At 41.1% G+C, this 144,179-nt stretch overlaps 3 protein-coding genes across 3 annotated transcripts; 1 reads left to right on the top strand and 2 right to left on the bottom strand.

Moving 5' to 3' along the window:
* Positions 1 to 4,251: 4,251 nt before the first annotated feature.
* Positions 4,252 to 60,086, bottom strand: LOC140725900 (uncharacterized). Its single transcript, XM_073041837.1, has 6 exons — positions 59,957 to 60,086; positions 45,547 to 45,873; positions 40,374 to 40,493; positions 25,392 to 25,458; positions 12,977 to 13,041; positions 4,252 to 7,718 (listed from the first exon to the last, which is right to left on the bottom strand). The coding sequence occupies exons 1-6, from the start codon at positions 60,039 to 60,041 to the stop codon at positions 7,591 to 7,593; spliced, it is 792 nt and encodes a 263-aa protein (XP_072897938.1). The 5' UTR covers positions 60,042 to 60,086; the 3' UTR covers positions 4,252 to 7,590.
* A 5,363-nt stretch (positions 60,087 to 65,449) lies between these two features.
* Positions 65,450 to 87,263, bottom strand: tmem129 (transmembrane protein 129, E3 ubiquitin protein ligase). The gene is made up of 4 exons (XM_073042263.1): positions 86,995 to 87,263; positions 81,344 to 81,815; positions 80,941 to 81,100; positions 65,450 to 75,910 (listed from the first exon to the last, which is right to left on the bottom strand). The coding sequence occupies exons 1-4, from the start codon at positions 87,197 to 87,199 to the stop codon at positions 75,662 to 75,664; spliced, it is 1,086 nt and encodes a 361-aa protein (XP_072898364.1). The 5' UTR covers positions 87,200 to 87,263; the 3' UTR covers positions 65,450 to 75,661.
* Positions 87,264 to 96,328: 9,065 nt separating this feature from the next.
* On the top strand, positions 96,329 to 121,402 carry LOC140726205 (transforming acidic coiled-coil-containing protein 3-like). The gene is made up of 17 exons (XM_073042264.1): positions 96,329 to 96,426; positions 98,406 to 98,580; positions 99,131 to 99,276; positions 100,897 to 100,940; positions 101,314 to 102,394; positions 104,261 to 104,315; positions 105,868 to 106,075; positions 113,667 to 113,725; positions 114,683 to 114,813; positions 115,149 to 115,200; positions 115,903 to 116,085; positions 116,561 to 116,637; positions 116,722 to 116,765; positions 116,927 to 117,087; positions 117,935 to 118,041; positions 118,542 to 118,662; positions 119,913 to 121,402. Exons 2-17 carry the CDS (start codon positions 98,416 to 98,418, stop codon positions 119,976 to 119,978), a joined length of 2,700 nt encoding a protein of 899 aa, XP_072898365.1. The 5' UTR covers positions 96,329 to 96,426; positions 98,406 to 98,415; the 3' UTR covers positions 119,979 to 121,402.
* Positions 121,403 to 144,179: the final 22,777 nt, after the last annotated feature.

Genomic DNA, 144,179 nt, shown 5'->3' on the forward strand with positions numbered 1-144,179 from the left:
TTGATAGAAAAGATCCTGAGAGGCAGGATTTAAGAACATTTGGAGAGGCATAATATGATTAAGAATAGTCAGCATGGCTTTGTCAAAGGCAGGTCGTGCCTACGAGCCTGATTGAACTTTTTGAGGATGTGACTAAACACATTAATGAAGGTAGAATAGTAGATGTAGTGTATATGGATTTCAGCAAGTCATTTGATAAGGTACCCCTTGCAAGGCTTATTCAGAAAGTAAGGAGGCATGGGATCCAAGCAGTTCTTGTTTTGCAGATCTAAATTGGATTGTTCACAGAAGGCAAAGAGACGGGTCATATTCTGTATGGAGGTCGGTGACCAGTGGTGTGATCTGTTCTGGGACACCTTTGTGATTTTTATAAATGACCTGGATGAGGAAGCTGAGGGATGGGTTAGTAAATTTGCTGATGACACAAAGGTTGGGGGTGTTGTGGATAGTGTGGAGGGCTGTCAGAGGTTACAGCGGGACATTGATAGGATCGAAAACTGGGCTGAGAAGTGGAAGAGGGAGTTCAACCCAAATAAGTGTGAGGTGGTTCATTCTGGTAGGTCAAATATAATGGCAGAATATAGTATTAATGGTAAGACTCTTGGCAGTGTGGAGAATCAGAGGGATCTTGGGGTCTGAGTCCAGAGGACACTCAAGGCTGCTGTGCAGGTTGACTCTGTGGTTAAGAAGGCGTACAGTGCATTGGCTTTCATTGAGATTGAGTTTAAGAGCCGAGAGGTAATGTTACAGCTATATAGGACCTTGGTCAGTCCCCACGGAGTACTGTGCTCAATTCTTGTAGCCTCACTACAGGAAGGACGTGGATACTATAGAGAGAGTGCAGAGCAGATTTACAAGGATGTAGCCTGGATTGGGGAGCATATCTTATAGGCTGAGTGAACTTGACCTTTTCTCCTTGGAGCGATCGAGGATGAGGGGTGACCTGATAGAGGTGTATAAGATGATGAGAGGCATTGATCTTGTGGATAATCACAGGCTTTTCCCCAGCGCTGAAATGGCTAACATGAGAGGGCACAGTTTTAAGGTGTTTGGAAGTAGGTACGGAGGAGATGTCAGGGGCAAGTTTTTTTCGCAGAGAGTAGTGATTGCGTGGAATTGGCTGCCGGTGACGGTGATGGAGGTGGAAATGATAGAGTCTTTTAAGGGACTCCTTGATAGGTAGATGGAGCTTAGTAAAATAGAGGGCTATGGGTAACCCTGGGTAATTTCTAAAGTAAGTATATGTTCAGCACAGCACAGAAGGGCCTGTATTGTGCTGTAGGTTTTCTGTGTAATGTAACTAAATGTGTAATGTGTAGACTGTTTGAGAACAATTAAAGGAAAACAGACAGGATTGGATTAGGCATTAGAAAAAATAAAGTTCAAAGTATTTTGAATTTTGAACTTTAACCGAAGTGTGTGAATGCAATTCTCAGGGAGACTCTCCCGTGTGACTTTCTTTGCATATGCCCTTATACTAACATTGATTAATTTAGGTATTGAGATACAGCATAGAATAGGCCATTCCGGCCCTTCGAACTACACCACCCAGCAACCCCAACTTAAGCCGAGCCCAATCACGGACAATTTACAATGCCGAATTAACCTACATATATTAGAGTATAAAAGTTGCATTGTTTGCTGTGTAACCAAAACTATGTAGTCAGCTTTGAACTTGCTATTTGCTATGCATGTATCCAATTTAGTAGGAGAATGAAATCTTAAGAATGTAGAAGACAATGGTGTGTTAATGAGAGGTAGCTAAGAGATGTAGATTATGTAGTCAGCTTTGAGTTTGGATTTGCTATGCATGTATCCAATTTAGTTTGCTGTGTAACCAAAACTATGTAGTCAGCTTTGAGCTTGCTATTTGCTATGCATGTATCCAATTTAGTAGGAGAATGAAATCTTAAGAATGTAGATTATAATGGTGTGTTAATGAGAGGTAGCTAAGAGATGTAGATTAGAACATGATTAAGTCAATGGGTAGAAACAATAGTGGCGGATGTACTTGTGATACGCAACTGTAGACCGATTGGATATGCTAATGCAACTAAACCAGGAGATTGCTATAAAAAATGCTATGTACAAGGATCGGTGGGCAATCAGCGACTAGCTCAATGACTGTCTCAGCTTTGATTTGCAAATTAAAGTTTAATACTTCTTGAAGAATCTTCTGCGTCTCCTGGTCGTTTGTGGGGCACCAGAAACCACAACACTAACCGCTATGTGTTTGGTCTAAGGGAGAAAACTGGAGCACCTGGAAAAAAACAACACATTCGATGGGGAGGACATACAGACTCCTTATAGGTGACATTGGAATTGAACCCCAAACTCTTATGCTCAAGCTTTAATAGCATCATACTACCCTGGCACCCATAATAATGACCTGTTGTAACTAGCTCCAGTCTCCAAGTGGCTCTTCATCCATCACACTGGGAAGCTGTAAGTTATGGCATTTCCATAGGCTTATTCCAGTTGCTAGTAGTAATGAGTTAGAGGGAGCCCGCAGCAGCTTCCATTGCAACACACACAAAATGCTGGAGGGACTCAGCAAATCAGGTAGCATCTATGGAAATGAATAAACGGTCAACATTTTGGGCCAAGACCCTTCTTCAGGACTGGAATAGAAGGCACCATAATAAAAAGGTGGGGAAGGGGAAGGAGGACAAGCTGGAAGGTGATAGGTGAAGCCAGGTGGGTGGGAAAGATAATGGGCTAGAGAGGAAGGAATTTGATAGGAGAAGAGAGTAGACTATGAGAGAAAGAGAAAAAGGAGTTGCACCAGGGGGAGATGATAAGTAGGTGAGGAGAAGAGGTAAGCAGCCAGAGTAGGAAATAAATGAGGGGAGGGGAGGGGAAAAAGAAAAAATACCAGAGGGAGAAATTGATGTTCATGCCATCAGGTTGGAGGTTACTTATATGGAATATGAGGTGTTGCTCCTCCAGTCTGAAAGTGGCCTCATTGTGCCACAAGAGGAGGCCATGGACAAGAATATGGGAATGGGGATAAGAATTAAAATGGATGGTCACTAGGAAATTCTACTTTTGGCAGATGGAATGGAGATACTCGACAAAGTAGTCCCCCAATTAATGCCGGGTCTCACTGATGTAGAGCAGGCCACATCGGGAGCACCAGACGCAATAGGCAACCCCAACAGGTTTGCAGGTGAAGTGTTGCCTCACATGGAAGGACTGTTTGGGGTCCTGAATGGAGGTGAGGGAGGAGGCGAATGGGAGATGTAGCATTTCTGTCCCTTGTAGAGATATGTGCCAAAAGGGAGATTATTGGGGAGGGAGCTCTGTTGTCAGTTACTGGCTTACCATTGAGCCATTGGTGAATAGGTAATGCTTAGGATTGTAGATCAAATGCCAGCCATGTGAGCTGCTTTGTTCTGGATGACAACAGCTTTCCGGGAATCAGAAGTACCGGTACTTGCATTTTTTTGAAGCAGTTCTTATTTAGACAAATATGAAAATTAAGGGAGAGAAGTTTAGGGGAGAAATCAGGGGTAAGTATTTTACACAGAGGGTTGTGAGTGCCTGGAATGACTTGCCAGGGATGGTGGTGGAGGCTAAAACATTAGGGGTATTTAAGAGCCTCTTGGACAGGCATATGGATGAGAGAAAAATGGAGGGTTATGGGGCAGTGTGGGTTTAGTACTTTTTTTAAAGGATTATATGGGTCGGCACAACATAGAGGGCTGAAGGGCCTGTACTGTGCTGTAGTGTTCTATGGTTCTATGGAAATATCTCTGATTTGTGTTTTCAGATGATTTGTGCTTTGGGATTCAAACTCACTCATCAAGACAGGTCTTGCAAGCATAGTATTTATGTAGCTGATCTATTTTAAATTTCTTGGTGACAGCAGCCCTGAGGATATTGAAGGACTTAGTGGAGTCGATGCTAATGGCATTATGGAGAACACTGTGGAGTCTTTAGAATGACCACAGGGACCCTGAAAATCCAATTCAAATCTGGAAAACATACGTTTGAAATTTGTGCTATAGTAACTTAGAGAATTGTCATTGCAATTGTCAGATACCCATTTCAGAATATTACTTATCAGTCATTGGTTTCAGGGGCCAATACCGAATGAAAGGAGGTCCTCCTTGATATATCCAAAGTTCCAACAGGATCATGGCATTTATCTATTTTAATATTTGAACAAATAAAAAGATTGGCATACATTGTTTACATCAGCAAAATTGCTTTGACATTTTAATAAACATTAAAAGGATATTACTGTTTTCTGAACCTGTACATAAAAGCAAACAAATATTTTAAATTCACATAGAAACCTGACATGGTGAAAAGGGCGTTAGTGAGATCAAGAATCTGTTTTACCGTACTCAGGAGCTGTTTCCAGGATAGCTGACATGAGAGTTGCTCAAAAGCCAGTTGATCAAAATTTAGGATTGGAGTGTTCCAGTGAGGAAGAAAAACCAGGATAGCAAGGCTCGGGAACTTTGGATGATGAGAGATGTAAATTCAGAGAAAAAGAAAAGCAGATGCGAGGTTTAATAATCTGAAATCAGACAGGGCCCTTGAGAAATATAAAGAAAGCAGAAAGGAACACAAACAAGGTATCAGGAGGGACAAGGAGGATCATGAAATGTTCTTGCCTGGTAGGATTAAGGATAATCCTGAGGAATTTTATCCATATACTAAAAAAAGACGGTGATGAATGAGTGTTTAGGATCACTCAAGAATGAAGGAGGGAATTTATCCCTGGAGCTAGAGGAAGCAGGCAAGGTAATCAATGAGTACTTTGCATTGGTTATAGTGCGATCAGTGTGGGGTATTCTAATATTCTTGGGGGCATACTAATATTAAGAATGAGGTGTTGGGTGTCTTAGATAACATTAAGGTGGATAAGTCCCCTGGGTCTGATCGGATCAATGCCAGGGTATTGAGAGAAGCAGGAGATGAAATTCCTGTGGCCCTGACAGAATCTTTGTTTCCTCTCGAGCACACAGGTGGGGTTCCAGCAGACGTTACCTTAGCCAATATTGTTCTTTTGTTCAAGAAAGGTTAGAAGAATAAGCTAGCAAATTATATATAGGCTGGTGAACTTTATAGCAGTGGCAGGGAAGCTCCAGGAGAGGATTCTTAAGGAAAGGATTTACTTGTGTTTGGAAAACTTTGGGCTCATTAGGAAAAGTCAGCATAAATTTATTTGGAGCAGTTGACATCTTACGAATTTGAGCTGATGAAGATAATTGATGAAGGATGTTGGCTTCATTAACTTTAGTAAGATGTTTGACAAGATCTCTCATGGTAGACTAATATAGAAAATTATGACTCATGGGACTCATGGTGACATCAGAGACTGGCTTCAAGATTGGTTGGCCTTTGTAGGAAGATGACAGTGGTGGAGGGCTGTTAATCTGACAGGAGGCCTGTGGCCAGTGCAATTCCCTAGGGTCAGTGCTGGGAACATCGTTGTATGTGATAGTTATAAAGGATTTTAATAAAAATGTAGGTGGATTGATTAGCAAATTTGCAGAAGATATAAAAAATTGGTGGAGTGGTGAAGAGTTAAAAAGGCTTTCAAAGAATGCAACAGCATATACATCAGTTGGAGATATGGGCAAAGAAATGGCAGGTGGAGTTTAATCTGAACAAGCGTGAGCTGTTGCAATTTGGAAGTTCAAATATAAGAGAAAAATATACAGTAAATGGTGGGATGCTTAGGAGCATTGATGTAGTGAGGGAACTTGGGATGCAAGTCCATCACTCCCTCAAAGTGACATCACAAGTAAACTGGGTAGTAAAGAAAATGTGTGGCATGCTTGCCTTCATTAATCAGGGCATTGAGTATGATTGTTAAGAAATCATATTACAGCTATATAAAATGTTGGGCTATATTTGGGGCATTGTGTGTAGCTTTGGTGGCAGTATTACAGGAAGGATGTGGAGGCTTTAGAGAGATTACAGAAGAGGTTCACCAGGATGTTGCCTGGATTAGAGAGGTTAAGCTATATGGAGAGCTTGGACAAACTAGGTCTGCTTTCTGTCAAACATCATAGGTTAAGGGTCAACCTGACAAAAGTATATTAAACAGTGAAAGGAAGTAGATAGGGTATATAGAGTGCTTTTCAAGAGTGGAAATGTCACATATCAGAAGGCATAAGTTTAAGGTGAGAAGGGGAAAGTTTAAAGATTTACAAGGCAAAGAGTGTTGTGAGTGTTGGGTGCCTGGAAGGTGCTTCCAAGGGAAGTCGTGGAAGCAAATGCAATAGCAGCATTTGAAAGGCATCTAGACAGGCTCATGAATAGGCAGGAGAAGGAGGATATTATACTGTTCACCATGTGCAGGCAAATGATTAGTTTAATTTACTTCCTGGTCAGCAAAGACATTGTGGGCCAAAGGGCCTGTTCCTTACTGTATTGTTCTATTTTTGCATGAAAGAAAATCAGATCTATCAACCATAAGGAGTGGAACTGAACTCAAGCCGCCATGCTTTCCGTTCTGTGCAGAGGATGTTAAAATGAAATATCACATCAGACAGGCTCATTGCTGGTCACCATTCCTGTTGGTCTCCCTCTTTATCATCAACGATGACTCAGTTTTCCTTCTTCTGTCAATTGTCCTGATGCTGAATGGTATTTAAAACAAGCTTCGAGGAACTTTGCAACCTGTGTCTGTCCAAGATAAAAGTGATGCTCCTTAACTGGGAAGCATATCTGTAGATATTGTTTCCTGTTGGTATATTAAAATTTTTTATAACAAAACTTTCTTCAGTGCCATCTTATGCCTGTTGCATCACTACAATGTAAAATGTTTCCACGTGCTCTGAATCTAATAAGACCTTCATTTCTGCGTGGCTAAGTACAGCTCAAACACCATTTGTAAATTCACAGATGAAACCACTGTTGTTGGTAAAATCTCAGATGGCAATTAGGAGGCATACAGGAGTGAACTAGATCAGCTGGTTGGTGTCATGACACCAACCTTGTACACAATGTCAACAAGGCCAAGGAATCGATCATGACCTTCAGGAAAGGGAATTCTGGAGAAGACACACCAGTCTTCATTGCAGGGTCAGCTGTGGAAAGGGTGAGTAGCTTTAAGTTCTTTGGTGTCAATAACGCCGAGGATCTATCCTGGACCCAAACATTGAACCAATTTCAGTACGCAGAAGGTATGCCGGTGGCTCTACTTCATTACGAGTTTGAAGAGATTTGGTATGTCACCAAAGACTCTAGCAAATCTCTACAGATGTACCATGGAAAGCATTCTGACAGGCTGCATCACCACTTGTATGGAGGTTTGCAAGAGGCTACAGAGCGTTGTAGATTCAGGCAGCTGAACCCGTGAACACTGCCAAATTTATAAAATCCAAAACAACACATTTAGCATCTATAAGATATGATAATAAATCTGATTCAGAATTCAGATTTTGACTCCATGTTTTCTTTTTCTTCTCTGTTCTAGCTTCTACCTACAAACCCCAGTATCCTACTTACTGGCTTGTTTCAGCTTGATGCTGCCTGGCTGGTACATCAACTGGCTTTACAAACTCTACAACTAACGCTTGAAAATATATAATCCACAATACATGTTTAGATCATGTCCTCAATTATTTAATATTCACGTTTTCCATGATTGATGTTATTCTGATATATTACTGATGGAAGAGCTTTTTTTGGCATTCCTTTCATTGTCTGATGTTTCCTCCACTGCGCAACTGAGATATTATTGTAGATGTTGTCTAGAAAGCAAGAAGGCAAGAGCAAAATCAATTCTTGACAATGATAGTATGCTTTATGAATAATTAGACCAATCTTCCATCCTTGGACTCACTTTACACCACACGCTATCGGAGCAGTGCTGCCAGGATAATCAAGGACAAGACCCACCCAGCCAACACACTTTTTGTCCTACCTCCCTCCGGGAGAAGGTTCAGGAGCATGAAGATTCGTACGGCCAGATTTGGGAATAGCTTTTTTCCAACTGTGATAAGACTGCTGAACAGATCCTGGCCCGGATCTGGGCCATACCTTCCAAATATCTGGATCTGATTTGCACTACCTTACTTTCCCTTTTCTATTTTCTAATTATGATTTATAATTTAAATTTTTATTATATTTACTTTGATTTGTATTTCAGGGAGCGCAAAGAGCAGAAACAAATATCACTGTGATGATTGTACGCTCTAGTATCAATTGTTTGGTGACAATAAAGTAAAGTATCTAAGATGAGCTTCATCCTTAAACTGCTGATATCTTAGTGTACCTTCTCCATTGATAAAATGTGTTAGTTTCTTATGGAAGGCGAGGAACACTGAATATAGACCAATACAGCACAATACAGGCAATGTGGCCCACAATACTGTGCCGACCTGTTTAAATCAACTCCATGATCAATCTAACCTTCCTTCCTACACAGCCTTTAACCCTCCATTTTTCTTCTCTTTTTTTAATTTATTAAATTTTAGAAAATTACAAAGAATAATGTGATGATAAAATAGTGAGAAAAATAATATTAACCCTCCCCCCTCCCCTTAACCCTCCCCCCCCCCTTAACCCCTATCTAAAGAAAGAAAAAAAAAGAGAGAAAGATTGCCTGGATATCGGAGGATCCCCACATGCTCCATGGAGTTCAAAATAATTTTAATATTTATTTTTACTTTCCCCAATTACTTTATAATTTTATCTTCAAAGGACCTATGTATTTAATCCTATCTTTTGTAAGTATGGGAACCCTCCATTTTTCTTACACCCATGCCATCTATTGAAGAAACTCTTAAATGTCCCCATTGTATCACCCTCTACCACCATCCCTGGCAGTGCATTTCAGGTACCCACCACTCTATGCATATAAAAAACCTGCTTCTGACATCTCCCCTAAATTTTGTTCCAGTTTCCTTAAACAGATGTCCTCTGGTATTGGCTATTACTGCCTTAGGAACAAAGCACTGGCTGTCCACCCTATCTATGCCTCTCATAATCTGTACACCTCTATCAAGTAGCCTCTCATCCTCCGTCACTCCAAAGAGAGAAGCCCTAGCATGCACAACCTTTCTTCATATGACATATTCTCTAATCTAGGCAGCATCCTTCTATATGTCTTCTGCACCATCTCTAAAGCTTCCACATTCTTCCTATAATGAGATTACCAGAACTGAACTCCGAGTGTAGACTAACCAGAATTTTATAGAGCTGCAAAATTACTTGATGGCTCTTGAACTCAATCCCCTGAATAACGAAGACCAACACACCATATGCCTTCTCAACCACACAGTCAACACATGGCAACGTTGAGAGATCTGTGGACTTAGATGCAAGATTGCTCTGTTTCTCCATGCTGCTAACAATGCTGCCATTAACCTAGTACTCTGCCTTAAGTTCACTTCATACTTTTCTGGATTGAACATCATCAATCACTGCTCTACCTCACTCTACATCCCGCTGTAACCTACCTACAGCAATCATTTACACAAGCCTTTTCCCAACTACAGATGTTAAGCGAATTGGCCTATAGTTACCTGCCTTTGGCCTACATCATTTTTTTAACAATGACGTTACATTTGCCATCTTGCACAAACTGCCAGGACCTGCCCAGAGTCCAGAGAATTTTGGTAAATTATCACCAAAGCCTCTACTATAACTTCTGCCATTTCTTTCAATACCCTGCGATGCATTCCATCAAGGCCAGGGGACTTGTCTATCTTCAGGCCCACAGGTTTGCACAGCACTATCTCTTTAGTAATAGCTATTGAATCGAGGTCCTCACCTCCCATCGCATCCATAACATCTCTCTTTGGCATGTTAGACATGTCCTCCACCATGAAGTCTGACACAAAACAATCATTCAAAACTTCTGTCATTTCCTCATCACCCAATATCAGTTCTCCCTTGTCTTCATGGGACCTACATTCACTTTAGCCACCCTTTTCCACTTTATATAATTATAAAATGTTTCACTATCCATTTGTATATTTTGTGCTAGTTTATTTTCATAATCTAGTTTCCCTTTCTTTATTGCTCGCTTAGTGGTTCTTTGCTGCTTTTTAAAGTTTTCCCGATCTTCCAGTTTCCCACTACTCTTGATGACTTTGTATGCACAAGCTTTTAGTTTGATGCCTCCTTTTATTTCCTTAGCTATCCAAAGCTGGCTCTTCTCACCCTTACTGTCCTTGGTTTTAAATGGAATATACTTTTGTTGAGAACTGTTGAAAATTTCTTTGCAAATCTTCTACTGTTCCATAAGACCATAAGACATAGGAGCAGAATTAGGCCATCTGGCCCATCGAGTCTGCTCTGCCATTCAATCATGGCTGATCCTTTTTTCTTCTCCTCCTCAACCCCAGTTCCTGGCCTTCTCCCTCGTAACCTTTGATGCCATGTCCAATCAAGAGCCTATCATTCTCTGCCTTAAATACACCCAACAACTGGCCTCTACAGCTGCATGTGGCAACAAATTCCACAAATTCACCACCCTTTGGCTAAAGAAATTTCTCTGCATCTGTTTTGAAAGGGTGCTCCTCTATCCTGAGGCTGTGCCCTCTTGTCCTAGACTCTCCCACCATGGGAAACATCTTTTCCACATCTCCTCTGTCTAGGCCTTTCAACATTTGAAAGGTTTCAATGAGATCTCCCCTCATCCTTCTAAATTCCAGTGAGTACAGACCCAGACCAATCAAATGTTCCTCATATGATAACTCTTTCATTCCTGGAATCATCCTTGTGAACCTCCTCTGGACCCTCTCCAATGCTAGCGCATCTTTTCTAAAATGAGGAGCCCAAAACTGTTCACAATACTCAAGCTGTGGCCTCACCAGTGCCTTATAAATCCTCAGCATCATATCCTTGCTTTTGTATTCTAGACCTCTTGAAATGAATACTAACATGGCATTTGCCTTCCTCACTGACTCAACCTGCAAGTTAACCTGTGGGGTGTTCTGCACAAGTACTCCCAAGTCCCTTTGCATCTCAGATTGTTGTATTTTCTCCCCATTTAGAAAACAGTCTGCACACTTATTTCTACAACCAAATGCATGACCATGCATTTTCCAACATCATATTTCATTTGCCACTTTCTTGTCCATTCTCCTAATCTGTCTTTGTCCTTCTGCATTCTTCCTGCTTCCTCAACACTACCTGTCCCTTCCTGAACTGTCCCACCATATGGCCTGTGTTCCTAGTCTACACTAGCCAAATCCTCCCTCATCCCATTGTAGTCTCCATTGTTTAGGCATAATACACTGGTTTTAGATCAAACTATTGCACCCTCCATTTGTATGAGAAACTCATACAGTGATCACTCTTTCCAAGGTTCAGTAACATGCTGTTCAAGAAAGCCATCACGGATGCATTCTATGAAGTCCTCCTCAAGACTTGATTCACCCAATCCAGGTGCAAGTTAAAATGATAACTGCTGTTCCATTCTTACCTGCCTTAGATATTTCTCTGTTTGTTACCTGTGCCACTGTAATGTTATTATTCAGCCAATAGACAACTCCCACTAGTGATTTTTTCCCTGTACTATTTTTAATCTCTACCCGGGTGGATTCAACATTCTGCTCATTAGATCTTATATCATCTCTCACTATCACCCTGATCTCATTTTTAACTTAAAGCGCTACCCCACCTCCCTTACATTCCTGCCTATCCTTCTGTATTACCTGATATCCTTGGATATGTAATTCCCAATCCTCTCCACCCTGCAACCACAACTCTGAAAAAGCCGCTAAATCATACCCCCTTGTGCTGATTTGTGCCACAAGTTCACTGACCTTGTTTCAAATACTACAGGTGTTCAAATAAAGTGCCCTTACACTCATTGTGCTTTTAAAATCTTGTAATTTTTTACTCTTCTGAACTTGACTTTTCTTCACTCCACTTTTACTTTTCTCTTTTTTATCTTTTGCTTTTTCCTTATCCACACTTATTTTTTTGTACTTCTTCAATTTGTTGAACCCACCTCCCTACTATTTGGTTTAAATCCCTATCCACAGCCCTAGTTACGCGATTTGCTAGGATCCAGATCCCATCATGGTTCAAGTCGAGCCTGTCCCATTGGTACAGCTCCCTCCTTCCCCAATACTGGTGCCAATTTCCCATGAGTTCAAACCCCCTTCTCCCACACAAATCCTTGAGCCATGCATTTAACTCTTCTTGACCCTATTCCAATTTGCACGTGGCTCAGGCAGCAATCCAGAGATTACCACCTTTTTGGTTCTGCTTTTTAATTTAGTCCCTAGCTACTCAAATTCCCTTAGCAGAACCCTTTTCCTCATTCTACCTTTGTTGTTGATACCTACATGGACCATGACAACTGCATCTTTCCCCTCCCACTGCAAATTCTTCTGCAGATTAGATAAGATGTCCGGAACCCAGGAACCAGGCAGGTAACACAGTCTTCAGGACACTCGATCCTCACGAAAGAGAATTCTCTCTATTCCCCTGACTATAGAATCCCCAATTACCAATACATTTCTCTTCTCTTCCCATCTTGAATGGTTCACAGTCAGGTTAGCACCAGCAGGAGGTGATGGGTGGGCAAGGAGATAAGGTGAGAGAGGGAAAAGGGGATGGGGAATGGTGAAAGAGGTGGGGGGGAATTCTCAACACATATTTCAACACAGTTATCAGAACACAGGGTTCAACCCCAAATTTTTTCATATATGTAATTTGCTGAAAAGATTACCATGTATTAATTGTATCTTCCCACATATTTATCCAATTAAGATTTACTTTTTATAATTCTGAACCCTTCAAACAATAGTCCAGACAAACTGCTTCAGAGGAATTGTTAAGTTCTAGTTGCAGAAGATCATCAGAAAAATATGCACTGAGATCAGTTTCTCTGCATGATTTGCCACTAGTCATCCTAGGTTCTGCTAACTGTGGACATGCATTTACTCAGACCACTGGCTTTCTTTATACCACATGTGTGAAGGTTTGCAATGAGATTGCTAAATTATAAAGTATAGCCAAATTCTAAGAAAGACATTTGCTTTTTTACCTGGTTTATCCTTGGTTTTCTGACAGTTGTGTCTCAACTCTGTGCTGTTTACATAGAATTGGGATCTGTAACAGATATTTAGGGCATAAATTAATCAACATATTTTGACTGGTTATAAAAATTGATGTAATAACTTCCAAACTGTTGGCACTAAATTTTCTGTTAAATTTTAGGGGATGTTATGTCAATAAAACAGAGATGAACTATTCTATGTGCTTGCTCACTTTTTGCCATCTGCATAATTTGTTCTTTTTTGTGTGTTGGGTGTTTGATGTTTTCTCTGAATGGTTTCCATCGCGTTTCTTTGTTCTGTGGCTGTCACCTCCTCATTCTTTACTCCTTCTACCTTCTTACTCTGGCATCTTCCCCCTTCCTTTCCAGTCCTGATGAAAGATCTCGGCCCAAAACATCAACTGTTTATTGATTTCCATAGATGCAGTTTAACGTGCTGAGTTCCTCCAGAATTTTGTGTATATAGCTTCTTCCCCTCTGCCATCCAATTCCTAAATGGACATTGAAGCTTTGGGCAATACACTTTTTTTAATATACAGTATTTCTGTTGTTGCACATTTAAAACAATCTATTTAATATACATAATTGATTTACTTGTTTATTTATTATTATGTTATATTTTATTTATTATTATTATTATTATTATTTTTCTCTCTACTAGATTATGTATTGTATTGAACTGCTGCTGCTAAGTTAACAAATTTCAGGTCACATGCTGGTAATAATAAACCTGATTCTGATTCTGAATTGTCCCAGGTAATTAACTTACAGTAACTGCAGCCATTTACCTAAAGTACTCTGAGGTTTTTTTTGTGCAAACATGAAGAAATCTGCAGATGCTGGAAATTCAAACAACAACACACACAAAATGCTGGTGGAACACAGCAGGCCAGGCAGCATCTATAGGGAGAAGCGCTGTCGACGTTTCGGGACGCGTCGACAGCGCTTCTCCCTATAGATGCTGCCTGGCCTGCTGTGTTCCACCAGCATTTTGTGTGTGTTGTTTTTTTTTGTAATACTTTATTTCTTTCCTTCACTAAAACAGATTAATACATTTTCTAATCCTCCCTTCTCCAGCAATTTCCCCAAACCCCTCATCTCTCCTGAACTCTTCGTACTCCAGCTTAGTAAAATAAGCTGTGAGGTTGATTCTGCCTAATTAAATTCTAACTTGCCTACTGACACCGAGTTTGCTGCAGAGATACTCATAGGGTGAGTTCAGGGGAATTGTAATAGGAACGGATTTAAGGATGATATTATACCGTAGTTGTTATCAGAATCTTACATTTTAATAAGAATAATCAAAGCGGATTCCACATTTTTTGGAAGGTTGATATAATAAAAATCTAATTTATACATACAACACAAGAGGTTCAGCAGACACTGGAAATCCAGAGCAACACACACAAAATGCTAGAGAAGTTCAGCTGGTCAGGCAGCATCTATAGGAGTGAATAAACAGTTGACGTTTTGGCTTTAGACCCTTCATCATGACTGGAAAGGAAGGATGAAGATACCAGAATTAGAAGTTGGGCAAGGGAAAGGAGGACATGCTGGAAGGTGATAGGTGAAGCCAGGTGGGTGGGGGAGGAGGGGATGAAGTAAGGAGCTAGGAGGTGATACGTGGAAAAGGCAAAGGGCTTGAGAAAGAACCTGATAGGAGAGGAGAGTGGACCATGGGCGAAAGGGATGGAAGAGGAGCACCGTGGGAGGTGATAGGTGAGAAGACGTAAGAGGCCAGAGTGGACAATTGAAGAAGAGGGAAGGTGGGGGGTGGGGGGGGGGGACACTACTGGAAGTTAGAGAAATTGTTGTTCATGCCACCAGGACTGACATGTCAGAATAGGAATGGGGAATCTTCACACTGTGAAACAATGTAGGGTAATCTTAAATCAATGTAATTTCTTTGATGACTGCCTTCTGCAGTATATTTTAAATAGCTGTAAACTACTACACTTATAATATTTCAATGAACTGTCATTGATCTGAAATTTTAACTATTTATTCCACAGTTACAGTATTTATTGTTCTTATCTCTTAAAATCCCCAACCCTATTAACTAGTGATTTTTGTTTTTGAGTGACAGCTTAATATGAGCACACGTGTGAATTTGGTGCAAAAGTGCATCACATGGCTGTTGGCCTGCTCCAATAGTTAATAACATCACAGCTGATTTGATTGTGACCTAAACTTGGCATTCCTGACTACCTGTGGAAATCTTTCATCCCCGAATCAGGAATCTATCTATGCCTGCTTTAGAGATTTTGAAGGGCTCTGCTTCCACTGCCTTTTAGGGCAATGAGTTCCAAAAGCTCAGACTCTGAGAAAAAAACAATATTGTCTCACAGGATTTATTAAATGTGTTGAGGAAAGTTTTCTTAAACAGTGCATACAAGTTCCGACAAGAGAGTGTGCGATACTTTATCTGCTATTAGGGAACGAGACAGGGCAGGTGACAGAAGTTTGTGTGGAGGAACACTTTGCATCTAGTGATCACATTGCCATTAGTTTCAAAGTAAATATGCAAAAAGACAGGCCTACTCCATGGGCTGGGATTCTAAATTGGAGAAAGGTCAATTTTGATGGTATCAGAAAGGATCTATCAAGTGTGGATTAGAATAGGCTATTTTCTGGCAAAGCTGTACTTGGAAAGTGGGAGGCCTTCAGAAATGACATTTTCAGAGTACAAAGCTTGTATGTCCCTGTCAGAGTAAAAGTTAGAGATAGCAGGTGTAGGAAATCTTGGTTTTCAAAACATATTGTGGCTCTGGTTAAGGAAAACAAGGAGGTGCATTGCAGGTATAGGCAGATAGGAACAAATGAGGTGCTTACAGAGTGCAAGAGACACAGGACAACACTTAAGAAAGAAATCAGGAGGGCTAAAAGAAGGCATGAGATTGTCTGAGCAGACAAGGTGAGGGAGAATCCTAAGGGATTCTATAGAAATGTTCAGAGCACAAGAGTTCCAAGGATTAAAATTGATAATCTGTCAGATCAGGATCTCTTTTTAACACTTGTACTCATTCAGTACATATTTATTCCTGTCTATAACAGTTAATAACTTAGTGCAGGTTGGTTATGGCTAGTTGTCTGCCTGAGCAAGGATCTGGACCCACTGCAATTTGCTTACCACTGCAACAGGTCCACAGTGGACACAATTTTACTGATTCTCCACTCTGCTTTGGAGCACTAGACAACAACAAAATATACATCAGGCTGTTGTTTAACAATTACAGCTTGGTATTCAATCATATTAATCATCTAGCTTCTGAACACAGGCCTTTGTAACTTCCTCTGCAAATGGATTCTTAACTTACTCATCAGGAGACAACAACCAGTGCAGATTTGTAATAACACCTCCTCCTTGCTGTCAATCAACACTGGCGCACCTCAAGGATGTGTGGTTAGCTCACTGGTCTACTTTCTCGAAACTCATCTCTGTGTGGCTAACGCACAGCTCAAATGTCATTCATAAATTTGCAGATTTCAGTGCTGTTGTTGGTATAATCTCAGATGGCAATCAGGAGGTATACAGGAGTGAGATAAGTTGAGTGGTGTCACAGCAACAACCTAGAGACACCAAGCGAACAAAGGTGAAAAGAAGGCTTCACTTCCAGATGAGCTCAATGCCATCTAAGGAACGTTCATGAACTCCCACAGCCCCTGGTGACCCTGTGATTTCAGTCTCTGAGGCTAACAAGAGACCATCCTTCAGGAGGGAGACTTGCTACGATTGGCCACCTCCAGCAAGGTTTCATCACTCTTTGCCTTCTCACCAATCAGCGATGTTGGCAATACACTCATTTGAGTACTCGTGCCACACAGTAAGCATCGTCTGAAAGGGTCTCCATAATGAACAGTAGATGACAATGGCAGGCAAAAGCCATGGTGTTCACAGACCTCTGATGTGCTGGCACAGTTAAAGTTGCAAGGCGGTTGTCACTTCCTTGTGTTCATACCAAAGCAAGCATGGTAAAAAACATAGCCTGCGTTAGTTAGTTTCGCGTGCTTATGTTGCTACTTATTGAGGCAGGGAAAAGAAGAGGAATTACATACCTCTGCCTGGCTGGGCACAGATTATCAGCCATTTTAGCAAGCTTCCTTTAGTCCTGCACGGTGCATTAGCGAAGGCTATGTAAACTTGATCAGGCGTTTGCTGAATGAAAATAAACCAAGGATGGTGATTTCCCAGGAGAGAGAGCATGTGGTCTATTAGCTCTGAAGGCTTAATATCACCAAGGCCGTGCATGGAGAGCAACGGTTTGGGCGCACTCAGATTCCGAAAGTCCAAACGATGAGTTTTCAGCGATCAGTATTTATCATCAGGCAGGTGTTCTCGTAGACACTCTTGCAGCCATGGATTTTCTGAGCAGTGCTACCACATGGTAGAACTTGGTGTTGTCGGCGGTGCTTTCTTGCAGTACAAATTGGGCCTCGGCTTGTACAAACCAAGCAACAGCATTTTGCTCCCAAAACTCCAGCAGTTTCTAAGTGACTGATTGGCCAACATGTTCAATAACTCTGGAATCGTCCTTGAGAATAAGGATCACCAATGTAGGTTTTCACTAATAAAATGACATGAGGTGTTTTATGTTTAAGAAACAATGGTACAACTCATTTATGGAGCTCCAAAAAACTGAACACAAAAAGGTCTTTACATAATTATGTCATCAGGTCAGACCAGCCTCTGAAAGGGAACCCCAACTCAATGTATGTTTCCACCAATTACATTACTCTACACAGGCAAGAGGTACAGGAGCCTAAAGACCCACACTCAGTAACTCAAGCAGAGTTTCTTCACATCTGTCAGATTTTTGAACCCATGAATACTACCTCATTATTCATTTTTTTCCGCACTATTCATTTATTTTGTAATTTGTGGTAACGTTATGTCTTTGCACTGTCCTGCTGCCTCATATTAAATTTTTTGACATATAAGACAGTGATAAATAACCTGGTTCTGATATATAAATTAACTAACAATCTAGGTTAAAATTATTGCACAGATCAAAAATCTAAATCAATTCTTTACGAAACATTGGCAAGATATCTTCCAGCTGCCAACAGCAGGACTATCAGACTATCAAATTTGGGAATTTTCAAAAAGGCCACAAGTAGAGCAGATATCTCAGAGGGTTTAGGTTTAAAGGAGATTACAATGAAAGGGAGGGAGGGAGGGACAAGGCAATGGAGAGACTTGTAAACAAGATGACAACCTAGAAATTCAGCAGTTTCCCAACATGGAGCCAATATACTGTAGGTCAGTGAACAATGTACTGATGGGTGTAAGTGGCTGAGTACAAGTTTGTACCCTGGCAGCTGAACTTGTGAGTTTTCTGGTTTATGGAGAGAGGCATGAGAGGGTTTTTTTAACAGTACATTGGCATATCTATGTTTGGAGGTAACAATGGCATGGATAAGTGTTTCAGCAGCAGATGAAATGAGACAATAAGGCTATAGAGGTGGGAATATGATTGAAAGAGCAAGTATTAGGACACTCTCAACAAAATCAATTTTTTTGCCTATCTGTTTAGTTTCTACAGTTGGCTTAGGTTGTAAAGATTTTGCCGAATGAGGGAAGGAGCAAATGATCCTAACCTTTCAGGTACAGAAGAAAATATTACAGTGCAGTACAGGCCCTTCATTTCATGATATTTTGGCAACAATAGAGTCAGGTACTAGAGAGTACCCCTGTGGCTGTACCCCTCGACAATAAGTACTCCTGTTTGAGTACTGTTGTGGGGGGGGGGGGGGGAACAGTCGAGCTGGGGGAAGCAACAGTGGCTGTGCCTCTGGCACAGAGTCTGGCCCTGTGGCTCAGATGGGTAGGGAAAGGAAGAGGAAGGCAGTAGTGATAGGGGATTCTATAGTTAGGGGTCAGACAGGCAATTCTGTGGATGCAGGAAAGAAACTCAGATGGTAGTTTGCCTCCCAGGTGCCAGGGTCCGGGAAGTTTCAGATTGCGTCCAAGATATCCTGCAGTGGGAGGGAGAACAGCCAGAGGTCGTGGTACATATTGGTACCAATGACATAGGTAGGAAAAGGGAAGAGGTCCAGAAAAAAGACTACAGGGAGTTAGAAAGGAAGTTGAGAAGCAGGACCGCAAAGGTAGTAATCTCGGGATTACTGCCTGTGCCACGCGACAGTGAGAATAGGAATAGAATGAGGTGGAGGATAAATGTGTGGCTGAGGGATTGGAGCAGGGTGCAGGGATTCAGATTTCTGGATCATTGGGACCTCTTTTGGGGCAGGTGTGATCTGTACAAAAAGGACGGGTTGCACTTGAATCCCAGGGGGACCAATATCATGGCGGAGAGGTTTGCTAAGGCTACTCGGGAGAGTTTAAACTAGAATTGTTGGGGGGTGGGAACCAAACTGAAGAGACTGGGGAAGAGGAGGTTAGCTGACATATAGAGAAAGCTTGCAGACATTGCAAGAGGGAGGATAGGCAGGTGATAGAGAAGGGACACACTCAGACTGAAGGCTTGAGATGTGTCTATTTTAATGCAAGGAGTGTTGTGAACAAAGCGGATGAGCTTGGAGCATGGTTCAGTACTTGGATATATGATGTGGTGGCCATTACAGAGACTTGGATGGCTCAGGGACAGGATTGGTTACTTTAAGTGCCAGATTTTAGATGTTTCAGGAAGGACAGGGAGGGAGGCAAAAGAGGTGGGGGCGTGGCACTGTTGATCAGAGATAGTGTCACGGCTGCAGAAAAGGTGGACATCATGGAGGGATTGTCTACGGAGTCTCTGTGGATGGAGGTTAGGAACAGGAAGGGGTCAATAACTTTACTGGGTGTTTTTTATAGGCCACCCAATAGTAACAGGTATATTGAGGAGCAGATAGGGAAACAGATCCTGGAAAGGTGTAATAATAAGCGTTGTTGTGATGGGAGATGTTAATTTCCCAAATATTGATTGGCATCTCCCTAGAACAAGGGGTTTAGATGGGGTGGAGTTTGTTAGGTGTGTTCAGGAAGGTTTCTTGGCAGGAACAGGGTACTGATTGTGTATGATCAGCCATGATCACAGTGAATGGTGGTGCTGGCTAGAAGGGCCGAATGGCCTACTCATGCACCTACTGTCTATTGTCTATTGACACAGTATGTAGGTAAGTCTACAAGAGGAGAGGCTGTACTTGATTTGGTATTGAGAAATAAACCTTGTCAGGTATCAGATCTCACAGTGGGAGAGCATTTTGGAGATAGTGATCATAATTCCATCTCTTTTACAATAGCACTGGAGAGAGACAGGAACAGACGAGTTAAAAAAGCATTTAATTGGAGTAAAGGAAATTATGAGGCTATCAGGCAGGAAATTGGAGGCTTAAATTGGAAAAGGATGTTCTCAAGGAAAAGTATGTTAGAAATGTGGCAAATATTCAGGGGATATTTGTGTAGAGTTCTGTATAGGTACGTTCCAATGAGACAGGGTAGTTATGGTAAGGTACAGGAACCGTGGTGTACAAAGGCTGTAACAAATCTAGTCAAGAAGAAAAGAAAAGCTTACAAAAGGTTCAGAGAGCTAGGTAATGTTAGAGATCTAGAAGATTATAAGGCTACTGGGAAGGAGCTTAAGAAGGAAATTAGGAGAGCCAGAATGGGCCATGAGAAGGCCTTGGCAGGCAGAATTAAGGAAAACCCCAAGGCATTCTACAAGTATGTGAAGAGCAAGAGGAAAAGACGTGAGAGAATAGGACCTATCAAGTGTGACAGTGGGAAAGTGTGTCTGGAACCGAAGGAAATAGTAGAGGTACTTCAGTAGTTTGCTTCAGTATTCACTATGGAAAAGGATCTTAGTGATTGTAGAGATAACTTGCAGCTGACTTAAAAGCTTGAGCATGTAGATATTAAGGAAGAGGATGTGCTGGAGCTTTTGGAAAACATCAAGTTGGATAAGTTGCCGGGACCGGATGAAATATACCCCAGGCTACTGTGGGAGACGAGGGAGGAGATTGCTGAGCCTCTGGTGATGATCTTTGCATCATCAATGGGGACAGGAGAGGTTCCGGAGGATTGGAGGGTTGTGGATGTTGTTCCTTTATTCAAGAAAGGGAGTAGAGATAGACCAGGAAATTATAGACCAGTGAGTCTTATCTCAATGGTTGGTAAGTTGATGGAGAAGACCCTGAGAGGCAGGATTTATGAACATTTGAAGAGGTATAATATGATTAGGAATAGTCAGCATGGCTTTATCAAGGGCAGGTCATGCCTTATGAGCCTGATTAAATTTTTTGAGGATGTGACTAAACACATTGATGAAGGAAGAGCAGTAGATGTAGTGTATATGGATTTCAGCAAGGCATTTGATAAGGTACCCCATGCAAGGCTTATTGAGAAAGTAAGGAGGCCTGGGATCCAAGGGGCCATTGCTTTGTGGATCCAGAACTGGCTTGCCCACAGAAGGCAAATAGTGGTTGTAGACGGGTCATATTCTGCATGGAGGTCGGTCACCAGTGGAGTGCCTCAGGGATCTGTTCTGGGACCCTTACTTTTCGTGATTTTTATAAATGACCTGGATGAGGAAGTGGAGGAATGGGTTAGTAAGTTTGCTGATGACACAAAGGTTGGAATTGTTGTGGATAGTATGGAAGGCTGTCAGAGGTTACAGCGGGACATTGATAGGATGCAGAACTGGGCTGAGAAGTGGCGATGGAGTTCAACCCAGATAAGTGTGAAGTGGTTCATTTTGGTAGGTCAAATATGATGGCAGAATACAATATTAATGGTAAGAGTCTTGGCAGTGTGAAGGATCAGAGGGATCTTGGGGTCCGAGTCCATAGGACACTCAAAGCAGCTGCGCAGGTTGACTCTGTGGTTAAGAAGGCATATGGTGTATTAGCCTTAATCAATTGTGGAATTGAATTTAGGAGCCGAGAGGTAATGTTGCAGCTATATAGGATCCTGGTCAGACCCCACTTGGAGTACTGTGCTCAGTTTTGTTCGCCTCACTACAGGAAGGATGTGGAAGCCATAGAAAGGGTGCAGAGGAGATTTACAAGGATGTGTCATCAGCAAACTTACTAACCCATCCCTTCACTTCCTCATTCTCATGCATTATGAGAATAGGTTGAGTGAACTCAGCTTTTTACTCCTTGGAGTGAAGGAGGATGAGAGGTGACCTGATAGAGGTGTACAAGATGATGAGAGGCATTGATCATGTGGATAGTCAGAGGCTTTTTCCCAGGGCTGAAATGGTTGCCACAAGAGGACACAGGCTTAAGGTGCTGGGGAGTAGGTACAGAGGAGTTGTCCATATAACCATATAACCATATAACAATCACAGCACGGAAACAGGCCATTCCGGCCCTCCTAGTCCGTGCCGAACTCTTAATCTCACCTAGTCCCACCTACCCGCACTCAGCCCATAACCCTCCACTCCTTTCCTATCCATATACCTATCCAATTTTACCTTAAATGACACAACTGAACTGGCCTCTACTACTTCTACAGGAAGCTCATTCCACACAGCTATCACTCTCTGAGTAAAGAAATACCCCCTCGTGTTTCCCTTAAACTTTTGCCCCCTAACTCTCAAATCATGTCCTCTCGTTTGAATCTCCCCTACTCTCAATGGAAACAGCCTATTCACGTCAACTCTATCTATCCCTCTCAACATTTTAAATACCTCGATCAAATCCCCCCTCAACCTTCTACGCTCCAATGAATAGAGACCTAACTTGTTCAACCTTTCTCTGTAACTTAAGTGCTGAAACCCTGGTAACATCCTAGTAAATCGTCTCTGCACTCTCTCTAATTTATTGATATCTTTCCTATAATTCGGTGACCAGAACTGTACACAATATTCCAAATTTGGCCTTACCAATGCCTTGTACAATTTTAACATTACATCCCAACTTCTGTACTCAATGCTCTGATTTATAAAGGCCAGCGTTCCAAAAGCCTTCTTCACCACCCTATCTACATGAGACTCCACCTTCAGGGAACTATGCACTGTTATTCCTAGATCTCTCTGTTCCACTGCATTCCTCAATGCCCTACCATTTACCCTGTATGTTCTATTTGGATTATTCCTGCCAAAATGTAGAACCTCACACTTCTCAGCATTAAACTCCATCTGCCAACGTTCAGCCCATTCTTCTAACCGGCATAAATCTCCCTGCAAGCTTTGAAAACCCACCTCATTATCCACAACACCTCCTACCTTAGTATCATCAGCATACTTACTAATCCAATTTACCACCCCATCATCCAGATCATTTATGTATATTACAAACAACATTGGGCCCAAAACAGATCCCTGAGGCACCCCGCTAGTCACCGGCCTCCATCCCGATAAACAATTATCCACCACTACTCTCTGGCATCTCCCATCTAGCCACTGTTGAATCCATTTTATTACTCCAGCATTAATACCTAACGACTGAACCTTCTTAACTAACCTTCCATGTGGAACTTTGTCAAAGGCCTTGCTGAAGTCCATATAGACTACATCCACTGCCTTACCCTCGTCAACATTCCTCGTAACTACTTCAAAAAATTCAATAAGGTTTGTCAAACATGACCTTCCACGCACAAATCCATGCTGGCTACTCCTAATCAGATCCTGTCTATCCAGATAATTATAAATACTATCTCTAAGAATACTTTCCATTAATTTACCCATCACTGATGTCAAACTGACAGGTCTATAATTGCCAGGCTTACTTCTAGAACCCTTTTTAAACAATGGAACCACATGAGCAATACGCCAATCCTCCGGCACAATCCCTGTTTCTAATGACATCTGAAAGATCTCCGTCAGAGCTCCTGCTATCTCTACACAAACTTCCCTCAAGGTCCTGGGGAATATCCGGTCAGGACCCGGAGATTTATCCACTTTTAAATTTCTTAAAAGCGCCAGTACTTCCACCTCTTTAATTGTCATAGGTTCCATAACTTCCTTACTTGTTTCCCACACCTTACACCATTCAATATCCTTCTCCTTAGTGAATACCGAAGAGAAGAAATCGTTCAAAATCTCTCCCATCTCCCTCGGCTCCACACATAGCTGACCACCCTGATTCTCTAAGGGACCAATTTTATCCCTCACTATCCTCTTGCTTTTAATATAACTGTAGAAGCCTTTCGGATTTACTTCCACCTTATTTGCCAAACCAAACTCGTAACTTCTTTTAGCTTTTCTAATCTCTTTCTTAAGTTTCCTTTTACATTCTTTATATTCCTCGAGCAATTCCTTTACTCCATGCTGCCTATATCTATTGTAGACATCCCTCTTTTTTCGAACCAAGTTTCTAATATCCCTTGAAAACCATGGCGCTTTCAAACCTTTAACCTTTCGGGGTAAGTTTTTTACTCAGAGAGTGGTGAGTGCGTGGAATGGGCTGCTGGCAATGGTGATGGAGGCGGATACGATAAGGTCTTTTAAGAGGCTTTTATATAGGTACATGGAGCTTAGTAAAATAGAGGGCTATGGGTAAGCCTAGTAATTTCAGAGGTAGGGACATGTTCAGCACAACTTTGTGGGCCGAAGGGCCTGTATTGTGCTGTAGGTTTTCTATGTTTCTATTAACCTACTCTAAGATCAATTTAACCATACCCTTCTACATAGCACTCCATTTTCCTATCATCTGTGTTCTCATTGAAGAGCTTCTTAAATGCCCCTAATGTATCTGCCTCTACCACTCCCCCCCCCCCCCCCACCCACACATCCACTACACTGTTTGTGAAAAAAACTTACCTCTTTCCTTGAATTATCTTAAAATACACCCCCTTGTATTAGCCATTTCCACCCTGGGAGAAAACAATCTCTAGTTATCCACTCTATCTATGCCTTTTATCAACTTGTACACCCCTATCAAGTCACTGCTCATCCTCTTTCACTCCATAGGAAAAAAAGCCTCGCTCAGTCAACCTATCCTCACAAGACATGCCCTCTAGTCCATGCAGCATCCTGGTAAACCCTCTCTAAAGTTGCCACATTCTTCCTCTAATGAGGTGACCAGAACTGAATGCAATATTCCAAGTGTGGTCTCACCAGGGTTTTATAGAGGTGCAACATTACCTTGTACTCTTGAACTCAATCCCCTGACTAAAGAAAGCCAACACACCCTCTTAACAACCCTATCAACTTGTGGGGTAACTTTGAGTAAGTGCACCCATCTCTATTACCGTCCTGGCACTTCTTCATAAGGGGTGCTTTGATGAGAATGGAAGTGATAGGCGAGCCTCTCCCAACACTGATGAGTTGCAAATGCTGAATTGTGTGTCAGGTGGATGTTACCCTCTGTGGAATTGTGTGTCATCCATAACGAGCTCAATCTTCACAGCAGAAAGAGACAAGATGATATTGAAACAAAAGAAATGACAGGTGACATTTATTGTGAGGGCATTCGTGAAGAATCATCTATGGCAGGCTTTCATCAGTGAATCATTCACCTTTTATCCTCCTTCTCTTTAACAGCTTCTCTCTTTTTTGCAGTAGAATTTTCATATACATATCTATCTGCACAGAAAATATGAAAAGGCATCAAAATTAATAATTGTCAGTGCTTTTGTTTGCAAGATATGGTGATATCCAAATTCTAAGGAAAATACCATATTGGATTACTTTGACAATGTTTTGCAAAATTGGCCTGGACTCCACATCATAGAACATAGAACAATACAGCACAGTACAGGCCCTTTGGCCCACAATGTTGTGCTGACACTTAAACCCTGCCTCCCATATAACCCTCCACCTTAAATTCCTCCAAATACCTGTCTAGCAGTCTCTTAAATTCCACTAACGTATCTGCCTCCACCACTGACTCAGGCAGTGCATTCCACGCACCAACCACTCTCTGAGTAAAAAACCTTCCTCTAATATCTCCCTTGAATTTTCCACCCCTTATCTTAAAGCCATGTCCTCTTGTATTGAGCAGTGGTGCCCTGGGGAAGAGGCGCTGACTGTCCACTCTATCTATTCCTCTTAATATCTTGTATACCTCTATCATGTCTCCTCTCATCCTCCTTCTCTCCAGAGAGAAAAGCCCTAGCTCCCTTAATCTCTGATCATAATGCTTACTCTCTAAACCAGGCAGCATCCTGGTAAATCTCCTCTGTACCTTTTCCAATGCTTCCACATCCTTCCTATATTGGACACAGTACTCCAAGTGTGGCCTAACCAGAGGTTTATAGAGCTGCATCATTACCCCGCAACTCTTAAATATCCCTCGGCTTATGAAAGCTAACACTCCATAAGCTTTCTTAACTATCCTATCTACCTGTGAGGCAACTTTCAGGGATCTGTGGACATGTACCCCCAGATCCCTCTGCTCCTCCACACTCCCAAGTATCCTGCCATTTACTTTGTACTCTGCCTTGGAGTTTGTCTTTCCATAGTGTACCACCTCACACTTCTCTGGGTTGAACTCCATCTGCCACTTCTCAGCCCACTTCCACATCCTATCAATGTCTCTCTGCAATCTTCGACAATCCTCAACACTATCCACAACACCACCAACCTTTGTGTCCTCTGCAAACTTGCCAACCCACCCTTCTACCCCCACATCCAGGTCGTTAATAAAAATCACAAAAAGTAGAGGTCCCAGAACCGATCCTTGTGGGACACCACTAGTCACAACCCTCCAATCCAAATGTACTCCCACCACCACGACTCTCTGCTTTCTGCAGGCAAGCCTATTCTGAATCCACCTGGCCAAACTTCCCTGGATCCCATGCCTTCTGACTTTCTGAATAAGCCTACCATGTGGTACCTTGTCAAATGCCTTACTAAAATCCATGTAGATCACATCCACTGCACTACCCTCATCTATATGCCTGGTCACCTCCTCAAAGAACTCTATCAGGCTTGTTAGACACGATCTGCCCTTCACAAAGCCATGCTGACTGCCCCTGATCAGACCATGATTCTCTAAATGCCCATAGATACTATCTATAAGAATCTTTTCCAACAGCTTTCTCACCAGAGACATAAGGCTCACTGGTCTATAATTACCCGGATTATCCCTACTACCTTTTTTGAACAAGGGGACAACATTTGCCTCCCTCCAATCCTCCGGTACCATTTCCGTGGACAATAAGGACATAAAGATCCTAGCCAGAGTCTCAGCAATCTCTTCCCTTGCCTCGTGGAGCAGCCTGGGGAATATTCCATCAGGACCCGGGGACTTATCCATCCTAATGTATTTTAACAACTCCAACACCTCCTCTCCCTTAATATCAACATGCTCCAGAACATCAACCTCACTCATATTCTCCTCACCGTCATCAAGTTCCTTCTCATTGGTGAATACCGAAGAGAAGTATTCATTGAGGACCTCGCTCACTTCCACAGCCTCCAGGCACATCTTCCCACTTTTATCTCTAATCGGTCCTATCTTTGTTCTTCACATAATTGAAGAATACCTTGGGGTTTTCCTTTACCCTACTCATCTAGGCCTTCTCATGCCCCCTTCTTGCTCTCCTCAGCTCCTTCTTAAGCTCCTTTCTTGCTACCCTATATTCCTCAGAAACGTTTTAAATTTCTGAAGATCTGCAAGGTCTGGCACAAGGAGTGCTGGAAAATGCAGTTAGTATAGATGTAAGATAGCTAGTGTGGAAACAATGGATAGAAACAGATCATTTGATCCACTATCCATAAATTTATTCTTAGAGCACAGAGGAACATATCAAGGTAGACGAGTGGCACTGTAGCACAGCGGTTCGTGTAATCGATTGACTGCGCCAGTGATCACTGATTAGAGTTTGATTCCTGCCGCTGTCTGTCAGGAGTTTGCATGTTCACCCTGTGATTGCACGGGTTTCCTCCAGGTGCTCTGGTTACCACCCACAGTCCAAAAAGACGTATGGATTAGGGCTAGTAAATTGTGGGCGTGTTATTTTAGCTGCTGCCAGCAAAGCTGTGGACTGTGTTGGTCGCTGATGCAAATGAATAAGTGCACTGTATGATTTGATGTTTCGATGTGCATGTGACAAACAAAACCTAGCTTTAATCATTAAATTGCAAACTAATGAGAAAAAAAAGACAATTCAAGCATCAGAAGAAGCAGGCTTTAATCTGGCCTGAATTTCAGTGTAGCCCAGTGGACAAAGGTCAGTTGGCAAGCACTTCACAGAGTATAGTTATGTTACTGGATGTAGCAATGTCTCAGTTCTGCAACTCTACTCTTATAATGCTGTTGCTTTCTCTTTGCACGTGATTTTAGAAAGATGTTTATGAGCTTTTACCTGGGTGTACTTGACTATGGTTAAGTGTTAAATATCTGAAAATTAGGTGTGTTCCATTATAAGCACCATTCCCGTTTTTGGAGGATTTGTGTGACCAAGTGTGACTCAACACAGACCAAGAACGTGTTACGTGTCCTCAGTTCTCTAATGTTATATTTGTTTTCTATCTGTTATGATCTGTGTATAGCTAATTTTCCCAACAGATGCATCAATTTATTACACCACTAACCAGTGACAAAAATATGTTTTCATTTATATTCTTATATGAGTTTAATTTGATACAGTATTTGAATCTGAAAAGCAAAAACAAAACTGCAAATGCTGGAACTCCTGAGAAAAGCTAGGAGTCAGTTTGTGCAGAGATAAACAGAATTAATGATGAAATGTCATCAAACTGAAATATCATAGTTCAGTATGACCTTTCATACCATAGTATTTCCAGTTTGTTATGTTTTTAATTTTTGTATTTAAAATGTCCAGTGATCTAGATTTGCTTTCCTATTCATGATTTTAAAAAATTAACAATCTCAAGTGTGAAAGTTCATCAGGAATTAGGTGTTCTGTAAAATATCAAAGGAAGAGAATAACATCCTGAACAGCCTGAGGCAAAACATATTGAAAGAACCCATCAAGATTAACAGAAGCCAAATGACAGAAGTGGAGAAATTAACTGCATTGAAGGGTAACAATTTCCTAATGATGGATGGCTTTCTTCCCAGGATTGTAAAGGAAGAAGGTAAAAATATTGCAATGTACAACCCATTATACACTGATGTAATGCTCAATTTATTGCTGAACCTTGATTAATTCATCTGGATTCCCTTGCTGTCTTTATATTAGACATGTATTTTAACTGCTTTCCTAGCCTGGCCTGCCTTTTTTAGTGAAATATGCATTCATGTCCCCAGGATTTACTGTTCTAAAGATCGCATGGATGAACTACAACAATTGTTCATCCCAGTTTGGCAAAAGAATAAACCAGGGAAGGTAGTGCACCCATGGCTGACAAGGGAAATTAGGGATAGTATCAATTCCAAGGAAGAAACATACAAATTAGCCAGAAAAAGTGGCACACCTGAGGACTGGGAGAAATTCAGAGTCCAGCAGAGGAGGACAAAGGGCTTAATTAGGAAAGGGAAAAAAGATTATGAGAGAAAGCTGGCAGGGAACATAAAAACTGACTGTAAAAGCTTTCATAGATATGTGAAAAGAAAAAGATTAGCTAAGACAAATGTAGGTCCCTTACAGTCAGAAACAAGTGAATTGATCATGGGAAACAAAGACATGGCAGACCAATTGAATAACTACCTTAGTTCTGTCTTCACTAAGGAGGACATAAATAATCTTCCGGAAATAGTAGAGGACCGAGGGTCTATTGAGATGGAGGAACTGAGGGAAATACATGTTAGTAGGGAAGTGGTGTTAGGTAAATTGAAGGGATTAAAGGCAGATAAATCCCCAGGGCCAGATGGTCTGCATCCCAGAGTGCTTAAGGAAATAGCCCAAGAAATAGTGGATGCATTAGTGATAATTTTTCAAAACTCCTGAGATTCTGGATTAATTCCTGAGGATTGGAGGGTGGCTAACGTAACCCCACTTTTTAAAAAAGGAGGGAGAGAGAAACCGGGGAATTATAGACTGGTTAGTCTGACATCGGTGGTGGGGAAAATGCTAGAGTTGGTTATCAAAGATGTGATAACAGCACATTTGGAAAGAGGTGAAATCATCGGACAAAGTCAGCATGGATTTGTGAAAGGAAAATCTCGTCTGATGAATCTTATAGAATTTTTTGAGGATGTAACTAGTAGAGTGGATAGGGGAGAACCAGTGGATGTGGTATATTTAGATTTTCAAAAGGCTTTTGACAAGGTCCCACACAGGAGATTAGTGTGCAAACTTAAAGCACACGGTATTGGGGGTATGGTATTGATGTGGATAGAGAATTGGTTGGCAAACAGGAAGCAAAGAGTGGGAGTAAACGTGACCTTTTCCGATTGGCAGCCAGTGACTAGTGGGGTACCGCAAGGCTCAGTGCTGGGACCCCAGTTGTTTACTATATATATTAATGATTTAGACGAGGGAATTAAATGCAGCATCTCCAAGTTTGCGGATGACACGAAGCTGGGCGGCGGTGTTAGCTGTGAGGAGGATGCTAAGAGGATACAGGGTGACTTGGATAGGTTAGGTGAGTGGGCAAATTCATGGCAATGCAATTTAATGTGTATAAATGTGAGGTTACCACTTTGGTTGCAAGAACAGGAAAACAGATTATTATCTGAACGGTGGCCGATTAGGAAAAGGGGAGATACAACGAGACCTGGGTGTCATTGTACACCAGTCATTGAAGGTGGGCATGCAGGTACAGCAGGCGGTGAAAAAGGCAAATGGTATGTTGGCATTCATAGCAAAAGGATTTGAGTACAGGAGCAGGGAGGTTCTACTGCAGTTGTACAAGGCCTTGGTGAGACGACAGCTGGAGTATTGTGTGCAGTTTTGGTCCCCTAATCTGAGGAAAGACATTCTTGCCATAGAGGGAGTACAGAGAAGGTTCACCAGATTGATTCCTGGGATGGCAGGACTTTCATATGAAGAAAGACTGGATCGACTAGGCTTATTCTCACTGGAATTTAGAAGACTGAGGGGGGATCTTACTGAAACATATAAAATTCTAAAGGGATTGGACAGGCTAGATTCAGGAAGATTGTTTCCGATGTTGGGGAAGTCCAGAATGAGGGGTCACAGTTTAAGGATAAAGGGGAGGCCTTTTAGGACCGAGATGAGGAAAAACTTCTTCACACAGAGAGTGGTGAATCTGTGGAATTCTCTGCCACAGGAAACAATTGAGACCGGTTCATTGGCTACATTTAAGAGGAAGTTAGATATGGCCCTTGTGGCTAAAGGGATCGGGGGTATGGAGAGAAAGCAGGTACAGGGTTCTGAGTTGGATGATCAGCCGTGATCATACTGAATGGCGGTGCAGGCTCAAAGGGCCGAATGGCCTACTCCTGCACCTATTTTCTATGTTTCTATGTTTCTTGCACCCGTTTTAGAACTGTGCCCTTATGCCTCTCCTCATTCAAACTACCAAAATGTAAAACTGAAAATGTCTCAGCTGCCACCTATGAATCCACTCCACTATCCTATTCCTCTGTTACTGCACTCCTGTAGATTTTCTGTCAAGTGTTATGTGGAAATTGTGCACTGTGTGGTCAAAGCCAAACCCAGATCATTAAAATATTCTTTGAGAATGGTAGTCATTTGCTAATCTCTGCCTTTCCTGTCTTGTCTTTTCAGATATCTTTCACAACTAATCTTTGCCTTCTTTTACTTGCACAACATTGTGACATCCTTTATTATACAGCCTTCAATTTGCATGGAGTCTTCACTGTGACACCTTATAAAAAAAATTAGTAAATCCGTTTATATCACATCAGACTAATTTCTGTCATTGACTCTTTCTGTTTTTGTTTAATCAAAGAACTTTAATGTTAGTTGGCATAGTTTACAACTATATGCGGGCTCTCTGTAATTAATCCACATCACTACCAATTCTATTCGCAGTCATTATTTCTAGAACTTTTCCTATCACATAGGATAAAATGACTTGTTATGTAGTTTGCCCTTAAGTATTCTGATTGTGAAATGGATGGGATAACATTCTCAGGAGATGGTCAGAAAGACTTCTTAAGCTGTTGATGAAGTGTCTGGTGGAGGTATGCACATCGTGAAAGGGGACAATGGATATCATCCTCTGTCAGGGTTAAAACCAACTGCTCCTGGCGAGAAGTGGCCTGGAAGGTCTTTGTAAAGACATGAGGGGGAGGGTCATTGAGCGCCAGTGCTTTGAGGAACCATGCAAAAGTCCCTCTCTGCTCCTATGAGCAGAAGAAAAAGAAATTACAAAAAAAAAAAGATTTTTAGCAAAGAGAAACAGAGTTTTCTTTCTGAAAAGATATGCTGGTTTTGGATAGGGAATGAAAGGGTTAATGTATGAGGAGTGTTTGATGACTCTGTGCATATACACACTGGAGTTCAGAAGAATGAATGGGAATCTCATCGAAACCCAACAAATATTGAAACCTAGATAGAAACGACATGGAGAGGATGTTTTCAATAGTGGCATAGGATCAGAGAGCACTGTCTCAGAATAAAGGGGCATCCCTCTGCAGACAGAGATGAGGAGGAATTTCTTTAGCCAGAGGGTGGTGAATCTGTGGAATTCATCACCTCAGATGGCTGTGGAAGTCAAGTCATTGGGTATACTTAAAATGGAGGTCCTTAATTAGGAATAGCATCAAAGGTTACGGGGAGAAGGCAGGAGAGTGGAGTTGAGAGGGAAAACAAATCAGCCCATGATAGAATGGTAAAGTAGACTCAATGGGCCTAATGATCTAATCCTGCTCCTGCTATTCGTCTTATAGTCTCATGGAGTTAATATTTCACGTTGAAGACCTGTTACCAGAACAGAGAAAAAGAGAAAACAAGCTAACCTCAGTAGCCACTTTATTAGTATGTCCTGTACATGTTTGTGTTCTTCTGCTGCTGTAGCCCATCCACTTCAAAGTGCGATGTGTTGCACATTCAGAGATGCCTTCTGCACACCACTGATGTAACACGTGGTTATTTGTGTTACTGTTGCCTTCCTGCCAAGTTGAACTAGTCTGGCCAGTCTCCTCTGACCTCTCCAATTAACAAGGCACTTTTGCCCACAGAACTATCGTTCACAGGATTTTTTTGTATTTTGCACCATTATGTTTAAACTCTCGACGGTCTGCACCTGGTCTGGACTGGAACCAATGTCCTAGGGGGAGCGTTTGCTACTGCTGTTCAGGAGGCTTTAAACTAATGTGGCAGGGGGATGAGAACAAGTGCAGAGAGACAGAGGGGTGTAAAATGAGGGCAGAAGCAAAAAGTAGTAATGTGAAAAGTAAAAGTGGCAGGCAGGCAAATCCAGGGCAAAAATCAAAAAATGCCACTTTTCAACATAATTGTATAAGGGCTAAGAATGTTGTAAAAACAAGCCTGAAGGCTTTGTGTGTCAATGCGAGGAGCATTCGTAACAAGGTGGATGAATTGAATGTGCAGATAGTTATTAATGAATATGATATAGTTGGGATCACAGAGACATGGCTCCAGGGTGACCAAGGATGGGAGCTCAACATCCAGGGATATTCAATATTCAGGAGGGATAGACAGGAAAGAAAAGGAGGTCGGGTAGCGTTGCTGGTTAGAGAGGAGATTAACACAATAGAAAGGAAGGACATTAGCCTGGAGGATGTGGAATTGATATGGGTAGAGCTGCATAACACTAAGGGGCAGAAAACGCTGGTGGGAGTTGTGTACAGGCCACCCAACAGTAGAAGTGATGTTGGGGATGGCATTAAACAGGAAATTAGAAATGCGTGCAATAAAGGAACAGTAGTTATAATGGGTGACTTCAATCTACATATAGACTGGGTGAACCAAATTGGTAAGGGTGCTGAGGAAGAGGATTTCTTGGAATGTATGCGGGATGGTTTTCTGAACCAACATGTCGAGGAACCAACTAGAGAGCAGGCCATTCTAGATTGGGTATTGAGCAATGAGGAAGGGTTAGTTAGCAATCTTGTCGTGCGAGGCCCCTTGGGTAAGAGTGACCATAATATGGTGGAATTCTTCATTAAGATGGAGAGTGACATAGTTAATTCAGAAACAAAGGTTCTGAACTTAAAGAAGGATAACTTTGAAGGTATGAGACATGAATTAACTAAGATAGACTGGCAAATGATACTTAAAGGGTTGACAGTGGATATGCAATGGCAAGCATTTCAAGTCAAGTCAACTTTTATTGTCATTCTGACTATAACTGCTGGTACAGTGCATAGTAAAAATGAGACAACGTTTTTCAGGACCATGGTTTACATGACACAGTACAAAAAACTAGATTGAACTACGTAATAAAAGAAGCACAGAGAAAGCTATACTAGACTACAGACCTACACTGGACTGCATAAAGTGCACAAAAACAGTGCAGGCATTACAATAAATAATAAACAGGACGGTAGGGCAAGGTGTCAGTCCAGGCTTCGGGTATTGAGGAGTCTGATAGCTTGGGGGAAGAAACTGTTATATAGTCTGGTCGTGAGAGCCCGAATGTTTCGGAGCCTTTTCCCAGACGGCAGGAGGGAGAAGAGATTGTATGAGGGGTGCATGGGGTCCTTCATAATGCTGTTTCCTTTGCGGATGCAGCGTGTAGTGTAAATGTCCATGATGGCAGGAAGAGAGATAGCATGGATGAACTACAACAAGTGTTCATCCCAGTTTGGTAAAAGAATAAACCAGGGAAGGTAGTGCACCCATGGCTGACAAGGGAAATTAGGGATAGTATCAATTCCAAGGAAGAAACATACAAATTAGCCAGAAAAAGCGGCACACCTGAGGACTGGGAGAAATTCAGAGTCCAGCAGAGGAGGACAAAGGGCTTAATTAGGAAAGGGAAAAAAGATTATGAGAGAAAGCTGGCAGGGAACATAAAAACTGACTGTAAAAGCTTTCATAGATATGTGAAAAGAAAAAGATTAGTTAAGACAAATGTAGGTCCCTTACAGTCAGAAACAGGTGAATTGATCATGGGAAACAAAGACATGGCAGACCAATTGAATAACTACTTTGGTTCTGTCTTCACTAAGGAGGACATAAATAATCTTCCGGAAATAGTAAGGGACCGAGGGTCTAGTGAGATGGAGGAACTGAGGGAAATACATGTTAGTAGGGAAGTGGTGTTAAGTAAATTGAAGGGATTAAAGGCAGATAAATCCCCAGGGCCAGATGGTCTGCATCCCAGAGTGCTTAAGGAAGTAGCCCAAGAAATAGTGGATGCATTAGTGATAATTTTTCAAAACTCCTGAGATTCTGGATTAGTTCCTGAGGATTGGAGGGTGGCTAATGTAACCACACTTTTTAAAAAAGGAGGGAGAGAGAAACCGGGGAATTATAGACTGGTTAGCCTGACATCGGTGGTGGGGAAAATGCTAAAGTCAGTTATTAAAGATGAGATAGCAGCACATTTGGAAAGAGGTGAAATCATCGGACAAAGTCAGCATGGATTTGTGAAAGGAAAATCTCGTCTGATGAATCTTATAGAATTTTTTGAGGATGTAACTAGTAGAGTGGATAGGGGAGAACCAGTGGATGTGGTATATTTAGATTTTCAAAAGGCTTTTGACAAGGTCCCACACAGGAGATTAGTGTGCAAACTTAAAGCACATGGTATTGGGGGTATGGTATTGATGTGGATAGAGAATTGGTTGGCAAACAGGAAGCAAAGAGTGGGAGTAAACGTGACCTTTTCCGATTGGCAGCCAGTGACTAGTGGGGTACTGCAAGGCTCAGTGCTGGGACCCCAGTTGTTTACTATATATATTAATGATTTAGACGAGGGAATTAAATGCAGCATCTCCAAGTTTGCGGATGACACAAAGCTGGGCGGCGGTGTTAGCTGTGAGGAGGATGCTAAGAGGATACAGGGTGACTTGGATAGGTTAGGTGAGTGGGCAAATTCATGGCAATGCAATTTAATGTGGATAAATGTGAGGTTACCACTTTGGTTGCAAGAACAGGAAAACAGATTATTATCTGAATGTTGGCCGATTAGGAAAAGGGGAGGTGCAACGAGACCTGGGTGTCATTGTACAACAGTCATTGAAAGTGGGCATGCAGGTACAGCAGGCGGTGAAAAAGGCAAATGGTACATTGGCATTCATAGCAAGAGGATTTGAGTACAGGAGCAGGGAGGTTCTACTGCAGTTGTACAAGGCCTTGGTGAGACCACAGCTGGAGTATTATGTGCAGTTTTGGTCCCCTAATCTGAGGAAAGACATTCTTGCCATAGAGGGAGTACAAAGAAGGTTCACCAGATTGATTCTTGGGATGGCAGGACTTTCATATGAAGAAAGACTGGATCAACTAGGCTTATACTCACTGGAATTTAGAAGATTGAGGGGGGATCTTATTGAAACGTATAAAATTCTAAAGGGATTGGACAGGCTAGATGCAGGAAGATTGTTTCCGATGTTGGGGAAGTCCAGAACGAGGGGTCACAGTTTAAGGATAAAGGGGAAGCCTTTTAGGACCGAGATGAGAAAAACCTTCTTCACACAGTGAGTGGTGAATCTGTGGAATTCTCTGCCACAGGAAACAGTTGAGGCCGGTTCATTGGCTATATTTAAGAGGGAGTTAGATATGGCCCTTGTGGCTAAAGTGATTAGGGGGTATGGAGAGAAAGCAGGTACAGGGTTCTGAGTTGGATGATCAGCCATGATCATACTGAATGGCAGTGCAGGCTCGAAGGGCTGAATGGCCTACTCCTGCACCTATTTTCTATGTTTCTATATTTCTAGACCCTGCTGGGTGTGAAAATCCCAGAGATAAACAGTTTCTGAGCTACTCAAACCATCCTATCTGGCATCAACAATGATTCCATGGTCAAAGTCAGTTGGATCACATTTCTTGTGCCTTCTGATGTTTGGTTTGAGCAACAAATGAACCTCTTGACCAATTCTGCATGCTTTTATGTCGTGAGTTGCTGCCACATGATTAGTCAATTAGATATTTGCATTAACAAACAGGAATATGGGTGTAGCTGATGAAGTGGCCACTGAGTGTATGTTTAAGTTATGGAGAGAGTGGAGAAGGGATCGAAAGGGAAAGGTGAATTGATAGTTAAAATGAGAAGAGTTGGAGAAAGATTGAAAACAAACAAAGGTGCGTATGTAAAATACTGCCCAGCATCTCCAAAAGTAACAGTGAGAGAAAAACTAAGCTAATATGCAGATGGATCATCTGCTGTAGAACTGGTAAATTCTGTTACAAATAGAGAAAATATTCAATATTGAGCCCAGAGTCTGCAATGTGACCTGGCAGAAGAGGAGGTGCTGTTCCTCCTTCTTAACCTGAGCCTTACAAGAACTGCAAAGGAAGCCACAGACACAGAGATCAGAGTGAGATAGAGCAACAGGCAAATGGGTCACCCATAGAGTCTGAACAAAAGTGTCCCACAAAGCAATTGCCCAATCAGTATTTGCTCTCTCTAGTGCAGAGAGACCACATCATGAACACTAAATGTCGTGTACTAGATTAGAGGAAGTGCGAATGAACCACTGCTTTATCGAAAACATTGGTCCTCAGATGGTAGGAAATGAAGCATTGCCCTGCTGTGACAAATTGGTGTGAGAAGGGGGAAGACCGGTGACAATGCCTGAGACGATTGATCCCTATAGAATCAGGAAAGAGGAGATATGTCTGATGGTGCAATCTCATTAAAGATAAATGATACTAGATAAAGTCTGTCTCCCTGAGCATGGAGTTTGGATAAGTTCCCTAATGCAGCAGTGAGCAAGAAACTCTGAGATGTTTTGGGTTAAAGCCCTACATCAGGATTGATTAGAATAGTCCCAATACAGGATTTAAACCCAACATATCACCAGCTCTTTCCTTTCCACCAGGGTTCCCAACCTTTTCTTTTGCCACGGACCCCTACCATTAACTGAGGGGTGCGTGGACACCCGGTTGGGAATGCCCGCATAGATGCTGATGACCTGCTGAGTTCTCCCAGAAGATTGTTTGTTGCTCCAGTTTCAAGCATCTGCAATTTTTGCATCTGTGAGATGTGGCAGCTATCAGCAGACATAGCCTGGACTTACCCTGAGGCTGGTAAGGTGAGAGTAATTTTGAATCCTGAGCTTTGTGGGATAAAGCATCTAAGGTATAAATAAGGTCTGGACAATGAGTACAATTTGAGGTAAATGGTTATTTCCTTGAGCAATTAGAAACTGTGGTTTCTCACACCAGTGCACTTGAATTCTGCATGATGTGCTGCTGTTGGTGTTATCTTTGGGGAGTTTTATACCCAAAATTAATTTATGGAGAATAAGAATTCCACTGATGAATGAGGAAACGTACTTTCTCATACCCAGAAATATGTACAAACCTGGATCAGGCTGATCTCAAACAACACAACACTTGATTTTTGTTCTGGAGTTGTGTGAATAAATTTCCAGCCCTATATCTCACTTAGTCTAATATTCTGCATCAGAAAATGACTGGTCTGTAATAAAGGACAGAGTGATTGAACGTCTTTAACAGAAGGACAGTGATTAGTCAGGGTATCAAAGGTTACGGGGAGAAGGCAGGAGGAGATTAAGAGAGATAATAAATCAGCCGTGATGGAGTGGTAGAGCAGACTTGATGGGCTCTACCATCAAGTACAAAATGTCCTAATTCTGTTCCTATGTCCTTGATTAGCCGGGGCAACAAAGGGTATGGGGAGGAGGCAGGGGAGTGGGGATGACTGGAAGAATTGGATCAGCCCATGATCGAATGGTGGAGCAGACTTGATGGGCCAAATGGCCTACTTCTCCTCCTATATCTTATGGTCTTATAGATTTGTAAGAGGTAGGTCAAGTCTAGTGACTCTGATGGAAATTTTGCACGTGGTTAAAGTGGGGAACCGGGTGGCGAATGCTTATGTTATGTTTGTGGACTTCTGGAAGGTGTGTGATAAAGGCCCATTTAAAAGTCCAGTTCTACAAGCTGAAAATCAAGGAATTGATGATAAGTTGTTTACCTGGCTTGGAAATTGACTAAGGGTAAGATACAGTGTTGGGAGAATGGATAGTTATTGTTGTTGGAAGGGTATGTCAAATGGATACCCATAGCAATTTGTTCTGGGGCCACAATTATTCAGCAATTTTATAAAAGATGGGATTGAAAAGCAAGTATGCTGATGCTGGCATTGCCAAGGGAAAAAATAACTTACAAGGAGGTATTGGTAGATCAAACAAATGAGCAAAACTGTGCCAAACGAACGCTAGAAGAACTCAGCCAGTTTGAGCTGCATCTGTAGAAAGAGATACCAGTTAATGGTTTAGGTCAAAGACCCTTCATCAAGTGGATTCTGAAGCAGTTTTGATGAGGAGTCCTTGACTTGAAACATTAACTGCTTTCTCTTTCCAAAGGTGCTATTCGACTCGCTGGGCTCTTCCAGCAGATCAGTTCTTGTTTCAAATTCCAACAAATGCATTCTTATTTGCTTTCCTCTACCAGATGGATTATAGTGCTGGCAAGTATGGGATCATACTTTGTAGACATGACAAAAATGTTAAGTTATGAACATGTTGACAGAAACAAATGTTGTTTTACAAGGGCTAGGGATATCGCTGAAGAGTGAACTTTGAACCATCTCAGTCAAACTGTGCCTGGAATTCTGATTAGACCTTCCTTCCATACGAGGGGTGATTGATAAGTTTGTGGCCTAAGGTAGAAGGAGTCGATTTTAGAAAACCTAGAACATTTATTTTTCAACATAGTCCCCTCCTACATTTACACACTTAGTCCAGCGGTCGTGGAGGATACAGATCTTGGGCCTCCAGAAAGTGTCCACAGCGGGGGTGATGGATAAGTTTGTGGCCTAAAGTAGAAGGAAATGAGTTATACAGCTCTCGTTACATGCACATGCAGTTCAACTCTTTGAGTGATTATGCAGAGTTTGAAGCACTTCTACCTTGGGCCATGAACTTATCAATCACCCCTGTTGAGTTATTAACTTCAAACTTTCTGCATTTTCACTCAAAGAGTTGAACTGCATGTGCATGTAACAAGACCCGTATAACTCATCTTCTTCTACCTTAGGCCACAAACTTATCAATCAGCCCCGCTGTGGACATTTTCTTGGAGGTCCAAGATCCGTATGCTCCACGACTGCCGGACTAAGTGTGTATATGGAGGAGGGGACTATGTTGAAAAATAAATGTGCTATGTTTTCTAAAATTGACTCCTTCTACCTTAGGCCACGAACTTATCAAACACCCCTTGTATATTAACTGTTCTTCAGTTAGTGTCATTTATGTCCTTAAAGAGATTGATAATAAGTATTAATGGAATCAAAAGGTATGAGGTTAGTGCAGGAAAACGAGGCTGAAGTAAAAAATCAGCATGAGCTTATTGAAAGGCACAATGGGCTAAAAGTCAAAAAGGCCAACCATTGTTTCTATTTCAGATTTCATATCTGCTTTTGCAACCAAACTATCTGAGTGCAATTCATTTGGATGTTCTACTTCCATAAATGAAGACATAATTCCTAACACAGGGAACAATAGAAACTTTTAAATCAGAATGCATTTGTATTTTTCTCCTGAGTTGTGTGATCCTCACCATTCCGCTGTGAGCATTTCATTCTCCAGAAGCAGTAGCACAAAGATATGAACACGATCAGTATTATGGGACTGATGGCTACCAGAATCCAGGTGACCAGATCCGACTTAGTGGGGATATCTATATTAAAAATAGACATTCTATTAAAGAAAATCTCCAGACAGTGGTAGATAGAGTTCAATCCATCACAGACACAACCCTCCCCACCATTTACAAGGAGCACTGCCCCAAGAAAGCAGGACCCCAGCACCCAGACCATGCTCTCTTCACACTGCTGCCATTGGGCAGGAGGTATAGGAACCTCAGGCCACACACCACCAGGTCCAGGAACAGTTAATGTCTGCATGGATATCTCCACTCAGCTCAACACTGAACTGATCCCATAATCTATGGACTCACTTTCAAAGATTCTTTACAACTCATGTTCTCAGCATTATTTATATATATATATATATTTGTACAATATGTCTTCTTTTGCACACCGGTTGTTTATCAGTCTATATGTATAATTTCTTATAAATTCTATTTTATTTATTTTCCTGTAAGTTCTTACAAGATAATGAATCTCAAGGTATAGTGACATAAATATACTTTGACAATATTAAATTCTTTGACTTTGATTTCTAACTGCCCTCAAGAAGGAGGAGGTGACCTTCTTGGATTACTGCAGGAGTAGCTGTACTGTGTGACCGTTGGGAAGGAAATTACTGATTTTTGTCAAGTATTTCCCTTTGTATTTATTATGGAAATGATGATGTTGATCCAAGAAGGAGCGGAGATATATGTGCAAGTTATGATAGCATGTGACTTGTTGTAGAGATCGGAAATGGTGGTGTTAGAACATTACAGCACAGAAACAGGCCCTTTGGCCCTTCTTGGCTGTGCCAAACCATTTTCCTGCCTAGTCCTACTGACCTGCAACTGGACCATATCCCTCCATACACCTCTCATCCATGTACCTGTCCAAGTTTTTCTTAAATGTTAAAAGTGAGCCCGCATTTACCACTTCATCTGGCAGCTCATTCCACACCCCCACCACTCTCTGTGTGAAGAAGCCCCCCCCCCATGTTCCCTTTAAACTTTTCCCCCTTCACCCTTAACCCACGTCCTCTGTTTTTTTCCCTCCCCTAGCCTCAGTGGAAAAACCTGCTTGCATTCACTGGTTCTGGTGCTTGTATTCTTCTACATGCTGGAGGGTGTGGGAATCATTTGCAAGATCAGCTTTAGTAACCACCCCTGTCTATGAGACAGCTACAGAGAATTTGAGGCCAAGGACTGGAGGTCCGGAAGTGGCCTGTCCTGGGGTTGGAGGCCTGTCTGTGTGTGTGAAGAGGTGGGTGGGAAAAGAGCTTGCTTTGCTGTTGTTCTCGTGTTGCAGCTTGTGCTGTTCTGCTGAGCTTTGTAGGCAGCTATGCTGGGGCTGCAATATGTGGAGACACTGTGGGCTGCCCCCCAGCACATCCTTGGATGTGTTGGCCATTAATACAAATGCCACATTCCACTTGTGCTTCGATGTGCATGTGATAAATAAATCTAAATCGGAACCAGGGAAGTATCTTTGAAGAAGTTTTGCCAAGTTGCTGCAGAAAATCCTGCAGATAGTGCGCAGTATTGGTGGTGGTGTATTGAGCGCATGCTTCAGCATTATCCTTTAATCACAGTGAGACCAACATCAAAGGGGGTTAGAGGAGCATTATCCCGACTGAAGGCAATAACTGAAATTCCCCAATCCCCAAATAACAGTTTTTTTATACATGCAGTGTCAAAGGGGTTGTAGCTGGGTTTGAACCGGGGATGTTACAATGAAGTTCCCTATGGTTAACTAGTAGGCTACCAAGAGGGACTTAGACCAGGTGGACTCAAGTGATGAGGAGACAAGAGACGAGGATGGTATTAACAAAGAATCTTCACTTGTGGATTGGTTAGTAGAGAACACAGGCTAGGACTCGAAAATCACTACACACAGGGTGGGGTAGGCTCAAGACTGAGCAAAATTGAACAAACCAGAGGAAACTTAAATAGGCAAACAAAACAAGGCACAGGTACACAGATGAATAAAACAAAGCAGAGGTGAAAATAATTATGGAAGGAGGAACTTTGGAGTCTGGAGGACTCTAGTACCCTTAGGTGGTCCGACCAAGGCATGATATGCAGTTTATTAGTTTAACTCGTCAGAGCTGTGGGTTTGGAAATCAGTAATGAAAACAGGAAGTGCTAGGAACATTCAGTGATCAGGCCACCTCTAGAACATAGAACATAGTACAGGAGCAGGCCCTTAACTAATTAAACTAGGAATTAAATGCCTCACTAAATCAGAACCAGGTCTATTATCACCAAAATGTGTTGTGAAATTTGTTGTTTTGCAGCAGCAGTACTGTGCAATATGCAGAAATTACTGTAAATATTTATAACTAATTATTATAAAATTACAGTAAGCATTTTTTTCATTACTATAAGTAAACCCTTCTGCCAATGCAATGTCCACATCCCTCTATTCTCTCTCTCTGTAGGAAGAAAAAAATCAGAGTTAATGTTCCAGACCAACGACCTTTTGTCAGAACCAGGATAGGTTACCAACCTAAAACTCTGCTTGTCTTTCTACAGGTGCTGTTTAACTTACTGACTATTTCCAGTGTTTTCTGTTTTTATCTAATTTGATTTTGGATGCATGTGCAGAAGACTTGATCATTCACTTTGCAGATGTCTTGAAATTAGGAGGTATTGCAGACAGGGAAAAAGATTATCTGACATCACAGGGGGATCTTGATGAGTTAGGAAGTTGGTTTGGGACACTTGTGGGTTGCCCCAGCACATCTTGTGTTGGTTGTTATCGTAAAACGACATGTCCCTCTATATGTTTCAAGGTACATGTGATAAATAAATGAATCTGAGCATTGGCAAATAGATTTCAATGCAGGTAAGTGTGAGGTGATGAATTTTGGGAAGTCAAACCAGAGTAGGATTTACACTGCAAATAGTAAGGCACAAGGGAGTGCATTGGAACAGAGGGTCTTAGGAGTACAAATGGATAGTTCATTGAAAGTGGTGTCACAGTTAGATACGGTGGTGAAATTGCGATTTAACATGCTGGTTTTCATTTGTCAGAACAATGAGTATTGGAACTAGGTTGTTGTATTGCAGGTGATTAAGTTGTTAGTGAGGCTGCACTTGGAGTACTCTGCACACTTTAAGTCACTCTGTTACAGAAAAGATGTGGTTAACCTGAAGATAGTGCAGAAAAGATTCACGACGATGTTGCCAGCACTGGAGGGCCTGAGTTATGGGGGAGGTTGGACAGATTAGGTCTTTATTCCTTGGAGCATAGGAGAATGAGGGGTGACTTTATAAAAATGTTTAAAGTTATGAGAGGCGTAGATAAGGTGGATGCAACAATCTTTTCTCCAGGGTAGGGGTCCATAGATTTAGGGTGAGAGGGGGAGAGATTTCAAAGGCACCTGAGGGGTAACTTTTCCACACAGTGGGTGTTGAGTATATGGAACTAACTGCCAGAGGAAGTGATTGAGGCAGGTACAACAGCATCTTTTAAAAAGAACTAGGATAGGTAGATAGAGGGGTATGGAGGGATCTGGGCCAAATGCAGGGTATTGGGACTAGCCAGGTGGGGTCTTGTAATCATCATGGTCTCATTAGGTGGCAGGGCCTGTAACCTTGCTGCATTTCTCTATGACTTTATAACCAAATAATAGAGTTACAGTTGCAGAATGTAAAGACATCTCCTTGTAGCTAGTTGTTACCAAGGACCTTGCTTAATGAGTTTTTGGAAGATATTTAACTGCTGATGTTTAACAGACTGTTTTGAACTGCACCCTATGTGCAATTATATAATATTCCAGCAGAGGTCAGTGGAATACCAAAGGCCTGGAATCTAATTCAACACAGAACCACGGTAGAACACAGACGCACGTGTCCAGACACTGTTCTGGTTACTTTGCTGGTTTTAAAACATCATTATAAACTTCCCGATGGTGCATTTGTAACAGAATACATTTCTTTGGCTTTCTCAAGAGTCTTTGCTTTACTTTAAATTAAAAAGCGAGACTGCATATGCTGCGCTGTTTTCTTTCTGGAGTGTAGGTGCCTGAAGGGTCAATTTCTAGTTTTATAATGTCATTGGGGGCATAAGGTGAATGTTCATAGTCTGCTTCCCATTGTAGGAGCGTGTTAAACTACGGGGCATAGGTTTAAGGGGAGAGGGGAAAGATTTAAACGGGACCTGAAGTGCAAGATTTTCAGAGAGATGGTGGAGGGTATATGGAACTCACTGCCAGAGGAAGTGGTAACGTGGATACAATTACAATGTTTAAAAGACATTTTATACAGGTACATGGACGGGAAACCTTTAGAGGCATATCAGCAAATGCAGACAAATGGGACTGGTTCAGCTAGGCACCTTGCTCAGCATGGGCAAGTGGAGGGCAAAGGGCCAGCTTCCATCCCATTGCTCCCTATCGCTTCATCCGCCATAACAGCCAGGATATTTCATACTTCCACTTCCCATTCCCATACTAATGTGTCTGTGCTCGGTCTCCGCTACCCTGTCTGAGGCAAGACACAGATTAGAGGAACACCTCATATTTTCTCTTGGAAGCCTCCAAACTGATGGTATCGATATTTATTTCTCTAACTTTCAGTAACCACACCCATCTGTTCCCCTCCCATTTGTTTTCCCTTGTCCCTCTGGTCCCTTCTCCTCCCCTTCCCTATCCTCAAGACCCACACCTTTCTCCCTCTGGTTATCCACCTCCTTTATTCCATTGTCCACTATACGCTCCTATCAGCTTCCATCTTCATTAGCCCTTTGCCTCCTCCACCTATCACCTCCCGGCTTCTCACATCATACCCATTCCCCTCCCCTCGATTCACCTATCACCTGCAGCTATTGCTCCCCCCCCTCCCCCACCTTCTTATTCTGAGTTTTGCCCTTTTTCCTTTATAGTCCTGGTAGAAAATCAAGATGTTAACTGTTCATTTCCCTCCAGTGACCTGCTGAGTTCCTTCAGCGATTTTTTTTTCCGTGTGTAACTCTATGACTCCATCCGAAGTGGCAATTGGAATCTGCCTGGATAGGAAAATTGCAAGTATGATAGATAAAACGTACATGTCTGTTGTGCATATTTAAATCATAAGGTAGAAGCACAATGAATCATCTTACCAATGACTCGTAATATCGTCCCTTCTCCGCTTGCTTTTCTGACTGATGGAATTTCCACGAATACCTCGCAGAGGTAGAACGCAGAGTCATTCTGTGAGACACTCTGAATGGTAAGGCTCGAGCTGTTCACTTCAACAGTGTACTTTGTTCTTCCATCCTGGTAATTTCCTGTTTTGTTCGAAAAAATATTGATGCCATCCTTTAGCCAATTCACTCTGACGCTCTCAATTTGGCTGCTGTTCCAGGAGCACATCATCACAACCTGGTTGCCCACAGAAACATTGGCCTCTGGAGGGTGCTGAATAATTTTTAAATCCACTGTTCCACCTGTGAATAAAAGCAGACCAATGCATTGCTAGGTTATGGATCTCCGCTTCCCTGAAGGATGTATACACTCAGTGGCCACTTTGTTAGCTACACCGACTCGTTAAGGCAAATCTCTAATCAGCCAATCATGAGACAGCATATCAATGCATAAGAGCATGCAGACATGGTCAAGAGGTTCAGACCAAACACTAGAATGGGGAAGAAATGTGATCTAAGTGACTTTGACCGTGGAATGATTGTTGGTGCCAGACAGGGTGGTTCGAGCATCTTGGAAACTGCTGATCCCTGGGATTTTCACACACAACAGTCTCCAGAGTTTACAGAGAGTGTAGCGAGAAACAAAAAACATCCAATGAGCAGCAGTTCTGCGGTTGAAAATGCCTTGTTAATGAGAGAGGTCAGAGGAGAATGGCCAAATTGGTTCGAGCTGACAGGAAGGTGACAGTAACTCAAATGACCACTTGCCTCAACAGTGGTGTGCAGAAAAGCACCTCTGAATACACAAAACATCAGAGCTTGAGGTGGATGGGCTACAGCAGCAGATGACCATGGACATTCACCCAGTGGTCACTTTAGTAGGTACAGGAGGTATCTCATAAAATGGCAACTAAGTGTGTACACTCCAGGACAAGAAACCTGCTGTGCCTTCTTCCATCTCACAGACCCAATGTGGCACTACATTGCTATGTCGCTCTGATCCTACCATCGCCCTGCTGTAAGTAAAACCACAGTCCCCTCTCCACTAGCAGTCTCAGCTCGGTTTCCGAATGGCGCGTCGACAGAGAACCATTGCTGCTGTCTTGCAGCTCCAAGGACCCAGATTCGATGGATGACGCGATGTCGCGTCAGCACGTTCTCCTTCTGACCACAAAGCTTTACTCTGGGAACTCCAGTTTCCGCTGAGATCTCAGAGATGTGCTGGTGTATAACTGTATTAATTAGTATCTGTAAATGACCGTCTGTGAGATCTAAATGGTAAAATAATTAACGGGGAATTGATGGGAACATGAGACGAAATACCATAAGAAAGATTTAGGAGCAGCATTATGCCATTTGGCCCATCGAGTCTGTTCTGCCATTTCATCCTGGCTGATCCATTTTCCCTTTTAGCCCCAATCTCCTGCCTTCTCCTCATATCCCATCACACCCTGACTAATCAAGAATCCATCAATTGCTGCCTTAAATAGACCCAACGACTTGGCCTCCACAGCCACCTGTGGCAACAAATTCCACAGATTCACCACTGTCTGGCTAAAGAAATTCCTCCTCATCTCTGTTCTAAAAGGACACCCCTCTATTCTGAGGCTGTGTCCTCTGGTTGTAGATTTTCCCACCATGGGAAGCATCCCCTCCACATCCACTCTATCAAGGCCTTTCACCATTCAATAGGTTTCAATTAAGTCACCCCTGATTCTTCTAAATTCCAGTGAATAAAGGCACAGAGCCATCAAACATTTCTTTTGTGCCTTTCAATCCTGGAATCATCCCGGAATGATACAAGACTACATGGAAATGGCGGGGGGGGGGGGGGGGGGGTGGCTAATGGGATTAATGGGAGCTGGCACAGACTTGATGGGCTGAATAGCTTTCTGTGGCAGAATATGTTAATTAGCCTTTGGCTCAGACCCTTGAGAGTTTCCATGCCCATAATTTCCAGACCAACACGTTAATTAATTCTGAGTAAAGAAAATAGCAGACTACTAAAACAGTGCACAGCGTTAAAACACACAGGAAGTCCTCAAGTGTGCTGATTTACTATCTATTGATCTGCATGACTTCAAGGCTTCAAACGTGGGTGAATGCAGCACGTTCCTCCTGAGACCAAACTTGTGGTGTCTAACAAATTGTAGCTAGAGACCAGTCAGGTTTAGGAACCTGGGCCAGAACCTTTCCTTAAGTTCCAAAGAAGGGTCTTAGCCCGAAACGTTTCCAAGGGTGCCGCTTGGCCTGCTGAGTTCCTCTAGCATTATGTATGTGTTTCTTCGGACTTCCAGCATCCGCAGAATTTCTCATGTTCCTATGTTTGACCTCCAAAACATAAAATTACCTCAACCTTGTGTGTTATTTCAACCTATGTGACTTTCCAAGTACTGTAACTGTCAGAGTTTTGTAGGTGAGTTTTAAGTTACAAATAGATCTGCGCTCAGAGATGGGCTTTGGAGCAGGCAAGTATGTGGCTGAAGCCAGGGTCAGGGACACTGGTGTCGGAAACATATTCATTTGTTATTCTTCTTTGCTATTCACAAGAAGTAAACATATTTTTAATCATTTCTGCACAAATCTAAATGCTGTATGGCTGGGCTTGCTGAAGGCAGGCATTCTGTTTGCAGCCTGTTTTCCTTTGCAAAAACTGTAACTGCTTTGATCTTTTTGCACTCCAATTGACATTTACTTGTATAATTTTTGTTCTTTCTTGTGAATGTTGAGGATGATAATATGTGCTTGTGCTAATGCTGTAAGTTTTTTTTTTACACCTGTGCATACATGTACACGTGCATACGACAATAAACTCAACTTGACTCTGACCCTTTCAGGGTGGGAACAGCAATATCATACAACTCTTTATGGAGCCAGTTTCCTCCTGGTCTCCTGCTGTGAGGTGGGCTACTAGAGACTGCACTTGCTAGATCTAGCTGAATTGAAGCTGCAGCTGGAGGAGTTTAAGTTTTGATCATTCATGTATCAGGGTGTAATCTTGGCACAGTTATCCTCCTGGCAATGGAACTGAAGGCAGAAAGTAACAGAAGAAAATATTGTGGTTAATGCCCCACATTTGAAAGCAGCTATTTTGTTGACAGGCTTAAAGAGCAGATGATCTCCAGCCTCACTTTTGGGTTACCAGTCAATGAAGGGAGAGGTTGATGGTGGGGGTTGAACTAGCCACTTTCAGCCTTTTTTTCACTTCTTATAATTATTAAAAGGCACTTCAAAGAACTGTGCTCTGTTTGACAACCTGCATGGGAATGCTTAAAGAAAACGTCAAGGGAGGAAAGTAACTTACAGAGTGATAGCAGATGGCTTTATTGATGACTCACATGGAAATGAAGGCCGATTGACCACATACCATGTCCAAAATCTCCCACAAACAACCAAGGTCACTTATTAATTTGGGTCATTGCAATGAGAACCAAACACATTCTTATCTGTGTTGGTTGTTAATGCAAATGTTGCATTTCACATGTGATAATTAAATCTGAATCTGATATTCTGATGAAAGGGGGTGGTGGAATCTTTGAATAGTTTACTCCAAAGTACAGTCTGTTAAAAAAAAAGGAACTATTTAGAAATTAGAATGTTTAAGCAACATTGCATCTAGACTAACATAGTGCTCCTAATCTGTATCACAATGAACTGACTTGAATGAAATGTAACCAGAAACAACAATGAGAATGTGAGGCAAAGGCTGAATAAGATCAAAACCAAGTGCAAAATTTGGTCAAATCCATCAGTAATTATAACCTGAAGGATCATTTAATGCATCCAGACACAGTGAGACCGCAGTCTCTTAAACACAAGAAGGAAGGAGAACAGTTGTGATAGAAAGGAATAGATACACATAATGGTTTTAAAAAAATATCTTACTTTTAACTGCACTTGTCTAAATAGCGATACCAGGCATCTGCATAGAGTAGATTGACACCAGTTTCACCTTAACAGTCTGATTCATGAAAGAAGTAGAAACAGAATTCTCAGAAGAGACAGCTGCTCACTATGCAATCAGTAGTCTGGCTATTAAATTGCAACTGTTCAATGTTGAACTAAGTAGCTTTAGGAAGTTCCAGCATAAAAAATATTTGCTGTTGATAAGACTTCAAGCTTACATCTGCATCACACACCACCTCCGCACCCCTCCCTCAACCATTAACTCCATTTGTATAGAGATTAGCTGGACTCATAAATCCAAGCTATACTTGTTAAATCCGTAGAAGGTAAAATGGAGAGATCACTTTGGGTAGAGTATGCTGTGAACTTTTTATACTGCAGGAAGATTTAGTTGAGCTATGCAAATTGGTACAATATATTGCCAATTGGAAAGAAAATTAAACTAAGTTAAGTTTATTGTCATTTAACTATATACATGTATATAACCGTATAATGTATATAGAAATGAGACAATGTTTCTTCAAATCAGGGTGTAAAGCACAGTCGTACACATAACACACGATAACATGAACGTAAGGATAAAATCTACAAATGAACCACACATAAATAACAAACTAAAGTGCATTAATATTAAGTATTGTAAGGTATGGAACAGATTAACTAGTGACACTTCAAATATGATGTGGCAGGGAGCTCAGAAGCCTAATAGCCTGAAACTGTTTCTATCCTGACCGTTCATTTTTTTTGCATCATAGTCTCCAGCCTGATAGTAGAAAGTCAAAGAGGATGCTGGACGGATGGGTGGGATCCTTAATAATACTAAGGGCCCTGTGTATGCTGCATTCCTGATAAATGTCCCTGATGGATGATAGGGAGACGCTTATGACCTTCTCAGCTGCTCTCACAGCCCTTTACGTATGTGTGTGATATGTGCGCCCCTCGCTCAAAGTAAACATGAAGTTAGACTCACTCACATTTCGGACTCCTGTATCTTCCCTTGAATTAGTTTAATGTTTTGAAGTTACAACACATAACATTGTTGGCTCCTTACTCCTTTCCATAGATGCTGCCTGACCTGCTGAGCTCCTCCATCTTGTGTTGCTTTGCATCTGCAGAATCTCGTGTGTACAGTATGTAGGGAATAGTATTTAGATTGTAAGCACCACAACTTTTATAATAAATACTTTCCAAGTCACTGACAATGGACATGCACTTTCAATACTGAGATAGCTTTGTAAGTAGCGGTGGATTCAGAGTGGGAGGTTCCAAGGAGGCTGTTGTCCATTAAGTTGACTCCATTGCTTTCTAAGATTTGTCCTATTGCTTTGTTCTGCCCATATTCCTCCAACTTTATTCTCCTTGAAGTCTTTATTCCACTCTGTTTCCAAAGTTATCAATGAATGTGTAATATTGACCAGTCTAGCAATGGGCTCTACCGGTAGACGAAAAGAAGCGGAATAAGAACAAATGAAATAAGAGAAAAAATAACTTTGTGAAACAGAAAAACCCATAGAGAAAACAAAAGATTTTCTCAGATGTTTAGCTGAAGGAGCTGAGTTCCTCTTAGCAGTTTCAACCAGTTGAAAACTGCAGAAATAAATTGTTTTACTGTTGTATAGTGCAAGGGCTACAAGGGAGTGAATGAGTACTAATGTGCTTTAAGTATTTAACTACCGTACAATGAAATAACATGCTTCACACCACGGAAACCAGCATAAGCACTGGCCTGATGAGCCTATAAGGCTCGGGACAGACTTAACTTTAGCTTTTAAATAACATGCTAACACTTCTGAAAAATGACTATTAAGCTTTCAGTTAACATTGATCATCCACATATTTTCAGTTTACTCTAGACAAGAAAGTATGGGTCAGGAACATTGTTTGATTTATGATATCTCCCTTATTGCCTGATAATTAATTGAAATGAATGATGAATAATTCATCAACACATCATGAAGTAATGGAATTTAACCTTGAAAAACTTTGTAGTGTTGGTTTCCATCACAAACTTTCCAAACAACCCACTTGAAAAACCACACTCTGTTCTGCACAGATCGATGATAAAATATAACTTCCACACAAGACAAACGTGCACAGACGACAAGTTTCTTGGTCAGTCCTATAAATAGAAACACGTACATACACACTGGAGGAACTCAGCAGGTCGGGCAGCACCCGTGGAAACGAACAGTTAACGTTTTGGGCCGAGACCCTTCATCAGGACTGAAGAGGGAGGGGGCAGGGGCCCCATAAAGAAGGTGGGGGGAGGGTGGGAAGGAGAAGTCTGGTATGTGCCAGGTGAAAAACCAGTAAGGGGAAAGGTCAAGGGTCTCGGCCCGAAATGTTGACTGCTCGTTTCCACGGATGCTGCCCAACCTGCTGAGTTCCTCCAGCATGTTATACGTTTTGCTTTGACCACAGCATCTGCAGTGTACTTAGTGTTTACTATAAATAAAAAGATTTATCTCTGCTTTTACAAGCGCATATCTTTACTTCTAATTATTGCATTTACTTCCCCACTGGAAGAAAACACTATTACAGATATATTTCTTATATAGATTCATAGAAAAGGGTCGAAGGGCATGTTTCTATGCTGTACTTCTCTAAGAAAATTGTCAAGCCTGCCTTGCATGGAAATTATATTTTACCACTGCTCTGCGTAGAACAGAGTGTTGTTTTTTAAGTGGGTTTAGTCTGTGCCAAACTGCCTACTCCGATCGATCTGCACTGGGAGCATAGCAACCCCCCCCCCCCCCCCCCCGAGTCCCCACACCTCTTGCATCCAGGTACCTATCCGAACTTCTCTTAAATGTTGAAATCAAGCTTGGTTGCATCACTTGTGCTGGCAGCTTGTTCCACACTCTCATGATCCTCTGAGTGAAAAATGTTTCCCCTCATGTTCCCCTTAATCTTTTCACCTTTCACCTTTAACCCATGATTAATTATTCATCATTCATTTCAATTAACTATTATTGGCAATAAGGGAGATATTACAAATTAGGCAATGTTCCTGACTCCTACTTTCTTGTCTAGGATAAACTGAAAATTTGTGGATAGAAACATAGAAAATAGGTGCAGGAGTAGGCCATTTGGCCCTTTGAGCCTGCACCGCCATTTAGTATGATCATGGTTGATCATCCAACTCAAAACCCTGTACCTGCTTTCTCTCCATACCCCCTAATCCCTTTAGCCACAAGGGCCATGTCTAACTTCCTCTTAAATATAGCCAATGAACCGGCCTCAACTGTTTCCTGTGGCAGAGAGTTCCACAGATTCATCACTCTCTGTGTGAAGAAGTTTTTCCTCATCTCGGTCCGAAAAGGCTTCCCCTTTATCCTTAAACTGTGACCCCTCGTTCTGGACTTCCCCAACATCGGAAACAATCTTCAATGATGATCAATGTTAACTGACAGCTTTGGTTGTAGTCCTACCCAACCTCAGTGGAAACACCCTGCTTACATTTACCCTATCTACACCCCTCATAATTTTGTAAACCTCTATCAAATCTCCTCTCAAGCTTCTACATTCCAAGGAATAAAGTCCTAGCCTATTCAATCTTTCCTTATAACTCAGGTAGTCCAGTCCCGGCAACATTCTTATAAATTTTCTTTGTACTCTTTCAAACCAATTTACATCTTTTCCATAGGCAGATGACCAAAACTGCACACAATACTCCAAATCAGGCCTCACTAATGTCTTAGACAACATCAACATGACATCCCATCTTCTGTACTCAGTTACTTCAGTACTCTGATAGTCCTGACGAAGGGTCTCGGCCCGAAACGTCGACAGCGCTTCTCCCTATAGATGCTGCCTGGCCTGCTGTGTTCCACCAGCATTTTGTGTGTTGTGTTCTGTACTCAGTACTTGGATTTATGAAGGCCAATGTGCCAAAAGCTTTCTTTATGACCCCACCTATCTGTGATGCCACTTTCAATGAACTATGGACCTGTATTCCCAGATCCCTTTGTTCTACAACACTCCTGTGTGTAAAACCTACCCTGGTTGGTCCCACTGAAGTGTAGCACCTTGCACTTGTCTGCATTAAATTCCATCTGTCATTTTTCAGCCCACATTTCTAACTGGTCCAGATCCTGCTGCAAACCACGATATTCTTTTTAGCTATCCACTACACCCCCAGTCTTGCTGTTATCAGCAAATTTGCTGATCCAGTTAACCACATTTTCATCCAGATCATTGATATAGAAGACAAACTAATCACTGTGGTACTCCACTAATCACAGGTCTTCAGAAAGGCAACCTTTTACCACCACTCTCTGGCTTCTCTCACAGAACAAATGTCTAATCCAATTTACCACCTCATATTGAATGACGAGCAACTGAACCTTCTTGACCAACCTCCTACGTAGGACCTTACTATCATCATGACTGATCCCCACTGAGGCGCAGGAAGATGTACACGTGAAAATTCTAAGAACAGAAGACAAACACCCACTGTGAGGTTTCGGTGAGTTAGGAGAATTGACTAACAGCTGATAATTAAGAACTCAAGGCAACATATCTTTAGACACATGAGCAGAACCATAGGAGCACTAAACAACTAAAGTAGCATGCAACAAAGAGGACTAAACAATCATACAATGGATCAGATCAGGCATCTGCACACACTGAGGTGGAGTATTTTGAGCTAAAGGAGGAGGTAGTGTTTAGTCTCTTAAAGAACATTAAGGTGGATAAGTCCCCAGAACCCAATGGGATATACCTCAAGTTATTGAGAGAGGCAGAGATAAGATTGCTGTGACCTTGATCAATATCTTTGTGTCTCTTGTCTAGTCACAGACCAGATCCAGAAGAACTGGCAAGTAGCCAATGTGAAATAGGTACAATCCTAGAAACTATTTACTAGTGAGTTTTACATCAGTTCAAGGAAAGTTAATGGAGATGATTCTGAGGGAATATGATCTCTAAGCATTTGGAAAACATGACTAGGACAGTCAGTATGGCACTGTGCGGGGCATGACTAAATGTCATGTCTGACTAAATTAACTGAGTTTTTGACACGGATAATTGATGAAGGTTGAACTGTGGATATTGCCTACATGGATTTTATTAAGGTATTGGTCAAGTTCCCTCATGGGTGGCTCAGCCAGAAGATTAAGATGCATGGGATCCGTGGTGGATAAGTCACTTGGCTTGCCAATAGAAGAAAGAGGGTACTGGTCAATAGACTTATTTGGTCTGGAGGTCTGTGACTCATGGTGTTCTGCAAGGATCTGTACTGGATCCTAAGCTGTTTGTTTTATTATCAGTCAATGAAGGTGATGTAAGTATTGTTGATGTTGTGGATAACATAGATGACTGGCAAAAACACAACAGGATAGAGATCAGTTACAGATATAGGTGGAGAAATGGTGGATGGAACTTAATCAGGCCAATTATGAGGTTATGCACTTTGGGAGATCAAATGTAAAGGAATAGTGTTCTGTTAATGACAAGACCCTTAACAGCGCTGACGTGCAGAAGGATCTTGGTGTTCAAGTCTATAGCTTCTTGAGAGAGGCTACATGTTGATAAGGTGTAAAGAAAGCATTTGGTATCCTTGTCTTTATTAGTCGAGGAACTGAATTCTAGAGTCGGGAAATTATGTTGCACCTTTATAAAACACGCGTTAGGCTACATCTGGGGTATTGTATTGAATTCTGGTTGTGTCATTATAGGAAGAATGTCAAGGCTTTGGAGAGGGTGCAGTAAATGTTTACCAGGATGCTACCTGGATTGGAGGGCATCTGCTATGAGGAGATGTTGGATAAACTTGGGTTGTTTTCTCTAGAGCAGTGGATGCTGAGGGGAGATCTGAGAGGCATGGACAGAATAGATAGCTGCTATCTTTTTTCTAGGGTTGAAAGGTCTTATTCCAGAGGGCATTCTTTTAATGTAAGAAGAATAAGCTGCCACAGGTGGTGGTGGAGTCAAATGCAATATAGGCATTCAAGAGGTTCTTGGAAAGGCACATGAATGTGTGGGAAATGGAAGGAGATGGACATTGTGCAGACAGATTACTTTTGTTGGACTTTTTATTACGAATTGAATTAGTTCAGCACAACATCATTGTGCCTGTTCTGTGTTCTATGTACCAAATCTCATTTTGAGGTGTGTTGGACAAATAGACAATAAACAGGAGAAGAATGTCCACATGCTGAATGATTATAACAATCGAGGGAAGGGCTGAAGCATTTGCTATCATTTCCAGCCAGATGTGCTGAATAGATGATCTGTTTTGACATCTACCTGATATTCCACCCTCACAGAAGCCCTGCTTTGACCAACTTGGTCCTCTCTACAAGATATCAAGGCACAGTTGAAAATATCCAGACCAGGCAACATGTACAGAAGATTTAGAATATAGAACAGTGCCAGCCGTGTTTATCATCTATTTCAGTACCACATTCCTGTTCTCTCCCAATACTCCATGATGTCTTTTGTATCTACAAACATATCTATTTTGTTCAAAAAAAAATTGAGGCTCGATCCCAGTAAGCTTGGTGGCAGTGAATTCCACAGCTCACCACCCTATGGGTGAAAAGTCTCCTCAGCAAGATGCTGGAGGAACTCAACAGGTCAGACAGCATCCATAGAAATTAATAAACAGTCAACAGTTTGTGCTGAGACCTTTCTTCAGGATAGGTCTCTTCCTCAGCTCAGTACTAAATCTTTTGCACTGTAACGTGACATTGTGACCTCTCGATCCAGGTGTCCCAGCCAGGGGAAAAATCCTTTAGCTGTCCAATTATTATTGCCTGAAAGTATTGTATGTTTATTTAGTTGTCCTCTCATGTTTTCTAAGTTGTGATGAATAAAATCTATCCTTGTATGACAGTTCCACCATTCTCAGAATCATTTTAGTTCTCCCTCAGTGGCATATACATTATTTATTGTATGTGGTTTAGGAGACTAAAATTGTTCACAATATTCCATTTGTGGTATCACCAAGGAATTTATGATTTACCAAGACATCTTTACTCCAATATTCAAATCCTTCCATTATGAAAGTCATAAAAGACTTGCCTTCTTAACTGCCTGCCATGAGATTTGTTTTGGTGGCTCATCGTCAAGGATATCTACATCAATGCTTCCCACTATAACATTTTAAATAATACGATGCACCTTCATTGTATTATTACCAATGTGGCTAACTTCATACTTATCATCTTTAAACCACATCTGCCATGTCCTTGCCCATAAACTCAGTCTATCTACTTTGCCATGAAACCCCTTGCATCCTCCTCACAATTTATAATCCCACTTACGTTTAAGGGCAGCAGCAAAAGTTGTAATATTACATTCTCTTCCTCATCTAAATCATTGATAAATATTATGAATGACTAATGCCCAAACACTGATCCCTGCAATATCCACCAATTACAATATCCACCAATGGCAATTACATTTGCCAATTTTTAATGTGCCAAAACTATTTCATGGACTATAGAACTTTGGAAATGATTACTACTGCATCCACTGTTTCTAATGGCTACCTTCAGTCTTCTAGGCTGCAAATGATCAAGTCCTGGGGATTTATTGGGTGCCATTAATTTCATCAGCATTGTTTTCTTCATTTTTGTTCTTAATCCTCCAATTTCATTAGATTCCTGGTTCCTTAACATTTCTGTGGGTTTACTTGTGTTCTCCTCTGTCACAGTGGAACTACTTAATTCATCCATCACTTCCTATGATGAATTCTCCCATTTTTACTGGAGATTTATGTTTGACACCATTTTGACTTTCTCTTTTTAGCTATCTGGAGGAACTGCTGGAGTCTAAGTTTATGTTCTCAGCAAGTGTACTCTCAGTCCCTACTTGTGCTCTTTTAATTTTTTTTCACTTAGCTGAAATCTAAACTACTCCTAATACTTAGGTTTGCAAAGCTACTCTTCACTGGATCTAATATAATCTTTAGCTAATATTAGCCAAAGTTGGGTTATTTATCCTTGTGCATTTTAAAGTTAGTCAAGGATAGAATTATAATAGTCATTGATCCTGTACTTCTGCTTTAAATGTCACCTATTACCTATCAAATATCATGCCTTTTAATGAAACTCCACAACCTAGCATTGCAACTCACGTCTCACTGCTATATAATTTCCCTTGTTTAGATTCATTTCCCTAGTTTTGTATTGTAAACTGACTATCTAAAACTTACAAAATTTAGTACTTACTCATTCTGACTTCCTTCACTCTCTTGCCGGTCAGATTGACATCAGCAAGTAGTGATGTCCCTATTTTGGCGCAAAAAGAAATGTATCTGTATTGAACTTTATATACCGTGTAAAAACTTTCGAGGCTATCTGTATTTCTTTGCTGTTATATCTGATTGGTTTTCAGAAGCTTTCTATCAATGTGCTCTCAACCTTCAACTCTAGGGGGCTGGTAACTTAGCTGAACCGGCCAAATAAAAACTCTGGCTCCTTGAGCAGTTCAGAATGGGTAGCATGCTGTGTGGAAATCTAAATTCTCTCCACAATCTGCAGACGCATTTCAGGAGTGGGGTAGAATATCCTCCAACTGCCTATATGAAGGAACTCAACATCAGGCAGGATACACAGACCACTAGGTGGGCATCCCACTCACAACAACTAACCATCTAGTCCTTCCACCAGAGAGCACATCAGTTGCCATTTTTTATTCCAGGTGCAAAATGCGCTTCAGTTACTTTCCTGTGATACTTGAACAGCAGCTCTCAAATCCACAACCCTCACCAGATTTGCAGCGGCTCAACAAGGCTGCTCGTAGAGTCATACAGCACTGAACCAGGCTGTTCAGTCCCAACCACTCATGTCAAACAAGATGCCCATCTAAGCTAGTTCCATTTGTCTGCAATTGGCCCATATCCCTCTAAACCAAGAGCTCCCAAATTGGGATCCACAGACATCTCGGTTAATGGTAGGGTCCATGGCTTAAAAAAGGTTGGGTACCCCTGCTCTGAATCTTCTCTGTTCATGCATTTGTCCATATGCCTTATAAATGTACCAGTCTGAATGACTTCCTCTCACAGTTCAATCCAAACGATGTTGACCTGAGAAAAAGACTACGCATTCACCCTTATATATGCCTCCTCATGGTTTTTTATACCTCTCTATGATCACCCATCCTTTTTCCTCTGCTCAATGAATAAAGTCTTAGATTGTTGAACATCTCAAAAACTCAGTCCTTTGAGTCCTGGCAAAGTCCTTGTAAATCTTTTATGCAATCCTTCCAGCAGCCTCTCCTCTATAGATTCAGTCTGTACTTCTGCCACAGTATGGAGCCAAGATAATCAAAGACACTGGGCATTCTCTCTTCTTCCTTCTCCCATCGGGCAGAAGATACGAAAGCCTGAAAGCATGTACCACCAGGCTCAAGGACAGCCTCTGTTCCACCATTATAAGACAAGTGAATGTTTCCCCAGTACAATAAAATGGGCTCTTAATCCCACAATGTATCTTGCACCTTACCATCTGTCCGCACTGTGCTTTCTCTGCACTCTAACACTTTATTCTGCATTTTGTTATTGTTTTACCTTGTACTACCTCAACATACCATTTTAAAGAATTGATCTGTACAGATAGTATGCAAGGCAAGTTTTTCACTGTACCTTGGCACAGGTGTCAATAATAAAAGACTCAAGAGGGGAAAAGTATTGAATTAGGTATAGCAATAAATGTTGGTCTTGACTGCATGGCTGACATCCTGAAATCTGAATAGTAACTAAAAATCCACCACCTCTTAATATAAAATTATTTCCATATCTGATGAACTGGAATGTTCGTGCATCAAAACCAGAACTCTATTTATGGGATGGTCATTTCTATACATGTCCACAGTTCATCATGTAGCCAAATATGATGCTTCCATTTGCTCATCAAACATAACTTGTAGCCTAATGAGCCGTTTTGAAATGTAGCACAAAATCAAATAAAACCACAGATGCTGAAAATTATAAATTAAAACAAAATCTGGTGATATTCAGCAGGTCTTTAAAAAACCTTTCTGCTCCCTTTCTCAGGGCATTTGCTTTGTTCTGCATTGTTCGACTTCTCTATGACATAGAATATGTTTATTTTCTCAATGTTCCAAGTTTGATAAAGGATCACTGACCTGAAATCTATAGAGACACAAGGGACTGGCTGGAATCTGGAGCAATAAACAATCTGCTAGGCTTGAGCAACATTTGTTGGGATGAAGGGGAAAGTCTTGATACAAAGTTTCAACCCAAAACATCAGCATTTATTTTTCCTCAACAGAAGCTGCTGAGTTCCTCCAGCAGATTGCTACTCTATCAACCGATACTGCGTTAACTGTGGATTATCTCCAACATTTAATTTTTATTTGGATGTAACATTGCAGATCTAAACCTTCTTCTTAAGCCTACTTGAGATGTTCCTCCTTAAATCAAAGGTACTAGCAACCCATGATCATTGGTATTATCAGCAATTTAAAAAAATCCAAAATCTAAAAATATTTAAATCAACTATATTCTTACCTGCAATAGCCATGCAAGATAGAAGAAGCATGTGTTGAATTAAGGGTAGAAGTTTACTGTAAAGACGGGAGGATCTCACCTCCATATCTTGACAGGTTAGAAGCTCCTCAGAAACAGTAAAACATTGTTCCTTTTGCCTTAAACCATGCATTCAAATTCTTCTGCTTCCTGTTTAACTACAGTCAGAGAGAAACAGTTGCGACTAGCCACATTTCCTGCTGACGGTCTCAATGAATACTTTTGATCTTTAGCTTGAATCGGATGGTAAACGGTAGCATTCATTTTGCTACATCAAATAAAGACATGCAAGAGTCTTAATCCAAAAGAATAATGCAACAATGAAAACAAAGTAATATTCTATACTCTAGAGCTCTGTCGACAGTGATATTTGGGGGTCAGATTACCATTTTTCTTAAAGAATTCTAGGATAATTCTGTTACTTTCATCAATTTCTGCTTAAATTATGGTGCCAATTAATATTTAGGTTCTGTCTGATCTGCTGTTGTCCAAACTGAGTCTTAGAATGATATGACATCGATACAGGCCCTTCAGCCGAATGAGTCCATGTTGACCACAGTGCACACCGAGCTAATCCCAATTTCCTGCGATCTGCCCTTCTCCCTATCAGCCCTGCCACTGTATACCACTATCCAAGTACTTCTTAAATGATACTACTGTACCTGCCTCAACCACTTCCTCTGGCAGCTCTTTCCATATACTCACCATGCTCGGTGTGAAAAAATTTGCCCCTCTGGTCCCTTTGAAATCTTTTCCTTGTACCCTAAATCCATGCCCCCTGATTTGAAGTCCCTTACCCTGGGAAAAAGACTGCTACCTTCCACCTTATCTATGCCTCTTAATATTTTAAACATTTCCACGAGGTCACCTACATTCTAAGGAATAAAGACCTAACCTGGTCAATCTGCCCCTATAACACAAGTCCTCCAGTCCTGGGAGCATCCTTTTAAAATCCAAAAACAAAAGAAATCAATGGATTGAAGCTCAGAGATTTGTAAGCAGAACTGAGATTTTTCACACTATATTCTGACCCTTCATTTCTCTGTTAGTTAACTCAGATGGCTGCAATCCCACTCCAATACATTTGAATAGTCCGCCCATCACCCAGCAGTATCATTCTTCCCTTGACACCCTTTCTTCCTTATTTATATGATAACTCTAAATGATATAACGAGTAGACCAAGGCAATCTTCCACGTTGATGGAAAGATTCCGGTGTTGCAACTGCACTATTGTAGCTTAGCTGGAGGAATAACTAGTTCTGCTGAGCAGGTCTTCAGTACTACAAATGGCATGCTGTCTAGTTCCTTAGTCCTTGCTGTATCCAGTGCTCGCAGCTGTTTCTTAATAGGATTTTCAGAGAATCAAACTGGTTGACTTCTGTGATGCAGGGATCTGAGAAAGCTGAGTTGGATTATCAGTGGGGTGGACTGATACTCTCTGAAATTCAGAGTATACCGTGGTCTCACTGAAACATGTATGTTTGAAAGAGGTAGATGATGAGAGCTTGTTACTCACTTGGTAGTGTACCAAGGAAAAGGTAATGCAGGTCCTACTCCTTAAGTTCTTACCCCTGCCAATCCACTCTCGCCAGCCTGATCTTCTCTATCTCTTATGATCTCCTCTAACCACACCACAATACACTCTAACCCCCACTTCTTTACAACCCAGCATCTCACCCACAACTTGGTGCCACACAATAGTGGAACATGCAGATGAAAAGACTTTGTGCTGGTCTGCAAAGCCTTTCAGCTATCCAGAAGTGTAATGCCCTGTGTAAGACCATAGACTTGCCTTTTCAAATATAGTTCAGTTTCCAACCTTGCATCTGCTAAAGTGTCTAATACTTTTATAAGTTAGACACTTCGGTTGTGGGTGACAAACCAAAATTAGGTTTCAGTCAGTCTGGCTGTACTGAAGGCTATAACATTTTCCACAAATGCACAGCAAAATGTCAGGTGAAACAAAATCTGAAACCCATAAAAGCTGTGGTAGATGCATGGAGAGGGGGAGCTTGTTGCATGGGCAACAGTTCGCTCTCCATATCGTACTTCCCAGGCTTGTGTATCTGGACAGCCAGAAAGCACCATTCATGATTGATCCTGACCAACGGAAGCCCTCATCTCACCATACTTCAAAGGAAAGACACAGACCAACACAGTTTGGTACAGAAGCATCACAGGAGGTGCCAGTCAGCATTGAACTCAATGTAGGACTGCTTTAGGGACTCCAACTCTGGATTTTTCCCTCAGGGTTTACTCCCTCAGACTTCCCCATGAGTGGGTGTAGTCACAAGACAGTGGAGGTTTGAGATCAGAGTTTTCCTTCTCCTAGATGAGCTGCCATCCATGGTTGATGAGCTCCATCTGCCCCAAGCGATTGGTCTTAAGTCGCCAGAAACCCACCTTTGCCCCTCCTCCTGTCAGTAAAAGCAGTTCTGCCGGGCTTAGTAGCTAAGCCACACGTAAAGGCCAGGAGCTGGTCTTGGTTGTCAGAGGCTACCTGAGGTGCATGCCATTGGGAGCATTTAATAGGTAGTGGGAGCTTGTCCCCATTACCACTCTGGCTATAACCACCATAAGGAACTTTGAAGTATACTTAATCAATAAAAAGATTGATCTTGCAATGCAATTGAGATTGTCACCTCAATTTCTATTTAAAATGAACGAAATTTACAGCAATAATGACTTCTACACTTGGATACCTGTTAGTTAATGTAAATATCTAATTACCCAATCGTGTGGCACCAATTCAATGCATAAAAGCTTGCAGAAATGGCTCAAGGTTCAGCTGTTGTTTAGACCAAATAACAGAATGAGGAAGAAATGCCATCTAAATGACTTTGACCAGGGAATAATTGTTGGTGCCAGACAGGGTGTTTGAGTATCTCAGAAACTGCTGATTTCTTGTGATTTTCACACATAATAGTCTCTAGAGTTTACAGAGATTTTTGTGCAAAATAAAAATAATCTAGTGAGCTGTGGGAAAATATCTTGTTAATGAGAGAGGTCAGAGGAGAATGACCACACTGGTTCAAGTTGACTGAAAGGCAACAATAACTCAAATAACCACACATTACAGCGGTAGTGTGTCCAAGGAGCAGTTCTGAACACACAGCACATTGGAAACTTGATGTGGGCGGGCCTCAGCAGCAGAAGACCAAAAACATACATTCGGTGGCCACTTCATTAAGTACAGGAGGTATTTAATGAAGTACCCACTGAGTGTTGTATTGTATGGTATAATGTTATGCTGCACAGGGATGTTATTGAAGTACGCTGGAAACATTCATAAGGTTAGGTACCATATGCGGAGAGAGAAACAGTTAACATTTCACATCCATGGCCCTTTTTCAAAACCTTGCCTGCTGACCCTGTGTAAATTCATGGACCAGTCCAGCAGAGTTAGGAATATGATGGTACCTAACGCTGGGTAGAGTGATGAATAGGGCACAAAGTTCACAAACCTGCAACTAATTAGAGACCTGCATAGAAACATAGAAATCTACAGCACATTATAGGCCCTTCAGCCCACAATGTTGTGCTGATGATGTAACCTGCCCTAGAAACTGCCTAGAATTTCGCCACTGCATAGACCTCTATTTTTCTATTACCCATCTAAGAGTCTCTAAAAAGATATTGTATACACCTCTACCACTGATGCTGGCAGTGCATTCCATGCACCCACCACTCTCTGTGGAAAAACTTACCCCTGACATCACCTTGTACCTACTTCCAAGCACCTTAAAACTGTGCACTCTCATGTTAGTCATTTCAGCCCTGGGAACAAGCCTCTGGCTAGCCACACAATCATTGCCTCTCATCATCCTACACATCTCTATCAGGTCACCTCTCATCCTCCATCACTCCAAGGAGAAAAGGCAAAGTTTGCTCAACCTATTCTCATAGGGCATGCTCTCCAATCCAGGCAACATCCTTGTAAATCTCCTTTACACTCTCTCTATAGTATCCGCATCCTTCCTGTAGTGAGGTGACCAGAAATGAACACCTCACTCCAAGTGGGGTCTAACTAATGTCATATGTCATCTATAACATTACCTCACGGCTCTTGAACTCAATCCCACAGTTGATGTCCATCTGCCACTTCTCAGCCCAGTTCTGCATCCTATTGATGTCATGCTGTAACTTCTGACAACCTTCCAGCCAATCCACAACACCCCCAACCTTTGTATCATCAGCAAACTTACTAACCCATCTTCTACTTCCTCATCCAGGTCATTTATAAAAACCACAAAGCAGAACAGATTCCTGTGAAACACCACAGGTCACCATCCTCCGTGCAGAATACAAATCATCTACACCACCCTTTGCCTTATGTGGGCAAGCCAATTCTCAATCCACAAAGCAAGTTCTCCTTGGATCCCATGTCTCCTTACTTTCTGAATCTTACATGAGGAACCTTTTCGAATGCCTTACCGAAATCCATACACACAACATCCACTGCTCTACCTTCATCAATGTGTTTTATTGCATCCTCAAAGAATTCAATCAGGTTCATAAGGCATTACCTGCCCCTGACAAAGCTACGCTGCTATCTCTACTCAGATTATGTCTCTACAAATGCTCATAACTTCTGCCTCTTAGGATCATCTCCAACAACTTGCCCATCACTGAAGTAAGACTCACTGGTCTATAATTTCCTGGGTTATCTCTACTCCTTTTCTTGAACAAGGGAACAATGTTTGCAACGTTCCAATCCTCTGGTATTCCTCCGGTCCCTAGATCATCACCAGAGGCTCAGCAATCTCCTCTCTTGCTTCCCACTGTAGCCTGGGGTACAGCTCATCCAGTTTTGGTGACCTTTCTAACTTAATACCTTTCCAAAGCTCCAGCACATCCTCTTTCTCAATATCTATACACTCAAGCGTTCCAGTCCACTGTAAGTCAACCCCACATTGCCAAGGTCATTTTCACTGGTGAATATTTAAGCAAAGGATTCTTAAGTACCTCCGCTACCTCCTCTGGCTCCATGCACACATTTCCACTCTCACTGCTGATTGGTCCTATTCTCACACGGTTCAGCCTTTTGCTCTTCACATACTTGTAGAATGCCTTGGGATTTTCCTTATTTCTGCTTGCCAAGGCCTTTTCATAGCCCCTTCTATTTCTAATAATTTAATTCTTGAGCGCCTTCCTGGCACACTTGTAATTTTCTAGAGCTCTAACAGTACCTAGTTTCTTGAACCTTTCATAAGCTTTCCTTTTCTTCTTAACTGGTTTTTCTACATCCTTTGTACACCATGCTTCTTTTACCCTACCTGAATGGAACATACCTATGTTGAACACCATGCAAATGTTCCCTGAGCATTTGCCACATTTCTGCTGTGTATTTTACTGAGAACATCTGCTCCCAATTTATGTTCTCAAGTTCCTGTCTAATAGCATTCCCCCATCCCAATTAAATGTTTTCCCAAATTGTTAAGTGCAGGACAAACAATAGTTGTATAGGGTAACACTAACTTTAAAGATTAGATTAGCTTTATTTGTCACATATACATCATACAACTAGATGTGTCATTTGCATCAATGACTAACACAGTCTAAGGATGTGCTGGAGGCAGCCTGTGAATGTTGCCATCCTTCCAGTGCTAATGTAGCATGCCCACATCAACACACACAAGTTGCTGGAGGAACTCAGCAGACCAGGCAGCATCAATGGAGAACAGTAAACAGTCGACGTTTCAGGATAAGACCCTTCATCAAGACTGGAAAGAAAGGGGAGAAGTCAGAATACAAAGGTGGGGGGAGGGGAGCAAGACATACAAGGTGACAGGTGAAACCAGGAGAGAGGGTAGGGAGGTAAAGAGCTGGGAAGTTGAATGGTGAAAGGATTGGAGAAGAGTGAATCTAATAGGAGAGGACTTTAGACCATGGAAGAAAGGGGAAAGGAGCACCAGAGGGAGGTGATGGGCAGGTAAGGAGATAACATGTGGGAGGGAAACAAGAATGGGGAATGGTGAAGGAGAAGGTGAGGGGACCAATTACCATAAATTTGAGAAATCGATGTTCATGCTATCAGATTGGAGGCTATCCAGATGGAATATAAGCTGGTGCTCCTCCAACCTGAGCGTGGCCTCATCGCAGTAGTAAGGAGACCATGGACAGGCCTGTTGGAATGGGAAGTATAATTGAAATGGGTGGCCACTGAGAGATCCTGCTTTTAGTGGCGGACGGAGTGGAGGTGCTTGTCAAAGTGGTCTCCCAAGCTACATTGGTTCTCACTGATATGCAAGAGGCCACACCAGGAGCACTGGATACAGTAGATGACCTCAACAGACTCACATATGAAGTGTCACCTCAACAGGAAGCACTGTGTTGGGTCCTGAATGGTAGTCAGGGAAAAGGTGTAGGGCCAGGTGTGGCACTTGTTCCCCTTGCAAGGATAAGTATCAGGAGGGAGATTAGTGGGGAGGGACAAGTGGACAAGGGAGTGGTCCCTGAGGAAAGCAGAAAGTAGGAGGGAAGCAAAGATGTGCTTGGTGGTGGGATCCCTTTAGAGATGCCAGAAGTTATGGAGAATTATGTGTGGAGGCTAGTGGGGTGGTAGGTAAAGACATGAGGAACCCTATTCCTGGTGTGGTGGCAGCAGGATAGGGTGAGTGCAGATGTGCGTGAAATGTTAAAGATGTGGGGGAGGGTAGCACTGATAGTAGAGGAAGGGAAGCCCCTTTCTTGAAGGAGGATGTCTTAGTTGTTCTAGAATGAAAGGCCTCATCCTGAGAACAGACGTAGTGGAGATGAACAAACTGAGAGAAGGGTATGGCATTTTTACAAGTGACAGAGTGGGAAGAGGCATAGTCCAGGTAGCTGTGAGAATCAATGGGTTTGGAAAAGATATAAGTAGATAGACTGTCTCCAGAGATGGAAACAGAGAGATCAAGAAAGGGAAGGGAGGTGTCAGAAATGGACTAAGTAAATTTGAGGGCAGGGAGGAAGTTGGAGGAAATCAATGTGCTCAGCAAGGGTGCAGGAAGCAGCAACAATGCAGCCGTCAATGTATCATTGGAAGAGTTGGGGAGCGATGTTGGTGTAGGCTTGGAACATGAATTGTTTCATGTAGCTGATGAAAAGAAAGGCATTGCTGGGACCCATGCCAGTGCCATGGCTACACCTTTGGTTTGAAGGAAGTAGAAGGAGCCAAAGGAGAAATTATTGAGGGTGAGGGCCAGTTCCGTCAAATGGAGGAGAGTGGTGGTGGAAGAGAACTGGTTGCGTATGTTGTTCAGAAATGAGCAAAGAGCTTTAAGGCCCTTCTGATGGGGTGGAGGTGTATACGGACTGGTCATCAGTGAAAATGCCCGCAACTTGCTAACCTTAACCCATTTGGCTTTAGGAATGTGGAAGGAAAACAGAGCACCTGGAGGAAACCTACATAGTCACTGGGAGAACAAACAAACTTCTTAAAGACAGAGATGGGCATCAAACATTAAGCGCTAGTAATGTTAATTGTTGCATTAAGACTAACAAATAAAGAATGAACAGAACTTCACAAGACATTCACTAGAATTGCATCAGTCATGGATAATCCTGATGAAGGGTCTCTGCCCAAAATGTTGACTGTTCACTCTTTTCCATAAATGCTGCCTGCCCTGCTGAGTTCCTTCAGTATTTTGTGAATGTTCTGTAGATTTTCTCATGTTTGTAATCCTATATCTAAAACTTGTGCTATCTGACTCTCACCATTCAAGCAGCTTCAATTTTTCCAATTGACCTAGCATGTCTGTCAGGAAAATATATCTGCCAACAAAATATTTTCTGATACAAATTGCAAAGAATAGCAGTGGCATGAATCATGTAGATAGGTAGAACCTGTTAACAGGCATCCTCTAGGATGGTAGCATAATCCCAGCAAAAGGTTGAACTACCTGGTGAGGGCAGTGAAGATATCAGTGCTCTCACCCTCCTTCCTATCAAATATAATGCACACTTCCATATTACATTGTGTTTCGACCTTCACACAATCTCACCCTTCCTGTAATATTTCTGCTGTGCAACTAGGAAATGAAAGTTGAAAGAAGTGCAGCTTCTTTATGAAGTTTTCATTCTTTTCACAGGAAAGTAATGTTACTCAGAGTCAGAGACCTGGGCCACTAAGTATGAATTCCCCTCATTTTAGGGAGAAGTCAGATCCCTTGGAAAGGCATTCTGCACTGGGGACAGAACATTTGTAAGGAGCCAGTGCTTGTAAAGAGTTTCTATGCTTTCCCATGAGTTTCTTCTGGGTGCTCCAGTTTCCTCCCACATTCCAAAGTTGTATGGGCTAGTAGGTTAATTGGTCACATGGGTGAAATTGAGCAGCACTCTTTTGTTGGGCTTGTTACCGTGCTAGAAGTCTCTAAATCTAAATATCTCTAAAAATTGCTCTCACAACTTCTCAATGTCTTATCTTCCCAGCTCTTTGAAATTAGGAACTGCACACTATTATCTACTTTGGTCAAGTTTTGGCAGACTTAAATTTAATCAAAGTAGTTCAATGTGTCATTCTATTTTGCAATGCCCAAGTCAAAAATTTATTATATTTCATAATGGAACTAGCAAATGGGATGAGCTTGGATGGGCATCATTGTTGACGTGGATGCGTTGAGCTAAAGGGCCTGTTTCCATGACTTATTACATAGCTCTGTAACGTTGTGCTAAAAAAGACCATAATCTAATTAAACTTGATTCGGTCTTGAATACAATGTTAGACAACTGGGATGATCAGAATTCACAAGTTAGTATGGGCTTTGGGTTCGAAGAACAACGAAGGAGTAAGGATCTCAATGAGGTATTAACGTGCAAATAATCCATGCCTTTATTTCCTTTGTGTGTTTTTATTACAGAAACTAGAATTAGAATCGATAGCTTATGCCAATAATATTGTGGTATTTGGTGAGATTGAAGAAATTGTTCTCCTCCATTGATGCTGTCTGACCTGCTGAGTTCCTCCAGCATTTTGTGTATGCCTTTCAGAATAGTGTCTGTTTAGGGATACTAGATTCAGGCAAGGCTACTGAGCACACAAATAAAGAAAAAAAATCTTTCCTATTCACACTCTCTAGGGCTCTCATAATTTTATAAACTTCAACCAAACCTCCATGCAGTTTAAATTCATTATTCCTGACAATCCTGGCTAATTTGTTCTGAGCCCTTTGTAATGCTATCACACCTTTCCTGTATGTACACTTGTGGCTAGTACATTAATGCACTAGTTGTGGGGTAATAAACTCAGTGGCCATTTTATTAGGTACACCTGCTCATTAATGCAAATATCTAATCAGCCAGTGATGTAGCAGCAACTCAAGGAATAAAAATATGTAGACATGGTCAGGTGGTTCAGTTGTTGTTCAGACCAAACATCAAAATGGGGAAGAAATCTGATCTAAGTGACTTTGACTGTGGAATGATTGCTGGTACCAGACAAGGTGGTCTGAGAATCACAGAATCTGCTAATCTCCTGGGATTTTCACACATAACAGTCTCATGAGCGGAGGTTCCCAACCTTTTTTATGCCATGGACCCCTACTGTTAACTGAGGGGTCCCTGGACCTCAGGTTAGGAACCCCTGCTCTACAGTTTACAGAGAATGATGCAAAAAGCAATAAAAAAGCATCCAGTAAGTGCCAGTTCTGTGGGCAAAAATACCTTGTTAATGAGAGTGGTCAGAGATTACCCAGACTGTTTCAAGCTGACAGGAAGACAACAGCAACTCAAGTAACCACACATTATAATAGCGGTATGCAGACAGCATCTCTGAATGCACATGCTGAACCTTGAAGTGGATGGACTTCAGCAGCAGAAGACCACACTGGGCTTCACTCCTGCACCTAATAGGGCTGCTGAGTGTATGTTACATAACTGTGATATGACATCTTTCTGCTTTATTACATGACTCAACTAACATTCCATTTCTTCTTAGCTACCTAACCTACACACTCTGCCATCTAAAGGGATCCATAGCTTTTGGTTCCTCCACATTTTCCATTCCTTTTCAGATTTTGATGTTATAACTCCTAAGAGCAACACTTTTGTTTCCACTATAGCTTTCCACCATCTCCCAGGCTACAAAATCCATTTATGTACTTTAACCAGACCCTATTTAGTACTTGATTGTAATAGAATTTGGCATTTGCAGGTTATGAACTGCAAGATAATAACTAGAATATACGTACACAACGCTGGAAGAACTCAGCAGGTCAGGCAGCATCCGTGAGAAAAGAGTAGCCAACGTTTCGGGCCAAGACCCTTCATCAGCAATGTGGGGGGGGGGGGAAGAGAGGCCGAAGCCCAGTAATAGAGATAGGGGAGGGGGTAGGGCTTAGAGGCGCCAGGTGGAAAACCAATCAGAAGAAAGCTAAAGGGGGGAGGGGGAGGGGATAAGCATGAAAGAACTGTAGAGATAAAGAAGCAGAAAGTTGAAAGGGGAGAGAGGCAGAGAGGGACCTGAGATAGGGGAAGGGGGAGGGGGAGGGAATTACCGGAAATTGGAGAATTCAATGTTCATACCACCAGGCTGGAGACTACCCAGATGGTAGATGAGGTGTTGCTTCTCCAACCTGAGTTTGGCCTCATCATGGCAGTAGAGGAGGCCATGTATGGACATATCTAGATGGGAATGAGAGGCAGAGTTGAAGTAGGTGGCAACCGGGAGGTCCTGTCTATTGTGACGGATGGAGCGTAGGTGCTCGATGAAGCAGTCCCCCAATCTGCGTCGGGTCTCACCGATGCAGAGGAGGCCGCACCGGGAGCACCGGATGCAATAGACAACTCCAGCAGACTCGCAGGTGAAGTGTTGCCTCACCTGGAAGGACTGTCTGGGGCCTGGAATGGTGGTAAGGGGGGAGGTGTGGGGACAGGTGTAGCATTTGCACTTGCAGGGATAAATGCCAGGTGGGAGTTCTGTGGGGGGGGGGGGTGTGTGGACCAGGTAGTCGTGGAGGGAATGATCCCTATGAAAAGCTGAGAGGGGTAGAGAGGGAAAGATGTGCTTGGTGGTGGGGGTCCTGTTGAAGGTGGCGGAAGTTGCTGAGGATAATAACTATTTTGTGGAAGCCGTCCAGTACATACCAAGTTCACAATGTGCTTTGTTGCTGCTAATGTGGGGGGGGGGGGGGGGCTTTGGGGTTCTAACATTTAACTGTCATTCATTCTTTGGGGCACTCCTCTGTTTTCGTGGATGTTTGTGAAGAAAAAGAATTTCAGGATGTATATTGAAGAATGGATTAAAGATCACAAAATAGTGAAAAGGGCAAAATTCAATATGCCCAAACAGACACACATAATCCAGAGATATCATAAGTGGTGGGAAAAGAAAGTGAATATAAAGTCGCACAATAATTAGTTACATTCCTCGTGGGGGAAAAGTAAGTAAATTCATCAGTGTGCTGAAAGCTAATTTACTCATCAAAAAAGTGACATATAAGATGAAAGACAGATTATTTTAAGTTTGTAAGCAATCCATTGCAAATGAATAATTAATTTGAACTGGCTATGTATATTTCAAAAACTATGGTAACAGACTTAATTATAATGTACCAGCATGTTCAAACAGATGGAGTATTTATATTGGGATACACTAATTAGAAGAAACCCATCTATATGGATGGATATAAATGATTGGTAATTTTGTCTGTATGAAAGATATTCTGAGATTTAAAATGCAGTATCTAGTTTCCATTATTGAAAGGTAACTGATCTGGCATAAAAAAAACCCATGACCTATCCTTCTCAATTCTAAATGTTTTGACAACAGAAATCAATCTAACTATAGTGTTGCTTACAATATCAATTTATGATATGCTCCTTATACTTTTGATCAATAGACATTCAAAACATTGCTTAATTAGCACTGTGCACTCCACTTCAAATATTCACTTCTTCCATCTTCAATACAATGAGGCTGCACATTACAGTATTTACCAAGCATATTCCAAAGCTGTGACTCAAATGATAGCAGGAGCACAGCAACAATGCCAATAGCAAGTATTGTGTCAAATCACACCCCATCCTGACTCACCAATTCTTTCTCATGGCTGGTTTAAAATTTTGGAACTCAACACAACAAATGGGATTACATTTCCATAATGTGACAGTTCTAGAATGTTACTCGCCTTCACTTTCAAGGAGAGAGAGCAGTGGTTAATAAATGATGGCCTCAAAGATGCCCAAATCGAAGTGTTTGAATAAGAGCATCATTAATTATGCATATCACAAGATCAGCATATGGGACACTTCATATTAGAGAACATTATTAGAGCAACAAAGATTAAAACACTCAAGAATCTCAAGGTGGCAGCTTTATAAATTACACTAGAATGTAAACATATTAATTGGATTTCATAAGTAGAATAGATGGAAACACAATATTCCATGACAAGTAATATGCTTGATGGGCAAGCCGTAGCCTATTTAAGGATCAGATTGGTCCCACAAGATACTATCTGCCAATTTGGGGAAAAAAGGACCCATTTCTGTTTCTTTTCAGACAGCCAGTTCTCTATTCGTCAACACTTTGCTCTCAATCCCAAGTGGTTTAATTTCATATACTAATCTCTTATATCTTTTACATGTGACCTTTATCAAAAAGTTTCTTAAAGTTATAACAAAGCTCATTAAAAAAATTCCAGTTGAATTGCTAGTATAATTTTCCTTTAACCAATGTTAACTTTGTCAGATCATATCTCTCTTCCACAAGTTCCAGGCTATTACATCATTTATAATGGACTCTTGCAATTTGCCTATTATTGATCTCTAAGATAACTCGTCTCTAGTTTCCCTCTTTTCTCTATTTACCTCTTTTTAAATAGTCAGATTATCTGTCCTCCAATCCACTGCAAAAGTTCCAGTTGATCAAAGCATCTCATATTTCTAGGTCTACTTCCTGAAATGCTTTGGGATGCAGACCCATCAGCACTGCGGATTTATCAGTCTTTAATCCCTCTAATTTCCCCCAAATTATTTCCCTTGTAATATTTATTTCATTTAGTTCCTCCCTCTTACTCAACGCTATTTTTCTGTAGGATTATTTGTTTCCTTTGTGAATGCAGAACCAAACTATGTACTTAATTGGCTTGCCATCTTTTTTCTCCAGTTCCTGACTGTAGTGGCCTACATTTGTCCTCATTTATCTATCGAGGCCTTTACAATTAGTTTGTGCTCTCTAGGTTGTGCACTCTGTTTTTCTTTTCTGTATCAACCCCTTTGTCCCCCTTAATTGGCTCCAAATCCTCAGGTTTCCACTTTAACTGGCTTTTTCTCTACTTTTCCCCCAGAAATTTGATATTAACCCTCACAGATGTTGAAATCCATAGATGAGTCACCTTTTCTGTTTTAGTTTTCCATCAGACAGGAATGAATGACTGTTATCATTAATTCACACCCGCATTAAAGATATGCTTTTGACAATCCACTGCCATACCTATATGTTTTCAACACTGGCTCAATAATATTATTGTTTATTTTGATTCAGGAACACATTTCAAAATCAACTCTAACTTTTCATCTTAATGAAGAATTAGTTATGATCAGAAGGATTATTCTTTTCCCTCACGATTGTTTAGTAATCCTTTCTGATTACACTGCACCCAGAATAGGACAGCCTGTCTCCTGAACATACTGGTATCAACCTTGTATATACTCCAGAAATTCCTCCTCGACAGTATTATTTGTAATTCAATTTGTTTGACCTAACTGTACATCAATTATCCTTTGATTAGAGTTGTGCCCTTATTTTATGGATCCGATTTCCTGTTTAATGCCATCCCTACTACTGATGGTCAATATGCAGCTGTTCCTTAGCTCCAACCATGAAAATTCCACATCAATGTTCTCAGACCTAAGAATCTTCAAAGCTAATGTATTGGTTTTCCCTCTCATTGAACAAAGAGCAAGGTCAGCAAGAGCCTAGACTTATTCCTAGAGAAAACCCAATCAGCATGACAATTTTCAAATGCTGTTTAGTTTAATCAAAATGTACATTTTTGTTATTACCAAATGGAAAGGATTATAATGGGCTTTACTGATGATTTCAGAGTGTAAAAATCGTGTTAAATCATCGTTCCATGTGAATGAGGACAATGTCTTTTCTGTATATCTACAAGGATTTAAAATGAAATTGCAACACACTATTCTTTGCATTTATTGTTAAACAAGCTAGAGAGAGTCACACCATTTTCCTCCCTCTACTGGAGGAACTGTGGAAGCATCATCATCAGACTACTGAACTTCAATAAGGTCTATTACCAAAATCTCTGTTAGGTAATAAATCCAAGCTTCCCAATGCCTCTGTTAATCAGGGAACTAACAAAGTGCAGTTGAAGAACACCCTGTCCCAGAAAATGCAATGGCTAATAACATTTTCCTGTAGGAAATCAGAAAATCCCATCACCACGATAGCAACAGGATTCAGCAATAGTTCATAAAGTAGAACTGTGTTTAAAAAAATACATCTCAATTCTCTCATAGGTATTTGCTACCCATTATTGTGTTTTTTCTGCAGTAATCGTGTAATTTGTAGTGATAATGTGGACCACTGCAGATATAAAAATAAGTAATCATTGCCTCTGAAGTATAAAGCTAAAAGACAGTTTAGAATTATATAAAACATACAAGTTTGAAGTTCAGAAACAGTTCAAGCAATTTAAAATAACTTCTAAAAGTTCAATTATTGTCACCCACTCACACAACACAGAAACGGACACTTCAGCCCATCAAGCCAAACCTTGTGACCATTGTCCATCCATTTACACCAATCCCTCTTTAATTGCAGTTTTATTCTCTGCATTTTCTAATCATCTCCTCCCAGATTTCTCATTCACCTGAACACGAGGCAATTTACAATGGCCAATTAACCAACCTGTACAAACCTTTGGGAACGTGGGAGGAAAGCCAGGTAGTCACAGGAAGAATGTGCAAACTCCACAGCATCTTAGGCCAGGATTGAACCCAGCACTGTGGGGCAGTGCTAGCTGTGACCCCCCCCCCCCCCCCACCTCCCCGTAGTGAATTCTTGATCTGACTTCTTCTGTGACAAAAGCCATTAGATTTTAACCTTCCCACCAGATGGAGACACAGGTTTCAGTTTAGGTGTAATAAATTTAACCTGCTAATTACATCAGGGAAGAAAGGCACTCGGCCCATTGAATCTATACCACCACCCACAACGATTCCATCAACCTTAATCCACTCCTCTTACTTCCAGTACCCCTGCAACAGATTCTCTTTCAGATCTACAAACTATTCCCTTAATCCTTTAAGATGGCAATTTACAGTAGCCAATTAGCTACCAGCACTTCTTTGGGATATATAGAAAACTGGTGAACCTGGAACAACTGCATGGAATGACAGGGAGAATGTGGAAGTTCATACAGATGGCAGCTGAAGTCAAAATTGATCATGCATCTCCAAGGCAATGAGGCATCGGCACTAACTGCTGCAGCACTGCGCCACTCTGCAATGGAGTAAAAAAGAGAATACCTCAGGAATTTTGTTACAGAAACTCCTCCAGTTTGTTGGCTTTTGAGGCAGCAACTCACAAATCCTTGGGTCAAAATTGTAAACAAGTGAATAATGTAAGTTTCAGAGGCATTCAAACCATCTAACAAAAATTGGTTGTTATTACAGTACCAGAATGCACAAGGCCAGAAATGAAATCTTGCGTGTAAACAGACAACCAGGCTCACGAGTAATTTTTAGCTAACAATAGAGATATCAAGAATGCAGAACTTTGATCGACAAGTAGGGCAAGGCACCCGGTTTGAAAGCCACGTTTCTGGATGCTGCTGGTCTTGGCGGCTGGCAAACCATTTCCCCATGCAGGTCAGACACCACATAGGACGACAGTAGCACTGTTGGCATTCACCCTCAGTTGGGTCCATACAGACTTTGACAAGTTTGATGTTAGCAGCTGTCTGCATGCAGCCAATGCATGGCTCCAGTTCCTGTTTTAAAGAAACAGTGTGCAATTAAAAGAAAATTAGATAATATCTCTATCATCTGCCTCTAAAAGATCCTTTGAGAACAACTGTGATTCAGTTAACTTACAAAGTTTTAGGTATTATACAATTCTTCAAACTATATTAGTTTTCCAATAACAAATCCAACTCTGCCCTACTTACCAGTATATGTCTTCAAGATCAATGTTATTTTTGATTTGATTAAATACTGACAGCACCATTGTAGAATTGAATTATTGTCACACGAGGTACAACTTGAATTTATATTCTACCTTTTGTTAACGAAATCTGAAAACCTATCCCTTTTTTTAAAGCAATAAAACGACTTTCCATTTACATAGCTTCTGTTATAACAGTTTTCACAAGTGACAAACAGGAACAGATGACCATTTTGAAGTGGCATATGATCTGTAATATAACACACAACTTGGTCACACCACATTCCCACGGACAGTAATTTGAAATCTACTGGAAGGTGTTGGCTACCTTTAATGTGTTTCTTTTAAACACTCCTCCTCTCTTTCAAACATTTCCATGGCTCTTTTATACCCAGCTTAAGAGTTTTGACAGCTCATTCACAAAACAAATGATCAATTCTTTGATTTTCCCCAATGTCATCCATTCTGGTTTCTTTTAGGACTAGTACATGGCTTACTCATTACAGCACAACAGTTTATTGATTCCTTTTACTCAGATGAAGTACTTAACATTTTTCTAGTTCAATTTCCCCAAAAGAAATCCAAACGTTCTAAAGACACACTGCCCTCTCCACCCACCTTCCCCCTCACCTGGATTCACATATTACCTGCCAGCTTATACTGTACTCCTTCCCATCCCCCCCACCTTCTTATTCTGGTTTCTTCCTCCTTTCTTTCCAGCTTTGATGAAGTGTCTCAGCTGAAAATGTTGACTCTTTACTCCCCTCCATGGACGCTGCCTGACTTGCTGATTTACTCAAGCATCTTGTGTGCATTGCTCAAGATTTCCAGCAGCTGCAGAATTTGTTGTGTCTATGATTTACTACCTTTTTTATTCCTTTTCTTGCACTATTACTTTTGCAATTTAGAGTAATTTTATGTCTCTGCACTGTACTGCTACTGCAAAACAACAAATTTCATGTCGTATGAGAGATAGTAAATCTGATTCTGAGCTGACAGATCTGTGCTGGATTTCACATGACTGAATACAGACTGAGAATGTATGGTTGTAATTCATGGTCAAACACAATTCAGTAGTCATTTTAATCCTAAAGCAATCAAAGTGATCAACCCCCACATCTCCTGTGACAAAGGAAGTAATTCACCTCCTCTTTCAGCACAAATTTTCATGTTACAAATTCCATGAAGCACAAGCCAATAAAGAGAGTAACAGTGCTACTGGGATCTTGGTGAATGTCAGTTTTTATGGACTGTGGGAAAATGAACCAGAGTCAAGTGTGTACTTGAGAAGCTAGGAACTGCTAGCCTTCGAACCTTGTGATTGGGTTAGGAAGGGTAGTTCTTTCTGGATTCCTTCCTATTGTAATATTTCTATGTCTCCAAGTTGAATACAGAAATAAAGAACGAATCAGGGATTGGAAAGAGGGAAAGAGAGGAACCGTTCCTGTTTTGAATGGTTATAAATTTCCATGAACAACTCATTACCTGCAAAAATGAGACTCCACTGGGCCAGAATATTGAATGGCAAAACGAGAAAATAAATATCCCCATTGAAAGAGTTTTTACTTTAACAGGCATTACATTACATCGAGTTTAATTGGCAATTAGTATAGAAATGATGAAGTTTCATAAAACGCAAATGCTGAACCAATTTTCTGCAAGACCAATCACAATAGTGCGTTATTATCACAAATTGCCGAATGATTTGTGCAATTACAATTCATATGGTTTCTCTTTTGTATCACAAGACTGTGATGTGATTTCTTTGTTTATAAACTTCAAATGCTGTTATTTTACTGCAAAGTTCTAGCTCGTTAACCTGGAACAAGTTTAATATCTTATAATTGTGTCTGCTAGATATCAGGACATAAACACAAACTAAATAAAAGAAAATTCAGTATTAATGACAGGATGTTCTTTTCCAAGTAAGATTAATTTCTAGAAGAGTTTTCAAAGTTAAGACAGCAACTTATCAATCATTGATAAGTGGCAGATGGAAGCAATGACTATGCTTGAGGCATGGGAAACAAACTGCAAATTTCTATGGAAACATGTTAGATTTAATAAATATCCTCTGTAGACTCCCTCATCTGTACATGCCTTTAATCTTCATTGTACTCAAATCTGAAGCAGAGTGAAAGGGTTTACAAACTTGAGAGCATAGTTTTAACATTTGCTTCGATGCCAAGCTGCAAACTACACACTTACTCTCTTATAATATCAATTATATTCTCTTCCAGATGATTGTGCAGAGTAGAACTGGAGTATACAACTCCAATCTGAGCACTTTAGGATTGCAAAAGAGAACCCCTTAGAGATGATGGATACATTAGGAATGCTCTTCCAAAATTCCCCTCTTTATGAAAAAAGTCATGATAAGAAAACACAGCCAAGAGAAAATAGGGATTTAGCAGCCAGTTATCTTGAGATACATATACTATTGATAAGAAGCTGTTCAATACAGAACATAATGTGATTGGGCATGAGGCCCCTGATGGAGTTTCAAGGATACAAGCAGCAAGGTTTATGATAGAAAACTAATAGATGTAGTAAATCTGACTTTTCGAAATAGCTTTTGATAAAGTAGACAAAAGGTTCTGACAGGATTTATCACATTCAAGGCTACAATTAATAGATTTTTGACAAATAGAGCCTCTAGGGATATGACAGATCAAACTGGAAAATGGATGACCTTAATAAATTGTATGACTATGTGGACTACTTTGGTTTTTATTTCTTTTGTTGACCCGATTCCAACTCTTATAATCATTGACAAGGATTACAGATTTCCAAGGGATTATAAATTTATGAAAAGAAGTGGGATAAGGGGTGTGAAGCAATTTTTAAACAATAATTTAGATAGTCTTGGTGTGACATACTCAAGCTTTCATATCAAGACACAATCCACTTTACATTTCCCTTTTCAGCTATGGCCTCAAGACTTTCTAAGACAAATATGACCTCCTTTGAGAAAACCATCCTCTAATCTGTTACTGTTTCAGAAGTCATTAAACAAAACTCTACTGTTTGCAAAGCTGGATAAAAAGCAACACATTTTTTTGAACAAGTATGCAAGATTAAATCATTTAAATCAGTCTGGTCAAAGTTTCAGTAAGATGAAACCCATCCAGTTTCCTATGTTTCTAGTGTGTTTATCACCTTTTTATGCACTTTCTGGTAGCTTTTACACTTTATTCTATATTATTGTTTTACCTTATTTTATCTCATTTTGATCTGTATGAACAGTATACATACAGATCAAGAGAGCAAATTGCAATAAACCATCAGAAATGTAAGAAACAGAGAATAATTGATGGTTTTCACTGTATCTTGGTATTTGTAACAATAATATGTTGTCCTGTCCATGACCGGAAGAAGCTGCAGAAGATCGTGAACATAGCCCAGCACATCACACAAACCAATCTTCCATCCTTGGACTCACTTTATACTGCACGCTGTCGGAGCAGTGCTGCCAGGATAATCAAGGACACAACCCACCCAGCCAGCACACTTTTTGTCCCTCTTCCCTCTGGGAGAAGGTTCAGGAGCTTGAAGATTCATACGGCCAGATTTGGAAACAGCTTCTTTCCAACTGTGATAAGACTGCTGAACGGATCCTGACCCGAATCTGACCCAAATATCTGGACCTGACTTGCACTACCTTAGCTTCCCTTTTCTGTTTTCTAATTATGATTTATAATTTAAATTTTTTATTATATTTACTTCGATTTGTACTTCACTGTGATGATTGTACGCTCTATCAATTGTTTGGTGACTATAAAAGTAATAAAACAATACCAAATTTCAACCCATAATATATTCCTAAGGTGTTTTAAAATATCTTGAGTAGATGTTAGGACAGCTAATTCCTCTCCAGCTTTCCTACCCACCTAGCTTCACCTGTCACCTTCTAGTTATCCTCCTTCCCCTCCTCACCACCTTTTTATTCAGGTGTCTACCCCTTTCTTTCCAGTCCTGAAGAAGGGTTTTGCCTGAAATGTTTATTTCCATAGATGCTGCCTGACCTGCTGAGTTCCTCCAGCATTTTGTGTGTGTGTGTTGCTTTGGATCTTCAGCATCTGAAGACTTTCTTGTGTTTAGGACAAGTGATTTGAAATTTAGCCAAGGAGGTACACTTGAAGCACTGTGATAAAGATTAGAAAGCAGGAGAGGTAGCAACAGATATGTTGAGGAAATTCTAAATCTTACAGCCTACACAGCTGAAGGGAAAGCCGTAAACAGTGGAACAAGGAAATTCATGGTCAGAGCTTTTGAAGCAGAGAGATTTTGGAGGGTTGCATGGTGTAAAATGGTTACAGAGATAGAAGTGAAGAAGGATGTAGAAGTAAGAATGAAAGTAATTTGAAGTGAATATACATCAGCAAGCACAAAGATGATGGAATTTGATGCAACGTAGGGAAAGTGCTAAAAAATTTTTAAGGCCAGCTCAAATCACAAGATGGGAGGCTTCCAATCCATTGTTAAATAAGGTAATGAACAGGGACTGATACAGAGTTTGTGGAGTAGCTTTATTTTATTTCTAAACAATTAAGCCCAACATACTTTGCATAGTAATGATTCTATTTCCAGTTTAATTGGAGAAGCTTTGTTTACTTTTCCTATTTGCACCCAACTTTGCTTTGCACAGTTATTATTTTTCATTTAACATCAGATGCTTTCCATAATCAGACCTATTCCCCAACTTTACCACTTCTGTGCATGGTTAAACCCTGTTACATTTCCTGACGAAGACCATCAACTCAGAATAAAGCATGCAATATTTATGCTTTTTATTGTTTCTCTGTGATTGTGTTGCCACAGATTCACTGTGATATTATTAATTGTGGCAATGCATACCTGATTCCCAGAAAGATGATAACGTTGATTCAATTCTACTTGGATCTTGAATGTGTCCAAAAACATGTCACTCAGAGACTGATGGATGACCACATTATGGGCATTCCGGACTGTAGTATGGAGCTTCTCACGCAGTTCACCATATTCTGTTGAATTCAACCTGCAAACAAAAAAAATGAAATTTCAATCTGTGACGAGAGCTAATGCTAACCATTTTCTTTTATTTACACCCCACTTGCTATGGCTTTGTTGTATTAAGGCAAAGAGGTTAGAAGACTTTAAAAGTGTTAAGGAAAGAATATTAAGAAATCGGCTCAAAAATGATCAGACAATTAGTCTCAACTTTTAAGCAGCAATAACTTGGAAAATTAAGTCTGACTCTACATTGGGCTGCGTCACCTACCTAATGTCAAATGGTGTGATATGTGGATTGATGATGCCCACTCGGATTGTGAGGAATTGCACTGGTGTATTTAAGTCAGGACACAGTTCGTGCTGCCTTGATTCAGTCAGGGTGAGGTGAATGTCCTGTTGCTGTGCTATATAAACACGATACGTAGTCACCTTTATCACCCAGGTATCAGTGACAACAACTCGGGCTCCTGGTGCACCAGAGGCAAATTTATCAATCCGTCGGAACTCTGTATTAACAGAAGATGCCACAGCTCTCCAACTGGACTGAGGAAGAGCATAGTGTGCAAGGCTTCGAGCTATCGGATGATTGCCCCAATTATTTAAGGACCAATACCAAACGATGAGACTAACAATGACAGGAATTAGCACAGCTATCGCCAAGTAAATAATCCATCCCTTGCTCACAAGGACGTAGTAGTACTTTTCATCAGAAGTTGCAAAACACATTCCAGCATAATAACCTGCAAGAAAAAAAACAAACAGTAAAGAAATACTGACAATAGGAACATACATATCAGTAAAGGAACATCATGTACCTACTTGCAAAGTTTGTGTCAAAACTTAATTGGAAAAAAGATTCTCTGTAGTTCAAAGTCAAAAATGAATTTACTATAAAAGTACATATACAGGGGCATGAAAAAGTTTGGGCATCCCTGGTCAAAATTTCTGTTACTGTGAATAGTTAAGTGAGTAGAAGATGAACTGATCTACAAAAGTCAAAGTTAAAGATGAAACATTCTTTTCAACATTTTAAGCAAGATTAGTGTATTATTTTTGTTTTATACAATTTTAGAGTCAAAAAAAGGAAAGGAGCACCATGTAAATGTTTGGGCACCCCTAGGGATTTGAGCTCTCAGGTAACTTTTACCAGGGTCTCAGACCTTAATTATCTTGTTAGGGCTATGGCTTGTTCACAGTTATCATTAGGGAAGGCCAGGTGATGCAAATTTCAAAGCTTTATAAATACCCTGACTCCTCAAACCTTGTCCCAACAATCAGCAGCCATGGATTCCTCTAAGCAGCTGCCTAGCAGTCTGAAAATTAAAATAAATGATACCCACAAAGCAGGAGAAGGCTATAAGAAGATAGTAAAGTGTTTTCAAGTAGCCGTTTCCTCAGTTCGTAATGTAATTAAGAAATGGCAGTTAACAGGAATGGTGGAGGTCAAGTTGAGGTCCGGAAGACCAAGGAAACTTTCCAAGAGAACTGCTAGAAAGGCAAATCAAAACCCTGTTTGACTGCAAAAGACCTTTAGGAAGATTTAGCAGACTCTGGAGTGGTGGTGCACTGTTCTACTGTGCAGCGACACTTGTGCAAATATGACCTTCATGGAAGAGTCATCAGAAGAAAACCTTTCCTGTATCCTCACCACAAAATTCCGTGTCAGAGGTTTGCAAAGGAACATCTAAACAAGACTGATGCATTTTGGAAACAAGTCCTGTGGACTGAGGAAGTTAAAATAGAACTTTCTGGCCGCAATGAGCAAAGGTATGTTTGGAGAAAAAAGGGTGCAGAATTTCATGAAAAAAACAACTCTCCAACTGTTAAGCACTGGGGTGACTCGATCATGCTTTGGGCTTGTGTTGCAGCCAGTGGCATGGGGAACATTTCACTGGTAGAGGGGAGAAGGAATTCAATTAAATACCAGCAAATTCTGGAAGCAAACATCACACCGTCTGTAAAAAAGCTGAAGATGAAAAGAGGATGGCTTCTACAACAGGATAATGATCCTAAACACACCTCAAAATCCACAATGGACTACCTCAAGAGGCACAAGCTGAAGGTTTTGCCATGGCTCTCACAGTCCCTCGACCTAAACATAATTGAAAATCTGTGGATAGACTGCAAAAGAGCAGTGCATGCAAGACGGCCCAAGAATCTCACAGAACTAGAAACCTTTTGCAAGGAAGAATGGGCGAAAGTACCCCAAACAAGAATTGAGAGACTCTTAGCTGGCTACAGAAAGCGTTTACAAGCCGTGATACTTGCCAAAGGGGGTGTTACTAAGTACTGACCGTGCAGGGTGCCCAAACTGTTTCTTCAGGCCCTTGTCCTTTTTTGTTATTTTGAAACTTAAAAGATGGAAATAAAGAAGTAATCTTGCTTAAAATATTAAAGAAATATGTCATCTTTAACTTTATGCCTTTTGGAAATCAGGTCATATTTTACTTGCTTAGCTATTCACAGTAACAGAAATTTTGACCAGGGGTGCCCAAACTTTTGCATGCCACTGTATATCTCCATATACTACATGGAGATTTATTTTCTTGCAGGCATTTACTGAAAAATGTAAAATTTATGAAAAACTGTACATATAGGCTAACAATTAATGTGCAAAAAAAGATAAACTCTGCAAATAATTAAAAAAAATGAGAACATGAGCTGTACAGCCCTTGAAATTTAGTCTGTAGGTTGTAGAATCAATTCAATGTCGAGGTAAGTGAAGTTATCCACTCTGGTTCAGGAGCCTGATGGTTGTAGGGTAATAACCATTCCTGAACTGGTGGTGTAGGACCCAAGGCTCCAGTACCTCCTGCCCAATGGTAGTCACATGGCCTGGATGGTATGGGTCCTTGATGATGGATTCTGCTTTCTAGTGGCAGCATTGAATGGTGGGAAAGGCTTTGCCTGTGATGGACTGGGCTCTATCCACTACTTTTTGTAGACTTTTCTGTTCCTAGATATTTGTGTTTCCATACCAAGCCATGATGCAACCGGTTAGGATGCTCTCCACTGTGCATCTATAGCAGTTTGTTAGTTTATGGTGAAATGCTGAATCTACACAAACGTCTAACAACGTAGAGGTGCTGTGGCACTTGCATGCTGCTCCCAGGACAGATCCTCTGACATGATAATGCCAAGGAACTTATAATTACTGACTCTTTCCATCTCCAGTTCCCAATGAAGACTGGCTCATAAAATTCCAGCGTCTTCCTCCTGTCTATAATCAGCTCTTTGGTTTTGCTGACATTGAGTAAGAGTTTATTGTTGTGGCACCATTCAACCAGATTTCCATTCTCACTTCTATAATGCCAATTGGTTCACCTCCAACCTTGCTTTCTCTGCAAAATAACACTTTCATTCAAGTGTTAACTTACACCTTTTGAAGTGCAAGGACAATTTTATATTGCATGTAAACTTTGTTTTAATTAGATTTCATCTTGGTCCTGTGTTCGGTGGGTTTCAATGCGATGTAAAAGTTATAAATACCCCAGTGGACTAAATTAAACTGGCAGAAGTTCAAATTTATTATCAAAGTATGTATACAATATGCAACCTTGAGATTTATCTTCTTGCTAGCAGCCACAAAACAAAGAAACAAGGGGGTCCCTAAAAGTCAGTCCACAGCTACTGAGTGAGTTCAGCGCTGAGGTGAGTGAAGCCAGTCCAGGAGCCCAGTGGCTGCAGGGCAAGAACTATTTCCAAACTTGTTAATGTGGGATCCAAGTCTCCCGAACCTTCCTCCCGATAGTAATGGTGAGATGAGAGGGAAGCGGGTTAAGCGCAGACAAAACAGTTCCTCCTTCAGGAGATTGCAAAATTTCTAGTTCGTTTAGATGGTTTAAAAGTACATTTCTTAAAAGAAAATTACAGGCTGCAGATTGCAGTGATCATAGTTCAGACGAAATATATCTAGTAGAGTATCTAGCAGTTTTGTGAGTTGCTGACAAAATGTTGCTGTATGTCCATAAGACCATAAGACTCAGGAGCAGAATTATCCCATTCAGCCCATCAAGTCTGCTCCGCCATTCCATCACGGCTGATTCCGGTTCTCACTCAACCCCATACACCCACCTTCTCACCATATCTTTCGATCAGGAAACTATCAACTTCCGTCTTAAATATACACACAAGCTTGGCCTCCACCAGTCTGTGGCAAAGCATTCCACAGATTTACTACTCTAGCTAAAAAAAAAAAATCCTCCTTACGTCTGTTCCAAAGGATTGCCAGTCAATTTTGAGGTTGTGCCCACTGGTTCTGGATACCCCCACCGTAAGAAACATCTTCTCCACATCCACCCTATCTAGTCCTTTCAACATTCAGTAGGTTTCAATGAGATCTCCTCGCATTCTTCTAAATTCCAGTGAGCACAGGCCCAAAGCTGCCAAATGCTTCTCATATGTTAACCCCTTTATTCCTGGAATCATCCTCATGAACCTCCTCTGGACTCTCTCCAATGATAACACATCCTTTCTGAGACATGGGGCCCAAACCTGTTGACAATACTCTCCGTGCAGCCTGCCTAGAGTCTTATAAAGGCTCGGCATTATCTCCTTGGTTTTATATTCTATTCCCCTTGAAATGAATGCCAACCTTGCATTTGCCTTCTTTATCACAGACTCAACTGTTAATTACCGTAACCTTCTGGGAGTCTTGCATGATTCCCAAGTCCCTCTACACCTCTGATGTTTGAACCTTCTCCCCATTTAGAAATGATCCACACTCTTGTTCCTTTTATCAAAATGCATTATCATACATTTCCCAACACTGTATTCCATCTGTGTCACATTTGCCCATTCTTTTAAGTCCTGCTGCAATCGCATTGCTTCCTCAGCGTTACTTACCCCTCCACCCATCTTCGTATCATGTGCAAACTTTGCTACAAAGCCACTGATTCTATTATTTAAATCACTGACAAAGTGAAAAGTAGCAGTCCTGATACTGACCTCTGAGGAACACCACTAGTCAGCAGCAGCCAACCAGAAAAGGCCCCTTTTATTCCCACTTGCTGGCTCCTGCCTGTCGGCCATTCTGCTATCCATGCCAGTATTTTTCCTGTAACACCATAGGATTTTATCTTGTTAAGAAGCCTCACGTGTGGCACCTTATCAAATGCCTTCTGAAAATCCAAGTAAATGACATCCACTGCCTCACCAGCGCCATCTTGCAAGGGAGCTACAAGGAAAACATTTAGAACTGGCATGGAATTAGATGGAAAGAAAGTTAATCTAGTACACTGGCTAAAGTTGAACTACTATAGAAACAAGAACAAGATTGGAAAAAGCAGTAAAAAACACAAAATGCTGGCAGAACTCAGCAGGCCAGACAACATCTATGGGAGGAGGTAGTGACGACATTTCGGCCCGAAACGTTGTCACTACCTTCTCCCATAGATGCTGTCTGGCCTGCTGAGTTCTGCCAGCATTTTGTGTTTTTTATTTATTTCCAGCATCTGCAGATTCACTCGGGTTGCCTTGGAAAAAGCAGTACGTGTGAAAAAGAGAATTAGATTTAATAGGCCAGTATATAGACTTTATGTCAGAACAGGGTTGCAATTCTGATTTAATATAAGGAATTCATTCAATTCTCAAAGAATTGATCAGTTTCTTTCTGCAGAAACCTAAGAGAGGAAGTAGAATGTAACTTTCTTTTCCTACACGTGTCAGCAAGTACAAATGACACGGACCCATATACACCTGCCTCAAGAGTTTCAGTAACTACAATGATCACTGGAACTGAAATTAGAGAGTTCAAACCTTTTAATACAGGCAATTGACAACGCCTTGATTAGACGCCAGCAGAGGGCCCGGGCCGGTCCGGTCCGGTCCCACAGTCCCAGCAGAGGGCCCGGTCCGGTCCCACAGTCCCAGCAGACCGCTCGGGCCATCCTCCCCTGCCACCGGCGCAGCGGCGCTTACCTAGCGGCAGTAGTGAGTGCACGGCGAGAGTGGCGGCCGTCCTGCGGATGTGGTAGTGGACGAAGGCCAGCTGCTCGCTGCCCAGCTGATCGGACAGCAGGTCCTGCACCGTCAATCCCGCCGAACGGAACTCAGTCGGGGTTAAAACGAAGCAGAAGCACAAAACGACGTAAAACAACGTGAACACCACCTCGGGGTTGTTCATTGTCAAAACCCCCAGCTGTGGTCTCCGTGGAAACACGAAAATCAGGTCCGGGGCCCGGCCCGCCCATGCACGCATGCGCATATAGAGCGACTGCAGGCGACCCGAGCAGTGTCTGTTCCCGGGGAGAGCAACTTTCAGGGGTTGATTTTATTTTCTGTTTATGTCAGTTACGCAAAAAAATGCAAATTGCTTTTGTGGTTTTATCGCGCAAGAGACTAAGGTGTGTTCGTCTGAATTAAAAACGAGAGATAGATTTCACTAAAACTCATGGGATGAGAAGAAATAACATTTTACCCCCTCCCCCGACATTTACATCGTGCCTTTAACACGGTAAGAGAGCCCAGGCCAGCTTACACAGGAACAGGCCCTTTGGCCTGTCTAGTCCGTGCTGCCCAGTGCCATCGGCCTGCACCTGAACCCATCCATGTCCTTATCCTTTCTAGTGGCTAGCTTTCCCTATTTTAGCAGCAATATTTATGCATGCTACGTCTATCAGACGTAGCTTTAATGTTTTTTGAAGAGTAAATTTCCATTGTAAAATTCTGCACATCTGCAAAAATAAACTACGGAGGGGCAGGTAGACTTAACATTTCAGATTGAACTTTTTGTGACATTAAACATACAGATGTGACATTTCATGCTTTATTTGTTTCTGCATTTTTGTAACTTTAAAACAAAAACTGTTATCCTGCAGCATTACCAATGAGCATAATAAAATAAACGAGGAATTGGGAAGAAGGGGGTAGAACTGCTATTTTAGTTAAAGAGATTGGTTGCAACAGTTTGTAAAGTAACCACAACATTCAAGTACAACATGGCTGAAAGATCAGATACCATTACTGAAACAAAGGAAAAGGAAAAACAGATGGAAAATCTGCAAGGGGCTGAGCTTTTGATGGAAGACTGGAGAAGACATACCACTGGGAAAAACAGGATGCAGGGATTTGTCAATTAAAATTTGGGAGATGGAGAGGCAGTAATATTAAGAAGAATGAACATGATGAGTATATGGGACATCATGCATGACAGGTTATTTACAAAAAATGTTTTAACTGAAGAAGGCTATTAAAACAAAATCTTAACACAAATTTAAAAAGTTTCTTCCTCCAAGCAGTTAATCTGATTAACCATTTTAGTCCCCCCCCCCCCCCACTCCCTTTATAAATTACCCCCATCACTGCATCACATAGACAGTGATGCTATCTGGAGTTTAGCCATTGGTGCTTAGCTCTTGGTAGGATCACCCATGATGTTAAGGTAAGGTCAAGGGAGAAGTCCAGGCAACTACATTGAAATATTTGGATCCCAGAATGGCCTCGACAGCCAGGTGAAGACTCATCAATAGGCAGCTCCTTGGGAGAACATAATCACACTCACACTTTTTATTATGCTGTTTGCATTACAAATATATGCTGGCATTTATGTATTTATGCACATTTTATTCCATATATGTCCCTTAACCTCTAACTTTATTTTTTAAATCATCCTTTGTTATTGCTGAATGTTGCTTTTTGTTGCATGTTGTGCCCTGACCAACACAACCACGGCAAATTCCTAATACATAGCAAATAAAATTGATCTTTGATACTTTGAATTCATGTCAAACCACTGGCAATTTCAGGATGTCCCAAGTGCTTTTTGAAGTGGTGTTGACGTTTCAGGCCTAGACCCTTCGTCAGGACTTCCTGACGAAGGGTCTCAGCCCGAAACGACAGTGCTTCTTCCTATAGATGCTGCCTGGCCTGCTGTGTTCCACCAGCATTTTGTGTGTGTTGTTGTTTGAATTTCCAGCATCTGCAGATTTCCTTGTGTTTGCTTTTTGAAGTGCTGTCATTGTCAGTGACAGAATGAAACTGCACAGTATCTGTCCCTTTGGCCTATCATGTCCATACCAAACATTTGAACCTATGTATTCTTCTCTCTCATTTAGCAGCACTTCCATCTGTAGCTTCATTCCTTAGTGATTCAGATGGTCTTGTTCAGATATGTTTTAAATTATGTGAGAGCACTACCTTCCAAGGCAGTGCACTCCAGATGGCAGCTAGGGAACATTTAGAAATCCCCACGAGGATACCAGCAATCTCCTCTCTTACTCAGTGAATATGGAGGAGAAGGATTATTTTAAATACCATTCATTTTTTTGGTTCCGAGCACTGATTGCTCCCTGCATGATCCCCAACAGGCCTTGTTCTTTCCCTGGTTACCTTCTTGCTCTTAATATAGTTTAAAATGCCTTTATATATTCGTTAATCTTGTAGGACAGTAATACTTCATGGCCCCTCTTTGCCCTCCTAATTTCTTTTTCTGTTACCCCTTACATTCTGTACTCCTGAAAATGCACCAGTTTTCGCAGCCAGTGCCTGCCGTATGCATCCTTTCTTTACTTCAAATCCTCAAAATTCTTCAGCATCCAGAAATACCTTGATCTCTCTTTACTGATCACCTCATGGAAACACCTTACCCCTGAGCTCTTATTACTTCAGTTTCAATATAGCAATGTTCTTATCTTTTTCACTTGCTTCCCTCTCTTGCCGGAAACCTGTACACACTGGAGCACTGATTTGCTACTCCTTCCTTTCTTTCAACCATGTCTCTGTGATTATAACATATTCCCAAGTACAGATCAACCCTCTGCCTCACCAGTCATTCTCCTTGCATTAACTTTCCAATCCTTCCATGTGCTGTTATATGCCCATATCTGTTCTGCCTACAGGACTGGCCGTTCGTTTTCTGTGTTTGACTGTACCTACACCCTGACGGGGTGGGGGGGGGGGTGACTTAATGATGGATGGTGTCTTTTTGAAGCATTAGCTTCTGAAGGTGTAATTGATGCCGGAGAGCCTCGTGCCCAAGGTTGGGTTGGCTGAGTTTACAACCTTCTGCAGCTTTTTCCCGATTCTGTGCAGTGGCCCCTTCAAACAATACATGGAGTTAATAAAATGATCTGTATAGATGGCATGCAAACAATGCTCTTTATTGTACTTTGGTACATGTGATCTCCACGGATGCTTCTCCACCTGCATTTTGGCTTTTGCTCTAGATCCCAGCATCGGTCTCTTGTGTCTCCTTATAATTATAACCTTTCTTCCCTGCTGTGCCATAAGCCTGGCCGTTGCTGCTTTCCTGGAAGGCAGTTCATCCCCCGCCCTGGCAACCCCTGCATAGTATCCAGTGTGGTAGGTATACAGTATTTATTTGCGCAGATACCCGACTTCATCCACTGCTCCACCTGGTGGTCACTCATCACTTTTCTATCTGCGCAGATAATAATTCTGGATGACCAGCTTACTAACCGTGCTATATCGTGACCACAGCATTTTAATCAAGAAACAAGTTTAAATAAGTAAAATTGATGGAGGGTAAGTCTACAAAAAGGACTTCAGAATAGCTGATGGTGATTTACTAAAGAATTAGTTATACTCTGTAATCATTATTATGCGGGGATTAGATCATTTTCCTTTGGGTGCAGAGATAAAGAGTTCTGTTTAAGTCTTAAGGGAAGAAATGTCTATAGTATGTGAACAAGAAGTTGGGAGAGACCGAAAAGTGGTTTTGGGGGTTCATTAATGTACACACAAGGCTGGTCTGCCTGCCTGTGACAAATATTTCTGAGAGGTTGAATTTTGGTAGTGTTAAGTTATTCAAGAGATTGGAGACCAGATTTGATAGAGAAATTACTGCATGGATGGGAATGAACTGATACTAGACTGGAATAAACAGGTCTATTGGAGAATCACATTGGCTGCTGTGGACGATTCAACTTCAACACTGGAATTGGGTATATTTAAAGCAGGGATTGATGGGGTTCTTGATTAGTAAGGGGTTCAAAGATTATGGGGAGAAGGCAGGAGAGTGGGGTTGAAAGGGATAATGGAGCAGACTCGATGGACCGCTTAACCTAATTCTGCACCTATGTCTTATCATCTAATTTGGAATTGTAGCTGGCACTATTTTAAACTGAAACAATCTAAACGATCTCAGATTGTTGAACAGCAACAAATTATTTGGCTGGTTACATTATGTTAAAGATGGGGTGGGTGTTGCAGAGTTTTCTGAATCAGGGTTTTACCACTGTTTTGTGGCAGCTATTTGGACTAAGTAAAAATGTTAGATATTAAAGATAAAATTACACATTGGTAGTGTATAAAATAGGAAGCAGTGCACAGATACAATCAATAAGACTCCATTGTTTTCACTTTAGGTTTGTAAGCATAAGATTGCAAGTTTGATTTCTTTTATGAAGTACAGGGTTATATGATGATTGACTTTTGTCAATATTCTAAGCAATGCATGTGGAGCAGTCACTTGAATAAAATTAAAAGTATGTTTGTATGTCTCGTTTTAGTTTTCATTGAAGCTTTTGAATATACAGTACGTACAAATAGGAGCAGCTAAGTCTGTCATCCTTGTCCAATTCTTCAAGATGATTCATGGCATAGGGTTGTAAATTATCAGACAAAATAATCAAAGAAACAAGATTTTTAAGAAAGGAGATTGTGATTGTTTCAACTGGTGTATAAGAAATTAACTTTATTTGCCATATAAACATTGAAACATATAGTGAAATGCATTGTCTGTTTATCTTTCAACAGAGTACTAGGAGCACTCCACAAGTGTCACCATGCTTCCAGCATCAACATAGCATGCCCACAATTTACTTGTACATAACTTGTATGTCGTTTTTGGAATGTGGGAGGAAACCGGATCACCCAGAGGAAACCCATGTAGACACGGGGGAAACTCCTTAAAGACACTGGTGGGAATTGAACATCAATCTTCCAATCACTGGTGCTGTAAAGCATTACCGTAACTGCTAAGCTACTGCATCCAATTTTAAAAATTCTGTCTAGGGATATGAGAACCTTTCCACTGATACACATCTATTCCCTTCATACAGATAATGGGGAAGAGATCACTCCCTACTGTTGTATCATTGTACACTTCTCAGTTACACACACTTCAGAAACCAGCATAAGGTCTATCACAGAAAGTGTTAAACCCTTGTATTCCTACCATCATTCAAGTCATCAAACACTTTTCTTTCAGATAGTCATCTATCAACATCCCATTCTCATTTGTCACTAAAACCCCACCTTGAACATAAAAATCCCTACACCATATAACCTTATTTTTCTCATTTCCAACCACTTTCCAATATATAAGATATTAAACTTTCACAGCTGTTATAAAAATGTATTATCTGTACTTCACTATTCTTTTCCCAAATTTCAACCACAATTGACTCAAACATCCCTGATTTCCATAGCTATTTACCAACCCACTTTTGACAAAGGTCATTTTTGACTCCTCCTCCATTAACCATTTTCCAAACGAATCAAAATTCTACCAGGTTTCTTATACACAGGTTCATTTGGTAAATCTTCAATAAATTTCTTAAATTTGTTACTATAAGCTAACAGACTTCTGGTATTCCATTATAAGATTAGAAAAACCATTAACAACCCTCCTTTGAAATCTGAACATCATTTACTACTCCTTGTAAGGCAGAGGTTCCCAAACTGGGATCTACAGACCCTTTGGTTAATGGTAGGGGTCTATATCATAAAAATGGTTGGGAACCCCTACTGTAAGGCATCCAAAGTCCAAAGTGAAATTGATTATCAAAGTACATACATATCACCACATGCAACCCTGAGATTCTTTTTCTGTAGGCATACTTAGCAAATCTATTGAACAGTAACTGTGAACAAGCTGTGAAAATGCAGATTTAAGTAAATAGCAATAAATAATGAGCATGAAATAACAATATAACATCTATCAAGATAACAGTCTTTAAATGAGTGTAGTTATCTCCTTTTGTTCGAGGTTGAAGGATAGCAACTGTTCTTGAACCTAGTGGTGTGAGTCCTGAGGCACCTGTACCTTCTACCTGATGACAGCACTGAGACAAGAACATAGCCTGGGTGGAGGACCTTTGATGATGGATTCTGCTTTTCTACAGCATGGAATTGTGCTCTATGGTTGGTAGTCCCATGATGTACTGGGCCAACTCCACCACCTTTTGTAGGATTTTCCACTCCGGTGGGCATTGGTGTTCCCATACCAGGCCATAATGCAGCCAATCAACACACTTTTCACCATATATTTATAGAAATTTGCCAAGTATTTTGATGACATGCCGAATCTCCTCAGACTCCTGAGGAAGTAACAGTGCTGTCATGCTTTCTTCTCAATAACATTTACATGATGGGTCTGGGACAGGTCCTCTGAGATAGCGACACCCACGAATTAAAAGTTACTGATCCTCTCCACCTCCAATCCTCCAGTGAGTACTGGCGCATGGACCTCTGATTTCCCTCTTCTAAAGTCTACAATCAGTTCCTTGGTCTTATTGACAATTTGCAAGAGGTTGTTGTTATTACACCACTCAGCCAAGTTTTTAATCTCCCTCCTGCATGCTGATGCATCACCACCTTTGACACAACCCACAACAGTGTGGTCATCAACAAACTTGTATATGGAGTTGGAGCTGTACCAGGCCACACCAGTCATAGGTGTAAAGCAAGTAGAGCAGGGGGCTAAGTATATAAATAAATTCTGAAGTCTTTTAGCTCTAGATGTTTTTTCTGCAGCTTTTAATTTTTTCTGTACTACTTTTCATTTGTGCTGTACAATTCACCACATCTGCCATGGAAGTGACAAACTTCAGTTTATTAACAAAGATTGAATCCTTTGTTATACAATCATGCACTTTACACACTGTCTTCAGACACCACGGCAAGATCTATAGCAGAAAGTATTAAGTAAATTCATCCTTGTACTCCCACCATCATTCAAGCATACCAAGCATTTTTCTTCCAGAAAGTATTCCTGTATTCTGGATATTAATGTTCCATTGACACAGTCTTCTGTACTGTCAGCAGAGACACTGCATATGATATGCCTATTTCCACCAGAACACACTGCACTTGTACATCTTTCTTATACACTGGAAACCCAGCACAAGCAGAGCTATGTTCTCCTCCATAAAATCAGAATCAGGTTTATTATCATCAGCATGTGATGTGAAATTTGTTAACTTAGCAGCAGCAGTTCCATACAACACATAATCTAGCAGAGAGAAAACAATTAAAATAAAAATAAGTAAACAAGTAAATCAATTATGTATATCGAGTAGATTTTAAAAAAGTGCAAAATCAGAAATACTGCATATTTTTTTAAAAAGTGAGTTCGTGTCCAAAGATTCAATGTTCATTTAGGAATCATGGGAGGAAGTTGTTCCTGAATCGTTGAGTGTGTGCCTTCACTTCTGTACCTCCTACCTGATGGTAACAGTGAGAAAAGGGCATGCCCTGGGTGTTGGAGGTCCTTAATAATGGATGCTGCCTTTCTGAAACACCGCTCTCTAAAGATGTCCTGGATACTTTGCAGACTAGTACCCAAGATGGAGTTGACTACATTTACATCTTTCTGCAGCTTCTTTCGGTCCTGTGCAGTAACCCCTCCATACCAGCCAGTGATGCAGCCTGCCAGAATGCTCTCCATGGTACAAATATAGAAGTTTTTGAGTGCATTTGCTGACATGCCAAAACTCTTCAAACTCTTAATAAAGTATAGCCACTGTCTTGCCTTCTTTATAACCACTTCGATATGTTGTGACGAGGTTAGGTCTTCAGAGATTTGACACCCAGGAACTCGAAGCTGCTCACTCTCTCCACTTTGATCCCTCTATGAAAATTGATATGTGTTCCTTTGTCTTACCATTCCTGAAGTCCACAATCAGCTCTTTCATCTTACTGACGTTGAGTGCCAGGTTTTTGCTGCAGCATCATTCCACTAGTTGGCATATTTCACTCCTGTCCACCCTCTCATCTCCACCTGAGATTCTACCAACAATGGTTCGGTCGTCAGCAAATTTATAGATGGTATTTGAGCTATGCCTAGCCACACAGTCATGGGTATATAGAGAGTAGAGCAGTGGGCTAAGCACACACTCCTGAGGTGCGCCAGTGTTGATCGTCAACGAGGAGCTGTTATCAACAATCCACACAGACTGTGGTCTTCCGGTTAGGAAGTCGAGGATCCAATTGCAGAAGGAGGTACAGAGATCAGGCTCTGCAACTTCTCAATCAGGATTGTGGGAATGAAGGTATTAGACGCTGAGCTACTACATATTAGTCTAACAACCTCTCCACAATTGCTATATTCATGTTATTCACATTTACCACACTGCTTTTTACTCTTACACACAACTCCTACGTGGCCAAGCTTCTGCTACTGAAAACAAATGAAGGGACAGCAAATTGACTCAAACCATGTAATAAGATAACCTAAATTAACCCTATCCAGCAACTATTTTTTCATCAAATTTAATCAGCAATGATTAGCTATCTGCTCTTATTCACCACAAAGTTCTTTTAAACATTTAGCATCTACAACTTTGCCCTATACTAAATTATTTTAAACTTGAACCATGAATAATTTAGAGGCACTCCAATGAATACTCCCCAAACCACTGTCATTCAGTATTATTCTTTGATGTTACTTTCCATCCTCCTACAGCTTTTCATACCCAAAGTTTTCTCATATTGCTTACTACCTTTACAAAATACTGCGTTTGTTCCATCTCTTTAAAGTTTTGCACCCACATCTCCTATTTTTTCCAAGTCATTAGTTTAATTGGATTGTTATCAGAAATAAACTCAACAAAACCTTAAACTCTTCCTTCCTCATTTGCCTTAAATCCAGTTTACTGCCTTCATCACTGGATAAGTCACTACAATCCTCAAACGCTCTCTTGCCCAGAAACCTACCATTTGCCTTCCTCCATATAACTCCTCTCACCCAATGCCTCCGTCTCCATCCCCTTCTTGTCTGAGAAAAACCCCCAGCAGCAGGCTCAGTCCATTGCTTCAACCCCAATCACCGGGACACAAATAGCCACTTTGATAATAAACGCAGGTAGCAACCTTCACGATGTGCATTCCGCAGATGATATTGGGTGTTGCTAATCTCCGTGTAAAGCGCAGTGTCGAACAAGCCGGGATACCCCGCACCCCCAGCTTCAGCAGCAAGAGCTGCGGCCCCATGGCGCGCATCTTCTCGCGAGAGGACCCACGCCTTTCTCCGGCTGCTAATTGGTCCGTTTGTAAACCAGCTGAACTATGACCTTGGAAAGCGGAGGCTTGGTATTGGACGTGGCGCCAAACGGTCAGGTTTTAAAATTTGGCGAGCGAGAGCCGGAGTCGGAGCGGTCGGTGGTCAAGGTAGGGCTAGGGCGCGTGGGAGAGGGCTGGCCGTGAGAGGAGGGTGGAGTGGGGTCGACGGTGGCGACTGGTGTGAGGGAGGAGGTAGGGTGGTGGAATTGGGATGGGTAGGTGAGGTGGAGGGGTCGGGAGAGGACAGGCGGCAGACGGGTTGGGTTGGGTGGGGAACGCAGACAATGTTGACAATCCAACTCAGCGAGATATATGACAGGCAATGGTGTGACTACCGTTATCTAGGCTACTAGAAGTCGTAGGAAGGGATGTAGCGAAGCTTGGTGCAGCTAACGCGGTCTTTGTGGGGAAGGACCAGGGTCGAGTGTTGCTTTGTTAATGAACACCAGTGGGAATCTTCTCGAAAATGGGGTGTATAACGTCACAAGAGTGGAATGTTACTAGGGTCTTTCAGAAAACACTTACCTCAACTGAATGTGCTGTACAAATGACACGAAGAACGTCAAAAACAAAGTATTGTGTTATGTTCTGCAGCCCTGGGACTACTGTACTTGATGGTCATCTGGATGGCGAAGGATTCCGTCTCCATCACCCTAGTGTTCTGCCCCTGCCCCTCTCTATTAACTGACTCCCAGAAAGAGAGCAGATGTGCTGAATCCAATTGCTGATGTTACTTGAGTTTACTGTACCTGTTGCATTAAAATATGTTTAGGAAAATGCAGGATTTGAGATTTGAGGGTGTATGTGGGCATAAGATGCTGTGATAAATCGAGAAAATCTATGTTTATATAGCATGTAAGTGGGATCTTTAAAGGCCTATCTTGTCATTGCCAACCAAGTTGTCTTCCTGAGTTATTTTCATTTTCCAGTGTTTGGCCTATATGCCCCTTCTAAAACTGTTTTCAATTATGTATTTGTGAATAGGAAGATTTGAAGGGTCAAATGCAGGTGAATAGGGCTAGCTGAGACAAACAAAGATAACAAATAGCTTGTCATTAGAGTTTTCAGAAGATGCAAAGATCCCTTTTTGGCTGTAGGCCTAATAGAACCAGTGCATAAAAAGTATTGATATGTTGGATGTGGAATTGGCTGATAGTTGACAGCAAGATTGTGGTGAGCGGTCATTATTGACACGGGGGGGGGGGTGTATGGTGATATTCCCAGGAGTCAGTGTTTCTAATCCATATTAACATCCTAATTTTGGGTGAAAATCACAATTTCTAAATATGAAGCTTGATTGCACTGTAAAATGGAAGTATAGTCTATGTAAAAAGGCTGGTAGAGGGATAGAAGCATGGCAGGTGAAGTTTAAGGCAGAGAAATGTGAGCTCATGCATTTTGGTAGGAAGTATGAAGAGACAACATTAGGGTAAAAGATAGTGTTGGTAAAGGAATACAGGACCCTGGAGATATGGGTTTACAGGTGACAGGGCACAATTAATAAAGCATATTAAATTGGGATTTTATCGATAGAAGCTTGTAGAACGGGAAAAGCTTGCTGAGCCTTTACAAATCTCTGGTCCTGCTCTTCCAGTCTTGTGTTCAATTCTGGTCACTTAATTTATAGGAAGGATGTGAGATAGAAGGGTACCAGAAAAGATTACAACAATAATCTCTGGTTTTAGGGATTAGAGGTTAAGGTCCAGAAGCACCTGTCTGGAGAGAAACATTCATCTTTCATGTTGACCCTGAAGAAATGGTTTTACAACTTATGTATTTCAATCACTGCTCTGTAGGAAAGGCATTGAGACATTAGAAGATGCTGTATAGGTGTAAATTAATGGAAGAGTATTGATGTTCGTTATTTAGCTGACAGTTTAGTATCTCAAGTACAACTTTTGGATGGCGTCTTGATGGTTCCATGTGTGAATATAAAAGAACACTATGCTGTGTAAAATCTGTTCAACACTGAAAAATCTGGAAGTGTATTCAGAAAACTAGTGACTTTGTATTAGTGTTTAATGTTGCTTCTATGAATTATTTATAGACAGTTATAAGTGGTTTATCTTGCCTTGCATCTTTCTCAGCTAATCTGGTATGAGTTTGCATTTGGATGAAAACACTTATTTGGACTTTCAAGGCTCCACTATAATGGATGAACTGTGTGACCCATCAACACCGATTGCAAACACGGGGAAACCAACTCTTCGAGTAGCAGAGAAGGAAAATTTCCCTCCCAAAAGTTCAACAAAACTTTCCAAGGTGCAATTTTTTGCATTATAGCATTAATAGTTTTAGTCTATTTTCTGTTTTTAATCAACTTGTTGAACTTTAATGTTCATCATTTGATTCTCTAAAGATCTGAAACTTAAAGCTGGTATATAAAATTTCTCCATTTCGAATAAATCGAAGGATGGGTATTTTCAGAATATTTAACAACTGAAGCTTTCTATCATACAAGATGTCACTCTGCACTAAAAATATCTGCGTAGCAAAACCTAATGGTGCAGTTGGCAATGGTTATTGGTGGAAGCAAGTTTTCTGGGGAACCATGCCTGTTGAGTCTAATTTCTGATGTGACTTCCAGTCCATTACTTTGTTCCCCACTTGGTGCAATTCAGTACATTAAATACGCTGCAGAGGTTAGGCTAAATTTGACCTTCGTTTGTCTCTTAAAACATTTGAGTTTTCTATTTAAGTTTAATTACAAAGTATCACCACAGATACAAGAGTTAGCTGCTTTGGGCACTGAATATTTACAGAGATATTATTGATATATTCCTCTGTTCTAAACTGACTTTTCACATTGTAGGTGTCCTTCCAAACGCCTGCAAGAGACCCTGTTACACGGAAAATATTGAGTCCACATATCACCAATGTTGCATTTCAGAAAACTGGAAAATATGAGGAAATTGCATTGAACATACAGGGTCCAGAAAATCTTAATGAGGATAAATGGTAAGAATAAATGAGTTCTTCCAGCATTTTGTGTTACAAGAATAAATGCTCTGTCACAGTGAGCCAAAATGTGTATACTTAGTTTTGAGCTAGTTTTATTTAATTGAGACATTAATAGTCCTGTGATATTGTATTCAATTATGAATATTCTCTATAAGGTTACTCAGTTAAATGCTTTCTCAGTTCTGATGAGATGACTGAAGCCCCTGGAGGAAACCCACAAAGTCACATGGAGAACATACAAACTCCTTACAGACAGCAGCAGGAATAATCCTGATCAGTAATGGTCGGTGCTGGTTGGTGCTTCCTGGTTGCCTGTTTTCCCTGTTAGGTATACTTTGAGATACTACTTTGCCTGCAAAGGTAACAGGATCCAAATAAGCATTCAACTCCATTCTACACAAAGATGACTTCTGTATTGTGTAACATCTGTGTAGTGTTTGTCTTGTGTGACTGTTTTCTGCATTCTTGAAGATCAAATTACATAGTATGACACTAGGTCCCAGTGGACCATCAGAAGCTTTGAGTATTGGAAGGAGGCAGTGAATAAAAAAATGCACACTTCTGGAGGTAAATTTATTTATAAAAAGTAGCAATATATGCAAAATATTTATATGAGTAAGAACAATTCAAAGTTCCAACATTCTTTTTAGATTCCAAATCTCAAATATCAAATTCCTTTTTAGTTGGAATCAGTGATGTTCATTAGAATAACATTTATTACTCTAATTTATGTAATTAATTAAGTCTAGTGTTATTCCCTATTTAAAGGTTTACAGACAAACTTTTTCCTTTCTATTTATCCCTAGTTGGTTAGAACTAATTGAATTCCTATTCTTGGGTATTATGGTTAACTTCAGTTTCAGTTCAAGTCACTATGTCTACAAATTTAAATTTAAAAAAAATTCAACTTAATTCTCCAACATCACAAATTTTAAAGTAAATCTTGTTTAGTAACTTATCAAAGTCTTTGCAAAAATCAGTCCTTGCAAAAAATCAAATTCAGATCCTTTGAATGAAAAATAAACTTGTACATCCAACTATATTAAATCCAACACTTCATGAGGCATTTCGTTCCAGTGCTGGTTTGTCGATCTTGGGTTGCTCGTCATCTTGTTTCTTGGTTCATTGGATGAAATAGTTGGTCATCCATGGAAAGTCACTTCACAAAACTTGCACAACAAAAAGACCTGACCTGTACAACAGGATTACAGTCAGTAAGTTCTTGTACTCATTCTGATTTCTATCTCAAAATCATTGTCATTTCCAAACATTTCTCAGTTACAACACCACTGAACATATTTCACATGCACATTTTACACTTGGGACAGTAAAAGTGTTTTAACTCACCAAATCAGTAGTATGATTTAACTAATTCCCAGTTATACAATAGAGACTTTGGACACTCGTCTCTGCTGATTATACCAATGCTTTTTCCTCCCCTTTCCCCTTGAACAAAGGGACATAAACTACTCACCAGTCCACAAGAACCTCTTCTGTGGCTGGGAAGACTATCTGGGTCATGGCACCCCTTAATATCATGGGGTAGATTGTGTCAGACTCTGGGGACTTGTCCATCTTAATGTTAAGAGATCACTTAAATTTCTTTTACAATTACAGGCACAAAGATTCTGGTGGTAGTTCTGAAGTATCTAATCTGCAAGGCAAGTATATTTGGTTGTTTTATTTGGTATATTTGAATTACAACTCTTGATCTTGTGTTATTGTATACAAAGTAAGTTTGTAAAGTAAGTTAAACTTTATCGTAGTTTCTAAAATACTGTTTATTTGGAAAAAAGGCAATGTAAAATCAAACTTTCATTTTTTTTGTCCAGTTCAGTTTTGAGTTAAGTCAAGATATTGTTAGCATTTATTCTGAATTGAAGCTAGTTCGCAAAGTGACTTATAAGGTTTCTGAATTTAAATTGGATTTTGAAACAAAAATAAAATCTTTGGCTGATTTATTTAGCGGGCTACTTTTCAAATATGCCTCTGGTTGTTATTTATTAAATTTGAGATGCTTTTTGTATCTGACAGAGACCAGCCAATCTGTTGCCAACGAAGAACAAGTTCCTTCTCATGGAGCATATACACTTGATCTTGACATGCTTGATTCAATAAATCCATTTCAAAGTAATTCAAAAGTCATGAATTCGCCAGCTCAGAAACCGAGTGACAACGAGCTTGACTCTCATGAGCAAAGTCTCAAAATTACCCCAGTGAATAGTCAAATGCTTCTTGAGGAGACTGCAAAAATGTCTTTAACCCCTCCTTATAACATTAATGCAGATCAGAGAATGAATACATCAGCAGACATGCCTTTACAAATGGAGTGTCAAAGAGGAGGCATAGAGGAGGATTCTGAGGTAATTGTATCTCAGAAGTTGAACAGCTTTGAAGGAGATTGTCTTGAGAAGATTGATCTTTGCACAAGTGAGGCAGATGTGGAAAGTTTAGAGCTTGCTGTAGAAAATTCATTGAATCTCAACTGTGACAGCACAAACTCTGACTCCCTCCAGATGGAAGTGCAAAAACCAAAGACTTCCCCAGTGCTTATTCAAGATGTTGCATCTGAAAATGTCCAGAAAGTTGACGCTGATTCTTTGCAACCAGTAAAGTTGGAGTTTGCATTTGATGATGAAGTGAAGAAGAAACCACCACTGAAGCTGGGGAAAAGACCTGGAGGGCAGTTATGCCCCAAGAAGTCCAGAGAAACTACAGAGAAATCAGCGCACAGCAAATCTGAAGAGCAGATTAAGGAGGTTGTCAAACAGAATGAAATTCATCCTGATGAACACTGCAAATTGGAAGAACAGAGTAAGGAGGCTATAAAATTGAGTGAAACTGATCCTGTAGTCCCAAAATTTAGCTACAGTGTTGACTGGGACAAACTAGATGACCTAAATTTCAATCCTTTTGGTGGAATTTCAAAAGTTAGTAATTCTCCCAGCTCTAAGTTGCCAGAAACCAACTCTGCAAAGCAATTATTGCAAGATAAACAAGAGGATGTTGAGCCTTCAGCAGACAAAGTGGATATATTGCAGAAGCCAGAAAACACTCCAGGGGCAAATGGATCTACTGAAGGAATTAAAGAAGTTCAGAAGCAACCTGTAAAGAAGTAAGTGGATCAAATTTCAATGGTTCTTTTATTTAAGTATAGTAAAGCACTTGAATGCCTGGTCTTCATAGATTTTTTTTTTAAGCATTGAAGGATTTTTTAAAAGAAAACAAGAAACATTCTATAGTACTCTGGCATGGGCTAGTCATGGTCATATGCTTACTAAGTGGGTTGAAACACTATCTTAGATAGTTGACCAAATTACTATAATCTGTTTTAACCTACTCTTCAACCTTTTACAAAACCCTACTTAAAATTTTGTGGGGTTTTTTGTATGAAGCCCTTCTGTGAATTCTAAATTACAACCTGGCATTCCCCATGTTAAAATTTAGGGCACAGGTACTGCTGCTAGGGTCAGGGTACATTCCTAATTGCTGTTAAGGTAGAGATGAGCCATCTTGACCTACTGCAGTTAAGCTGAAGATCCCCACAATGCTGATGGAGGTTTAAAGTTTTAAGATGCAGTGGAAATTAAAATACGTTAATATTGTTAGAGTAATTTTTGGGTTTAGTAGAATGACACTTTTCGTACCTTAGAGTGTATGCTGGTGGTAATAAGAAACTAGAGATAGTAATCTTGAATTTTGCTTATTAGGAATTGTGTTAAAGGAGCTCTCTGAGCAGGAGATGCATGAGAATCTTATCAATTAGTAGGCTTATCAATGTCCTTTAAAGTCACTGAATCAAATTCCTAGACAACAAAGCTTTGGGGTGGCTCGAAGTGAAGGATTGCCCCACATATTCTAGGATAGTTGGGGATACAATTTTTAGCTATGCTTGCATTCCCCTGAAGAAATAAGAAATTTTAAAAATCTTGTTAATTCTGTGGATATTAGGTGATCACCCTGCTAAAATCTATTATTCAACGATCATACAAATATTTTTAATCACTTGCTATTTTTCCCTTTGACCTGATTTGTGCCTCATTGAGATGATTGCTGAGGACTATTTCATTCTTCATTCTCCAATTGTTCCATAACTCTTTATGACACATGATTGGCAAATAATTGACATTGACAGTAAGAATATATCCTGCTTTAGAGAACCTCTACCTGTCGCAGAATTGAGCCGCTACCATGCCTGATGTTATATAAACCCCAAGAAATGTGGGTAAATATTTTGGCTTGTAGTTATGACCTTGTACACTCAATGGCATTTTATTAGGTACAGGAGTAGAACCAGGTGTGGTCTTCTGCTGCTGTAGCCCATCCACTTCAAGGTTTAACGTGTTGTGCATTCAGAGATGCTCTTATGCACATCACAGTTGTAATACAAGATCTGAGTTGCTGTCACTTCCCTGTCGGCCTGAACCAGTTTAGCCATTCCCCCTTGATCCCTCTCATTAACAAGGCATTTTTTACCCACAGAACTGGTGCTCAGTGGTTGTTATTTTGTTTTTTGCACCATTCTCTGTAAACTCCAGAGGTTTGTGCATGAAAATCCCAGGAGATTAGCAGTTTCTGAGATACCCAACAATCATTCCATTCAGTCACTGGTCACATTTCTTCCCTGTTCTAATGTTTGGTCTGAACAACTGAACCTCTTGACCATGTCGGCATGATTTTGTGCATTGAGTTGCTGCAACATGATTGGCTGATTAGATATTTGCATTAATGAGCAGTGTGCCTAATAAAGTGGCCACTGAGTGTACACTGAAGACTAAGGCTTAGAAGGTTTAAACTGTATTCACTAGTGTGAAAGCATCACCTTTAACAGAGCTTATCACAAGATGTACCTTGTTTTGTCTACAGCTCTTCTGTCCTACCTCATTTTTATCCTTTGTCTCTCAAATGTGTGTATTTTTTTTCTTTTAAATTGGATTTGCCTGCCCAACTTGCATTAATGATTTGAATTTATTATTCTTAGGAACACTTGTAAGGTTAAGCCCATGAGGGAGGTCTCAGCAATTCCTTTATTTCAGGTGGGTAAAATCTTGAAATCTAAAAGGACAATAATTCAAGTACACAATATCAACACTGTTTACTTAAAACAGCAATCCCTCAGATCATGACTGGTTTATATGATTCAGTACTGAGGTCAATTGATCTCAGATTTCAATTGATTAAACTGCATTGCAGACATGGCAGCATTTCAACCCAAAACATTAATTTGTTGCCTCCTACAGATTCTTCTCAATCCAGTTGTTTCAGCATATTGTTCTAGGTTACCAAGGTGCCAACAATTTTTCTCCTGAATGACTTGCCTCTTTATCTTCCTTAGGATTTCAGGTTAATGAAATGATTTTTAGATTTTTTTTCATCGTTTCTCCATGCTCTAGCCAAGGAATTAGTACCAGTTAACTTAACTATTATATTAAATTCAAGTTTATTGTCAAAGTGTACTGCCAAATGAACAATTTCTTCCAGACTGAAGTACACAATGCATGTAACTCTTTCAACAGAGTAATATCACTGAAAATAAATTAATAAAAATAAGTTTATTAAAAAACACAACTTTAAAAAGTAAATAGTGTAACACTACTGGTGCTTCATGCATGGTGAGACCTTGGAGATGGCAGGGAGTTGAGTAGTCACTCAGCCTGGGACAGAAGTGTTTCCCATCCTAACAGTCCTTGTCCTTGTGCTGTGGTAAATTCTGCCTGGTGGCAGGGGGTCATAGAGATTGTTGGATGAAGGGAGGGATTATTGACAATGCTAAGGGCCCCACATACACTGTGCTCCTGATAAATGTCGTAGATAGGTGGAAGGGAGACTCTGATCTTCTCAGCAGTCCTCTCAGTCCTTTGTAGGGTCTTGTAGCTGGTAAGGCACATCTGTGGTAAGTGCTCCTGTTTATATATTTTTTTTAAAAAGTTAGATTGGGAGGGATTGCCACATGCTCACTTCAGTTTCCTCAGGAAGTGGAAACTGTTGTGCTTTCTTGACCAAAGGGCTGGTGTTAAGGGACCAGGTCTGTTTCGTGCTCTCCCAGGTACTTGCTGCTCCTAACTGTCCATGGAGAACTATAGTTGTCATTTGCATCTCCCTTATTTCTGTGCTACCATCCCCCAGTACATGCTACCAACAAGCAAATCTAAATAGTGAAACCAATGCTAAGTTTGAAGTTTCATTGTTTCAATTTTTCTTCAACATGAACTTTAAGAGTCTGGTATCTCTTCTTCCTCAATTTTGGCAAGATAATGCTAACACTTAAGATGCACTTCATTTGAAAGATTTACAACAAGACCAATTGCTGGGTTAGTAATCCTGCTTTTTGATGTTGCTACATTTTAATTCCTGAGCAGCAAATATGGGACAGAAGGGAAAGTGCAAAATTTACTTCTGTATCCCAGTTAGAAACATTTACTAAATAACACAAACTTGAAATGAAACAGTTTCAGAAATAGTTTCACCAATCAGAAGGGGCAGTCTGGATTTACAAACCACTGAAAACAAATTTTCAGTTATAGTGTAAATGTGCAATGTTAGTCAGACAATGAACCATGCAAAAACAAATATTTTTTTCATTTTTAGGAGCCTCAAATTTTTGCTATTGGAGATATTATTGAGTCCATGCCAGTATCTAATTCTGAAAGGAAGATTTCAGACCAAGTACAACCAACGAGGAGTGAAGAAGTGACACAGGACAGGAAAGATCTTGAGTTCACCATGGCAGGAAGCTCTGAATTTCTCGATGGCATCATTGAAGGCGAAGCTGAAGAATTCAGACCGGCTGACCAAAGTAAGACTGGTTTTCTTGTCTTCCTTGTTAAGGTGCTTTTATTGTTAATAACATTTGCCTGTGATCTCATCTAACTTCAAGATAATTGTCTTGAAATTAATCCATCTATGTACTCTTAGCTTTGGTATCACTGGTAGAGAGCAAGTCATTAATTCTCATATTTTCAAATCAGTAACTAGTAAGCATACAAAGTGTTAATTCAAACATCTGGAGCTGAAGGTGATCAAATTATTGAGCATAAATTTCAAAACACAATACAATTAATTGGTCTTGCATTTACTTGAATGTTATAATCCCATCCACCTGGTAATCTTCCTTTTGTCAGTGATTGAATGCTGGGCATAGCGTGTTAGCGTGTCGGAGTTCAGAGTTCAATTCCAGTGTCATCTGTAAGGAGTCTTTGTCCGTCCTCCCCATGGAATGCAAGGGTTTTCCCCAGGTTCTCCAGTTTCCTCTCTCTGTTCAAAGATGTATCAGGTGGGTTCATTGGCCATTGTAAATTGCCCCATGATGACAATCGGCTTTCTCGGGATTGTCAAGGGTTGCAGAGGCAGTGTGGCTCAAAGTGTCAGAAGGCCCTACTGTGTTTTATTGCCAGATAGATAGATAAATAAATAAAACACATTTAAACTTTTGAATGTTGGGAAACAGGAATAATCCTGGAAACTACACTGTGGATCAAGCTGCCTGAGCAAGTGGTGGATGCCATTTCAATTTCAATGTCTAAGAGAAGTTTGGTTGGTACATGGATGGAAGGGATGAGTGGCTATGGTCCAGGTGCAGGTTGATGGGACAAGGCAATATAAATGGTTCAGCATGGACTGGATGGGCTGAAGGGCCGGTTTCTGTGCTTTTTTAAAAAAAAAGTTTACAGGATGTTCCTCTGTCATCCATCTACTGTCTGCAAGTGGAAATTTCTTTTTAGAAAGGTGTTATATTTCAGTCATTGTACTTTTGAAATTTTTTTAGTGGTGTTGAGCATATCTGGTCAAGCTGCAAGTGCAGTTGCCCCTCCCAACCCAAACAATTTTTGTTCATCAGAGATGCAGGTTTCATTCCAAGTGCTTTCCTTTCTGAGCATTGTAGGGAAATTCAAACAAGTTTCTATGGTACACCTATACCTCTCAGTCAACAGTGCTGAATTGAAGTCTCCTGCCCATCTTTGAGGGGAGGACCAGCCAGTGTGCTTTTAGTGCTCAATAATACAGTGGGTTCTGTTTAATTGGGACGCATCAGCACCAGTATATTTTGGCCCAATTAGCCTGTTTCATGGAAATAGTTTAAAAAGTGCATTTAAAAAAAGATAAACCAAACACAAATCGTATATTTTAAGTTCAAAGTATATTTGTTAATATGCACATGCCACCATATACAGCCCAGAGATTCATTTTCTTGTGGCATACTCAATAAGTCCATAATAGAATAATTACCATAACAGAATCAATGAAAAAATGCACTAACTTGGTGTTCAACCAGTGGGCAAAAGATGACAAACTGTAAATACAAAAATAAAGAAATAATAAATAAGTAATAAACATCAAACGTGAGTTGAGTCCTTGAAACTAAGTGCATTGGTTGTGGGAACATTTCAATTACTGGTAAGTGAAGCTGAATTCCCTCTGGTTCAAGAGATTGATGGTTGAGGGGTAATAACTGTTCCTGAGCCTGGCAATGAGTGTCCTGAGGCTCCTGGGTGCTGGGGTCCCTGATGGATGCTGCTTTCCTGCGACAGTGCTCAGTGTAGATGTGTGTAGTACGGTGGGAGAGCATTACCTGTGATGGACTGGGCCATATCCACAACATTTTGTAGGTTTTTCCATTCAAGGGCATTGTGTTTTCCATTCCAGGCTGTGATGCAACCACTCAATATATTCTCCACTGTGTAGGCCTCCGTTAGTCTCGATAGACCATGGATTTGCACCTTGGAAAGTTTCCAGGGCGTGAGCTTGGGCAAGGTTTTTTTACACATCTATAGAAGTTTGTCAAAGTTTCAGATGTCATGCAGAATCTTCGCAAACTTGTAATTGCACCTGTGTGCTGATCCCAGGACAGGTCCTCAAATAATAAACACTGAAGAATTTAAAGTTGCTGACCCTCTCTATCTTTGATCCTCTGAGGACTGGCTTATGGATTTCTGATTTCCTTCTGAAGTCAATAATCAGCTCCATGGTCTTGATGACATTGAATACAGAAATGTAGAACAAATTGGAACGCTACCAATACTACTGAATTTGAAACTGTTTTAGTTCTTAATACTTAATTATAGGGGAATTGTCTATGTTGCATTCTTTTGACGGTAAATAAGTAAAATCAGTGCAGACACCTGTTGCACATAATGGACAGCAATTCATACAATGCTTTCAGTGACTGCATCCTCTATGCTCATTTCATAACATCCAGGATGATGGCCAATGTCTTCAAATTCTTAAGTCCTGATTTGCTGAAATAGTAAAATCATTTCATTTTCACTCCCAGCTGTTACTGGCATTTCCAAGTCTGAGTACTTAAAACCACAGCGAGCAAAACAGTCCGTATTGTCTTACTGCTTATTTCTTGTCAATTGTCAGTGACAAAAACACTGCTTTTTGAATAACTAATGCTGTTTTAAAACATTTGTTCTGAGCACAATGTAGTGTTTAATGGCTACACAAGCGCACACGACTGATGTTAGTTAGAAACTGTTTGACAAGTTTCATGCCCCAGTTAAGCAGCCTATTGTAGTTTCCCAAATAAGGGGAATCCTGGTTATTTTGTTGATTAATTTGTTTGTTGAGAGTTGTCCCAAATGTATGGCTACCCCGATTAACCGATGGGCCAGTTAACTGGAATCCATTTATTTTAAACTGTTTATTTTCCTGATTGAGGCGTTGGTAATTGAACATTTTAAATCAGCGGAGCAATAACCAATTGTTATGTTCCCCATAACTGGGTGACTTACCAGCAAAGATAGAGGGGTCCGCTGAAGTCTGATGGTACTATTTTCAAACGTTTTTTATTTATAAAGGGGCACAAACGTATGGTTAATACAATATTCAGATCATATACGTCGTCAATACTCAATCTAAAGCACAGGTATAGTAATAATCAATCAGAAATAAGCTCTATCGTTGTCTAGGGGATAATACTGAGTCCAATGGAAATATAAAAGTCACTCATAAATCTGCAGGCTTTTCCGTTTGGGAACCGCTGGCATTTCACGTGTTGGAGAGAGGGATTGGTGAGAGAAAGGAACACTTGCCCGTTGTCTTTGCGAAGCAAATCCCTGTTGTTAGTTAAAAACGGTTTTTCCTTTGGTTTCAGCCACAGACTCCCGATCCGGAATCTAATGCACGTGGCTTCCTTCAAAATGGCTTCCCGCTCCGACGGGAAGCGCTATCGTGTCTTCTTAGTGTGTCTCCTTGGTGCGTCTGAGGGGCCGCCTCGGCAGCCCACCTTTTATCGGGACTTGCAGGGTTGTAGCTGTCAATCAGGGTGGGGTGAGGCAATCTTTCCCCATCACCCAGCCCACGTTGCCCTGAGGGTTTGCATGTAGTCCAGTCCCCATTCCACAAAGGTGTCTCCAAGAGACAATGGCCATGTCCGTGGCTTTTGTCTGGCTGAGGCCAGACCACATTCCAGACCTTAAGGCTTCTCTCTTATTTTCCTGAGTCCAATTTCAGCAGGTTGCTCTCTCTCTTGGGTCATTGACCCCCCCCCCCCCCTTCACTAGGGCTCTTGCGATTCTCACAAAGGAGGGGGCTGGGGTCATAACACAATATACACAATAGAAGCAACAGTGGGGCGGCTGTTCCTCTCATGGCAGTTACTGCACTGAATTTAATGAATCCCTTGTCACTTAGTTCTCTTAATATCCAGAGATGTCTTTGATACAGACTTCCAAAGATTTGCTGCTCTTGATTCTTGACATTTGATTTTGGTTTTGCATGGCTATGTTGATATTGAATTCTATTTCTAAACTTGCAAATGGATGAAATATTTGTGCTCGTGCTTGAATCTACTGTCAAGTCCTGTGAGTTTTGTACTGTACACTACTCTTCAATGGGAACAGGTGCTAATACAAAAAGTTCTCGTGTGCCATGATAATTCAGAACAGATTATCATTGATTAATAAAGTCCTATCAATAATGTCCTTCAGGAAAAGATGAGTCCTGTGCTTCTGTGTATTCATTGTTTTACTCTTAAATCTCTGCTTCTCCCATCATTTGAATGTTTTATTTCTTTACTATTGTATCTGACATTCTGAACAAGGGTAAACACAATTTAAAATATCTTGGCAACAAGCAAATAGTTTTACCTAAATGTTTATTGCAAAAACGTTAATATTTATAATGTTGCCATTGTTATCACTGAATCTTCTGTGTTCACTCACAAATGGCATGAAAAGTAATCAGAGCAAAACTAATGCCAACTGACCTATTTACTCTTCAAAACTCGTGTACACAGGATCTGCGAGGATCTCAAAATATATCATCCAACATTACTGTATGTCTTATCTAGCTGGTACGAAGCCAGTGCTGGATATTTCCTGTGAAAACGTCTCGCTGCTCTTTACTGCTTCATTTGGCAGTAAAGCTTTTTCATTATGGGCAAATTTAAAGAATTGAGAGGTGGCATTGCATACCCCATGCAAACAAGGTATTTGTATTGTCCTGGGTATGTGTTCTATAGGGCCACCACCTCAGTCTTCCAGGGTTGAAATGTCTAAGGTGATGGGTCCTAAGTTTTAAAGGTGCTAAGGCAAGGTTTTAGAGTGCTAGGTACCTGGAAAACACTGCCAAGGAGGATGGTGGAAGCAGATATGAAATTGGTATTTGAGGTACTTAAAGAGTGGGGAATGTGAATCAAGTGCAGACAGATGTGATCTGTTTGATTTGGCATTATGGCCTGCACAATACAGCATGACCACGGTGGGACAGGTTGTTCTATCCTTGCCAATTTTAGTCTGTTCTCATGATAAACCATGTAGGTGCAAGACTGTACTGTACAAGTGTGTCTGTGAAGGCCACAGCACAAATTCTTATTGAGCCCTGCTAGCTGCAAGCCCCCCAAAGTATAGCCCGTTTGTGCCCACTTGGTTAAATGGTAGGATTACAGTTGCTAGCTTCTGGTCTGTTCCAATATCTACATATGGTATTGTGGACAGTGACAGTGTTTGCTATCTCCATTGAGATATTTACAAACTTGGTATCTAGTTCTTGAAGATTTTAATTTTATAGCCTCTATGAATTTCTCACAATTTTTTTTTAACTAATGCTAATTTCTTTGATAAAAACACAAAATACTGGCAGAACTCAGCAGGCTAGACAGCATCTATGGGAGGAGGTAGTGACGATGTTTCGGGCCAAAACCCTTCATCAGGAGTTAGATGGTAATTAGAGATAAACAGATCCAGGGCGGGTAGAAGTCCTGGGCAGGGAGTCCATGAGGAGGAGGGTTGGAGACGGGAGAATGGGTCATCGGTGGGGGTGAGAGAGTCCCTACTGAAGAAGTGGGCTCGAAGACGTAGCCGGCTAAAGAAGAGCTCCACGTCCTGGCGCACGCGGAACTCACTGAGGTGAGGGCGAAGGGGGACAAAGGTGAGGCCCTTACTGAGGACAGAGTGCTCAGCCTCAGAGGAAGGTCGGAGGAGATGGTGAAGACCCAGCAGGGTTGAGAGCTGTGGTCCGAGGGGGGTGGGAGGCTGGTGGAGTCAGCGGGGAAGGGGTGGGGTGAGAGGAAGCTGAAGCCCCTGAGGGCCTGGGAACCGGTGATTGAACCTCAGGCTCGGAAAGATCAGATGTTAGACAGCAATTAGAGATAAACAGATGAAGGGTTTCGGTCCGAAACATCGTTAGTACCTCCTCCCATTGATGCTGTTTGGCCTGCTGAGTTCTGCCAGCATTTTGTGTTTTTATTTATTTCCAGCATCTGCAGATTCACTCACGTTGCCTAATTTCTTTGAACTGGGTTCTCACTCTAAGCTTGCAGTTCTGTAATATTTCTGGGACTTTTGTTATCTTCTAGCAATGCAGATGCTCAAAATATTTATTTTGGTACTCTACCACTTCCTTTATTCATCAATATTTCTTTTATACATAGAAGCTTTTGAAGCTTGTTTCCAGCTTGCCAATTCTTATAGTCTCTTTCCTTATTAGTCCTTTGGCCCCACTTTGCTGTCTTCTAAAGTATTTCCATTTTTAAAAATGTAATATTAGATTAATGCATTAGAAGAGGGCATGTTTTATCTCTGTACAGCCAGATCACAAAACTAATGGAATCCAGTTAAGCCTATCAGTTAATTGGGGAAGCCACTTATTTGCGACAACTCTTAAAGAACAAATACTAATCAAGAAAATAACATTACCACTTAATTTGGACGGGAGACTGCTGCTGAAGTTTTTAATTGGTGTCGGTGGCATGCACTTGTGTGGCCATTAGACACTACACAGTGCTAGAAGTGAGCAGTTTTTAAATAGTATCAGTTGCATGTGTTTGTGTTCAAATGCAGTGATTTTTGTCACTGATAGTTGGCAAGAAATAAACAGCAAGACGATTCTGAGCTGTTTTGGTTACTGTAGTTTCAGGCATTCTGGTGTGGAGAAGCCAGAAAGGGCAGTGAGTGAAAATTAAACAATTTCATAACTTTGTTAGGAACTGTGAAGAATTTGAAGGCATCAACAATGAAAATGAAAATCTGGAGAATGCAGTCGTCAAAAGCATGGTATAAACGCAGTCCGTTATCTGCACTAGATATCTGTGTTGATTTTGCTCATTTACAGCAAAATCAAAAGATTACAGTCCATAGTCCTTCAATAACTACCATATTAGAAACTGTACTGAGGTACAGTGTTTTAATTTGTTACGTATTTAAATGCATAATTCATTACTCGGTTAAATTTTAGTTTGTCTTTTTTATACTTTTAGGCTTTTTCCATGAAACTTCAGCTAATTAGGCCAAAATATACTGATCCTGATGTGTTACAATTAAATGGAATCCACTATTTGATGCAGATTTTAAAAGTTAGCAATTACTCCATTATTGCCATGCATTTCAATATGATTCCGTGTCTCATAGCCATAATGGGCCTTGACTTCATAATTTACTTTTAAAATTTAAGAACCTGTTTTTAAGTAGAACTAAGTTGCTCTGTGTTTAAAGAACATTTCTGCATGTTTTAATCATTTCTTTTAAAGGCCTCTTTAACTGCCATTAATCCTTATTGTGGAATTTTAGATCAAAACTGTTCCTTGGGCCCTTTAGAAAACCATCTTGTGTTTGCCATGAACGTCACCACAGTCATATTTTGTTTGGGTAGTGTAGATTAAGGATCCATGATTATTTTCCTGCCAGAAGCATCTAATTTCTGTATTATGTCCTACATTACTACTGCTTGTGGCTGTGTTAGTAATTCCTAATACGCTCTGCCCCTTTTGTAATCACATAATTTTCCATGGCTGGAATCCTTTGTCAACCTTTCCTTTTGCTGATTTGAGATTTGAACTATCCTCTGAAGTGACATTTAATTAACAATTCTTCGTGAAGGTGAATTTTACTTGTTGACAAAAAATTAGTACTTTTAAACATTGTAATATTGAAATTTTTCCCTTGTAGTTCCAACATTTAATGAGCCAATTGAAGTTGACTACCTGGAGCAGTTTGGTCACTCACTGGTAAGTTTTTAAAAAATAAAAAAAAACCATTTTTTATAATTAACTTTGATTCCTTGCCTGGGTGGGCCACTCAGATTGAGGCAGTAGGCAAATATAAGGTAGATACAATGTGTAGTTAAATCTAGTTATTCACTTTGACAACCAAAACGGGAAGATGGTTGTTTCTGAACAGAGCTTATGAATCAGTGAGGTGCAATGAAATGGAATGAAGCCATTGAAAGTAAACGTGTAGGTATAAATGCAAATATGTTAGCCACCATAATAAGCATAGGAGCAGGGAGGTGCATATGTTTGAGGACTTGATGAGATCCCCATTCTGAAGTTTTGTATGGTAGTTTTGGTCTCTGAAGGAAGATGCTCTTGCAATGAGTGAAGTGCAGCGGAAGTGTCCATGAGACAGCTTTTTTGATGTATGATGAGTGCCGGTAAGGTTTGTATTTGCTAGAATTTGGGTGAATGAGTTAGAGATCTTGGAAAGGCGGAGTGGGGGAAAAATCCAAAAGGTCTGAACAGATTGGACACTAAGGCTGTTGGAGACTATGGGAGAATCCAGGGCCAGTGCTCATAGACTAAGGTAAAGCTAAGTAGCACTGGGTGTGGAAATTTCTTCAGGCAAGAAGCTTCTCAAATTGAAATTAATTATAGCCAAACTAGCCTTATTCAATTCTATATCCAATATTCAATCGGATATAGATACACTTGCAGTGTTGATGTTTATTCTTAAAAATTAAGCAACAATTGAGATCCAACTAAATTAGTGGGTCTGGATTTGCCCATAGGCTAGACAAGGTAAGAATTAGAGCAGCATAGAATATAGACCAGTACAGCACAGGAACAGGCCCTTCAGCCCATATTGTTGTGCCCAACCAGTTAAATTAGTAATTAAATGCACACAATGTTTCTTGCAAAATCAAACTAGTTTAACTGAAGTTGCTTTTTCTATTGTAATTTGTTTAGTTTCATGCTTCTGCTTTGAGAAAGCAGTCTCTATACCTGAAGTTTGATCCTCTGTTGAGGGAAAGTCCTGTTAAGGTAACTGCTAAGCCCCTGGAAACGAAGCCCAATGTGGCAGATCCACCAACTGCAAGGTATAATGTTTGTTAATTTACTATTTTCTTTACCCTCTTTGGCTAAAGTGTTACCACAGCTGTTGCCAAAATGTAATTTGGTTTGGATAATATAAAATAAAAAGTGTAGAATTTCTTGCTGTGCCATTTTTTCTTAAATATTGATGTGCAGTAAGGTTTCAGGTGGAGAAAATACCACTGCTGGAAGTAGTGAGTTTTTAAAATGTTTCGATCTTTTTGCTAACTTCATAGGGCCATCATTATTCCTGTAACATCCAATGTTAAATCACAATACAAGCATTTTAAACAGTATAAAAATACTTGGCTAACTAAATTCTTTTGTCATGCAATTCCAGTATTATTGATCTTGAAACCAGATCTCTTGCTCTTCCTAGTGAAGAAACAGTCGTAAGTAACTTAGTTTTTTTAATGTAAGATGTTATTAGAATTGTGCAGTTTCATTATCAGAATTAATAAATGCCTAATAACCTCAATAGAATGAAGATTTTTGAACAACTTGATAAACAGCCCTAAGTAGTGAAAATAAATCAAATAATCTTTTGTTCTTTAATTAGGAACAAAAATTTAAACTTGTATGGACTATAATTTGAAATTATTAGTACCAGAAACATGCCATGTTTGCAAAAATCACCATCTGTCTTTCTGACAACAATTGAAATATATTGCTCAGGACAGTGGGGACTAGGGAAGCATTCTATCTTTTGTTTCAACAGTTTTTACCAACTTTGAAGTTTGAATTGAAAGCTGTAAAGGTTTGCTAGGTGTATTGAAAAGAAATTTGAACACATTTGAGGAAAATTCTGGTAGATCAGGAGTGGGGTACAGACTTGTAACCTTTCGTCAGAAATGGAATATGTGAGATTAAGCTTTGAGATTTATACGAAGTAAACAAGTGAAGCAAAGTTGATTTGGTTTAATGTTAGAGAAATTGAATGAGAAACTGATGGCACATGTTAACTAAAATAACCTACCTTGAGTTGTAAAAAATGTCTCCTTTAAGGGTATTAAACCCTAATCTAGTAACATTTCTATATCATTGAATTTTTCATAATTTGTAAATCAATTCACACCCATATTTTTTCTTTAAAGGATACGGCTCCCTTAATTCCTGATGTGCAATCTATTCTTAATGATCCAGTGACTGATTTTGCACCTATTTTTGCTGAAGATACAATTATTGATGTACTCAAATATAGCCAAAAAGACATGGATGCTGCAATTCAAGCTGTGAAGCAAGAGGCAGATGAAGCCACTTCAGTTATGAAGCAAGAGGCATGTACTAACTGTTGACTTAATGTTTTCAAGGTTCAATTTTGGTAACTTCCATCTAAAATTAAACACACCTTCCTAAATAGTAGTGCTTCTTGGGGAATTTTCTGATTAATGCTGTAAACCCTGATTTGTGTTTTTGTACCATTGCTTAGGAAGTATTACAGTTAAGAGATTAGTGCCATATTATGGTGTGACCTGTATGATTTGTTAACAAACTGTTCTAATCAACAGATCAGCAACTTGTTCTGTTTGACAGATCCTGAGAAATGAATCTTAAAAACTATGTAATATAGTTTTATGCATTGAGGTTTGTTTTGGACCTTGGTAGGATTTGAATTTTAGAATTTGTAGCTTTTGCATTGCTTGATACATTGCTGCCCTACCACCCTTTCCAGCCTGTTGGGTTGATGGAAAGTTTTTGCTTGTGCTTTAACCCGGGATTTAGAATTTACTGTGGAATACTTTATTTTGGTAGCTTGCTCGTCAGGAAGCTATAACTTTGGAATGGAAAAAGAAGCATGAGGAAAACCTTGTACAACGTGAAGAAATGAAGTAAGTATTTCCCACGTGAAAAGTTTTCTCATCCATTTTAATAATGGGAATGTGGTCTTTTATTGCTAAATTTGTTTTTTCTAGGCAAATTATTGATGGATATACTGAACTGGTTTTGCAAATGAATGGTAAGTTTTATTCCTGTTTTATGGTTTGGAGATCTTTCAAATTTAAGAGACTTGGTAATTCGGGCAATGCATTTTTTCCTTTAGCAATGGTTAATGTATCAAACAATTAATGTAGTTACTTAGAGATTGTACTTCTAAAGGTTATTTTTGAAATATTTCAGAGGCATCTAGCAAAAAGATTGAAATGGCCAAGGCAGAAGTAGACAAAGTAACTGAAGAAAAGCAGCAACTCTTGAAGGATCTAAATTCAGCTGAAATATCATTTTCTGAACTATTCAAACGATTTGAAAAACAGAAAGAAGCAATTAATGGTTACGTAAAGGCAAGTTTATTTTGCTAAAGATATGCTATGATCATCTGTATTCAGTTTTAATATTTACACCCATGAAGATTGTCTTGCAGACCAAACTTTAAAAATTATGACAATAGACAATAGGTGCAGAAGTAGACCATTTGGCCCTTCGAGCCTGCACTGCCATTTTGAGATCATGGCTGATCATCTACTATCAATACCCGGTTCCTGCCTTGTCCCCGTATCCCTTGATTCCCCTATCCATAAGATACCTATCTAGCTCCTACAATGAAGTAGGAGCTTCAGTAAATTGTTTTATCATCCTGCTCAATGATAAACAGTCCTTTAGTGTGGTGCACAGTTTAGTTTTTGGTGAGGATTCACACTGAGCTGATTCATTGTTGTCGTACAGTTCTGCCTTGGACTTGAAGATGTGAGTAATTTTTGGACTGGTACAGTGTAATGTAGAAATGGCAAAATGATTAGACTATGGGCACTATCAAATTACCTTTGATATAATATCTTCCTTTTAACCACCCATGAGCATCAGATGAAAAAAAAACACACTTTGCTTTGGGAATTTATGCCTTGATAGCAATGTACATTCAGAGTAAGACTCCTAATCTGTAGTGTCTCCTGTATATCAGACTTGTTTCTCTTTTGTAATCCTGCTCTGACCTGTGAATCTACTATTATTACTGAAATGGTTTGCTTTCAAATTTGTCTTGGAATAAGTGCAGAGCAAATGTTTCTGCAATTGATCTGTTCTGACTAGGAGCTCTAGAAAGACATTTTATACTGGCTCTTCTGTCTCAAATCATTGCTCAGGAAATGCAATGTTGACAATGGTTCACTGAGCTATTTTGTTTTTCTATAGAATGAAGAGATACTAAAGAAATGTTCTCAAGATTATCTTGCAAGGATTAAGAAGGAAGAACAGAGATACCAGGCTCTAAAAGCTCATGCTGAAGAAAAATTGAATCAGTGAGTAATCTTTAGCATTAGTTCCACTATTTAAATATCTTGGAAATGAGTAGGAAGAAGTTAATGATGATCCTAGTTAAATATTAATAAAATGCTAAATGAAACCAGTACTTATTCCTTGTTTCATCCATTCTGTATGTTCTAACCATCTAAAAATCATTTGAATTGACCTGAAATTTCAGAGGTCATAATTAAAGGAAAGTCATTTTGGATTGAAATTGCAGGTACATCAGTAATCTAGAGCAACAATGAATCTGGTGGAAGAACTTGATGGGTTTAATAGTATCTGTGGGATGAAATGTTTGAGTGGAAATCCTGCCACATTTGTAATCTAGTTTAGGGCCAATTGAAGACTGGGATTTCAAATGAGTATGGAGTCAAATATACAGTAAATCAGTCAGTGGGGTTGCAATTTTCATAAACAAATGCATGCTGTTTAGGACATTTAGAGTTTAACAGTACAGTTGCTGGTATTAACATTTTCTCCTGTTCCTGTACAGAGCAAATGAAGTGATTGCACAAGTTCGCAATAAATATACAGCAGAAATTGCTGCTGTCGAGGCTCAGCTGCGGAAGGAGCAAATGAAAATCAATTCCTTGGAAAGGAGTCTGGAAGATAAGGTTATGAGAAATAGACTACAATTCTTTTCATTCAGGCTTCCATTTTCTCATCATTCACAACAAATCCTAATGAGTACATTAGGCCACTTTAATCATCTCACTGAAATGAGGCAGGTGGTAATTGTAAACCTGCACTTAACCATTAACTTTTTAAATCATTCTGGTCACCTTCATTCCCCCTTCACACATACCCTGCCTGAAATAAGTTGTTTAACACCACACTGGTTCTGCCTGGAACTAAAATGTAGGTTATGATGTTTGATTTGTTTTAACTGGATCAACTATTCGGTGATGGGCTTTCCTCTGGTAGAGGATTGTTATCTGACTTGTTTTGAGCCTAAATGTGTACTGTGTATGCTTTCATGTGTGTTATTTGAAATGTGTACTGTGTATGCTTTCATGTGTGTTATTTGAAATGTGTACTGTGTATGCTTTCATGTGTGTTATTTGAAAGTGCCACTTTTTGGATTTGTATTTAATATCATTTAAATCCTCTCCCACACTGGAATGTAGAAGGGCTCTCTGAAAGTGGGAAATGAACAAGTAGTTTGCAAAGTACACTATTATGAACACCACTTGGCACTTCAATAACATTTCCGGATTTTCTTTTATTAATCAAGCGGATGGAGTTTTGTCTTAATATGTGAGAGTTAGAGTTGAGGACAGGAGACGACCACATCTAAATGCTTGATTTTTGCTCTTCTGGGAATCTCAAATATTACACCACCTTCTCAAAGGCATTCCTAATACAATCCAATATGGAAATCTAGCAAATGATATAGAGCAGTAAATCATAGGACAAGGCCCTTCTGTCCACCATGTATTTACCAACTGTAGTGCTAATCTAAATCCCTCCATCCCTTGCCTGTTCATGTCCAACTAAATGCCTTATATTTTTATGGTATCTGCTTCTACCCTCTTCCTTGGAAATGTATTCTGAGTACCTACTACTCTCTTCCTTCAAGAAACAATTTTCCTTGCAGATTTATAAACATTCCTTCTCCCCTTAATCTATGCTCCCTGGTATCTGACATTTTGCCCCTGGTGGGAGGGTGGTGTGGCTTATCAGATTTGCTTTGCCACCACCTTGCAAGCTAGCAAGCAGTTAAAGATGGCACATTGAACGAACAACAATGATCAATTTAAAAAATAGACTTCCTGATGAATTATTTCAAGATATGGGCAATGTGTAGAATTAAAGTGGGGTTTAAAAACCAGTTTTGTAATTGCAATTTTTTATTTCCCTACAGACTAAAGAAAACTTGGAACTGTCAAAGATATGCGATGAACTGATTTCCAATATGAAAAAGAACTGATTTTCCTGTCTTGTAAATAAAAATAGCTTAGTGACAAGATATGAACTTTCTTTTATAACTAAAATACTAGAGAAATAAAGTTTAATATTTAATTTGCAGTTGTGTGCAAGATTTGGAATAATAAGAAAACAGTAGGAATAAGCCTGATCTTGCATATCTCCATGTTCCTGCATGAATCTTTATTCCCTTGTATCATAAAATCCACCAGTCTGGAACATGATGGACTCTATACAGTGATCTTTGTTTAGGAGAATAAAATTCTTTTAGGAGTTGACAAGGGAGATGGTTCTCTGTAGTGGAAAGAACCAGAGGTCACTGTGTACTTTCAACAAGAGAGAAACATCTCCCCAATCAACTCCTATAAGAATTTTGTACTTCTAAACTAAACAGACAAGACCATACTTTCTAATCTCTGTGCAAAATTCACGTATTCTGGAATTGAATCTTTGCTACACAATTGTAAATATATCCTTTGTGACTAGACATTTACACAACATTACAGGTGCTGACTTTCTAGTGCTTTTGGTAATTAGGAACAAAGATGTCTCTAGTATTTGCAACAAGTTAGTAATTGTCCTTAACTGCTTGCTGAGCCATGTTAACTAAACATGCTAACTAAAAGATTTATACACAATTTGTGAGAAGATCAATAGAAAGCTGATCCTTGCCTCACTTGTGCTCCCACCTTTGCATTACTTTATCCAATAGATTTTTCAAATGTATTGTTTGGCATAACATTTCAAGTTGCTTTTAGGTTGCTGATTGTGCAAGCTGTTGCTTGTGGTGAGTAATTTTAAAAATTGAACAGGACCAGGTGGGATATTCAGAAATGCTTGAGCTTGTTGGGTAAATAGACACTTGGCATTGGGTTGAGTGGGAGGATGTTTTCATTGTGGGGGCCAGGGCAAGGATAGTGTGGGGAACTTGTAGATTTGGCTCAAGAGGCCAAGTGTGAGAAGAGATTGTGCAAGAAACTTGCCAGAAACAACTAGGACAATGGAATTCTTTTGTGGGATGTGGGAAGGTGTGGAGACCTCCAATATTCCTGACTACACCTGCAAGAAGTGCATCCAGCTGCATCTCCTTGGGAGAACTGGAGCTGTATGAATTCTGGATCATTCAGGAGGCTGAGAGTTTCTTGCCAGATGTGAGGAAGTAGTTATACCTAAGGTAACTGTTAGGAGGGTGGGGTTAGGGATAGGCAGACACCACTTATTCCTATGGCCATTTCCCCCTCAATAACTGGTGTACCACTTCAGATAGTTGTGGGGGGAGGGCTAGTGATTACCTAGCATTTGGGTCTTCAGCACTGACTCTGGCTTTGACTCCGAAGGAAAGGGGCGATTTTGTGCATTTTTGTTTTTGATCGGAGCGTTTGCATATAATGAATGACACAGTGCTGGATTAAACTGAAACTGAATATGCCTGGACTCTTTCCTTGATTTTTGTGGGTTGGTGTGTAACATTGTGTGTTGTGTGGTTTTTTTACATCTGGGTTCCATGGTTTTTGTTTCATGGCTCTCTGAAGACTAATCTCAGGGTTGTAAAACTGCAAACATACTTTAATGTCCTTTGAACTACCTGGAACACTAATTTTAATACTGACAGACTTGCTAACTATGCCTTGTACATTCACATCCAAAAGATTTGTATATATTACAAACAATATACGTAGGTTCCAGAGCTAACCCCTGTGGCACACTAAACACAGGCCTTCAGTCTTTGCAATCATCCTCCTCCTAAACTTGCTCACAATGCTCCAAGTGTGGAGAAGGAAAACTCTGATTTATTCTTTTTTTTTAAACCTCCGTGCCTTGCGGCCATACCCACCCACGGGAATAAACCCCGAGGAAGAAATGTGGAGCTGGGGTCCCTGAGGCAGTTTGATGTTTAAAACTTTACTCTAGCAACCTCTGCAACAACATTGGTGCCAAGCTGTAGTGGCACTTGCCCTTCCCTTGGTGATGCGGAGAGGGGGAACCTACTGCATGGACAACAGCTGATTCTTAAAATCTTCCTGCCCAGGCTTGTGCCCTGGAGAGGACACAGTTCACCAGAGGTGCAAACCCCCTGGGATTGACAGCTGCCTACTACTATAAGTGAGGCCTCACCAGTACTTTTCTAAAGCCTTAATGGTGCATTTTTTTTAATATGCTGGTCCTCTCAAAATCAATGCTAACATTGTATTTGCCTTCCTCAACACCAACAACCTACAAATTAACCTTTAGGGAATCTTGCAAGAGCCTCCAATTTAGGGTCCCTTTGCACCTCATTTTTAATTTTCTCTCCACTTAGAAAATAGTCTCATTGGCCTCCATCTGGACCATAATCCTCCCAACTCCTTCCATCCAAGTACCTGTCTAAATTTCTTAAATGGTGAAATTAACCCTGCATCCACCTATTCTGCTGCCTGCTCGTTCCATGCTTTCACCATCCCCTCATGTTCCCCTTAAACATTTCACTTTTTAACCCAGTGGAAAAAGCATGCTTGGATCTGCCCTGTTGATAGTGGTCATAATTTTATACATCTATCAAATCTCCCTTCATTCTAGTATGCTCCAGGGAATAAAGTCCTAACCCATTCAACCTTCCCCTATAACTCAGGTCTTCAGATCTGGCAACATTCTCTTAAATTTTTTTTCTGCACCCTTTCAATTGTATTGATATCTTCCTTGTAGGTAAGTGGCTGGAACTGCACACAATACTCCAAATTAGGCCTCACTTCAGGACTGGGTAAAATTTAATGAGATGAACAAAATCTGCAGCCATAATGGGGTATTTTACCACTTGTCTATACCAGCCTCCTTCCATGTTCTGCCTCTTGTCCCTAGGTGACCAGAATTAAATCCTGTCATGATGCAGGGTTTCACTGTGATGTGTCAGAGTTTAATGACCCTGAGTGGTCACTCTTCAACATCTCCATATTTAGTAAAAGTCTTGGTCACTGGCCTGGTTACAATGGTGTAACGATTGTGAAAGGAATAACTGGTCTTCACAGTGACCTTGGGGATGGTGGAGGAGAGATTGTTTATTTTTCCTGCTCCTTGACAGGGTTAAGGGAGATCCAAGGCTAAAATGGTGCTTGAAAACAAGAAAATGGTGGGGGCATTGCGCAATATATTTTGAATTATTCTTCTTAGTTCTATTTAACATTAAAGTATTAGGAAATAAAATGGAATGTTGAAGGGAATATTATGAACAGGACATTTGCAAAGTCACGTCGCCTGTGAATCTGTTGGGGCAATCTATTGTATCTGGTGCTGCTGATGTGACCTCCTCTACATTGGTGAGACCTCATGTAAATTGGGGGACCACTTTGATCTTGGCTGATCAAAGAGGAAGTAATGTAAGGATTAATAAATTCTAACACCAGCAGTATTTTGTGGGTTTGTATGTCCTGTGCTCTACTGCAGTCTCAAAATAACATTTCACATCATATGCCAGTGATAATAAATCTAATTCTGATTTCAAACACGAGAGAGTATCCAGATGCTTGAAATCTTGTACAACACACAAATTGCTGGAGGAACTTAGCAAGTCAACAAGCATCAATGGAGAGGAATTTTTAAAAAAAGTCAATGCTTTGGGCCGAGATGCAGCTAATGATAAACAATGACTGGTGAGAAAATCCTTCATTACCTGCTGCAGGCCTGCTACATGTGTTTTGTGAGAGTGACAACAATCAAACCCAGAGGTGTTCAAAGTTCTTATTGACAGTTATTTTATTTCTTTTAAACAATGAACAACAAACTAAACTTGGTAGTTTGTTATCCTTAGAATAATTTCCACTTAAAAATTCAGTGCACATGTGTTGTTATCACTGGGCAAAAAATTGCACAGCACACGATTTTTGTGCACACTGGTCATTACAAATTAGAGGGAACATTGCTTACATGCACAAAGCCATGTTGGCTCTCCCTAACAAGTCCCCGTCTATCCAACTCCTTATATGTCTGTGGTAAACTATGTGTATACCTGTCTGGACACGCCCCTCTGCTGACTGATCCTGTGGCTCCTCCCACAGACCCCTGTATAAAGGCGATTGGAGGCACTGCTCCTCCCTCAGTCTCCAAGATGTTGTGGTCACTTTTACAGCTAATAAAAGCCTGTTGTTTGCCTCCCGTCTCCGAGAGTTATTGATGGTACATCAATGTCTGATCCCTTAGAGTACCTTCCAATAACTTTCCCACTATTGATGTCAGATTCACCAGACTATAATTTCCTGACTTATTCTTAAACCTTTTTTTTTAAAACAATGGAACACCATTAGCTACCCTCCAATTCTCCGGTACCTTGGCTCTTGCCAAGGATGTTTCAACTATCTCTGGTAGGGCTCCTACAATTTCCGCACTAGTCTACTATGGGGTCCGATGGGACACATTGTCAGTCCCTGGGGATTTATCCATCCTCATGAGCCTCTGTCATACTTCTCGTTCTTGATCTCAGTAACTTTCAATTCCCTGGCCCCAGCTGCCTCATTTTCACCATGGATGGCCGGTCCCTATACACTACGATCCCAAATCAAGAAAGCCTTAAAGCTCTCCACTTCTTTCTCAATAAAAGAACCAAACAGTTCCCCTTCACCACTACCCGCTTCCATCTGGCAGAAATGGTCCTCGTACTCAGCAACTTTTCCTTTGGCTCCTCCCACTTGCTCCAGACTCAAGCACCTGAATGGGTCCCTGCTATTCCAGTCTTTTCATTGGCTATGTAGAACAGTCCATGTTCTGTGCCTTCCCCAATGATGCCCCCCAACTCTTCTGCTCTGGCCTTGATGACTGCATTAGTGCTGCTTCATGTGCCCATGCTGACCTCATCAATTTATCACTTTGCCTCTAACTTCCACCCTGCCCTTAAATTCACTTGGTCCATTTCTGACACTTCCTTTCCCTTTCTTGATCTTTCCATCTCCATCTCTGGAGACAAGCTGTCAACTGACAACTTTAATAATCTTACCAATTTCCACAGTTATCTTGACATTACCACTTCCCACCCTCTCTACTGTAAAAATTCTATTCCCTTTTCTCAGTTCCTTTATCTCCACACCATCTGTTCCCAAGATGTGGCTTTTCTTTCCAGGATGTTCTCCTTCAAAGAAGGGAGTTTCTCTTCCTCCACCATTGATGCTGCTGTCACCCGCATCTCTTCCATTTCCTAAACATCTGTGCTCACCCCATCTTCCCACCACCTTAATAGTGATAGGGTTCCTCTTGTCCTTACCTCCCTCCCCATAAGCCTCTACATTCAACACATCATTCTCCACAACTTCCACCATCTTGAAAGAGATCTTACCACCAAACACATCTTTACCTCCCCATCCTCCTTCCACAAGGATAACTGTGATTCTCTTGTCCATTCGTCTCTCCCCACTGATCTCCCTCCTGGCACTTATCCCTGCAAGCTGCCAAAGTTCTATGCCTGCCCATTTATCACTTCCCTCACCTCTATTCAGGGCCCCAACAATCCTTCAAGGTGAGGCAACATTTCACCTGCAAACCTGCTGGAGTATGGTATGGTCATGCACTTTGCTAGAAGGAGTAAACACGTGGTCTGTTTTATAAATGGGAAGGAAATTTAGAAATCAGAGGTGAAAAGGGACTTGTGAGTCCTTGTGCAGGATTCACTGAAGGTTAACTTGCAGCCCGAGTTGCAATAAGTAAAGCAAATGCATTGTTAGCATTTATTTCTAAGGTGACTTATTTTTTTATTCTTTCTTACTTTTCTTCTAATATTTGTATATCTGTGCACTTGTAATGTTACTGTGATACTGTAATTTCCTTTGGGATCAATAAATTATCTATCGATCTGTTTCAGGTGGACTGAAATATAAAAGCAAGGATATAAATCTGAGGCTGTATAAGGTAGTTGTCAGATCTCAGTTAGAGTATTGTGGATATTTTTGGACACTTTATCTAAGAAAGCATATACCGCATTGGAGAGAGGAGGTTCATGAGAATGATCCCAGGAATGAAAGGATTAATTTATGAGGAGTGTTTCATGGGTCTAGGCCTGTACTCACTGGAGTTTAGAAGAATGAGGAGTGATTTTATTGATTTTACAAAACTAAAGACCTTAGAGCAAGATTATTGTACTAGAGGGATGCCAGGGACTGCTGTGTACTCTGCTTTAAGGAAACGTGGCTCATGCCGGTGATTTCAGATGCAGCGCTGTAGCCTGAAGGCTTCACCATTCTTTGCAAAGATAGGACAACCCAGTCTTTTAAGGGCAGAGCAGATGGAGTATGCTTTATGATTAGCTCATTCTGGTGCACAAAAGAGGCGATTTTGTTTCAGTTCCACTCAACTGATCTGGAACATCCAGTGGTCAAGTGTCAACCACTTTATCTGCTAAAGGAGTTCTCTGCCACAGAAACCTACTGGCTGTTGATGGAGTAGCAGCATTTTTATACTTGCTCCTACTCTACTTAATTTACTGTTTCCAACTTGTTTTGAAAACTTACTTTTAAACACAATATTGTTTAACGATGAGGGGTTTCAAAGCTGCTAAAAAAGAAGAGGACCCTCCTATAACTTTGGAATCTATTATGGAGACACTTAAGCATAAAAATGAACTTTTGGAGGAGTTGCAGCAGAAATTCCGGCAACTCAGCGCTGAATTTAAACGAATGGATGTAAAATTGGATTCTGTTCAAAAACTTTAAGTGAACATGATAAACAGAAAGAAGAGAATGAAGACAGTTTGACGATGTTGGATGTGAAGATTGATGACCTGGAAAAGATCTGTGATAAACAGTCAAAGGTTAACGAAAAATTAAGACAGAAGATTATCGACTTAGAAAATAGAATCAGAAGAAATAATTTATGAATTCTGGGTCTTAAAAAGATAATGGAAGGCAATCAGCCTTCAGGATTTTTTGTAAACCTTTTAGCTAACTGATATCCGAATATTTTAAAATCTCCACATAAAATAGACTGAGCTCATAGATCGCCAGTACGAGACCTCTTCCAGGAGAATAACCCCATTCTGTCTTCATGACTTTCAAACAAAGGAACTTTTAATTTGTGAATCTCATCGGAAAGGTATGATTGATTATGAAGGCCAGAAGATCAGAATTGTGGAGGATTTTTCACCCGAAGTGTTGAATGAACGCTTCAAGTTTAAAAAGGTTATGTCGGAATTGTATAATAAAGGTTTTAAACCCTCTCTTCGTTACCCTGCTCGTCTTAGAATCATTTTGAAAAATGGCTCTCAGAAATGGTTCCATTCGACTCGAGGTGCAGGATTTTTTAATTTCAGAATCAGTATCAGAAGTTTAACTGTTCAATAATTCCCTACATAAATCTATGTTTTGTCTGCTTGATGGATCCTTTTTTTTTTAGAATCAGCAGTATAACTGTTCATTACTTTCTTTTATGAACAATTGTTTTTTTTTACTTTTGGTATACCTTCATATCTAATTTTTTTTGTACTTTTATTTCTTTGCTTAGAAAATTAAGGATTTAACATCAGTAAGTTTTCATTGAGATAATACTTTCCAAGTTATTATGTTCTGAATTCTCTTAGTTCTTTTTAATATTTTATACTATATATTTTCAGGAGATTTTTTAGTCAGTTTAATTTTGCTCTGTCTTTTGTTGTGTCTTGTTGGAATGCAGTTAGCCTTGAAAATTTTTGGAGCTCAGCCAGTAGATTGTTTTGGGTGGGTAATGTTGGCAGGTTTAGCTGTTGACTGCCCTTTGGTCGACTTTCTCTTTTTGGGTGGGGGGTGGGTTTCTTCTTTTCTATCAGCTGTTTGGTTCTCTTAGCTTCATTTGTTGCTTGGTTACTTTATTTTAAAGCTCATTGTTTGGATTTAATATATATTCCTGTGGTTTTTATTCTAACCTCTCTTTTAAGTAATATTGTTATGTACCCCGTAACTGGGTGTCTGACCAGCAGAGAAAGAAGAATTCGTTGGAGTCTGGTGGTACCAAACTAAAGGTGTTTATTAGTAAACTACACAATACAATATCAAAAATGCAAATATACATATAAAACAAGTTAGCAGTAATAAACCTAAAAGTGTAGGAATAATAATAATCAATAATAAACAAACTCTATCAATGTCTAGGGGTAAATGAATTGTCATAGGAAAGTATAGAGTTCAGTTCATAAATGCTGAGGTGGTTATGGTTGTTGTATTGAAAGCATTGGAGAGAGAGAGAGAGAGAGCAAGCGAGATGTAACAGCAACAGCTGCGGCAGGCAAACCTTTTGTAGCTTTCTTAATCTGTCGTGTCGTTGTGGCCATTCAGTTATGACCCCTCTGGTCTTCAGCTAGACCGTTCTTCTGTGGTGGACTCATCACTCTGGCACGAGTGGACACACACACAAGTCCCCACCTTTCCTGCTGTAACACTGTGAGCTTTGTGACCGATCTCCTGGTTCAGTCTCCGAAGCCCCCACCTTTCTGTGGGTTCACAACACTCAAGTCAGTGTCCACTGGTGTGTCTGAAGGGTGTCTCCCCAGACCTGTCTTTTATCCCCACTCAGCTATCCATCAACTCTGAATGACCGTGTCCAATAAATCAGGCCACTCCTGCTATCTCCTGAGGAATGTTAACGAGCAAAGTAAAGTCCTTGTAGTGGAAGGTAAATAATCCAGGAAGAGTCAAAATACAGTAAATCAACAGTCTCTCTCCCCCTCTTATCTGCAGCAGATGTTCTTGCCTGGGCTTTATCTCTCTCTCTCATGAGCAGCATAGCAACAGTAATAGTTCGTAGTTCTCGGGGGGGGGAGTGGTTAACTCTGCACCCCATTTCCATCAGGTCTGTCCATCACTCTTAACACCCCCATTCTTCCGGGAATTTTCACCAGGGTGAAAATTAACTAATAAAGCTTATTACAGAAGTTAACTAAATACAGAAGTGGTCTTAACTACAAGAATAATACAAGTACACTTTCAAATTAACATCTGGATAAACAGTCAGCAATTACATTCTTACTCCCCTTTACATGTTGTATTTTAATATCGAATTCCTGTAACAGACTCCAACTTAATAACCTCCTATTTTTATTTTTCATGTTAGCCAAAAATACGAAAGGGTTGTGATCTTAGCTTAGGTGTATATTACAAAGTGTGAACCAATACATGTGTGATCATACTGTGGTACATTACAGAAGTTTGTGCAAATACTCATCTCTATTTTACTTTTAAACTTAACATTCAAACAGTCAATCTTCCATGGTGTTTTTATCTTTTACATGCTTTGTTCAAAAAAAATCAAATTCCTGTAAAACCAGATCCTGTTATTCAAAGTGGCATTTGGTCAACCCTTGCCTCTTTTCCACTTAACTCTCACGTGGTTAGCTTGCTCACCAGCTTAGAACAGGCCTTCACAGACTCCTTTCACAGGAGCTATCTTATCACCAATGTTTTCCAAACTAAGCCCATTTGCTGAACTTCCAAACCACTCATTAATTTTAAGCAAGTCATTAATTTTATCTTCAGGATCTTTAATTCTGTTAGTTTCTCATTTAACATCTGCAGGTGATCCCTCTTGGTCAAAACAACACTTTAAGTTCTGCCTCTCCAAATCACATCCTTGAACAACATCACCAAGTTGTTTATCCTTAAATTCCAAAACAAACTGTAATTGATTCGCAAGCACCTTGTTAACAAACCACTGTTCAGCTAACGGCCCCTTCACTTTAATTAACAGTTCTGAAACCAAACCCGACTTTAAATTTTCTTTATTCAAAAGAATAGGAACAATACTTTTCCCTTTCCCTTCAATAATATTCACATCACCAGCTTTCATCTCCTCACTAACTTTTAACACAAGTGACCGAGAATTCTCACTTTCTACCGGTGCCACAGTTAACCCTTTCTTCACTGAACCAAGTCCATCTGACGCAAAAGGATTGCATTCCTTTTCAACTAAATCAGATACCTCAGACTTTTCCTGAGCTTCAACACTAGGTTCAGTACCCTCTGACTCCACATCCTGAACACAGGCCAACGGGACATCTGCCTCTTCTAGGCTTACAATACCAGTCCCCTTTTCAAATTCTAAGTTCCCCTGATCCTCCCAGGTACTCTCTGGGCAACTCCCCTTCGGAGTAAACTCAACCTTGCAGGTTAAAACAACCTCGTCTGCTAACCCAGCAGACTCCCTCAAGGTAGCGGCATCCTTTTCATCTAGGACTGCTCTCATATCATCGGGAACACACTTAACTTCTTCAACTGCAAACAGCTCTGTCAAGCCAGACAGATCATCCGTGTCCAACCCTGGACCCTCTAACTGGCTCATCTGTTTCTTATCTTTACTCTGTGCCTCCATAACCTCCTTCCTCACTCCTAAGTGTCCACCTAGGGGTATCTTGTGAGCCAAGTTCAAAATTTCATCCCGATAAACCTTCGGAACCACCACCTGGTGTACCACCGCCCAGTCCTCATTGACTGGCACCGTGGTCAGCCTCCACTTCCTCATTAACACTCCCTCCTTCAGATAGTATCCCCCGGTTCCTTATCAATCTCCACCTCAGAAAGAGCTAATTCTTTCAATGCTGCAAGCTCCTCATCACGACTCTGTTCCTTTATAAAATCCCTCCTTGCTAATGGTAGATCTACCTCCTCTCCTTTACTCTCCTTAACCCCACTATCCTTTTCCTTCTCCTCCGGTAACCCCTTTTCATACAAGGTCGGCAAAAATGTCTCCGCTAAATCAATCCTGGACTCATTTAAACTTTCTCCTTTCTCAGCCGCCGTTCTAGACATGCTGCGAGTGATTGCGCATGCGGGATAAATCTTGGCATCTATGGGCGGGTCCTCAGCACTTATAGGCTTGCTCGTCAGTTTCGGTGCTGAATACACGTCCCCAGTATCTCTCCAGATCCACACTGGAACTAGGGTTTCACCCTCCTTCACAGACACCGTCCCTTCCGAGATAAACTTCTCACGCCCCTCTTGGGCTCTATCTAACTTTGCCATCCCCATCGATCTGTTGACCGACTCAATACAACCAGTCGGGACTGCCGTTTTCCCTTTTCCTGTCTCCTTCTTCGGAGCAAAGCACTTAGATGCAATATGACCAGCTTTCCCACAATTATAACACGTAAAGTTGGGAACCTTCCTGTCAGCCTGTTTTACCTCCTCCTTACCTTTTCCACTAGCTCCCGGCTTATTCTCTGCCTTAGCCGGTGGGCTTTCTCTACCGTCCCTACTGCCTCTCTGGTAGCTCTTATTTAGGGAAAACTTTGTTTTGTGGGTTAAGGCATACTCGTCTGCTAATTTGGCGGTTGCAGACACAGTCACTGTCTCCTTCTCATCGAAGTACATCTTCATACTCTCAGGGATACAACCTTTCAACTGCTCCATCAGTATTAACTGTAATAGTTTATCATAATCTCCAACGCTTTTTTGAGCCCACCAACACTCACAATACATTTGCATCTCACGGGCAAACTCTAAATACGTGTGGTTCCACGGCTTTCTCAAGCTCCGGAACTTCTGCCGGTATGCCTCTGGCACCAACTCGTAACTCCTCAGTACAGCCCTTTTTACTTCCTCATAATCCTTAGACTCATCCATAGACAATGCCGAATACGCTTACTGAGCCTTCTGCCTAAGTACGCTCTGTACCAGAACAGCCCATTTCCCCTTAGGCCAGTTCTGATTCACAGCCACTTTCTTAAAATGGAGGAAGAACTTATCGACATCCATCTCCTCAAATGGAGGTACCAACTGGATCTCCTGACCAATCTTGAACCCCTCATTTGGGTTTGCAAATGTGAAAGGATTAAACCATCCTGTGAAACGTAGTAAGATATTTAATTATATTAATAAATTGAATGTCTCAATTTTTTTTTTACAAGAAACACATGTTCGTAAATGTGATCATTTACATCTTTTCAGCCGTTGGAAGAGCTTATTTTTTCATTCCTCCTTTCAGGCTATGGCCAGAGGAGTTTCGATTCTTATAGACAATTCAGTTTCTTTCTTTCTGATACCAATGGGCATTTTGTTATAGTGTCAAGGAAATTAGATAATAAATTAATGGTTTTTGCTCATTTGTATGCCCCGAATATAGATGGTCCAGGTTTTTTTGAATGCTTTTTTCTGCTTTTACCATATTTAAGTCTGTATTCTCTGGTTTTAGGAGGAGACTTCAATTGTTGTTTAGACCCTGTTTTAGATTGCTCATCTTTTAAACGATTGACTTTTAGTAGATCTGCCTCCTTTATCCAACGAAATGTAATATTGTTGATATTTGGTGCTTTTTGTATCCAACAGATAAAGTGTACTCATTTTTTTCTCATGTTCATCATACGTATTCCAGGATTGATTATTTTTTTGTTGATAGTCAATTGATTCTATTGGTTCAATTGTGTGAATATAAAAGAGTTCTCTGCCATCATCCTGAGAGCAGTGTACAATCCTCCTCAGGCCAACAGCAAGCAGGCATCAAGACCTGTGTAGATGACGCTGGACCTCTGAGAACAATTTGGACATACTCAAACCAAAAACAGTGAATGAACCAAGAGATTCATAGTCTGCTGAGGGCTAGATCTCTGGCATTCAAGACTGGTGTTCCAGAACTATACAAGAAGTCTAGGTACGAAAAACAGAAAGCTATTTTTAGGGCGAGAAACAATTCTGATTGAATTTAGAGAAGGAATAGGATGCATGTCAGCTCTGGCAGGGTTTGCAGGCCATTACTTTCTACAAAGTGAATCCTAACATCATGAATGGCTGTGATGAGCTCAGCACCTTTTATGCACACTTTGACACCTGTGCAAATCCCTGCAGCTGGCTCTGTAAACTCTGTCTCAAAGGCTGATGTCAGTACATCTTTCAAGATGGTGAACAGGCCCCGATGCTGTGAAAACTTGTGCCAATCAACTGTCAGGAATGTTCAAGGTCATCTTCAAACTCTCACTGCTGCAGTTGGAGGTTCCCATCTGCTTCAAAAGGGTGACAGTCATATTAGTGCCCAAGAAGAGCAGGGTGAGTTGCCTCAATGGCTTTCACCCAGTGGCACTCACATCTATGGTGATGAAGTGCTTTGAGAGGTCGGTCATGGTTAGAAGCAACTTCTGCCTAAGCAAGGACCTGAACCCGCTGCAATTTGCCTTTTGCCACAATAGGTCTACAGTGGATGCAATCTCGCTGGCTCTCCACTTGGCTTTGGATCTCCTGGACCATAGTAAGACTTATGTCAGCCAGCTGTTTATTGACTACAGGTGAGCGTTCAATACAATCTTATTCTCAGTTCTAATCAACACTGGCGCATAGCAAGGAATCATGCTTAGTCTACTGCTCTACTTCCTCTATGCCCATGATTATGTGACTAGGCATAGCTCAATCACCATCTATAATCTTGCTGACAACACATTTGTCAATACTATTGTTGGCGGAATTTCAGTTGTAGAGGAGGAGGCATACTGGAAGGAGATAGATCAGCTGGTTGACTGGTGTCACAGTAACAATCTTGCACTCAATGTCTGTAAGACCAAGGAATTAATTGTGAACTTCAAGGGGAAGTCGAGAAAACACACGCCAGTCCTCATCAAGGGATTCGAAATTGAAAGAGTGAGCAGTTTCAAGTTCTTATGTGTCTACATCTCTGAGGTTCTATCCTGGGACTGACATATTGATGACAAAGAAGCAATGGCAGTGGTTATATTTCATTAGGTGTTTGAAGAGAATTGGAATGTCACCAAAGACTCTTGCAAATTTCTACAAATGTAGCGTGGAGAGCATTCCGACATGTTGTATCTCCATCTGGTATGGCAGGGCCACTGCGCAGGATCGGAAAAACTCATAGAAAGTTGTTAACACAGCTAGTTCTGTCATGGCACTAGCCTCCCCAGCATTCAAGACAGCTTCAAAAAGTGAAGTCTTAAAAATGCAGCATCCTTCATTAAGAACCCCATCACTCAGGCCATGCACTCTTCTCTTTGCTATCATCAAGGAGGAGGCATAGAATCCTGAAGACATACACTCAACATTTCAGGAACAGCTTCTTCCCCTCCACCATCAGATTTCTGAATGGACAATGAACCCATGAGCACTACCTCAAAGTCTTTTTCCCCTTTTTGCACTACTTATTTATTTAAAATTTATATATACTATGTGTGTGTGTATGTGTGTGTATATATATAGTGGTATGCAAAGGTTTGGGCACCCCTGGTCAAAATTTCTGTTACTGTGAATAGTTAAGTGAGTTGCAGATGAACTGATCTCCAAAAGTCATAAAGTTAAAGATGAAACATTCTTTTCAACATTTTAAGCAAGATTAGTGTATTATTTTTGTTTTGTACAATTTTAAAGTGAAGAAAGGAAAGGAGCACCATGTAAAAGTTTGGGCACCCCAAGAGATTTGAGCTCTCAGGTAACTTTTACCAGACCTTAATTAGTTTGTTAGGGTTATGGCTTGTTCACAGTCATTGTTAGGAAAGGTCAGGTGATGAAAATTTCAAAGCTTTATAAATACCCTGACTCCTGAAACATTGTCCCAACAATCAGCAGCCATGGGCTCCTCTAAGCAGCTGCCTAACACTCTGAAAATTAAAATAAATGATGCCCACAAAGCAGGAGAAAGCTATAAGAAGATAGCAAAGCATTTTCAGGTAGCCGTTTCCTCAGTTCGTAATGTAATTAAGAAATGGCAGTTAACAGAAATGGTGGAGGTCAAGTTGTCTGGAAAACCAAGAAAACTTTCTGAGAGAACTGCTCGTAGGATTGCTAGAAAGGCAAATCAAAACCCCCTTTTTGACTGCAAAAGGATTGCTAGAAAGGTAAATCAAAACCCCTGTTTGACTGCAAAAGACCTTCAGGAAGATTTAGCAGACTCTGGAGTGGTGGTGCACTGTTCTACCTATGACCTTCATGGAAGAGTCATCAGAATAAAACCTTTCCTGTGTCCTCACCTCAAACTTCAGCATCAGAAATTTGCAAAGGAACATCTAAACAAGCCTGATGCATTTTGGAAACAAGTCCTGTGGACTGATGAAGTTAAAATAGAACTTTTTGGCCGCAATGAGCAAAGTATGTTTGGAGAAAAAAAGGGTGCAGAATTTCATGAAAAGAACACCTCTCCCACTGTTAAGCACGAAGGTAGATAGATAGATGCTGACACCATTCAACTCGCTAGTATCTCTCATTCCTCTACGCCCTTACGTCACCACCTGTAATCCTGTCAATAATGGTTGACACATGCTTTGGGCTTGTGTTGCAGCCAGTGGCATGGGGAACATTTCACTGGTAGAGGGAAGAATGAATTCAATTAAATACCAGCAAATTCTGGAAGCAAACATCACACTGTCTGCAAAAAAGCTGAAGATGAAAAGAGAATGGCTTCTACAACAGGATAATGATCCTAAACACACCTCAAAATCCACAATGGACTACCTCAAGAGGCGCAAGCTGAAGGTTTTGCCATGGCCCTCACAGTCCCCCAACCTAAGAAGAAGAAGAAAGCCCTTAATTCCGAGTGGAGTCATCAGGACGCCGTCGTGATGACATTTTTTTTAGCAGGCTTTCTTGTTTTTACAAGGCTGAGTTGCTAGCTTGACACTCAACCCAGCACGGACGGAAAGTGTGCAAGGGAGCCGGCTGGATTCGAACTCAGGAGCCTTTGCTCCGAAGTCCATCGCTGATGCCACTACACCACCAGCCAGTGGTGGTTGCTATGAGGAGTTGCAGTTTTTTTTGACTATATCGTATATATAACAGCGTAACATTTTACTTATCTGATCTTGACAATATATACTTTCTGGTTTTTCTATTGCTGTTTATATGTCTTTTATATTATCTGTTTGCCAAACTCCTCCTCTGATTTGTATATTCTTTATTTGAAAATCAATAAAAAGATTGAAAATGAAGAATTGCAAGACTCTTAGCTGGCCACAGAAAGTGTTTACAAGCTGTGATACTTGCCAAAGGGGGTGTTACTAAGTACTGACCATACAGGGTCCTTTTCCTTTTTTGTTATTTTGAAACTGTAAAAGATGGAAATAAAAAAGTAATCTTGCTTAAAATATTAAAGGAATATGTCATCTTTACCTGTATGCCTTTTGGAAATCAGGTTTTTATATATATATGTGTATATATATATATACACACACACTCATTAATATATATATTTCTTATTGTAGTTTACAGTCTTTATTATTATATAATGCAATGCACTGTTGTCACAAAACAACAATTTCATGGCTTATGCGAGGGATATTAAACCTGATTCTGATACTGTACTCCGAGGAAGGATCAGAAGGAGTTCAACCTTTGTCGTGAGCCCCTGCCATTCAGGATAGGTGCTACTGGGTCTCATATACCTCCCCGAATATGGTAGCCACAGGAACCCAAATGCCCTCGATAGAGCTTGTGGAGAGGTCACTAATGCGTCCACATTGGGAAGAGGGCGTCACGTAAAGGGCCAATTAAGACCTGTGACTATCCTCCACAAAGTTTAACCTACCGCAACATGGGTGCCCCTGAGTAGGGTGGAGTCCAAGAGAATAGTTCTCCTAAATGAAATGTCAGCAACAGGAGACCAGGGTCACGAGGCTAGGTCGGTGACACCAGTGAGTATGAAGTTTGCCCTTGGTGAAGGACACACTGACAAATATGTTGGTGCTTGGGGAACGTAGCCCGAACAAATCAGAATCACCAGGATACGTTGTTAACTTAGCAGCAGCAGTACAATGCAATACACGATAATATAGAAAAATAAATAAAGTAAGTATATATTTGTGTATAAAAGAGTTAAATAAAAAATAGTGCAAAAACAGAAGTAATACAAAAGTGAGGTAGTGTTCATGGGTTCAATGTTCATTTAGGAATCAATGACAGAGAGACAGAAGTTGTTCCTGAATCACTGAGTGTGTGTCTTAATGCTTCAAAACCTCCTTTTTGATAACGATGAGAAGAGGGTGACACCATTCAACTCGCTAGTATCTCTCATTCCTGTACGCCCTTACGTCACCACCTGTAATCCTGCCAATAATGGTTGTATCATCAGCAAACTTATAGATCGTATTTGAGCAAAACCTAGCCACACGGTCATGGGTACAGAAAGAGCAGAGCACTGGGCTGAGCACACAACCCTGAGGTGCGCCAGTGTTGATTGTCAGCAAATCTGCACGGACTGTGGTCTTCCGGTTAGGAAGTCGAGGATTCAATTACAGAGGTAGGTACAGAGGCCCAGGTTCTGTAGCTTATCGATCAGGACTGTAGGAATGATGGTATTAAACACTGAGCTACTGTCAACGAACAGCATCCTGTCATAGGTGTTTGTGTTGTCTAGGTGGTCTAAGGCTGTGTGAAGAGCCATTGAGATTGTGTCTGTCGTAGACTATTGTGGTAATAGGCAAACTGCAGGGGGTCCAAATCCTTGCTGTGGCAGAAGATGATTCTAGCTTGACCAACCTCTCAAAGCACTTCATCACCGTAGATGTGAGTGCTACTGGGCGACAGTCATTAAGGAAGCTCACACTTTTCTTAGCCACTGGATTAATTGTTACCTTTTTGAGGCAGATGGGAACTTCCAACCGTAGCAGTGAGAGGTTGAAAATGTCCTTGAATATGCCTGCCAGTTGGTTGGTACGAGTTTTCGGAGCCTTACAAGCTACTCGGTTGGGGCATCCCGCCTTGTGAGGGTTCACCCTCTTGAAAGGCAGCCTTTCATTGGCCTCTAGGACAGAGATCGCAGGGTCACCAGGTGCAGCAGGGGTCTTCACAGCTGTAGTTATATTCTCCCTTTCAAGGTGGCCATAGAAGGTATTGAGCTCATCTGGTTGTGAAGTATTGTTGCCGTTCATGCTATTGGATTTCGCTTTGTAGGAAGCAGTGTCCTGCAAACCCTGCCAGAGCTGATGTGCATTTGATGTCACTTCCAACCTTGCTTGAGATTATTTCTTCGCTCTTGAAATATCCCTCTGCAAGTCATACCTGTTTTTTGTGTACAAACCTGGGTCACCAGACTTAAATGCCACTGGCCCAGCCCTCAGCAGACAACGAACCTCCTGGTTCATCCATGGCTTTTGAATTGGGAATGTCAGCAAACTTTCATAGGCACACGTTCATCCACACAGGTTTTAATGAAGTCCGTAACAACTGTGGCGTACTCATCCAGATTTGAAGAGGATCTCTGTACTGGTGAGCAAAGACTCCAAAGAGCCAGCTGGTGTCAGCCAGGGACCCTTTCTCTATTCTGGGAGGTCTCGGTACCAGGGTGTACCAGGGTTTGGCCTGGGAGGGCTGTGACTAGTTTAAGAGTGGCCTAACCTGCTTCTCCCATTCTGCAGCTTTGGGTGGAACAACTGGGGGATCCCCTGATAGGCTGTTTGCCTCAGTGCCAAGGTGGAGCCACCAGCCGTCATTGGCCAAAACTGACTGCATGTACTAGGCCCTCTCTGGTGACAATGTGGAAACTCCGAGCAGAACTTTGAGCTGGAGCAGGGTTAGTCCCTGTTGCCGACGTGGGGACACGGAGTCCAGACTTGAAGGTCCATCTTGGGTGAGAAAGCATTGTCAAAATTCACAACTGGAACAAAAAATCTCAGGCAGAACTGGTAGGGATGTCAAACACCCATCAACACATGAAATGGCAACTTTTATAGTTAGAAATAAATGTATGCAAGAACAAATTTAGAAGTGGAGGGGTGAATTGTCCAACTCAGGGATGGAGAGGATGGAAATGGTACTGAGGCCAAATGTAAAAAAAATTATTGTGTAAAGCCAGACAAAATCACCAAAAAGAATCTTGAAATGGCATTTTGCACACAAGTTGCCATTGGAAAACACTTAGGAAAACACATTTGATAATCATCAGAACAAAGAGCAGAATAATAAAATGATGCAATAATGCAAATCCAAGGATTTACTCTAAATTAGAGTCTCCATTTCCAAACTTTACTCCAAAAGGATGGATCTTCAAAACATCATTAGATAAATCCACACGATCTTTAATAGACTTGGATAATTCATCCTATTATCTAAAAATAGCTCCATTATGGTTGATAATGCTATCAGACTCTGCAATAAAATGAGGGATAGGTGGAAGAGCAGTAGGTACATATCTATGTAAATCCTCTGTATTATCATTTATATATATTCAATATATGTTCAATTAATAAATTTTGGAAAAGCTCCTGGAAGCTTATTCCACACCAACCTGGAGTGATGTCAAGTTGATCGTGTCTATATCCTGATACTGGAATAATTCATTCTTGTATATTTTTCCAATACAAATCCTACTCCCTTTGTAACTGTCCGAACCTCGTCACAAAGCATGGGCACCGCAAAGATTGGGGTATCAATTGTTGTCAACTCCACCATGGGGTAAGGTGTCGATGAAAGATCTTGGGGGCTCCAGAGCAACTGGGATTGAGTTACTTGCAGCACAGCTAACCAGCCATCTTGTTTCTGATTTGTGTCCATGTCAGCAGTACCATTCACCGTGAAGTTGTACTTGAGTTATCAGCCCTTTCTAGTCCTGAAGCAGGACCCAAAATGCACGACTTTCCACCATTATCCTGGTACTCCCTCCTTTTCAGCATATCACCATTACTCGACCCCAATTATCAACAGACATTGGTTTTATATCTGATACAAAGTCTAGTCTCAGTTCTTCATAAATTCATACTACCACTTCACCTTCCTCATCAACACAGTCCATTATTACCATGGCATCTGATAGAATCCAAATAGACTTACCTGTTCTTACAGAACCATCTGCATGATGCTAATAGTCCATCAGCAGACAACCTATGTTGCATGGAGCGACTGAGGAGAACCCAAGTGCAGGACACAGGTGCAGAGATTGAGTTGGGGATGCTGGGGCAGATGTGAGCATTGAACAGCAAACAGGAGGAATCTCGACACGGAGCTCTGATATGGAGTCTTGACACGAAGACAGGGTTTTCATGAAATATCTTAAGACTGGAGCTGAACTTAGATCTAACAGTTCTAAGCAGATGGGAAACAAAGTTATCACACGGGAATAGACCAACGAACTGGCAACCAGTGGTTGTGACGCCAGGGTTCTTATACTGCAGTTCTTGATGGAGACCACGTGTGCTGTCATCAAGCGAATTAGCAGTAAATTGGAAATTAACGATTGGAATCATGGCACAATCAAAGGAGATTAGGGGCAAGATAGGAAATTAACAGTTGGGACTGTGACGGTACACCCCCCCCCCCCCCAACAGGAGCTTACAGGCGAACCACCAGGCTTGTCCGGATGGTCCCGACGGAAATCACGGATGAAGGAAGGGTCCAAGACGAAGGAGTGGGGAATCCAGGAATGTTCCTTTGGGCCATGTCCCTCCCAATCGACCCTGGAGGCCCCTGCCTCGGTGGCGCACATCCAGTAATCGCTGGACGGTGTACGCTGGGTAGTTGTCAATGATCCGAGCGGGTGGAGGGGGTTCAGCAGGAGGGCAAAAAGGGCTGACAGATACTGGCTTCAATTGGGAGATGTGGACCGTGGGATGAATGTGCATGGATCTGGGCAGTTTGAGTCTGACCACCGAGGGGTTGATAATACTCTCAATCTCGAAAGGTTCCAGGAAGCAAGGGGAGAGTTTCTTGGGCTCGTTCTTGAGGGGCATGTCTTTAGAAGAGAGCTAAACCTTCTGCCCAGGCCGATAATCAGGTGCAGGAATCTGATGGCGATCGGCAGTCCTTCGGTTGCAGTCGGCCGAGCGGAGCAGGGCCACATGTGTGTCTTTCCAGATCTTGCGGCATGAGCGGAGATGGGCCTGAACAGAAGGCACAGCAACGTTGTCTTCATGTGTGGGAAACAGACGGGGTTGGTAACCGAGGGAGCATTCGAAGGGAGACATTCCGGTGGTGGTGCTGACCAGGGAGTTGTGGGCGTACTCCACCCATGTGAGATGGGTGCTCCAGGATGACGGGTCATTGGCCATTATGCAGCGCAGTGCTGCTTCCAAATCCTGGTTAGCTCGCTCTGTTTGACCATTCGTCTGCACATGAAAGCCGGATGATAGACTTACTGAGGTACCAAGGGCTTGACAAAAAGATCTCCAGACTTGAGCGACGAATTGGGGACCCCGGTCAGAAATAATGTCTGAAGGAATCCCGTGAAGGTGGAAGACATGATGGACGAGAAGGTCGGCTGTCTCCCGAGCTGTAGGGAGTTCGGGAAGGGCTATGAAGTGCACGGCTTTGGAGAAGTAATCCACCATGGTGAATCCAGCTGTGTTCCTACGTGAAGGGGGTAGTCCAGTATCAAAATCCAGAGCAATGTGGGACCAAGGATGGCTAGGGACAGGCGGGGATGAAGCAACACAGCAGTTGGCTGATGGGAGGCTTTTCCACGGGCACAAACAGAACAGGCAGAGACGAAGGAACGCGTATCAACGTCCACAGAGGGCCAGCAGAAATGCCTCTTCAGAAGGCACAGCATCTGATCAATCCTGGGATGGCAGGCAAAAAGAGACGTCTGCCCCCACTGGAGAACCTCAGATCGAATGGAACCGGGCACAAAAAGGCGATTGGAGGGTCCATTGCCTGGGTCAGGTTCAGCCCGTTGGGCCTCTTTGACTATGGCCTTGATGTCCCAGGTGAGGGCAGCCACCACACAGGATGGTAAAAGGATGGTCTCGGGGTTGGGAAGGCCCTCCTCGGAAATGTACTGACGGGAGAGAGCATCGGGCTTCCCATTCTTGGAACCCAGATGATAGGTGAGTGTAAACCTGAACTGGCCAAAAAATAATGCCCAACGGGTTTGGCGGTTTGGATATATTCAAGGTTCTTGTGATCGGTCCAGACGATAAACGGATGTTCCGCTGCCTCCAGCCAGCGCCTGTACTCCTCCAAAGCAAGTTTGACCGCAAGTAACTCCTGGTTCCCTATGTTGTAGTTTCATTCGACGGGGGACAGCCGGCGAGAAAAGAAGGCACAGGGATGGAGGTTTTGGCCAGGGCCTGAACATTGGGAGAGGGCCGCTCCCACCCAGGAGTCGGAGGCGTCGACCTCCGCAATGAATTGACAAGAGGGGTCTGGTTGGACCAGGATGGGGGCGGAGGTGAAACGCCTCTTCAACTCTGAGAAGGCAGCGTCCGCTTCGGGGTCCCAGTGAAAAGGGGTCGTAGGTGAGGTGAGTTGGGTAAGGGGCGCCACCACCCGACTATAATCCCTGATAAATCAGCGATAGAAGTTTGCAAACCCCAGAAATCGCTGGAGATGCTTGCGTGTTGTTGGTCTTGGCCACTCCACTCTCACTCGCCCGGATCTTCTTGGGGTCCACTCTCACTCGCCTACTCTCGATGATGTACCTCAAGAAGCTGACTGAGGGGACATGGAACTCACTCCCTCAGCTTTAACAAATAACTTGTTCTCCCAAAGCCTCTGTAGAACCTGACGGACATGATAGGTGTGTTCCCGGAAACTGCTGGAGAAGAATAGGATGTCATCCAGATAAACAAACGCAAAACGGTTAATCAAGTCTCTTAGGACATCGTTAATCAGGGCTTGAAAAATTGTGGGGGCATTGGTGAGGCTGAATGGCATGACCAGGTATTCAAAGTGGCCTAGAGGGGTATTGAATGCCGTTTTCCACTTGTCTCCCTCTCTTATTCTGACCAGATGGTAGGTGCTTCGTAGGTCCAACTTGGAGAAGATGGTGGCTCCGTGAAGTGGTTCGGAAGGGGAGTTTATGAGGGGCAGTGGATACTTGTTCTTTATGGTTATATTATTTAGGCCTCAGTAATTGATGCAACTGCCGGTCTCCCAGACAACCCTGCCCAGGCCTGCGCCCTGGAAACTCCAGGCGCAGATCCATGGTCTCTCGAGACTGACGGATGCCACCAATTGATGCAGGGATGTAGTGAACCACCCTTCTTCCCCACAAAGAAGAACCCTGCGCCCACCGGGGAGAATGAGGGTCGGATAATGCCCGCCGCGAGAGATTCACTGATGTAACCTTCCATTGCTTCCCTGTCTGGTCAGGACAAGTTGTACAGCCGGCTGGTGGGGAGAGGAGCTCTGGGGAGAAGGTCGACGGCACAATCGTGTGGTCGGTGTGGCGGCAGGAAAAGGGCCCGTTGTGCCAAACACTTGCCCCAGGTCGTGGTACTCCGCTGGAACCCTGGACAAGTCAGGGGGTTCAACGGCAGACGAGGTCGCGGTGGCTTTTACAGGGGAAAGGGCCGACTGTAGACGTGGAGTGACAGAACGGACTCCAGCTGACCATCTTCCCAGTGGACCAGTCAATGTGGGGATCATGGCAGTTTAACCAGGGTTAACCAAGAAGTATAGAAGCTTGAGGAGAGGAAATTAGGTTAAAGTGTACCTGTTCCCGATGGTTCCCAGACAGAATCAAAGACAGTGAGTGACTCGGGCCAGAAATCTTCCATCCAGTGCCCAGGCTTCCGGGGGGTTCTCAGCGGCTCCTGAGGAATTCCGGACTTAGACAGATTAGGAGAATATTCAAAGAGTGGCAGATGGAATACAGTGCTGAGAAGTGTACGGTTATGCATTTTGGTAGAAGAAATTAAAGGGTTGATTATTTTCTAAATGGAGAAGAAATACAAAAATCTGAGGTGCAAAGGGATTTGGGCAGAATTCCCTAAATGTTAATATGCAGGTTGCATTTGTGCTGAGCAAGGCAAATGCAATGTTAGCATTCATTTCAAGTGGACTAGACTATTGATACTGAAGCAAGGATGTAATGTTGAGACTTTATAAAGCACTGGTGAGGCCTCACTTGGGAGTATTGTGAGCAGTTTTGGGCCCCTTATCTTAGAAAGAATGTGGTGAAACTGGAGAGGGTTCATGAAAATAATTCCAGGATTAAATGGCTTATCGTATGAAGAGCATTTGAAGTCTCTGGGCCTGTATTCACTGGAATCTAGAAGAATCAGGGGTGACTTAATTGAAACCTATTGAATGGTGAAAGGCCTTGATTGAGTGGATGTGGAGGGGATGTTTCCTATGGTGGGAGAGTCTAAGACCAGAGGACACTGTGTCAAAATAGAGGGACATCCGTTTAGAACGCAGATGAGGAGGAATTTCTTTAGCCAGTGTAGTGAATCTGTGGAGCTCGTTGCCACAGTTACTGTGGAGATCAAATCTTTATGTATCTATAAGAGGTTGGTCTTGATTGGTCAGGGCATTAAGGGATATGGGGGTGGGGAAGGCAGGAGATTGGGGCAGAGAGGGAAAATGGATCAGTCATAATGAAATGGTGAAGCAGACTCGATGGGCCAAGTGGCCTAATTCTGCTCCTA

The sequence above is a fragment of the Hemitrygon akajei genome, chromosome 4, assembly GCF_048418815.1.
Source record: "Hemitrygon akajei chromosome 4, sHemAka1.3, whole genome shotgun sequence".
Taxonomy (NCBI): domain Eukaryota; kingdom Metazoa; phylum Chordata; class Chondrichthyes; order Myliobatiformes; family Dasyatidae; genus Hemitrygon; species Hemitrygon akajei.

What these genes read in the sequence shown, in the direction of transcription:
- tmem129 (XM_073042263.1), bottom strand. Translation starts at nt 87,199, where the DNA reads ATGAACAACCCCGAGGTGGTGTTCACGTTGTTTTACGTCGTTTTGTGC. An exon ending in GCACTCACTACTGCCGCTAG is followed by an intron (nt 81,816 to 86,994) that starts GTAAGCGCCGCT and finishes TTTTTCTTGCAG; the next exon opens with GTTATTATGCTGGAATGTGT. An exon ending in ATCACACCATTTGACATTAG is followed by an intron (nt 81,101 to 81,343) that starts GTAGGTGACGCA and finishes TTTTGTTTGCAG; the next exon opens with GTTGAATTCAACAGAATATG.
- LOC140726205 (XM_073042264.1), top strand. Translation starts at nt 98,416, where the DNA reads ATGAGTTTGCATTTGGATGAAAACACTTATTTGGACTTTCAAGGCTCC. An exon ending in CAGAAGCAACCTGTAAAGAA is followed by an intron (nt 102,395 to 104,260) that starts GTAAGTGGATCA and finishes TATTATTCTTAG; the next exon opens with GAACACTTGTAAGGTTAAGC. An exon ending in TTCCTAGTGAAGAAACAGTC is followed by an intron (nt 115,201 to 115,902) that starts GTAAGTAACTTA and finishes TTTTCTTTAAAG; the next exon opens with GATACGGCTCCCTTAATTCC.
- LOC140725900 (XM_073041837.1), bottom strand. Translation starts at nt 60,041, where the DNA reads ATGGAGGTGAGATCCTCCCGTCTTTACAGTAAACTTCTACCCTTAATT. An exon ending in ATCTTGCATGGCTATTGCAG is followed by an intron (nt 45,874 to 59,956) that starts GTAAGAATATAG and finishes TTTTATTCACAG; the next exon opens with GTGGAACAGTGGATTTAAAA. An exon ending in GAAATGCTCACAGCGGAATG is followed by an intron (nt 25,459 to 40,373) that starts GTGAGGATCACA and finishes TTTTCTGTGCAG; the next exon opens with ATAGATATGTATATGAAAAT.